Raw genomic sequence first — 144,179 nt, forward strand, 5'->3', positions numbered from 1 at the left:
GCATTTCCTCTTCGGCATAAGGCAACATGACCTCTTTAAGTATTTTGATGTACTCAAACTGATCCATGATCCGTGGTATACGATAAATAGGCCCAACACCATGGTATGAGAAACATCCCCATATCATGATGCTTGTGCCACCATGCTTCACAGTCTTCACAGTGTACTGTGGCTTGAATTCAGTGTTTGGGGGTCGTCTGACAAACTGTCTGCGGCCCCTAGACCCAAAAAGAACAATCTTGCTTTCATCAGTCCACAAAATATTGCGCCATTTCTCTTTAGGCCAAATTGTATCCTCTTTAGCACATGTCGTTTTTTCAACAATGGGACTTTGAGGGGGCTTCTTGCCGATAGCTTGGCTTCACATAGGCGTCTTCTAATTGTTGCAGTACTCACGGGTAACTTTAGATCTTCTTTGATCACCCTGGAGCTGATCATTGGCTGAGTCTTTGCCATTTTGGCTATTCTTCGATCCATTCGAACGGTAGTTTTCCGTTTTCTTCCACGTCTTTCTGGTTTTGGTTGCCATTTTAAAGCATTTGATATCATTTTAGCTGAGCAGCCTATCATTTTCTGCACTTCTTTATAAGTTTTCCCCTCTCCAATCAACTTTTTAATCAAAGTACGCTGTTCTTCTGAACAATGTTTGGAACGGCCCATTTTATTCAGATCTTCAGAGAGAAATGCACTATAACCACCATGTACAGTCCAGTACTGCCTTCGTCCTTAAATAAGGGCCACTTATTGACGCTAGTTTTTTCACAGAATGATTAACCTCACTAATTGAACTCCACACTGCTATTATTTTGAACACACCCCTTTCAATTAATGATTCAATTATACAGAATTAGCAGCATACATGTCATGACTGTTGGGTCTGTTGTTTTTCTATTACTCTACTACACCTACTAGTAAATTATTTGCCATGTAGAAATATAATTTCTACCAAAAACAGTGATTGATCTGGTTAGTGATGTTGGACTGCTACTATTTTGAACACAACTGTACAGGCTTCAGGGTCCCGCTCGATTGAAGCGTGACACATAGCGGGCTACAACGTCTTCCTTTGCTGGTGCTTCAAACTGAGAGCAGAGTGAGTCTGGCACAGGTATCTGCTTGAGCTGACTGACGAAAGGTTCTGGGTCAGGAAACACCACATCAAAAACCAGGTGCATCAGCTCATCCACATAGTCTGAAGGCAAGAACAGACATTCTTTGGATTAACCCTCTGGGGACCAAAAACGCGCCCACGCGTTTTGCTCGTTTTTTTTTTTAGCAATGAAAAATAAACACAAAATGCTCTGTTAATTTTGATCTTTCATTTTCGTGTAATACATCAATCGATCCTGTTCAGTTTCTATTTTTTTTCTGTATACTCACAATACAAATAAAGTGTTTTGCTTTTTGACAAATAAAGAAAAACTAACATGATGCTATTTCTGCCTTCTCTCTGTCAGTAAACTCCCATTTGAAACGCGTTCGAAAATTATCTATAACTCCGCGAAAATTCAGTCAAACAGGCAAACAGACCCACGGGCATAAAGCTTGAGATCGCAGCTTTTAAATGAAGTAATTTATATAAAAAACAAATATTATCAGCTTCTGTAATCTGTATAAAAAGAGAGCGACTCCAGTCGAGCTCATTAGGAGCCATTCAAAAGTAATGTGACCACTCCCCGGAGAGCGCGTGCTATTCAAACGCAAATTCTGAGAACCATTTCAGTCTGTGAAACGCCCCCACATCAGCTGTAAACAAAGAGGCATAATATAGCCTACCTTATGGAGAAAATTTTCCGTGCTGATATGAGGAGCAGATCCCGCTGAGGAGTGAGGTAGGCTAAGTTATCCTTTCTCAAGTGTTAATGTGGAATAACGTTATGGAATAACGTTGTAGGCTTATGTAAACAAAAAGATGAATCGCGTTTCTATAATATGAATCGCGCGTCTATTTGTAAAGAGTGTTTAGCCTAAATATGAATCGCGCGTCTGTGTGTGAAAGAATAAACTGCTTTTACAGTTACAGTTACTGCGTTACAGTCAGGCGAAGTATGAAAGACAACATTTTGTTGACTAGATTTGGGTACAGTTTTTACTGTAGAATATACTGTCACATCAAATAAGCTTTTCTGAATATATATAAAATACTATTTTGTCAAAAATAAAGTCATAGACTAAGATGTTCCAATGTTGGCTATATTCAAACTAATGAATACATATGATAAAATGTAGGCCTATAATCTTTTTTTTTTTTTTTTTACAAAGAAAGAGTACTTTTTTGCAGAAATATTGCTGAAATTGTAATTATTGTTGTAATTGTAACCTTTTTAATAAAATAGCAAAACATATTTACAAGATAGATGTAAGCAAAATCTTAAATGGTCAATATAAGTCTTCTTCAAAATATATATTTTGTCTTTGCATTGTGGCTCAGTCAGTGTCACACCTGAATGAATGGCTAATTATGCAGAGTCATTATGCAGAGTGGGTGGGACTAAGGTGTAAACTACTCCTCCCCCTCGCATATTGGCTTTCCAAGCAAAACCTGTTTTACACCATTTAAATCAATGTATTTTTTTTTTGTGAACGATAAAGCAAGACTATTTTCACATCATTTTGAAGCTAGAACTGAAAGGGACAACATCCATTAGTCAAAAGTCTTGTGGGCACATATTTTGTATGAGTTTTGTGGTCTTATTTCAGCAACTTTCATTTTTATTTTTTTAAATAACCACGCATAAACATTATTCTCTTAAAAATACAAACATCTACATACATGTTGCTCGCATATTATGGTAGGCCTGTTTGTGCTATATAGAGTGAATTTACACCTTTGCCATTAACATGTTTATAAATAACTGAAAAAAGCACAAATGTCAGAGCATGTCAGAACATCTCAAGGGCCCCAAAAACAGCTTGGTCCCCAGAGGGTTAATAAACAAAACAGCCCATTTTTAAATTGTCATCAACATTCACTTTTATTTTTTTTTATTTTATTTTTTTTTAATACAGCATCACATGTATATGTAAATGTTATGTTCACAGATTAAGGTCAGATAGGTTTCAAAAGTCTGTTTATATGGTGTTGTACAAGTCCAAATAATTGTAATTATACATCTGCATTTTATATTGTAATTTATCACATTATTTTTATATATATATATATATTGTCTATGTTTGATCAGTGTGCAATAATAAATAATTCATAAGTTAACTTACTGATTGTCGGCTCTTCTTTCAGTGGCTTTACTGTACATGTCCCTTTTCTTCCTTTTGGCCAGTAAAGTTTGAATGAAGGTTTCCCATCAGCCTGCCTTTGTGGACTGTCAGCGTTCTCATTATAGTGCATCGCAGACAGGTAGAGTCTTTGGAAAGAGAAATTCACAAATGTCGTCACTGTGTATTACGGATGTTGGGGCTCGATATTGAACATTTTCACAAACATTAAGACCCATTATTATTTACCTGCATAGCATTCCCAAGAATGGAAATGCCACACTTTTTGGAACAAATCGAATGACCACTGAGTGAAAAGCCTCCAGCGATGACGTTTGGTGATGGGGGCTTAGCTTTGACACGTCTTTCAGGACTCTCTTGCTTGTAAACAGCTTCTCCAACTTATAATGAACTGGTGTTCCTAATAGTTTGATGAAAAAAAAATATTGGACAACAACTTTATGCAACTTTTTGATTGTGACCTACTTGATGAATATAAAACAATGGTTATAGGTTAAGCTGTGTTCATACTTAGAAACCAATACAGTATAATACCTACGTACAGTTTTTACAATTCAAAATTCACTCGTTTTTATTTTACAACACCACATATGGAAAATTATGTGGTTTTTAATTTATTATTGTTGTTTGTAAAAACAGGACTCCACCAGAAGCTATTTTTAGCTTATAAGAATGGGGATCACATACAAAATACATATATATTTTAAATATAATTGCTGCTTATAATAGAATGAAATATGATGAATTTAATTATCTTTTAGAATTATAGATATTCTATTGCATTTTAATCAGGTATCTGTTTTATCGAATTCATAAATTACAATATTTTGTAGGCCATTTGGATTTGTGTGTTACCAGAATAAAATGACCTGCTTTCAACCATTTCTCCTTGTCCGTCGACACACGTGGAGCATGACGACAGGCTGGGTACAGGGGGTCATCGTGGTTATGGATGTCCTGTAGGTGGTTTATCACAGACAACCACTTGGCGATCCTCTCTGGCCCAGAGGTCGATGAAGCCGCAATCCAGTAGATCTGGTTCTTTATCATCGGCAACCATTTTTTCACCTTTTCACAGTCCTTTGTTTTAGAAATAGCCGTAAATTTTTTGCCCATACCTACAAAAACATTGAAAATATAAAATAATGGCCAGGGCAATTAAACATAGGTCAACATTTGCCATAATGAATGAAATAAGTAAATGTCAAACACCTTTCTCAAAGTGCCAGACATCATAGTACTGAGTTATTTTGGCATCAGTGAGGAATTTCTGGATCTGGGGGAGCCGATCCGATACGATGCAGTCCAACTTAATTCCAGACTCTGTGATGACTGCAAGGCTCCTCTTCAAACCTTCCTTTTCCATGTTCACGCTACCTCCAACCTCGTTGCTCTATTACGAAATATGTATATGAGTGGATTACATTTAATACATTAAGGCTAATACAGCAAAGGCATCTCATAATTTATGTGATTTAGTCAGTTACCTGGACTAGCTGGATGTCGATGACTGTGTTTTTGTTCAAGTCCATCATGGTGTAGCTTCCAAACTTTGCACTATGTCCTGAACACATAATTGTATAAATGTTATTGATGAAAATAATGCAAAAAAAGTGCATTAATCCACTATTTTCCTGTATTAAGATTTTCAAAAATAAAAACAATTGCCTGGTGAATCAGCCCTCATATCGCCACCAAGAATAGCACTCCCGTCTGTACTCAGCTGTTGCAAGACGGCTGCCTGATCATTCTTCCACTTGTGAAGCACAGCGGGCTCGATAAAGTTGCGGCAATGTCTTCGGAACTGTCTGTAGCTGTGCATCTGCAACTGCATGGCCTTGAAGACCTGTCATGAAAAAAACAAAACAAATCACATTTAATGGGTTTACATGTTGATAAACATATTTTATTAACATTGCATATGTAGAAGAAAATTGTGGTGAGTCTAAATCTTATACCAAGCAGTGTTGCTATTTGGGTTTTACATGAAAAGACAAAAATCCAGAAATGGTGGTGTATCACTTTAAACAAACTTCCTTTTGACAGGGCTGACTCAACTTTAGTCCACCAGGTAGACAATCCCACAGACTTTTGAAGTGTTGCTGCTATATAACAGTAAATACAAAATGATGAGGAGACTACTGGAGAGCTTCGGAAAGACCAATTGAAACCAAATAAGGCGTGTTGCTGCTGTTAATAACCAAATATATAAAGGATAGTGTGCGTTGAGGACTAAGGGGGTATTAATCACTGCACTATGCAACATCAAGTAGATGAGCCCCCAACCTCAGCCATTTAATGAAGAGCATTCCATTACCACAATTAATGGTTTTTGAAGCTATGATAACAATATTAGACAAACTCCTTGGACATACCTTCTGTATATTGAAGAAAGAAGCACCAGACACGTAGATGGCTGTAGAAAGCTGTAAATTTCCCGCTGGTGTGGAGTTTCCAATAACTGGCTGACTCTTCCACCGTCGTTGGTACTGGCAATGTGGACATCTCTGCCAAACTTCCATGAATGTACCTCTCAGTCTTGTCTTGACCTCACAAACTTTTGTACACACTGGGCACTTCTCAAAAAGCTCCATGAGGCATTCTTCAAAGACCAACAGCTTTCTCATTTTGGGAATGGCCGATGACTGTTCAGGAAGGGGAATGGTGTCTTCCCTACATTGACAGAGTGAAAACAGTCACATGCAAGTACAATGTATAAATGCAGGTTTAGATATATAGGTCCAAGTCAATTGAAAAGGGAATACCAAACATTACAAATTTTAGCAGTTCTTAGCATACAGACAAATGTCCCTGGTTTATAATCAAATACATCAGTACTCACATAAGGATTAACATGATATATAATTAAAAACAGTTAGTGAAATAGGACAAAAACATGTTGAATAGTAATCAGGCAATTTTTCTTAAATCAGAATAACTTACAATGTTTCCATTGACTGACTAAACACATTAACTGAATTTGCGGGGTTATACGTGGAGTCATCTGCTTCTGGTGCCACAAAAGAGGAGCTAGCCTCTGCAGTACTGGCCACATCTTCATCCTCCTCCATGAGACGAGGCCTCTTTATACGTGGCTTTATTGGTGTTGAGGACCATGGATGGACAGGATGTAATGTAGATGGTGATGTGCAGATGCCTACATCAGTAGTGGTCTTGACTGTTGTCTGGGTTCCTTTTATGCAGAGAAACAGATAGACATGACAACACAATCAAAAAAAATGTTCTTGCATGAATAATGTGACACTCTTTGTCATTTTTTAGTTTAAAAAAAATAATAAAGTCTACATACCTTCACTTCGGAAGTGTGGTTGCAAAGTTTTAAAAGACAGTTGCGTTCCAGTTGATGCCAGCACCACGGGTTCAGTCTGGCAGCCAACATCTCTAACGTTTGATGAAACGACAGTACTGGTACCAGACACTGCATGAGATGTGCTAGCCTAATAATGGCATAATGAAATAATAAAAAAAAACAATTACAATTAAAAAAAAAATAAAATAAAAAAATATGAGTGTAATTATTAGGGCTGGGCGATATGGACCAAAAGTCATATCTCGATATATTTAGGCTGAATATCGATATACGAAATATATCCCGATATTTTTTTCAGCAAACTGAGAGCAAATGTTCAGTCAAAGCCAAATATGACATGTTAAAAGTAGTTTTATTGAAACCAGCTATTTCAGTGAACAGTTGCAAAATCAAATGAATAAATAATAAACAGGTTTCTTCACCTTAGGGCTGCATGATTATGACAAAAATCATAATTGCCCATATTGTTATTTGCGATTGATTAATTATGATCATCAAAGTTTACATTGAATATATGTGACTGTCTGTGTTTGTGTGTGGATGGAATCACACGGAGAGCAGGTGGATGGTTACTCAAGATCTCTTTACTTAGCCTGCAACAGACAGACTGGGACAAACAGGACCAAAAGCTGGTTAAAGGCAGTGCATCACGCATCAATGTTGCTCATAGATCATCAGCGAGAGATGTGAAACTCTGCTGGATATACATTTTTACAAAGTGATCGTATAGTGGAATTAAACTCAAAATAAAACATACATTAAAGAAATAAAGTACAAATCACTGTCTCTGTTCTCATTTCTCATAAATTCACAAATACAGAGAAACTAAATTTAAGCAACCATCATTTTGTATATTTTTGGAATACAGAAAGAAAAGAACGGCCACCTAAAATGGCGCAGTTACACAGTTCAGCACGTGCGAGCACGTGAGAGCACATAGCACATGTGATAATGCTAACACTCAGTTCAACTAATATATTCTTACACAGACCATGACAAATCCGAATATAAAACATACCTGGGACAAACAGGACCAAAAGCTGGTTAAAGGCAGTGCATCACGCATCAATGTTGCTCATAGATCTTAAATGAAATCAGAGATTCGGAGTTCACAAGCAGGTTAACACACACACATCACGTTTCATCATCGCAAATAACACATTTGACTCGACTGACAGAACTAGGGACTGACAGGCACATGAAGTAAACTTGTGTGTAGTTAAAAAGACCAACCTTACACTTGAAAACAATCTAAACTCAGTTTTTATGACGCAGCACTTATTGATGCGACTTACCATCAGCGAGAGATGTGAAACTCTGCTGGTGGTGACGTAGCTCCGCCCTTAATATCACGCACACAAATGCAAGGGACGCAACAGCCAATGTCGAGTTTTCCCAATTAATGCATGAATTTAACAGCATTATTTAAACTCCGTTACATACACCCCCCTTAAATTCTGCTAAATTGGGCTAGAACCGGAATATGTAACAAACTAAATATACAGTAAAGATTGCAGAAAAAAAATTATGAAAAAAACAGGTGTGAGTAAAAGAGCTTTACAATACAGTATGTCAGAATTTATCTCTTCCCCAGGAAGTGTGAAAGAATGGAATGGTACCAGGTTCCACACTTAACACAGACTATAGGAGGTGCAGTCTACACTAGTGGCTACAAATGTATCTGCTCTTCAAATATCTTTTGATGCAAACAACAAACTTCTCAGATTCTTTCTCAGAGAAGAAACTCACTTCAAAGTCATTCTCTTAACATCATAGTCGACTCTTAGATATGAATCATCATTTAGACTCAGTCATTTTAAACAAAAATGTTCCTTAACAACTCCACTACAAAGTTAGTTCCTTGAAAAATAACTTGTGCATCACTGTGCGAATCACTTTCCACAATTTTCTGACTATCAATTTCACAAATAAGTCTGTTAGGGGGCTTAACTGATCTCCCTAATCGTGTAGTGATGTGGCCTGTATATGTACTTGTGGGCTGTTCGCAAATGACAGGGGCAAGCCTGTTATCAGTTTCTTGCAAACAACTGGGGTACTCATTCGGCTTGGTTGCAGGTAAACTCTTTATACTCTCAGCAGGTTCAGGAACATGCTCAGGTTCTGCACTGTACTGATCATTGCCAGAGCACTCAGGAGTCATCTCATCAGGAATGTCTGAAACTCCACCACAAGTGGCATCTTGCATTTCGTCACTGTCATGTGTTCCATCCATCTGCATTAACCATTCTGATGTTTTTGAAACAGGGTCAGGATCATCCATCAGAGCGGAATCGAGAGCACTGCCACGGGTAGCACCAGTGGAATCTGATCGAACTGATTCTTCCTCACCATCATCCCAGGATAAAAAATTCACTGGAAGCAACAGATTTCTGTGCACCACTTTTCCTTTGCCAGTCTGAACATCTGTAATCCTGTACACATTAATTTCTGGTCTCACTGATTGAACCTCATACAAAACAGAGTCCCACTTGTCCGCAACTTTCCTCTTGCCTTTCTCTCCACGGTTAGCCAGCAAAACTCTATCTCCCACTGCTAAGGGTGAACCTCTGACCTTCCGATTGTAAAGAATGGCATGGCGGTTCTGCTCTTTGAGACTGTGTTTCCGGGCAATTTCTGCAGCTGCGCTCAGATCTCTTCTCAGTGCAGTGACAAACTCATGGTGGCTGACCACCCTCTCATCGCAAAGGACATGCTGAAACATGATGTCGATCGGCAGCCTCGGGATACGCCCAAACATAAGATAAAAAGGAGCGAACCCGGTTGTTTCATGCACAGTACAATTGTAACTGAAGGTTAACGTTCTTAGAAGCTGTGGCCACCTCGCCTTGGATTTCACTGGGAGAGCTCTTATCATATTGCCCAAGGTCCTATTAAAACGTTCTGCCAGACCGTTACCCATAGGGTGGTATGGTGTGGTGTGTGATTTTTGAACACCAGCCATCTCAAGCAAGTTCTTAATGATTTTGCTTTCAAAATTTGCACCCTGGTCTGAATGTATTCTCTTTGGAAATCCATAAATGCAGAAGAGGTCATTCCAAAGGCGATGGGCAACTTGCTTAGCCGACTGGTTGTGACAGGGAAAGGCGTGTGCCATCTTAGAAAAGTGATCCGTCACTACTAGGACATCGACGACCTTCCCTGAAGTCTGTTCAGCACTCCAGAAGTCAATACATACTAGTTCCATAGGCTCAGAGGTGCGGATGTGCTCAAGGGGTGCACGAGCATTTGGCTCTGGTGTTTTTCCGACAACACACCTCTGGCAGTTTTTCACATAAAGCTTGATGTCTTTACTCATTCCTGGCCAAAAGAACCTTTCAGCTGCAAGGGAGAGAGTTCTTGCACCACCTTGATGTCCAGCTGAGTCATGAACACCACGGAGAACATCATGCTTTAGGGAATCTGGTACAACGTATTGGAAGAGTTTCTTATTCATCAGTTGATCTTTCTTCACTCTGTACAGCACATGATTACGAATCTTTAGCTTCTTCCAGTGCTTCAAAAGGTTTGTCACAGGGCTAGGCTCCTTTGCTTTCTCACTCTTTGAAGGACGTTTATGTCTCAGAACATAGTTGATGACTCTACCGACTATGTTGTCCTGCTCTTGGAGGTTTGCAAGTCTGGAAAATGGGATTGCAACAGATGGATCTTCATCAGGGAGCTGGAGTGACGTTGGACTTGTCACGGGCAATGGACTAACTCCACCATCGCAGTGAGCACCCAGAAAAGCAGAAACTTCAGCAGCATCAATAGATCCAGGACATGAGTCATTCACGTCATCCTGCAACTCGTTCTCAGTTTCGTCGTCACTGGTAGCCTGCACATTCTGACAGTTGGTAGTGACACGGAAGGCATCCTGCACGGTTCCAGTAACAACACCATTTACCTCATCCAAGAGAGAAATGTATGGTTCTTTCAACAGACGATGGCTGACACAAGACTTGACAAAGGGCTCTCTGCTCAAGGCATCTGCAACAACGTTCTTCGTGCCTGGCACATACTTCAGGTCAAAGTCGTAAGCAGCGAGCTTCGCCACCCATCGCTGTTCACACGCATCCAATCTGGGTTTGGTTAGAATATAGGTCAAGGGGTTATTATCAGACCATGCAGTGAAATGTCTCCCTTTTAGCCAGTGGCTAAACTTGTCAGAAACGGCCCACTTTAAAGCCAGAAATTCGAGTCTATGTGCTGGGTAGTTCATCTGAGACTTGGAGAGCGTTTTGCTGGCAAAAGCGACTGGACGTGCAATTTTCTCCCCAGGGGGCACCTGAGATAACACAGCTCCTATGCCATCAAATGAAGCATCGACAGAGAGAATAAAGGGATGACTGAAATCTGGGTGTGCTAGAGTAACACTGTGCAGAAAGTCTTGCTTTAAAGTTTCAAAAGCATGTTTTCTGTACATTCAAAAGAATGTACAGAAAAAGCAGTACATTCACTAGTCCAATCCTCAGGTGAAAGCTTCACGACACTGAGTGGCTTCCTCATCCGACCACACTTCCTCTGAGCTCTTTTCTGTGACTGACCTGATAGGAGACTAAAAAGAGGTTTCGCCTTGGCAGAACAGTCTATAATGAAATGCTGATAATATAAAATCATACCCAGGAAAGATCTGATCTTCTTTTGAGAAGGGGTTATACTATCTGCTTCCATGAGGTCAGCAGTCTGGATGTCACTGATCACCTTCACCTTTTCTGGGTCGGTCTGGACACCATTCCCAGTGACAATGTGTCCCAAGAACCTGACAGATCTCCTGAAGAACATACACTTCTTTGGTGCCAGCTTTAAGTTGTGCTTAGACAGGCGTGAGAAAACAAGTTCCAGTCGGTCAAGAGCTACTTGCTCACTTGGAGCGAAAACCATCAGATCGTCCAAGTAGCAGAGAAGGCTTGTGAAGTTTTCATCCCCGAAAATGGACATCATCATCCTCATAAAGGTTGCTGGACTGTTGGTCAAACCCTGAGGTAGACGATTGTACTCATGAAGGCCGAAAGGAGAGGAAAAGGCAGTGTACTTCTTATGCTCTTCAAACAAGGGGACATTATAAAAACCAGAAGTCAAGTCCATGGTTGAAAAGAAAACGTTACCGCCCAAAGCTGCGAGTGCATCCGCTTGATGTGGGAGTGGGTGAGCGTCCTTCACTGTCTTCGCATTCAACCATCTAAAATCTGTACAAATACGAAGGTCACCATTCTTTTTCCACACTAAAACTAGTGGCGATGCATATTCACTCTGAGACTTCCTTATAATGCCTTTAACTTCCATCTCACTCAAGGCAGTGCGCAGCTTATCATAGTGGCTGGGGGCTACACGTCGATAAGGGAGTCGAAATGGCTTCTCGTCCACCAAGTGGATTTTGTGGACAAAGTCGGTGGCTTCTCCACAATCCATTTTTCCACGTGAAAAGGTTGACTCATACTTCTCAATGAGGTTCAGAAGTCTATCCTTCCACTCCTCTGACACTTCACAATCATCCAGATTCAAATCCTGCAGTTCTAACTTATCCAGCACGTTTCTCCTTTCATCACTGGTCCGTACATGATTTACAGGACTTGCAGCACACTGAACGTTACTCTTCAGGGACTCAGGTGTAGACAACTCTTCCACAGCAATACAAGTAAAAACATCCACAATCTTTGTGTTTTTCTTAAGAATGATTACATTGTCTGTAGGGTTCATTATTTTGAACGGCACCCATCTACTGCCCCACATAGGTGTGATGACTCTCCCTATGATCACGTTCCTTGGACGGCATTTACAGAGGGTTGGCTCAACAATGACTGTGCTCCCCACAGAAACAGCTGTTGACTCAGGAAGCTGAGCCCAAGCGAGATGTTCATGGTTCGGTTCTAGAGTTATTTTCTCCTTCAACTTAGCAGTGCCCACTCTATCAGGTATGTCTTCACCCTTCCATCGTTCCACATTTGAAAGTAGAGACAGGAATTGGTGACATTCAACATCTTCAGAGTTAAACGGGCTGGACACGAGTCTCCAGTATCCGTCGGTCTCTTTCATTTTTTGAATCAGCCACTTGATAGCATTGCTGCCCAGGATCAAATCGTCGGTTTGCCCTGGAACCACTAAAACTGGAACAACCATCTTGCAGGCATAAACTGAGAGCTCAAGCTCATACATCACTTTTGGTGTAACACGCTGTCCACCACAACCAATTATGACAACATCACTGGCAGGGAAATTTCGTAAATCAGGCTTGTACTGTAACAAGAGACGTTCAGCAGATTCACTCATCGTGCATGCCATGGAGCCACTGTCAACCATAGCTTTCAGCTGAAGGTCGCCCCATACTGTTGCCGGTGTGTAAAACAGACTATCAATTCGCTGTACTCTGTGCGTGTTCTGAAAAATTAAAGTTTTCCCTGCAGGCTCAACAGAACTAGAAAGACTATAAACTGAGGTTGGGTCATTCATACAACACTGGTTTGGAGGAATAAACTCATGATCCACACTGTCCTCCCTTAAGTGCAGATCTTCTAGTTTCCCAGCCCTTGAGAAGACAGAGATTTCACTCTCTCAGGACAGACAAAGCGGGAATGGTCAGGAGAGTGACACTGGAAGCACAACTTTTTCTCAAGACAATGCGTGAGGCCAGAATGATCAGGGCTCGAACAGACAGTGCATGGCAGGTCATTGAGGCCTTTTACTCGAGGCAGGCTTCCTTTGGGCTTCACACGTGAACTTGGCTCTTTGCTGGCAGACTCTTTTAACAGGACTTTTTCCAACAAGCTCATGACTCGTTCTAAAGCAGACGCTTCCAAAGACCTGGACTGCTGAACATCAGAAGGAGCTGGAAGTACTGCAGATGACAGTTCCACTTCAGTTCTGTTCACAGGAATTTTAGTGGGTGCTGCATTTCTTACTGCTGGTACAAGACTGGAATCAGAGTGATATTCGTTCAAAATATCTTGAACTTCTCGCACAGACCATGCGGCAATTGTTTTAGATCGAAAGGTGATGGCAAGCTCTTTACACGGGCAGTGTCTGATGAACATGCGTGTTACCTCTGTTCCTGGACAATCCAGTACTTTACCCTGTTCTTTCAAGCGCTCAGCAGCGACGTCAACTGCACGGTTTAGCCTGATCCAGTACTCATAGGCATCCTCATCTGGTCTGGGTAAGGTGGTATAAAAGTCAGCCAGTGGGAGAGGAGAACAAGGAGCAGCTTCGAAGTGTTTCCTGAGAATACTAAAGATTGCATCAGGGTTATGCACAATGTCAATGTCACAGTTTCTTATGCCAAACTTGACCACATCCCTTGCTTTGCCTCTCAGATGGACCATAATCTCCTCCGCTTGATGCTCTTTCCTCAAATTATTGCGTTTTATATAGTCTCTCATGGTATCTATCCACTCATTTAAGTCAACAGCATCAGAAACTTCTCCCCTGAAGCTAGGAGGTTCTCTCACATTTCTGGAAAAGGACAACTGGCTTTGTATCAGGTCCAGCATTTGTGAAGCTGATCCATCTGCAGTCACATTTTTGGAAGAATTGTCAACTGAATGTGCGTCAACTTTACGTGTTGGGCTTAGTCTGGTGACAATGCTATCAGCAATTTGCTGACCAACTTGGCTGATTATGTCAGTCATTGCAGTGATTACATTTGGTGGCTGTGAGTTAGGGTATGGAGTAGACGAAAACACACCCTGTTGCCCTCTAGAAGCATCTGATTCATAACTTGTGGATGGGCCCTCACAAACTAATGGGTCTGAATTTGAAGTGTTACTGTCTATGACTACATGAGCTTCACTCTGTACACCAGGCCCGCTGAACTGTAATGTCTTTGGCACTTTCAATAAACCCCATCCTCTACCTTTACTACCACAGACTGGAGTGTGATAATTATCAAAACCACTCATAATGAATATCAGTACTTGTAAAAAAAATGAATACAATAAATCAAAAACATAAAATGTGCTGTTGTCTCTATAGCAAATTGTCCTTAGCAAACGTTGCAAACTGCTTGAGTGCAGTCACTGAATGAAAAAAATAGTCTCTTTTTTTTTTTTTTTTTTTTAAAAAAAAAAAAAACCTGTTCCTGAGCAAAATTATGTCCACCTGACTCCAGCGGAAGCTTTAAGATGAACCCTCGGCCGCTTCAGGAAACATCTTGATTGAAGAAACAACGGGTCACGGCACCAATGTGACTGTCTGTGTTTGTGTGTGGATGGAATCACACGGAGAGCAGGTGGATGGTTACTCAAGATCTCTTTACTTAGCCTGCAACAGACAGACTGGGACAAACAGGACCAAAAGCTGGTTAAAGGCAGTGCATCACGCATCAATGTTGCTCATAGATCATCAGCGAGAGATGTGAAACTCTGCTGGATATACATTTTTACAAAGTGATCGTATAGTGGAATTAAACTCAAAATAAAACATACATTAAAGAAATAAAGTACAAATCACTGTCTCTGTTCTCATTTCTCATAAATTCACAAATACAGAGAAACTAAATTTAAGCAACCATCATTTTGTATATTTTTGGAATACAGAAAGAAAAGAACGGCCACCTAAAATGGCGCAGTTACACAGTTCAGCACGTGTGAGCACGTGAGAGCACATAGCACATGTGATAATGCTAACACTCAGTTCAACTAATATATTCTTACACAGACCATGACAAATCCGAATATAAAACATACCTGGGACAAACAGGACCAAAAGCTGGTTAAAGGCAGTGCATCACGCATCAATGTTGCTCATAGATCTTAAATGAAATCAGAGATTCGGAGTTCACAAGCAGGTTAACACACACACATCACGTTTCATCATCGCAAATAACACATTTGACTCGACTGACAGAACTAGGGACTGACAGGCACATGAAGTAAACTTGTGTGTAGTTAAAAAGACCAACCTTACACTTGAAAACAATCTAAACTCAGTTTTTATGACGCAGCACTTATTGATGCGACTTACCATCAGCGAGAGATGTGAAACTCTGCTGGTGGTGACGTAGCTCCGCCCTTAATATCACGCACACAAATGCAAGGGACGCAACAGCCAATGTCGAGTTTTCCCAATTAATGCATGAATTTAACAGCATTATTTAAACTCCGTTACATATATATAAACACATTTTGTGTAAACATGTTATAACTTGCCTATATACACACACATATATACATATATACATACTTTTCCCCTTTACTTAACATGAATTGTAAGAATATGACTAATAGTAAAGACTAGTACTAATAAATAAACATTAGGCCTATGCTAAAGCTATTAAATAGCAGTCCCAAACTAGTTTTTGTTAATACAATGTTGGTATGAGCCACTACAGTCATTTAAAAATACAAAAAATAACACAAAGAAAAATAGTGGCATTTGGGGGTTAACATGGAAACAACAGTTACCATGGCATGGTGAATACACAATACTAACAAGTACTGTTAATGAAACATGGAAACTGCTCCTGTTGAATATAATGAAAATCGTACCTGCTTTACTTTTATTTCGTGTAATTTTCAACGTAACGGCGTTGCATGCTCGTAGTTTCTTTTGCCCTTGATCAGTGAGGCGATACACAGCGCGGGCGCCTCCGCATTTACGCGTGTATTGAGTGTGCGCTCCGAGCACAGGATAACGGCTGACAGGACAAGAAAGTCAGTTTTTCTGAAGTGACACTAATGTCACTGTCTGGTAGTTCCTATTGTGCTGGGGTTTCTGAAGTAGTCATAATTCATCTCTCATAACATAACATGCTCTAAACACGCACGCAGAGTGGAAAAGGAAGAGCGGAGGCGCGGGGAGCAGAGCGCAAATTTGAACTATATCGATGCGATATGGTCTAGCAAACAGTTTTAGCCACTGACCATGGACTCCTGTACCATCACTACTGTTGTGTAAAACAAAGTGGAAAGATGTGGATAGCATTCGTAGAGTCCATTCACCGTGTTTATCTCGAAGCTAACGTTACATACAATAGCCACATTAGCAGTTAGCTGATGTTTGTTAACGTACACACAGTAGAGCAATAAAAACACAGTCTTACCGTTTCAATTTCAGGCAGGTCTCTGATGGTGGGGATGGCACCTTTTCCCAAACGGAGCTTCGAGGCCAACTTCGCCTGATATTGTCCCAAATTACTAAATGAATCCTGTGTAAAATGTTTAGCGCAGACACCAAACGTTAGGCCAGTTGAAAGGGTTGTTGGGACAGCGTCATTAAAAATGAATTTCATCCACTGATCCCTGATAGTTTTGGGTAGAGAAAACACATTAGAATGCTGTTTATGGCAGTCAACCACAGAGCAACGCAGGTGTGCACTTGGTTTCTCCATCTTTCTTTGCCGAATGAATATGAGGGGGAGAGGGGTAGGGCGTGGCTTCCTGCTGCGCTGTCCATATATGGCATATCCTCCACCGTCCTGACGTCAAGCCAGGGTAGAAATCCAAAGGTGTGTTGGACATCGGCTGCGGCTGGATGTAACCGATCGGCGAGAGTAGCTGCGTGCAGGCGGGGAGGAGCTGCAAACGGAGACATGAAGTCGGACACTTTCTGGTTCCCGTAGTGACCGCTCACGTGGTGTTCGCATACTTTACCACAGCTGAAGTGAAATAAATGCAATTTTTGCCAAATAATGTTTCAGAGACATTTTCATTCAATACTTTATGTACAGCTTCATGCAACGTCTGTTTGAACAAGAATAAAGTTCAACATAAGTTACTATCAATGAAGTGGAGTCTACGTTTTTTAATCAGTTTTAATTTAATAAACATGACACAATATAACATCGCAACTACATGAAAAGAGTGTTTACTGTTATAAAAAATTGATTTGTGAGCATTAGAGGAACTAAAGGTGTTCGGATAAACACGAAACACACGTGATCGTTGTCATGCAGTGAATCCGGCCAATCGTGGAACAGCTGTGTCGTCATCAGCCCTCGTGCAGCCGCTCTTGAGAAGCTGCGCTGGCTGAGTTCTCTGGCTACTCTCGAATCACTCTCGCGGTACTTTGATGGCATACGTCACAGTCACGTGGCGTCGGCGCTGGATCAAGTCGGACAAAATTTCTAACCGGCATGCACTGCTTCAAGTCAGCCACCGATCGGTCTGCGCAGAGCTGCATGAAGTCGAACAAGCCTAAAATCTCGTATACATAGTTCCCACAGGCCAATTAATGTCACGTGACCTCCCCGGAGACGCCATCTTTGAGGGCAAAAGCTGCTGTGTTTACAATGTTTTACCATACTGTCTATGAGTTTTACAAGCAAATTTCGAATATTTCTTTCCATTTATAATGTTACGAAAATCATGAAGAGACAAAGTGACAGAGATTATAAAGAGATTCTATTAACACAAGACAGAGAGAGGTACAATGCGAACATTTCAGTCATAAATGGTGTGGATCCGTATGCGCTAACAAAGGAAGCACTGAGCACTGATTATGCAGCTTTGCCTCAGATACAGTATTATCATGTGTATCATTATCTGGTATTGGCTAGGAGTTTTAATACATGTGAGCAATTCCAAGCCTGGAAATATGTGCATGAATATGAATATACACGGTATGAAAATAAATAAAACTCGCGGGCAAATTAATTAATGTAATGCGGAACTACTTTATACGCGGGTTCTTTAGGGACATAATCTGAGATTGCCGTGCTGGAATGTGTGTGTGAGAGTGAGAGAGTCGCGGGCGCGATCGAACAGTGGAAACAATGTTGTTTTTGTATGTTTTTAATATCTCGTCATTTTGTTCATACAGGACATAATTCAAACTGCAAAGTGTTAACTTATATTTGTGTACACTCGCAATAAAAAACAACAAATTCTTGCGTGTTTTGAGGGAGTTTCTTTCCTGTTTATCCTCGCCAGCCATAACCTCCGTCGTTGTTCTGACAAAAGCTTAGTCTTCTCACATTCACGAAGTCTAATGACGGGTATACTGTAAAATCCAAATTTAACTGAACCTCCGACACGATTTAAACATCCATTGACCCAGCAGGAGATCACGTGGAAAAATGCAAAATGTGGGTCATGACACCTTTAAGAGTTGTATGATCATTGTCAGTTTCTGTACATATGAATATGTAACATGTAAATGATGGAATTACTTTATTGCAATTAATAGTTATTATAAAGTCAAACTATATTTAGATTCACATATTAGGCCTATGTGTTGTAGTTATTTGCCTGGGGCCGTATTCACAAAGCATTTTATCTTACCACTAGGAGTACTCCTAAATCGCACTAAAAGATTTTAGCTTGGAGTTTTCTCTTAAAAGTTATTCACAACGTCTTTCAGACCTACTCTTAGTAAAGAAAAATGACAACTCCTAAACTAAGAGCGAGTCTTCGTTGCTATGGATGACTTCATTACTCATGCACGAGCTTGACTGAAGTGACCACCTTGATTGGCTGATGATTGTAACGCGGTAATGATTCCAAACACCTCCCCTACGATGATGAGTGACAGGTGAGAGGTCTGAGAATGCGTGCGCTTCACAAGTAGTGCGAAGGACGGAAAATGATGAATAACTGAATAAATAGCCTAAATGAATAAAGAGTAAGGCAAAACAAATAGCCTAGTAGCCTAATGAAACATATGGATTGATGCAATATCTTTGCAACATTATTTAATTAATCTGTCACTATATGCCTCTGCCTACATTTGCAAAGAGAAGAACATTTTAATTTGATTCACAATGAAACGTTACAATTAGTTTACATGTAATGAGTAGCCTAGTTTTGGTTGTTGTTGGTGGCGTTATTGCATCCCTAGTTATGCCTACAATGCAAAATTGTTACCTCGCGATCGGAAGCTCCTGTAGCCGCCGCATATGCATTTCAAAACATCGCAACGTGAAATGCCACAAAAAGCGGTTTGTGAATAGGTCTTGTAAGACTGAAAATACTGGTTGAGGCCTGCATGAAGCAAAAGGCCCTGATGGCCAGTGGCGGGGCGTGCATTTCACACCTAGGCCTTCAGTGGAATTAATCCACCTCTTAATAGGCTACCATCATTATTACGCCACGACTATATAAACCATCAATATTATACATAAACGCAGTACAACAGGCTGTTGCATCACAGACGGTATCTCTCATGCAGCGAGAATTAATGCCATTACTAAAGCAAAAAACCCTATGGGCCGTTCACATATCGCGTCTAAAAACGCGTCACTTTCTTTAAAAAGCGCGTCTTGCTCTAACAGTACTGTCTATGGTCTTGCTTGCGCTCCCATGGCGTCTGTCGTTGCTATGCAACCAGCCACAGCAGCGCCACACTAGCAGAAGCATCTGCTCTCGGTTTTCCGTGCATTTTGTCGATGATTTTTTAGTAGCTACCGTTTGAGTTCTCCGACCACGGAATTGTTTTAAATTAAATTCAATTCAATTTTAAATGAAGGCAAAGTGTGTGTTTTTGTGCAAATTATACGAAAGAAAACGCAAAAGTTTACCAAATGTTTCTTTTGAACAATAAAAATATAGTACATTTCTTTTCAGGTGATATATAGCCTACAAAGTATTTTTCATAAAAAAAAAAAAAATTTAAACCCACATTTATTTATTTAAAAAAGTCGATTTTGATAATATGAAAAAGTTTTTAAATAATATAATTTATGAAAATAAAAAAATTATATTTTTCGATCATAAATTCACAATAAAACATAAATCATATTCAGCACAGAAAAAATGGGGCAAAAAACAGGGCCCGAGTTAGCCAAACTAGTTGTTTTACTCGCTGTATAAACAAATGTAGGCTAAATAAAATGCATTATAGCCTACTCACCAAAACTGATTCTCTGTACACAAAATCCATTCTCCTTTCTTTTCTCAAGAAGACTTCAATTACACTGTTGTACAAGTTATTTGTACGTTTCAGTTCCAACAATTCCATTTCTATCGCCATGGAGGTTAATGCTGAAAGTCGAGTCTGTCCAGTCTTATTTCTGTCATACGTTTTAATTCTCTTTAGGGCTGAGAATGTCCGCTCGACAGAAGCAGTGGACACAGGGACAGTCAGCGCCAAACATGCCAAAAAAAAGCTGTATTTAATCGCTATACATTCTTTTATATATTGTACTGTACAGATTCCGTTTGCGGTTTGCTCTGACTAGCTATAATAGCACGGGTTCTGACCATCCAATCGAAAGGACGTGAAAAGGCTGACGTTATTCTAAGCCTTCTAGATGGCCCCAGTGTCGCCATCTCGAAATCTGATTGGTTGATTAAATCTGATATCAGTATCTGATTGGTTAAAGAGCACCGTTACGTTGCCATTCTTTTTAAGCAACAGGCGCCTGCACGATTGATTCTTAAGGCCTTAAGGCAGATTTATTTGATCGTGGCAACACATTGAGACTGAAATATGATTGGATAAAAGCTCTAACATAAAAATACACTACTGGAAGCAGCGCGACCAAGAAAAAAGCTATGAAATTAAGAGAATAGACTATTGGGAATCATTTAATACACATTCACAGGAAAAAAAAATATTACATCAATGCAAGCCAGTGATTCTGATAGTGTTTAGGCCAGCAGAGAAGGCCTTGCTGGCCCTGACGCTCCACCACTGCTGATGGCTAATTAACATTCGACCTCCCCCACACAGCCTGACTTCCTCTCACACACTACTAAGAACAACTCATACAAGAACATGGTTTAATGTGAATGTTTATCATTGACTGTTATGTTTTTGGTGTCATTTGAAATGTCTCAAAGTGAGTGGTACAGATATCTCATATCCAGATAGATAAAATAAAAGGAAATAAGGTTTATAGAAGTTTAGAGAAAACTGGTCCAGATAATGCCATCCCCCTTTTGTTGAATAAGAAGCCATTTTGAGGGTGGCCTCCCCCATCCCCCATGTTACCTGGTCAAGGGGATAAAGGAAGGTGTGCTCCGGGTCTCTGGGCTCTTCTTTGCTGGACAGGAATGGAATAGGTGGTCTCTCTCTCTCTCTCTCTCTCTCTCTCTCTCTCTGGTACAAGCTGGGTAAGATTATTTGGTGTAACCAATGTATAACCATGTTCTAGATATTTGAATTGATTGTGGAATTAATCTCTGATATCTGAAATATTAAATTGTTACATTTGGTTATTCTAACTGATTTTGACATTGTTCATTTAATGGTTAAAGGAATAGTCAAACATTCGCTCACTTTTAGTGAGGCACAGATATTATTAAAACCTTTCATTTATGGAGTCAATACATATAATCAATGTATTACAAATCTAACCAACCAATACTTTGCATGAGTGAGGACAGAACACATGATACCTTCCCCGTGTATTGGCGAACCGGCAGATTGGACCAATATAGCGGGCCTTAGAGTCTTAGTGAGTTAGGAGTCCTCTCGACTTCTTTTAAGCTATCCCAGGCTTAGGTGCTACTTTTAGGGCTAAAATGCTTCGTGAATTACTCTTAGTCAAAAAAATTAGGAGTCCTAAAGTTACGAGTGACACGCCCATTATATTTAGGAGTTGCTCCTAAATTCGCCAGTTAGGAGCTACTTTTAGCCTTAAAATTCTTTGTGAATACGGCCCCTGAAGAGGTTCATAAAGAGAGGTTATTTAATTATTTTGTTTTATTATTGATGATTTATGTTATATTGTGAGATATCTTTCAATATAGCAGTTTTACAGGCTTTTATCATGTATCCTGACTCAATTAATGTGTTTCTAACAGCAAACACTCAGAATAAAGTGAGATGATCTGCTGATGATCCTGAATGGCTTGTTGAATGAGTGTTGATAGTCTGAGGCTCATCAATATTAACAGATCTGCTGAAAACACTCTTTATTTCATGACAATAGTTCCGGTTTTCACCTCATTTATTATGCTGATGTCTTCAGATCTCCTGTAAATTGACACTTAAAGCTCATTTCATTGGTATCAGCAGACTGAGGGGATTTGTTGCCTACTATATGTAGCTTTATGAAATTCTAGTATGGTAGTCTCAGCAAAAGCATATAACAGAGGGATTTCTTTGTTCTGAAAGAAGGTACTGTCTCCTATTCTCTATTATGAACACAGTATAAGGGTCCTCCAGGCTACTAATGTACATGTGGTAGGATAGCCAGAAACTGACCATATACAGTATATGACCTTGTTATTCAATGTATATTATTCATATATGATGTAAGTTGTACACTATCTTATTGGTTAACTCTCTGTAACTCCCCTCATATTCTTGCTATATCTTCTGAGCAGAGGTGGAGAGTAACAAAGTACATTTACTTAAGTACACTTTTTGAGTACCTGTACTTTACTTGAGTATTATTTTTTCTGGAAACTTTTTACTTTAACTTCTACTACATTTGAAAGACAAATATCTTACTTTTTACTCCACTACAATTCTGTCAGGTCCTTGAGTAGAAAGTAGTAATGTCAGACAGGGGATGATTTTGGTTACAGGGACCCGCAGGGGTTGCATTTTTGCAGGGGTTGCATTGTGACTGGAAATGAAAGTCGAATTGATGTCAGAAACCGACTGATGTTGGTTTCTGACGTCAACCCGATTTTCGTTTTCAACCACAATACAACGTCTGTCTAACGTTGGAGATTAATGTCAATCTGCCGTTGATTTTCATTTTCAACGTTGGGTTTGGTCTCCTAAATGCGAATGTTGTCATTGTTTTGGTGCACACTAGCTTATAGATAACAGTAAGGCTAACATATTCATACTAAAAGCCAAAACACTTTAAATAGGGCACTATTTGAGGGAACAGCCATTTGGGTGTCCGAAACCATTGTGGACGTTATTGAGTGACTTATTCAGTCTCACATTCAATCCCACTGGAACTGTGTTCTAGAAATACATGTGATATTGATTTGACGGTAGGCAGGCATATATTCAGAGGTAAGTGTAAGTGTGTAAGTATTACACACAACAATGCAACAATAATAAAACAATGCATTGAAAGTTCCTTTTAATAATTAAGTACTTTTAAAGTACTTTTAAAAACAAGTACTCCTGTACTTTTACTTAAGTAAAAATCGGTCTTTACAACTTTTACTTGTACCGGAGTAATATTTGACCAGTAGTATCTGTCCTTTCACTCAAGTAAGGAAGTTGTGTACGTTGTCCACCTCTGCTTCTGAGACAAAGATGCTAATAAACTTGAGAGAAACCTTTTCTCCCTCAGCGCTGGGTTTGGCATTGTTCGTTCAATCTAGCAGTAGCCTATGTTTATTTCTGTTTATGCTTTCAACTGTTTTTCTTACCATTATTTATATTTGGAAGAATTTACATTATTATATTCTGATGTCCATGAGCATAAAAACAAACTCAGTAACTTATATATTTTTGATTTTGGCAGATAAACTCTTCACACTACATTCACATCATCACTGAAGCTCCTCCCACTGTAATCACATCATCACTGAAGCTCCTCCCACTGTAATCACATCATCAGTGAAGCTCCTCCCACTGTAATCACATCATCACTGAAGCTCCTCCCACTACAATCACATCATCAGTGAAGCTCCTCCCACAGTAATTCTCCAATAAATGCTGTAAATTCCCATCAGCTACAAGTGAAGACGAGCATGAAAGCATCAGGAAGAGCTGAAATCTGCAAAGACTGAGTTTATTAAAGAGGACAGTGAGAACATGAGTGATCCAGAACCCTGCAGAATGAAACACACTGAAGATCCTGAAGAACAAAGAGGTTGGTGTTTATTCTCCATTCATTCATGATGCTGAAGAACATTCATGTTAGAAACATTCAAGCACTTCATCACATTTAGATAAACAGTTCAACTATGAAACGGTACAGAATGTTCTGGGTTTTCTTCAACAAATGGTCAGTAAAGGGAGGTTTGAGACATTTTTATATTGATTGTCAACATCAGATCAAGCTAAATACTGTTTTATTTTACATTTCTTTTATATCTGGTTCCCAAGTAGCAACAACGTTACCAGAATTTTAGTCATTTTCAACATAGTTTACAAAATTATTATTTTTTAGGAATAGTCAGTAAACACCAACTTACTGATAAAGTTGTATTTGTCAAATATCATACAAGTTATTCATAGTTATAGAGATTCTTCTTACAGTAACTTTGATAACAGGGTTGATGAATACAATCAATGCTACAGTTTGTGTAAAAACTGAGACAATGGAATGAGATTATTTTCTTGTCTTCCCATCATGCTGTAGAAAGTGCCCAGATGATGTCACTTCCTGTGTGTTTTAAGAAATACTGTGTTTTTAAAAGGAGGAAAATCATGTCAGGATTAACAGGGTTGGGTGAAACATGTAGGACACAGTTAAAGATAATACAAATAATTACTTTAAAAATAGTTAAAGCTGCGGCCACTCTACACTTTGAGCTTATGAAGTTTCTACAGACACTGCAACGGCCTTGAAATGATGGAAATAAATTTAACATAACAAATAATAAAAAAAATTCTTTCCTGTCAGACCCGAAGGAAGTGGAGGAGGAGAGTGAAGAACTGAGTGAAGTGGAGGAGGAGAGTGAAGAACTGAGTGAAGTGAAGGAGGAACATCATGTCAAACCTGGAGAAAAACCTTTGAGTCGCTCAAAGACCAAACATACATTTTTAAAGAAAAGAAGAGCCAATAAATCTTTCACCTGCACTCAGTGTGGAAACAGTTTCACAACCAAACAAAGTCTTGAGATTCACATGATGATCCACACCGGAGTGAAGCCGTTCTCATGTGATCAGTGCAGCAAAAAATTTCTTAGGTCATCACACCTGAAGTCACACCTGACAGTTCATACGAAGGAGAAGCCGCATTCATGTTCTGTGTGTGGAAAGAGTTTTTCACAGCTGTCTAATTTACATAAACATGAGAAAACTCACACTGGTGTAAGAGAGTACATGTGCTTTGAGTGTGAGAAGACTTTTGCTTTAAAAGGTGACCTGAAGCGACACATGAGAGTTCACACTGGAGAGAAGCCGTTCACATGTGATCAATGTGGAAAGAGATTCAGTCGATCTTCACACCTTAATGTTCACATGAGGATCCACACCGGAGAGAAGCCGTTCTCATGTGATAAGTGCGGGAAGAGTTTCAGTTATTTATCATCCCTTGATGTTCACATGATGATCCACACCGGAGAGAAGCCGTTCTCATGTGATCAATGTGGCAAAACATTTCTTAGGGCATCAGGCCTGAAGACACACCTGGCAGTTCATACGAAGGAGAAGCCACATTCATGTTCTGTGTGTGGAAAGAGTTTTTCACAGCTGTCTAATTTACATAAACATGAGAAAATACACACTGGTGTGAGAGAGTACATGTGCTTTGAGTGTGAGAAGACTTTTACTACAGCGTACAATTTAAAACAGCACCAGAGAATTCACACTGGAGAAAAACCTTACAAGTGTTCACACTGTGACAAGAGATTCAGTCAGTCATCAACTCTGAAAACACATGAGAGGACCCACAGCAGAGAGAAGCCGCACACGTGTGATCAGTGCGGGACGAGTTTCTCCTTTAAAACTCACCTTAATCTACACATGAAGATCCATGCAGTGGAGAAACCACTTAAGCACAGTCTGAGATCACGGTAAGTAGTTTATTTTCATGTGCTGAGAAACAAAGTCTCTTCTGTGTAAGTCATACAAAACCTTTCTTTTTAGCAAACTTTGTGTACACAAACAATGTTGTCAATGCTCTAGTTCATATGTAGAGCCCCTGGTGATACTTCAAGTAGTTTCATGTTGTTTTGAGCCTCCTTATTGTTTTAAAAATAGTGATTTTGATGCTCTCTTTGTTGTGCCCCATTCACTCCCATTCAAAAGGCATTTTGACCGAAAACGAAAATACGGTCAAACTTAAAAGTGGAGTTTCCATTCAGATTATGCTTTTGCACGAATGTTTGACTCGGGTAGATTAACAAAAAGAGCCTAGGTTCGATTCTGGCGAGAGTAACCCTTTAAGAGTCGCTGTCCATTTGTCAAGTGTGGAAATGTCACCTTGTAGAATGGCTGGTAATTGTAGCTCTTGCTTGTATTATGAAATTTTTAGCCTCATTGTTTTCATGTGATGTGCAATTTCTATGAGGCCAATAATCTATAAAAGCACAAACCTACAGCAAAATGGCTGAACCAAAAAAAAACTTTTTTTCAAAAAGAGGAGATTAATGTCATTTTAGAGGAGCTGGAGCTATACAAACATATTTTTTCAGCAGGTTTAAGGGCAGTCATACAAATAAACAAAAACAAAAAATCTGGGAGGATATTGCTACAAAACTGACTTCAACTAGGGGCATTAAAAGATCAGGGAAGGAGGTCAGGAAGAAGTGGCAGGACTGTGCCAGCCTTGCTAAAAGGAAAATAGCACTGCAGAGGACAACATTTAATAAAACAGGTACTGGGCCCAATGAGTCCCCCCTTCTCACAGAAGAGGAAGAATGGGCCAATACTTAGCACAAGTGCTTCAGATGGCATTTGTGGTGGTTTCATGAGTTCACATCTACATATAATTATTATGGTAAAGGTTATGCGGATTTGGCGTGCTGTCCGGGTGGAGGGCTTCGAGCTCGGATTTTCTGCCCGAACCCAGAGTACTCCCCCTGTTGGTAAGAGTAGACGGAACTAGAAGTGAGGAGATGGGGTGGAGGTGGGATGCTGATAAACTAAGCCAATTAACAGAGGTGGGTTAATTAACAGAGGTGGGATCACACTTGATCAGCTAATCAAGTCCTTTAGATTTATTTGAAAACTGCAGGTGTGTGTGTGTTGAAGCAGGGTTCGAACAAAACTCTGTAGGGCTGTGGCCCTCCAGGAACTGAGTTTTACACCTGTGCCTTAGTTTCGCTAGAGAAGATTCCAGAATGCATTAGAAGATACATAGTCATGGAGTAGCCATGACGGAGTAACCAGACAGACGAGTGACCATGTAGACGAGCAGACGAAAGAACCCAACTCAAGATCAGAAGGGGTTAAACCGCTTCATTCAACCCATCTAACTACTTTCGCCTCACTTTTCTTTCTCTTATTTAGTTTATTTTCTTTTCCGTTGAGAGTCTCGGTCCTAGGTACGTTTTGCTGGAAGGTCTCGGTCAACAATTTGACTGCAAAGCCCGCTTCCAACTCCAACGCCAGCAGCCATATCACCCTGTAGGCCAAGACTGGTTGCCCACTGAAGCTAAGCAGGGTTGAGCCTGGATAGTATCTGGATGGGAGACTCCTGAGAAAGCCAGGTTGCTGCTGGAAGATGTGTTAGTGAGGCCAGCAGGGGGTGCTCTCTCTCTCTCTCTCTCTCTCTCTACTATAGCTGGTGTGTGGTGAGTGTACTGGCGTCGTTGTACTGTGGCTGCCGTGAGGAGAGATCTCTGATATGATTGTGAAGCGCTTTGGGTGTACAGTAGTACATATGAAAGCGCTATATAAATGCCTCATTCATTCATTCAAAGACTTTCCATGTGATTGACTTCTCAAGACATCAATCCAGATGTCTTTGTCATCAAGACATCGATCCAGGTTAGACCGCCAGCCAATCAGTGAACCCGAACGCAGACAAAGGAAAACCCCTTTGAGTAAAGGAACGCAACAAACGCTAGTAGCCTCCAGACTCTGGTGAACTGGTAGCCTGGGAAAACCCAGACTACTTCTGGCGAATTTTAATTCTCTCTCCAGGATAGTCTGGAGAAGAGCCCATTCAAACTCATTTCTGTGCCGCCGAAATCGCGGCACCAATCAGAAACGTTTGGGGAGGGATTTACATGATGACGACAGCGCAGCGACGCTGAAGGAGATTTCATTAAAAAGATGGATGCCGCCGTGGAACATCACTCGTTCGAATCATAGACAGTATATAAACGAATCAGTTATCGCGTCTGTTTTGAGCGATTTAAACTTACCGTTTTCGTTAAAACCGGAGCAAAGAACAACACTCGAAGCATTCGTCATCTCCTTCATCGATCTGATTGGTTTTATGACTATCCAATTGCGCCCAGAGGAATTTGAGCTACGTCGGTTGGTGACGCCCCTTTGGAAATGATTTGTCTACATAGCTTCACCAGACCCTATACTCAGTTTCAACTGAGAAGGGTCTGGTTTTAACCAGGCTAGTGAACTGGTGCCTTGATATAAAACTTAATAACCCACCTAAGAAACTATAGATGGGTTAAATTAATGATTGTTGGTTCATTCAGGTCATGTCTTATAAGTGCATATATTTAGCCTGACGTCATCATAGACTCATATTCTGACTAGAATCTGAGTCTGAGACTGCTCCATTGGGCTGTGATTATGGGGCGTGTTTCAACCGAACCAGGAAAGAAAATGAAAATAAGTGACGCATGTTCTTCATTCATCTTTACAATCGAGAAATGCTTTGATCGCCGTTCTCTGTTCCTCTTGTAAAATGAATGTGCTAATGTGTGAATATCTTATGTAATGGACGCAATGGTGGAATCTACACCTGAATTCTCCAGTGGCAGCCATCTTTGTTATTAACGAATTTAACCCAAGCGCTCTTTGTGACGTGGATGAATACGTTACTGTTGATCATCTGTCCATCATCGTATAAAAAACGCCCTGACAATTTGATTGGTCCGAACAGCTCTGGTTCGAGCATAGTTGATCCACAACGGATCAAGCCCAGACCAAACTTCCCGACCTCAAATGTTGCGGGCGGGGCTAAGTTCGGCTAGCATATTTTGCTAGAAACTTGGCATTTCATCATCTCACTCTTAAAACTCATTCTTTCCACACTTTTCAGGGCTCCTGACTAACTTTTTTCACTATGAGCACAGTTGTCACATCCACCGTCTGTCTTCCTCATCTGTCTCTGCACTACACTCCCCAGAATCCTCCTTGGCGCACACCTGCACTCACTCTCCTCTAAGTAGTATCACCGTCACCTGGATCCCATCACCAGCTCACCTTTATATGCAGCACTCAGTCACTCACTCTTGGTCTGGTCTTGTCAATACATGTCTATTCATGACACACAGACTTTCTACTTCACCTACCTGCATACTTACCGTCGATCCCGATCTTCTTCAGCCTGTCTTCAGTCCATCTTCAGAGAATCTTCATCATCTGCATCTGCAAGAGAAAGAGAGACTTTGTTATCATTCAGTTAAGCTTCATCCAATTATCTACTTCCTGTTTACTCACCTTTCACGCTGTGTCCGATCCATTCTGCTATTAAAATATCAAACTTACCATCTTGCCTGCTTCGTTTGTACGAAACCTGACAACAGTGGCCCCCAACTTAAAATTTTAGGGGCACAACCAGAAAATCTAGGGACGCACACTGTAAATCAACATGCTAACCAAATCTACTAGTTTCCAATGTATTACTAATAAATACTTTGATAATAGCTGCAGAAATTACAATGTGCTGTTTCAAATTCAGTGTCACATTTTATTGTGCACTTTTGAAGATGCAACAACAAGGTAAACTGACATGACAGTACACATATTAAACAAATATATCATACATTCAGAATAAAAAAAGTGCTTAGTAACAATGTGCTTAGTAACCTTTTGGTCATTTCACAGTTACAAACAATACTTGAATGTATGTAAACATTAGGGGCACTGGCTAATAACATTCCACTAGAACAAGTAGGCCTAAACAACCATTTCTGAACAGAGTGAAAGGAAAAACTGACCAAACAATCTAGGTTAAGGATCAAAGTAAATGTTTGAAATGTTGCTCTGTGTTATACTTTTTATATCTTTATGATAATTTAAAAAGAGTCACTAACCTTGTTAAGACAGAGGAAATGTGGTCTAGCAGGAAGTCCAGCTCCTCTGTACCATAGTCTGTCAGCAATATACTGGTTGCACATGTAAATGTAAAATGTAATGTAACAATGTACATGGATGTAAAATTCAGTCACGCACTCTCAAATTTTAGTCGCAAAATGCGACCATTTGTCGCAGTCTGGAGCCCTGCTTCCTTTCTGTCTGCAACTCGTATGAATGTGTGTGTGTTTGTTAGATATTAGTTCTATGTAATAGAATATCAAGTCTTGTTTGTATTTTAAAGAGAAGTGTTCTTGTGTTATGTGCTTAGGAATTTAATGTCTTAAACTGCTGATCTAAGTTACCTTGCTCATAAATTGTGTTTTCACTAGTTTGGATATTTATATCCGCTGCAGAGCTGATAGTTACGGCCTTAAATTAATTAATAATTCCCTCTGAGCTCAATTGACCTGTTTGACCCTTACACCCTTTCAGGGAGTGCTTAATAAACTGGTAAAATTTATATCCGTAAAACAACTCTGATGTAATAAACGACTCTGACTCTGACTGTAATAAAGTGCGCATTACTGTCGTTACTAACGTTAGGCCTATCACTCCGGAGACTGTAAGCTGGATCACGGTCAGTTGGTACAGATCCATTTGAACGAAAGTAACGAAACACTGGCGGACTGTGTTTAGCTCACTCAGGGCGGGTCTACGCTAAAACTGCAGTGTCCGTCAAACACCATGTAAAAGTGAATTTTGCATAACAGGTGCCCTTTAAGTCACATGATCAATGTCACAATGTCTGAAATATTAATAATTCCTCTCACATCATGTCTGTTAGAAATGAAACTTGTTTGTTTTTAGCAGAACTACCAGAAAGCATCTGGAAGGAGAGGACAGAGAGAACGCCAGTGATCCAGAACCTGCAGAATGAAACACACTGAAGAACAAAGAGGTTGGTGTTTATTCTTGATTCCTCATTCATTCATCATGATGAAGAACATGCTGATGCTCACCAGATTTACATTGTTTCATGACCAAACTAGTGATTTATAACACAAATCATCTTCATGACATTAAAATAGATCGTAATCGTGCACAGCAGTTGTTGACCAGATTTGATGGGATTAAAATGTCTATTGAATTTATCAGTGATATTGACTTTGAGCTTCACTTTTCATTTCACATTTGTCTCTCATTTGAAATCTCACTTGATTTAATGTTTATATTAGACCCGATGGACGTGAACAAGAAAGGAATAACAGAAGCCAATAAATCTGTCTCCTGCCCTCAGTGTAAAAAACGCTTCACATGGAAAAGTCTGAAGGTTCACATGAGAGTTCTGCCTTCTCATTCTGAAGAAGAGCACCGGAAAAATACACCGGAAAGAAACTGTGAAATGTGATCAATGCGGGAAGAGTTTCATTTAAAGAAAAGACCATTTAATTGTGATCACAGTGCGGTAAACAATTTCATAGGGCATCAGTTCTGAAGATTCACACAAAGGAGAAGATTTATCCTTAATATTACAGCAGAAAAGACACAGCGGTGTGTGTTTCAGTGCAGAAGGCCTTTACTATAGAAGATGAACTGAAAGACCACCAGAAAATTCACATGGAGAAGGCCATAACACTTTTAAGAGAGATGTGAATCTGATATTAATTTTTAACTCGTTCTTCATTGTTTTTCATTATAACATCTAGTTTCTCTTCCACTTCTTGTATCTTTGAAACTGGACACTTTTCTTCTCTTCTTCTCTTGAGATGCTTCGGCTCAGTAAAGAGAGAGAGAGAGAGATCTGTCTCATTCACTTTTACTTAATGTTTGTATTTGCTATGTAATGATTGATTAAACTCTTTACTCATTTTATCAACATCTCATTGTAATTGTCCATTTTCTTATTTTCTGCTGATTTTGCTTGAATTAGTTATAATTTTAGTTCTGAAAGTCATCCTGATATGATTGCTTTTTGAGCTTTCCATGTTTTCATTTTCTCAATAGAGTTTTTAAATGCCTAATAAATGACATTTCACTGCACACATGACTGACATTGAAGAGATTGCTGTCTGTCTTCATTATTAACAGTTTCATATCCAGTATCATACAGTATATATATTTCAAAGAGTTTGTTCTAGTCAGTTTGAAGTTCATTCACACCATGAGGCTTCATGAAGTCAGAACAATCACTATGAACTTTAAACAACACCAGCCCCGGCTCCAGCTTTGAGATGTAGGGTGGGCCAAGTGAAACAACTAGTTTTAACTCTGCATTATTTTTTACCCGTAACAAAACTTTATTTTATAACAAAAGAGGAAGGTCTTGATATTTGCAGGGCTCAAATGAGCTTTTTCTACAGGTTCATTCTGGTTCAGATTTTTACTTGCCCTGCAATAATCTTCACTGGCCCATCACAAAAATATATATTTTGTAAGTCTTTTAATAAATATACAGACAAGTAAACAGTGCAAGTAAAAAGAACAAAGATCAGGGGCTCGTTCTTCGTACGTTGCTTATTACATCCGAGATCAAATGACACATCCAAGATGATATCATCGTGCTAATCATGATCTGGCTAACTCGGTTCTTCGAACACACTTGCCGGATATGATTAGTATAGCTGGATTGAGTTATCTGAGATAATTGCGCGTTCATGCGCTGGTTTAAAAGGGGACATGTATCGATAGTAGAAACATTGATCAGCAACGCTGCTATTGGCTGCTCAGCGTGGCCAAAGAGCGTGCTCAGTTTTTCTCCTCAGCAGAGCAAGAACTAATAGTCGAAGTTTCTTCGGAATTTTAATGTTTAATCAAAACGCCAGGGAACACCTCAAAGTCTGCAAAAGCCAGGAGAGAGGGCTGGCAAAAAGTAGCAAACAATTTAAATCCGTTAGAAGTGGCCATGTTAGATGTTTTTATCACTTATTAGCCTATATTTTTGTATTTTAATAGTTGCATAATTACTTTGTTCATTGTAATGTCAGAGTCACCACACTAGAACATGGGAACAAACAAAAGTGAAGTACAAAAATATTCTACATAATGGTAATTTTTAGTTAGCCTATAGTCTCTTTTATAAAAGGCACTGTTAAATAAATGGTTGTCTGTTTATAAAAGCAACCAAGAAAAAGGCTGAGAAAAAAAGAGAAAAGATCTTAGTAGCCTACACTGTAAAATAATTTTTGCTGCATTAAATTAAGGCCGTATAGTCATTTAAACTGTTAAATCTTGAGTAATGATGAATTGCTTTGACTTGTGAAAGTGAAAACTGATAAACTTGTTAATGTAAAAATATTTTGCCATGAGTTATTGATCACATTTTTCCCTGTTCATTGTAATGACATTGTGTTTTCCTCTTTTGTGCACTTTTACATAATACACCAACACTTGTATCTGTTCCCAAGAAAGTGGTGGCTGAAATATGTGCAGTAAGTGGACATTTTCTAACTTTCCAAAGGAAAGAAAGTATAAGACTTTGTAATGTCCATTTGTTTCCATTGCACTGGACAGTGAATAAACCCTCTCAGATAACTGTCATATGGAGGAACTAGCCTACCTGCAAGTGCATAAATAACTTTACTTCATTTATACTTGTATGCTTTATGGCAGCAATATAAGTGTCAGGATTCCACATCTACAGAAAGGCCTACAGAAGAGTCAGCACAGACAGAGGACACATAGGCCTACAGGTGGGCAGTGTATAGACAACTTTTCCTTTTTATTTGTTGCATGAGGCATGTGTCTAATATCACTTGACCACTGGCTTTTCTTTACAAAGAACAATTGAAATAAAACTCAAGGAACTAAGCATATTTGTCTTTTATTAAACATTTAATGAAAAGTTTTTTTTTTGTTTTTTTTTTGCAATGTTGTGTAATATGGCACATGCAACAGTGTCACAGGCCCTGTCAGGTGTGCAACCCTCAGACTTATCAGACACTGAAATCTTCCCTTTAGTTAGCCAAAGTTCATTTCATTGTGTGCCCTTGTCCTGGCTAGAGCTGCATTGTAACTGGTTTGGGTCAGGGAATGGGGTCATAAACACCTGTCTGCAGGCAGGAACATGTCATAATCACCTATGAAGAAATGCAGTTCTGTTAGGATCAGCATAAGTGTATGTAATACAGTGAGCTTGATATTTAATTGTGGAACTTTCCTTACCACTTTCAAATAATGTGCATAAATGTGAATTTCTGAAAATTATTAAGTCATGCACAGATCCTGGCCATTTTGCTTTCACATTTGTGATATGGAAGATTTTAGTCAACTGCCTTTTTAAAATTTGATATAATATTATTAATCTGGAATATTAAGAATCCCAATAGTAACTGGGCTGCACATTTACATTGTGAATCCCCTTTCTGTTCACATAATCCCCTTCATTGAGGCCTTGATGGCAGTCTATGGTCTAGCCTATAGTCTATGGTACCAGTCACGTTAGTGAAGCCTGAGTGACACATACTGTAATCGGCATGGTCATGATGGCATGATCTTCATAAAAAATTATGATAGCCTAAAAAAAAAAACTGCTTTAAAAAAATCTGCTTTACAACATTGGGTCTTAAGTGGCTTGGAAATGCCACAAAAAAACCTAAAACTGTTTTTTAAACCTAAAAGCACCAGGTAAACTCCGAATGACACGACAGACACTTTCCATCAAGTTCTCCGCATCTCCAATAGTGTAAAGGAAAGAGCCACTCGCAAATAATCTCAGGGCAATGCAAACAGTTTGTGCTGTAGTTAAAGCCCGACTCCAACAAGTCGAAAATAAATGTGCGTTTCCAACAATTTTATAATGTAAACGACAATCTCACGAGTCACGAGAAAAAAATATACATCTGAGAAAGTGCACTATCGCGCTGCGCTGGACTTCCCCATGGACTTCCCATATCAGCTCCGCTTATGAAGCCGCAGTCTAATCCTGTTTACATGAAATAAGCTGCTCCCGAGCAGGTTCAAGTTTGCGCACCTGTTGCTATGACAGCAAGTCCAGGATGAGCGTCGAAGAACCAAACAATCCAAGATCATGCCAAATCGTCAACAATCAAATCCAGCTAACTGAGTTAGCGACGTACGAAGAACGGGCCCCAGTTCACGGTATTTCTCATATTTACTCAACCATCACACACACTTTAAACAGTTTGATTAAGCGACAGACTCATTTCTGTATTGTTTTCATCGATCACAGTGATACTTGTGCGTCTTTTCTGGCGTCTTCCTTCTGAAATAAACATTTAGTGCAGCAGCAGCGAGCATGAGGAGAATATGTTGAGTTCATTCAGACCTGAGCGAGTTTGTGTTCGTTTGTGTGATTGTTTCCTCAAGTCAAAAGTCAAAGATTAAGATCTGTGAAGGGAATTAATGGATATCGATCTCAAGTGTCATACTGGAACAGAGACTGCTAAATGCTTTACATTATTTTACTTTACTTTTACATACTTTACAGCCTATAATGAGCCACTTGAGACATTAAACCAATAGCCTACTTATAAGAATAGCGTTTTACTCTTGGAACAATAGTGCTCTTTATTTTCAAAAGTTTTATAATAATTTTCAGTTTCTGCACATATAAAATGTTATTATAATGATCTAACTTATAGTGATTACTGAATAATAAGATCAAACTATATTTTAGATTAGATAAGATTAGATTTTAGATTATTTATCTGTAGTGGTTGATGAAGATGAGTGTCATTTAGGGATGTAAATGTTCATAAATTCCCATTGATCGATTGTCGTTTAAATTAACGATCAATTAAAGGGGTTGTGACATGAGAAACCAAATTTGCCTTGATCTTTTGGTATATAAGAGGTCTTTGTACCATTAAAACGTCCTGCAAGTTTCATAGCTTAAGACGTCCTCTCCATTATAAACGAACCATTTATTTAATCAAGCTCTAAATACAGCTCGTTCTGGATCCATGGTATGAAGTGACGTCACGGTACGAAGTGACGTAGCAGTCGTTTGCATATGACCGCCTCCACCTTCCAGCGTAAAGACAACAACGCCGATCGTGTCGTTGTCGCGCCGCGTGTCTCAAGTGTGTTCAGGCGACGTGCAGCGAGTGGGTCTGTGTACAGGAAAATTGCAATGCCACGCAGATGTGCTGTTCCTGGCTGTGGACAAACAACATCTTTGAATTCGCTGCCGAAAGATCCAGACGTCAGGGAAAAATGGATGGACTTTATTTTTTGCGGACGTCCCAGTCACTCGAGTGTTAATTTAAGCGTTTGTTCTATACATTTTAAGGATGACTGTTTTGAAAACAAATCCCAATATGATGCTGGCTTTGCCAGAAAACTGTTGCTCAAAGATAAGGCCGTGCCGACTATTCTGGGCTCAACTGCAACGACGACGCAAACTGTAAGTAATGTATTTAAAACTTTAAACTACTTTTTAAAAGGCAATTTCATTCATTACGAATAATCACAGTGTTTTTACTTAGTTTACTTGCATATTGTTTTCAGAGACCGCCATGTTCAGGCCCCATTACAAAAGATGTTGGCTGTCAAACACAGCTGTCGTTTCGAACCATGAGACCCAAGTATCGTAGCAAAGGTATTATTTATAAAATCTTAACTTGTGTCATCCTAATTCCATTTTTAAGAAGCTTTATTGTCAAAAAGGAAGTATTTATAGTCCATATTTTTATAAAAATGCAATTACAATTGATATAATAAAACTTCACATTGTATTTTCTAACGTTATAGAAACACAAACAGAGCCGTCCTCAAATCTTTCAAGTGGTGATGTCGCCATACCCTGGACTACTTCACAGCCTTTTACTTCGACTCCTTTAAAAGATGAAAGGCTTGCCAAAAGGCGTCGCTTTGAATTGGAGGTTGAAGAAAGTGTGTCTTTTGAAGAAGTCTGTGACACTCAGGACGTAACATATGACCCTGCTCAGTCTGTCACCAGTGTGACTGAACCATCAAAGCATTCGTAAGTTTTGGTCTTAATCATGTTAAGTTTAGCATACATTTATGTGAACTGTATGTTTTATTGACTCGTAAAATTGATTATGTTGAAAAAAAAAAAACACACACAAATTACATTAATTTTGTTATAATTTTTTTCTTGTGATAGCATGTACACATCCAAAGCCTCTCATGAAGACACAAAATATATTGTGTTTGAAAACTGTCTACTTGAACTGTTTGAGACCTGTCCAGTATGTTCAAGAGCCTGCAATATTCGGCCTCGTAGCAATGGGACTTTTTTGGCCATTGATCAACTTTGCCCACATTGTGAGTACTTCAGACAGTGGAAGAGCCAACCCTGTGTTGGCAGTACCCCTGTTGGTAACCTCCAGCTGTCTGCTGCCCTGTACTTCTCAGGAGCTTCATTCTTACAGATGAAAAAGGTTTGTGGGGTGTATTGTTTTTTTCCTGTTTATAATAGTTTAAACGTATAATGCATAATTATTTTTTTCCTTTTGAAGGTATTTCAGTCAATGCATTTGAAGATGTTCAAATACAGAACCTTCAGAAGGCATGCCAGCATGTACCTGGAACCACTAATAATATATAAGTGGAAGAAGGAACAGGTGGATTTAGTGAAGGATCTCTGTGAGGCGGACAAGGTGATAATTGGTGGCGATATGAGAGCTGATTCACCAGGTAAAGAGTCATGCTTGGTGATGCAAGTTCTTCTGCAGTCTTAATAATTTGTTCCTGTGTAAACTATTTTATATAATATTATTTGTGTTGTGACATTTTAGGCCATTCAGCCAAGTATGGGAGCTACACCACAATGGATCTTCAAAAGAACCTCATAATAGACATCCAGCTAGTGCAGGTGAGAAAATGCAAAGATCACATCATGTCAATGCACACAAAATTACCAGAAAAAAGTGGCAAAAGAGTATGCCATTCCAGTTTCAAATTAAACAATTTTAAATTAAAATTGTATTATAAATTACAATTGCTATTTATAATAAACCTTTTATACTTCAAAGATGTAGTCGGATATGATTATTGTTTTAAAGGAATTAAATAACTGACTTTCACTGTCCTGATAACTATTTTTTCACAGAGTAATGAGGTCGGTGGTAGCTACCACATGGAGAAAGAAGGGTTAAAACGAAGCCTGGAATGGCTGGAGGAATGTGGTGTAAGGCTAGACTGCATTGTGACAGACCGACATCCCCAGATTCAAAAGTTTCTGAAAGAACGAAACGTCACACAGTACTATGATGTCTGGCATTTGGAGAAAGGTACGTTTGAGTTTTGTTGTCTTGTGGTTATAACTGTACTTATTACAGATCCTGAAAATAAAAACATCTCATGCTAATAAATAGGTAGTTTTTTTTTAATTACATAAACTATATTTCTTTTTGGGTATTACAATTGATTAGGGTTGTCAAAGAAGTTAGAGCAAATTGCCAGAGACAAGGACTGTTCAATAGTGAAAAAGTGGCAGCACAGCATAAGGAACCATCTCTATTGGACTGCAGCATCCTCTACTTCAGGACCAGAGAAGGTAGCCAAGTGGAAGTCCCTCATCAATCACATTCAGGATGTTCACATCCATGATGATCCATTATTCCCACAATGTGAACATTCAGATCGAGTGTCAAAGGGCAGCAGTAAACACTTCAAACCTGGCGAGTGCATAATATTTCATATTATTACCGATCAAAGTGGCTGACTGTTGTTCATCTGTGTCCCACAGTGCTAATACTGTTTTCATTATCGTACACACAAATTAATACATACTACTATTCCAGGTTCAAAACCAGTTTACAGAGTCGAAAAGGTGCTGACTAACAACAGAGTCCTCAAAGATGTTGCAAAGCTCAGCCCTCACTTCCAGACATCATCCTTGGAGGCCTTTCACAGTGTTATTTTACGCTTTGCCCCCAAAAGTGTGGTATTTCCTTTTATTGGAATGCTGTGCAGGTATGCAATGTAAAGTTGTATAGAATCATCTTCTTGACATTTAATGAACCATAAAGTACTATTATTTCATAATTGTATGTAATACAGGAAGCCTAGCATAAGCTATAAAATAATTTTAAAAGCAGTTATAAAATTTCGAATGCTTTGTCATGTCTTATTATTTAATATTTTCTTGAATAAATAATAACACTGTGTCACTCCGACTTTTTTGTAACTAAATTTTTTTTTTCCTTCTGTTTTAGGTTGTATTTGGCTGGCATGCATTTCAATGAAAATTCAAACCGTCCAAAGGCTACTACATCATCTGGAAAGCCAATGTACAGACTTTTGTTCCCCAAGGCTAAAAAAGGATTGTACACCACAAAACCAGTGACATCAAACCCAACGTACTGTAAGTTTGAATAGATGTTTTAATTAGTAATTTACAAAAAAATAAAAATACAATACAGACAAAGTGTATAGACCTTAATTTACAGTATTGTCAAAAAAAAAATTCCAGGCTACGTCTACGAACTGATGACACTGCTTTTCGAAAAGGTTCTGCCAGATCCTTTTCCCTACATGGAGGAGCTGCATAAAATTACAGTGCCTGACAGTCTATGCACACAGTATGACAGACCTTCATTTGAGGAGGCCATTGCTAAACATGTGTCGAGGTTTAGTCAAGGGGCAGTTTGAATCCGACATAGCTGCCTTCTGCATCTGGGAATTTTTGCCTTATATACAGGACAACGCATGACGGTATTACAACTCTGATCTGTCTGCCTAGATAGCCCCAGCGCCAACTGACAAAGCTTCTGTAAGCCAAATGCCTGTAGCGCCTGATGGAAACAGACAAAAGACATTTCAAATTATACATTTGAAAGGTGTTTTGGAAAGTGTTTTGTGTCTGTATATATATATATAATATATATATATATGCCAAAACTATTGTTATTTGAATATACATTTTGTTAAAATAAAAATTTGTAATCCATATTAACATAAAACAATTGTGTATGTCAGTTTTCTTACTGGTGTAACCCTCTGAGTCTTAACGGACCGTAGTCTGCCCTGTAAATGTTATTTGCATTCTGTAAAGAATACAAATTTAGGCAAACAGGTTCAAGTCCCGGGTGATGAATCATACAGGTAGGTGGTACTGGTGCCTGGTTAATTCTTCTGACAACCTATTGACAAGGCTATTGAGTTTACAATTGTAGTACAACATGTATGACAAGTAATACTCAAACATGCAGATAAACATAACTATTATTATTTGTCTTTTATTATGTGCACATACTTCAGGAGTCTCCATGCAGCATTTATGTTCTTGCTCAGTGGGCATTGCACCACAATTGCCACAAGTGCACCTGTGAATGTTTAAAGCAAACATAAATGTATTTGATATGACACCTTTTTTTCAGCACAAGACTGAATAGTCATTTTAAGGGTATTTACGATATTACTTTTTATCTCTGGTTAATATAAACACATTTGTATAATAGAATCTTGAAAATATGTTGCCTTTCTAGTAGGCCTACATGTGATAGAAAATTAAAAATGTTGACTTATCAATGCTGCATCTTCAAATGTGACCCTGGATCACAAAACCAGTCTTATGTTGCACGGGTATATTTGTGGCAATAGCCAACAAAACATTGTAGCCTATGGGTCAAAATTATAGATTTTTCTTTTATGCCAAAAATCATTAGGATAGTAAGTAAAAATCATGTTCCATGAAGATATTTTGTAAATTTACCACCTTAAATATATAAAACATTTATTTTTGTGAATGGATACAGTACAATCTCCAATAGAAATGAACAACTTTAAAGGCGATTTTCTCAATATTTCGATTTTTCTCTACCCTCAGATTCCAGATTTTCAAATAGTTGTATCTCAGCCAAATATTATCCTATTCTAACAAACCAAACATCAATGGAAAGATTATGTATTCAGCTTTCAGATTATGTATAAATCTCAATAAAAAAAAAATACCCATAAGACTGGTTTTGTGGTCCACGATCACAAATGTGGCAAATATGAAATATATAATTTCATCGAAATTAGATATATGATGTTAAACTGTTAGCAAAGTAAGCTATATAGGATAATTATGCAACAATAATCCGTTTTCAAGTGTCTTGGGTCACAATTTTATTAATTCAAAACAGTTTCACTTTCCATGTGGACACGGGCTGATCCAGTCTTCGTTGTTGTGGTGATGGTTCATTTTCCTCTGATTCCTCGTCTGATTCCGGCTCAAACATATAAGGTTTTATCATTGCAAAAGCCATCGCTTCTCGAGCATCAGCCTCTACTAAACAGTTACGCTAAATCCGCAAATGTTCTGGCTGGGGGCGTTGATAATTGATACTTGGGCACTGACGTGTGCCAATCATAAGAGTGGGCGTTAACACTGAACTCTTAAAGGGGAAACACACCCAAAACAGACTGTTTGAATCAGAGGTTGAGAAACTGGTTGGGAAAAGGTCATAAATCAATACATTTTAAAAGTTTTTTGTTATAAAAACTATAGTAATACTATAAATGCACCTAGGGGACCATAATAATAAAATAAAAAATCACATGTCACGACCCCTTTAATAGATTAATCGTTAGCCTTAACACTGCAATATGAGTCTGCTGCAGTGGCATATGGCCAACAGCATGACAGGTTGTGCAAATACTAGGGCTGAACAATTTTGGAAAATAATCTAATTGCGATTTAGTTTTACCAATATAGCGATTGTGATTTAATCTGAGATTTTTTTTTAAGCTCTTTATCTTTTCTATTATTCAACCAAAACAAGCAATAAATCATTGTAAAATAGGGAAGGGAATCTTTAGGCACCTCATGAGCCGATTACATTTTGTTCTTTTATTGATCTTATTAATAAAACTTAAAATATTTAATTACATAATTATAAGTAGGCCTACTTATAATAATTACACATTAAAAAACTAAATTTATACAATTACATGTTAATAATTTTAACAAATATAGCTTCAAAACAAAAAACAAAGAGGGGAAAAAAATATTAGAAGCAATAAACAAAGAGTGCTTTCAGGATTTAAGAGTAGGCTATTTCAATGTTTTCATCTCTTTTGCAATTATAAGATGTGGTTTGTCCTGTCTGTTTAATAACTTAAGATATAACTGACTGTGTCTCATTAATTTTGCGTCATAAAAGCATTTTGAGATGCAAGTACATTTAACCACGTAGACGGAGTCAATCACAGCCGCATGCTCAAACGCTCTTCGCAAAGCGCGCGCGAGTATTTGAAATTGAAAGCAGCTTCTGTCGGTGATTTTCATATTTTTAATATATAAGTCAACTGCATTAGACATATGATGCCGCCTTAGAGCATTTGTAAGTAAAATACCGGCGGGCGAGACCGCACACTACAAGAGTAACATCACGTATCTGTGTTTAAAACTAAGCTCAGACATAAATCTGAAATGATCTTAATCGATACAGAATCGTTGGAGAGAATCTATAACACAATATCACATAAATTAAACATAAACTGTTATTTCCTGTAGCCAGGCCTATATGCGTAGCGTGCCAAGTTGATGCTTCATCTGTAATACAGACTGGTTTACTCTCGCGTGCCACGTGACCAGACTGTAATCGCAGCTTTGTGGTTAAAAACTCGCATTTCGTCATATCGTGATATTATCGCAAATGCAATTAATCGTTCAGCCTTAGCAAATACACAAAACGCTTCCTCACCAAATGAATGAGAGGGTTTTTAATCTAAATAAAGGGCTGGTAGGATTGTAAAATGTTTCGATGAGGTTGATCATTTAATTAAATTAATTATTTAATAATCAAATATAATGACTAATGAAAAGTGTCACCAACGCCTCAGATGCGTGCTTGTCAGAATATGTGACTGTTGTGGACGTCCTCTTCCTGGAACAACATGCTGAAAATGGCAACTAAACCCAAAGAATTCACAACGATTTAATAAATAGTGTTCTCATGTAATGTAATATGACGGTCCTAATCATAGTTATTATTAACCATGCATTGCTGTTTGAGCTACACGCTGAAAGGTAAACTGGAGCATTTTGCTAGCGCGTTATTTAACTCAAAGAAACGCATCCTATATGAGATTAATCAGATATACCAAATAAACATAATATTGCAAATTATATCTGCACAAAATTAAGCGAATGCACAAGTGAACTTAAAGGTAGGGTGGGTAATCCTGTTCAGAAACACTTTTTTTTATACTGGGTGAAATGGTCCTTCCATCCTGAGAGTAGTCAATACATTATGTGTTTAGAAAAAGGAATGAAAAAAATCAGACCTCTGTAGCAGCTGCAGGACAGTAAAAACTCTGACCAATCACTGCCATTCGGTGCGAATGTAAAGAACCAATCAGATGCCTTCATGTCTCGTGCCCGAGCCCCACTGCGCGCGCTGCCCTGCGTGCACTCATCACATGTCACCGTTCCCGGAAATATTCAGCTCAAAGCACCTGCATATGCAGTCAGCGAAGGCAAACAAGGCAAAAACTACTTCCTCGGACCCTGCCCGCACTCTTGAACGACCTCCTCTGCTTCGCCCTCAACCCCGGACCTGTCCTCGAACCGACGATGCGGTACTTGTCTCCGGACTCGGAGTGTACGTTAGTCTTCATTAGAGTCAACAATGTTTTCATCATGGAAACTCTTACATGCAAAACACCGTATATGTTATGAATCTTACACGAAATTCACCTTCATCACAGTGTAACTGATTGTAATGGAAAAACGTGTATCAATGCAACCTGTTTTTAGTTTTGCCTTATAAATATAGCTCGTTACCGAATGAAACTTTACCATTATCGATATGCTAGCTTGATAGTGAGTACTAAAAGAAATCTTATTTGTTTATATTCATAGTGATAAAGTTAGGTATTTTATTACATGTGATTCTGACATGATGTCACTGTATGTACTGCGCTCCTTCTTCTCCACTCGTCTCAGGTAATAAATGCGTCTTCCAGCTGAGCCTGAGTGTTTGGCGTCGCGCGTTCATGTGTTTTGGGGGCGTGGCTTTGGAAGGAGCTCAGAAGGGAGGGGGTGGGAGTGAATGGAAATAATGAGCTGTGTTTATTGCAGATTAAAAGGTCTACAGTCACTCGATTTTTATATTTTCTTTTTCAGAGTACTTACATTTTAATTATGTATTGGTATATAAAGACAGTTTAAACAAATTTGGAATGTTTTTTTTTTTTAAAAATCCTACCTACCCTACCTTTAAGTGAATAATATGACAGTCCAATAGTCATTATTAGTCGTGCATTGCCGTTTGAGCTGCGCAAATAAGAAGCAAATATAGCAGACAATATAATCAGGACACGGAGGCGCCGGTGTAAATGAACAGAAACTCAGCGTATAGGCCAGTGGTTCTCAACTCAAGTCCTCGGGACCCGCTGCTCTGCACATTTTGTATGTCTCCCTTATTTAACACACCTGAATCAGATCATCAGCTCGTTAAGAGAGACTCCATGAACTGAACTGAGTGTGTCAGATAAGAGAGACATACAAAATGTGCAGAGCAACGGGTCCCGAGGACTGGAGTTGAGAACCACTGGTATAGGCTATACTTGCCTCACAGACCTGAGAAATGTATATAGAAAGCTTTTAAACAGCTTTTTAAACTTTTAAACAAAACAGTTCAAAACGAAAAGAACTGGGCTACTCTCTGCTTATGTAGGCTAATTCGTATGAAGTGTGCATTTCTCTATAGAGAAGTGCCTCACTTCTCTCTGGGAGTTTTCCAAACTCCCTGAAAACTGCAGTTGTCAAGCCCCTCCTGAAAAAGAGCAATCTGGATAAGACCATATTAAGCAACTATAGACCGATCTCAAATCTTCCTTTCATAGGCAAGATCATTGAAAAAGTTGTCTTCAATCAGCTGAACAAATTCTTAAGCTCGAATGGATACTTTGACAATTTTCAATCTGGTTTCCGACCGCACCACAGCACAGAGACAGCACTCATAAAGATAATAAACGATATTCGCTTAAATACTGATTCAGGAAAATTATCAGTGCTGGTACTACTCGACCTCAGTGCTGCATTTGACACTGTCGATCACAACATACTTCTTGACAGGCTGGAAAACTGGGTGGGGCTTTCTGGGATAGTCCTAAAATGGTTCAGGTCATACTTAGATGGGAGAGGTTATTATGTGAGTATAGGAGACCATAAGTCTGAGTGGACATCCATGACATGCGGAGTCCCTCAAGGCTCAATTCTTGCGCCACTCCTGTTCAACCTGTATATGCTCCCAATGAGCCAAATAATGAGAAATAACCAAATTGCTTACCACAGCTATGCAGACGACACACAGCTGTACTTAGCCCTATCGCCTAACGATTACAGCCCCATTGACTCCCTGTGCCGATGCATTGACGAAGTCAACAGTTGGATGTGTCAAAACTTTCTTCAATTAAACAAAGACAAAACTGAAGTTATTGCGTTTGGAAACAAAGATGAAGTTCTCAAGGTGAACGCATACCTTCACTCTAGGGGTAAAACAACTAAACATCAAGTCAGGAATCTTGGTGTGACACTAGAGTCAGACCTTAGTTTCAGTAGTCATGTCAAAGCAATAACTAAATCAGCATACTATCATCTGAAAAATATTGCAAGAATCAGATGCTTTGTTTCCAGACAAGACTTAGAGAAACTTGTGCATGCTTTCATCACCAGCAGGGTGGATTATTGTAATGGACTCCTCACTGGCCTTCCCAAAAAGACCATAAGACAGTTGCAGCTCATACAGAACGCTGCCACCAGGATTCTGAGCAGAACCAGAAAATATGAACATATCACACCAGTCCTCAGGTCTTTACACTGGCTCCCAGTTAGATTTAGGATTGATTTTAAAGTATTATTACTGGTATATAAATCATTCAATGGCCTAGGACCTCAATACATTGCAGATATGCTCACTGAATATAAACCCAACAGATCACTCAGATCATTAGGATCATATCAGCTAGAAATACCAAGGGTTCATTCTAAACATGGTGAGTCTGCTTTTAGCTATTATGCCAGCCGCAGCTGGAACCAGCTTCCAGAAGAGATCAGATGTGCTCCTACTGTAGTCACATTCAAATCCAGACTCAAAACACTTCTGTTTAGCTGTGCATTTACTGAATGAGCACTGTGCCGCTGTTCGTCCGACTGTTTGTACTGTACTGTATTTTACTCTATTTTTCTAAACTGTTTTAATTATTCTTATTTCTTTTAATTATTTTAATTTCTCCTATGTCAGCAGGGCATTTAGCCCGAAACTGTAAATGCCCACTCAGAAGGTGATAATGTGAAAGTGATTAATGTGGGTTTGAAAGTAGAACAGTATTTAAATGACGATATTAAAGTTTTCGTCTGAGAAAAAATGTGAACGCAGTGCTAAAGTGCTAAAGAAAGTGAAAAGAACGTGTGAGTAAATGAGGGAGAAAAGAAAGTTAAAGGAAAGTTGATAGATGGAAGTCGTAAGAAGATTGAAGGTTAAAAGAAGGTTGAAAGATTTAAGTCTTAAGGGAATCCTTTGAAAGAAAGATCTATAATAAATATTCTTTTTTATTTTTTAAAAGTACTGTATTTTATTTTATTTTTTCTAAACTGTTTTAATTATTCTTATTTCTTTTCATTATTTTAATTTCTTCTATGTAAAGCACTTTGAATTGCCATTGTGTATGAAATGTGCTATATAAATAAACTTGCCTTGCCTTGCCTTGCCTATAGGTGCGTGCACTAAGTACTGCGAGGATGGCGAGTCAGCATCACCAACTTTGTTTGCAGCCGACACTGACAGAAATCACTAGTTTATTAATAAAAATTTAAATGTCTCATGCATAATCATTACTTTTGCCGGTTATTTGTGGCAAGCGTTATGCCTGCGCTTGAGATGTGGAATCAGACTGGCACCCTCTGCATTACAATCTTCTGTTACATACGAGAAACATCAGACAAAACGAAAGTGAAACGAAACTGCACTAATCTTTTTTTTTTTTCGCTATTCGTTTGAGTTGAGCTCAAAACAGGTTTATTCGTGGGCCGCTCTCAATCACACGACACTGTTATTACACAGCGCTGGGAGATCCAGTGAGAAAGCGTTTGAATTCACCGCAGAATTAATAACATCGCAGCGAGATCTAATTGGAAGCATTCAAATTCGGCCACACGTCAGATCAAACAGTGCTGAGGTGGAAACCAGGACAACCTTAAAAGCTTCCACCCAACTCTGAAAAAGAAAAAGAAACTCTATCGCTATATTTATTACCAAATCACTTCCATTTGTTTAATTAATAAAATATATTGGAAGTAAATTCATTATGGATCATTATACTTTGCTTTAAAAGTACCAAGTAGTCACACAGTGGAAAAAAAAGATGCATCGATAACCGTTTTATCATCGCATTGTAGCCCTCTGAATCGTAATCGAATTGTGAGGTGCCTAGAGATTCCCACCCCAATGCTCGAATCATCTCCACATTGTAGTTTGGTTCTGTTTGTTTTTCAACAGTATTTTGTTACAAAGAAAATGTCTCAGAATACGACTGTAACCCTAGTTCCCTAAGAAGGGAACGAGATGCTGCGTTGATGCTTTGGGAACGCCCCTGCGTAATTACGACTGAAGCACGTATGTCAACTAGTTCATTGGAAAGAACGAACTTCACGGGCGGGTGACATCATGAACAGGAAAGGATAAAAGCACATCCTGTGCAACCGGCGCTAGTTTCGAGAGCCGAAGCAAAGTCGATCACAGGGATGCAGGAAGTAGGGCAGGGCGACGCAGCGTCTCGTTCCCTTCTCAGGGAAATAGGGTTACAGTTGTAACCTGAGATGTTCCCTTTCGAGGGAACTCGCGCTGCGTCAATGACGCTTTGGGAACAAGAATACCCAATACGCCATATTTACAATTGCCTGTATGTAAAACTGTTGGCAATCTATGTAAGAAGCACCAGAGACCCTGGGGCAGCGTCCAGGTCAAGGCTATAAAATCTCACAAATGTGAGCGGCGAGAACCAACCCACCGCATCACAAACCTCTTGAAGGGAAACCCCTGATAACAAGGCTTTAGAAGCCGCCATACTCCTAGTAGAATGAGCTCTGACCACCAAAGGGCACGGCTGCCCAGAGGACTCATAGGCAAGAGAGATAGCCTCAACTATCCACTTGCTGATTGTCTGCTTGGAGGCTGGAAGACCCTTCTTAGGTGATCCAAAGCAGACAAACAACTGATCTGATTTTCTCCATGGGCCAGCCCTGTGGACATAAGTATCCAGTGCTCACACTGGACACAAGAGATTCAGTTTTTCCTGGTCCGAAGAAGCAAACTGAGGAGGACAGAAAGCCTGCAGCACAATAGGCCTCGGAATATTGGTCAGCACCTTAGGGACGTATCCCTGCTTAGGGTATAAGAATGCCTTGACAATCCTGGGTGCAAACTCAAGGCAGGAGGGAGAAACCGAAAGGGCCTGAAGGTCTGAAGGTCTCCGACTCTTTTGAGGGACGAAATAGCAAGAAGAAAGATGGTCTTGAAAGTCAGAAATTTTTCTGAGAGTGAATCTAGGGGCTTGAATGGAGTCCCCTGACAGGCCTTCCAAAACTATTGCCAGGTCCCAAGCCAGCACCCTAGTGCGAGTTGCTGGCCTCAACCTCAAGGTGCCACGAAGGAAACGTATGACCAGGGGGTCTTGACCCAAAAATGTACCACCCTCCGGGGCGTGGAAAGCCGCAATGGCCTCCACGTAGACCTTTAAGGTGGAAGGACATAAACCTGATGCAAAGCGATCTTGCAGAAACTCAAGTACTGTGTTTACAGAACAGTAAACTGGATCCCGCTGATGCTGGTGGCACCAGGAAGTAAAAACTCTCCACTTTAGTGCATATAATTTCCTCGTAGCTGGAGCTCTGGAGCTTAGGATGGTCTCAACAACCTCAGTTGAGAGACCAATCGCTATGAGTTATGCCCCCTCAGGTGAGTAAGGGAAAACCATAGTTGACAGAGCGTTGTGTATTGAGACGGAAACAAATCCACTTCTGCATGGTCGTAAAATTCCCGTATTTGCTCCACCACCTTGGGGTGGAGTCTCCAGTCCCCTGGCCTCAGCCCCTGCCTCGACAGGGTGTCTGCTCCTATATTTTGCCCCCGATACACTGCCCTTAGAGAGAGTATTTTCCCTAAGGACCTCAGGAGGATCTGGTGCACCAGTTTGCAGAGTGGACGCAAATGCAGACCGCCACCCCTGACGATTTATGTAAGAGACCACCAATGTGTTGTCTGTACGGACAAGCACATGATGGCCTCTCAGGTCTGGGAGGAAATGTCTCAAAGCATTGAAGACTGCCATCATGTGCCACGTGATCTTGATCGTAGGAAGTGGGTTTCCCCTCAGGGAGAACCCTCTGGTCCTGAGCCACCACTGCAAGGGTCTCATGTACAGTAGGCCCAACAGTCTCTTAAACTGTTTCACAGTGCGTGACTGGCCTAGCTTCAACTCTTTTGTGGCTGTGAGGATAGTAGCAACACGAACAGGCAATAGTGTGGCTCGCATCATGACTGAATCCCATACCACACCAAGGAAAATGGTTCTCTGTAGTGGAGAAAGCACACTCTTCTGAACGAAAGCACCCGGTATTGGTATTCTTTCCCCCCGAAAGAAAACCTCAGGAACTTCCTGTGTCGAAGGAGGATGGAGACATGGACGTAAGCATCTTTTAGATCTATCTTGACAAACCAGTCCTCAGATCTGATTTGAGTGTGAGCCTCTTGAACTTGAGTTTCTCGACTGCGCGATTCAACAGACGAAGATCTAAAATGGGCTTAGAAGACTTCGGCTAAGAGTGTCGGCTCGGCCGCCATGACTCTCTTTTTGTTGTGCACGATATGAGGATCTCGGCTAGGGATGCTTACGCCCAGCATCCCCAGGGGGCTGGACCCGGCGAGGGAGAAATTTCTTGAAAGCCTCTGATTGTTTTTTTTGGTGTCTTCAAATCTTCAACAACCGTGTTGACTGAGTTGTCAGAGAGACCAGAAGGAGAAATAGGAGCATCTTCCTTTAGGAGGAGAACTAGGAGATTTAACCAGAGGTGTCTCAGTAGCTACAAGAGCTGTCATAGACCACCCATGAGCGATCTCCTTCGTAGCCCTGAGAGACAGATCTGTGGCCCGACGAAGTTCTCGAATTTCGTCGGACCCACTCCCTCACTATTATCCAGATCCCCCAACAGGTCTGCCTGATAAGCCTGAAGCACTGCCATAGTGTGAAGACAGGCTCTGGCTTGACCTGCTGCAGTATAAGCTTTGCCCAGTAAATTAGATGTAGTTTTTAAAGGTTTAGTGGGCAGCACGGGAGCCTTCAGGGACGATGCTTAACCAGGAGACAGATAGCTCACAAGCTTCTGCTCAGCCCGGGGCATCAACCCATAACCATGTTCTCTCAGTCCCCTTATGTCTGAATATGTATGCACCTGGTCTCCAACCCCGCCGAGAGATCCATTTGCGAACCCCAGGTATGCAATCTCCGTGCTGCCTCAGCAGCAGCGGGTCCTGCACCCTGAGGTTTGCGAGCCTGGCCACTTTCATCAAATAATGACAGGCGGGAGCGGAGCATGCGGGGCGGGAGCGGAGCATGCTCACAATACTGACAGTCAGCTCCCTCAAAGGCTGACATAGCATGCTCCACTCCCAAACAGATTACACAAAAATCGTGTGTATCCCCACCCGTAAGGAAACGAGGGCAAGGAGAAGCACATGACTTGAATAACTGTTTTGCCATACTTTAGATAATGATGTGACAGACAAACAATAAATATAATAGACAGTTTTGACACAGAGTGCTTTGCTGAGGCACAAAAGATAGCGCCGGTTGCACCGGATGTGCTTTTTATCCTTTCCTGGTCATGACGTCACCCGTCCGTGACGTTCATTATTTCCATTGGACTAGTTGACATATGTGCTTCAGACGTAATCACGTGGGGTTTTCCCAAAGCGTCATCGATGCAGCGCGAGTTCCCTCGGAAAAAGGGAACAGAAATGTTAGCCTTTAGCTTTGGCTATTTATGTATTTTAATTCGGTATATTGTTAATAATTTGCATAGGTAATATTGTTATTTGGTGTTTCGTTTATACAGGTTTTTCAAATGTTATTTAATAAGAATATCTTTTTTTTCCACAAAATATCTTTTTTTTTCCACTCCTGCACATCATCAGTGAAGCTCCTCCCACTGCAATCACATCATCAGTGAAGCTCCTCCCACAGTAATTCAGCAATAAATGCTGTAAATTCCTATCAGCTACAAGTGAAGACGAGCATGAAAGCATCAGGAAGAGCTGAAATCTGCAAAGACTGAGTTTATTAAAGAGGACAGTGAGAACATGAGTGATCCAGAACCCTGCAGAATGAAACACACTGAAGATCCTGAAGAACAAAGAGGTTGGTGTTTATTCTTCATTCATTCATGATGCTGAAGAACATTCATGTTAGAAACATTCAAGCACTTCATCACATTTATGGCTCGTTTCCACTGAGCAGTACAGTACGGTACGGTACAGTACGGTACGGTTCGGGTCTGTTAACCATGATCTGGCTAGCGTTTCCACTGCCAACAGTACCCTTACTTGATAGGCGTGGTGTTTCGATCGACGTCATTTTCGCGCGAAGAAGAACATAGTAAACTACAATGGATGACATATAGCAGATCTTGTTCTTGCTCCTCGACATGTTTGTCACAAGAAGACAAGCGCCGACATTAGGCTTTTCTCAATATTAAGTACGCAAAGTTTGTACTTGCGACTCACTCCTACATGCACATGGTACAGCGCGTTCTTGAAAGCGTCACTCAGCTCGCTCTGCTACTCATCTCTGTTACTCTGTATGTACATTTTAAGCAACAATAAAACGAAATATGTTATAAAACACTACTCTGCCTCTTTTCGTTTTCCTTTAAATAAATTAAACATTATAGGGACACAAATGTGGTTCATGCGCAACGCATATTGATTATTCACTGCACGTTATACGTTTTTCTATTTATAACAAAACGAAATTTAAAACACAACCCTAACGTTACCTCTTCGTTTAAATAATAAAAAAAAATTACACATATTACAGGCAATATATGCATTTGTACAAATGTTGCAATAAACATCAGTGATAATCTTGTAATAAGAAAATGACAAGAAACCATATTTCTTTTTGTAAAATTTCAGTTTTATCAATAATAGCCAATATAAAAGTTTAAGTAAAAGGTACAAGGAGCTATACAATAAGAAATAAAGCAAACAATTCAGTCAAATGTCCAAATGCTGCGCTCTAGTCTAACATTACAACAGTAAAGTTGAGTAAGGGGAGGCTGCAGACCTGGAGCCGGTAGATATACGCCCCAAGCAGTTTTACGCCCCTGGCAGTTTTACGCCCCTGCTGTTCCTGATGCGTCCAGTAGGGGGAGGCTGTACATTGACATGAATTGATTGAGGTATAATAAATAATCCGCTAAAGTTATTGTTGTTTAGCAATGATGCAACATTTATTATTTATAAACGAATAGCTTGATAGAGCTAGGTAGATATCAATTCATTTATTTATATCAATGGATAGGTCTATCATTTATTTCGAGAGACAAAAAGTTCTGGACGGTCAGGTTGATGTTCTGTCTGGCTTAAATTTATAAGTTATAGCTTACCACGTGTAAGTTTAGCTGCCCCTAGTCTTCTCTACTCACTTTCAAAATTAATTTTCTTTTGAATGTTCTTTTGTTGCCCGTCTTTATCTTGCCTCTTCTGGTAAGACTCCTTTACTCCTTTCTGGTTTGAGTTGTTTCTTATAAAATGAGATCTAACTATCTCATATCTAAATATACATTTTTCTTAAAATAGCGTACTGATCTGGATTAAAATGTAGGCTGTGTGCACTTAAAGTGGGATTTTTCTTTGCCAAGTAACTTGCATGATGCATCCCAGTGTGTTTGCTTTAGCTATGGAAATCTCTCTCTCTCTCTCTCTCTCTCTCTCTCTCTCTCTCTCTCTCTCGAAACTTTTATAAACTATAAACACCCATCTCTTTTTTAACTGCATTCCAAACCAATAGCTTCTCTAGTAAATAAATGACTTACAGAGACATACAAGGACATGTTTTTAATGTCATTTTTTAAATTTTCTCTGCACAGTCCATCATCAGTGGCCAAAAGAAATCAAAGTGTCTTGACACTTTTTCCAAAAGTGTTCCACCAACAAGTACCTGTGCCATTGTACTTTGAAGATCAGGAGCAAATTGATGCAATCCACACTCATCTGACATAAATTCTGGGCAACACACACACACACACACACTGTGACTAGATCAAATTCACCATGGATGTCCTTTTTATATTTTTTTAAAGTTTTGCTTTTTTTAATGAAATACACACATGAAATGCAAATTAAAAAGGCAGTTTGTGTTCTCGTAACACTTTCTTTTATGTGGTCTGTGACTCATGGGGTCAGTGATTCTGCAGGGTCTCCAATAAGTATTATAGTTTATCTCAGTTGCTTTGGTGCATTTCTCAGATCACAACTGAAATCACATCATCTTTCACTTGTGCACATCATAAAAGCAATTTCTCATTTTATACAAATTGCAAATGCTTTGGTACATTCATGCAATTCATAATGTACAACTGTCTGCTGTTTCCTACATTATCAACTCTTTATGTCTTGTTGATCAAAATATAGGCCTATTATACTATTTCTCTGTTGAATTGTCATACTCCTCAAAACATCTAGGCATTAGTTCCTTGCATAAGTCAATAAATGCAAAATGGCTGACTAGTTGTCATAAACTGTTAAGCATGTTTTCAATACATTTCTATTACACTTTATTTTGTAAATGTGTCCTGAATTGATGAATTGCGGAGGTGTATTTAGAATTTCACTAATGAAGGAAAAAATGAATTGATATAATGAATAATGATGAAATGTACAAAAGCAACTGTGATAAAAAATTAAGGATTCAGGAATTTTATACAAAATTTAACAGTGAGTCCTGCTGCTTTTGAATTTGACAAAATAAAATTCACCATGGATGTCCTTTTTACATTTGTTTGTTTAATTTTATTTTAATTTTTTATCAGTGAGCAGAAGCACTTTGACAGGAGGATAGAAAAACAGTTAAAGCAGAGTGGCAAGCCATAGGGGAGTCATCATAATTCATAAATGGTGTTGATAAATAATGTTTTTGTGAACAAAAATATTGTCTCTTTCTTATAAATGGCCCTTGGAATTTTAGAAAAGGGATAAATTGTGTTTGTCTTCATAAAATGCTATGAAGGACACTGTTTTGTAGCTGTATGATGACTAAGTGAATAGTACAGCAGATATTTAATCCAGGATCCATATGATTACACGGTGATGTATGTCTAATGGGCTAAATATGTTTAATATCTAATTGTAACTTTATATAAATTCACAACAACATATTTCACTCAGTCTCCTGTATAAAAACATACAGTGAATATTCTATTATTATTAATTAGTATTATTATTATTACTATTTATTCAATATTAATGTATTCAATATTCAATTAACTATTCTATAGTAGGTCATATATCATTACTTGTCATCTGATCCAACTATGTGTGTTATTTTTTAATTCATGAAAACAAATAGTCTTCTGTATAGGCTGAGTGAAGCCCAACCTAATATCTAGAGATATTTTAATCCATAGTGCAGTGCAGATTTATACTAAAACGTTTAATATTTAAATTAACAAAAACCACAAATCCGGCCAAAATCTATGAACTGGACGGTTATTATTGTGTACGTTTTGAGCATCGATTTAATGGTGTTATTTCGCAGCATATCCCCCTACTGGACGCATCAGGAACAGCAGGGGCGTAAAACTGCCAGGGGCGTAAAACTGCTAGGGGCGTAGATCTACCGGCTCCAGGTCTGCAGCCTCCCCATATAGGTAAAGTTAAATACAAAAAGCCTATAATATGAAACTAAACTTAGCCCTCAGCCAAAACGATTGACAGGGAACGTATTATATATTCACGAGACCAAAGATCGCCCGTTAGGTCTACACAAGACGAATTATATCTCATGTTTAACCACTACCGTCGGAGTCATCGGCGAACGTCAGAAGACCTAGCCGAGGAAAGGCTCATCCAGCCGGGAAACATGAGCGCCAGCGCCCGCTGATCGCATGGATCTCACAACCGGGGAAAAACAAATCATCTTTATAAATAAACCACAGATTTGAGCTTTAAACAACTACATTCTCGCCTGAAAAACTCTTAAAATTACATTTCGTGACACAGTAACAGTAGTATTATATTAAACTGTATATTAAAAAATGGCGCTTCTTATGTTGTCATTCCCCTCGTAGCACGCGCAAGTGACGATTCTCTGTCAACCAATCAACGTCCTGCAGTGAGTCTAGCTCCACCTTTTAGTACCGTACCACTGTGCTAGGTACCCCAACGGAAGGGTACCCAAAAAGTGGTACGGTACGGTTCGGCTTTTTGGTACCATTCTCAACTTTTGGCAGTGGAAACGCAAATAAAAGGGTACCGACCCGTACCGTACCGTACCGTACCGCTCGGTTGAAACGCGCCATTAGATAAACAGTTAAACTATGAAATGGTACAGAATGTTCTGGGTTTTCTTCAACAAATGGACAGTAAAGGGAGATTTGAGACATTTTTATATTGATTGTCAACATCAGATCAGGCTAAATACTATTTTAATTGTTTTATTTTATATTTATTTTATATCTGGTTTCCAATTTGCAACAACGTTACCAGAATTGTAGTCATTTCAACAGTTTACAAAATTAATTTTTTTTTAAGAATAGTCAGTAAACACCAAGTTACTGATAAAGTTGTATTTGTCAAATATCATACAAGTTATTCATAGTTATAGAGTCTTCTTACAGTAACTTTGATAACAGGGTTGATGAATACATTCAGTGCTACAGTTTGTGTAAAAACTGAGACAATGGATTGAGATTATTTTCTTGTCTTCCCATCATGCAGTAGAAAGAGCCCAGATGATGTCACTTCCTGGGTGTCACAGTTTTAAGAAATGCTCTGTTTTTAAAAGGAGGAAAATCATGTCAGGAGTAACAGGGTTGAGTGAAACATGTAGAACACAGATAAAGATAATAAAAAAATGTTAATTTAAAAATAGTTAAAGCCGCGGCCACTCTACACTTTGAGCATGTGATATTTCTACAGACACTGCAACGGCCGTGAAATGACGTCACATTCTGCGGCAGCTTTTTTACAAACATATATATATATAACGTATAACAAATAATAATCATTCAAAATTTAAACAATAAACAATCCACTCCACTTGAATGCTAAACGCTTCTGTTATTTCTCACAGGGTAATTCACTTGAGCTTGTGTTTCTGCTGTCCCACTTTCACATGCGCATGAATGGAAGTCTATTAAGGAAAAGTCTAGTGTGAACGGCCATTAATAATTAAAAGGTTTTTAGTAAAATAAATATCAATCTCAAAGTTGGTGTCAAAACATGGCAGTTTTGTATATTTTAATGTTAATATCATGTTAGATAATTGTCATTGATCAAATACATTTAATAGTTCTTGCTAAAGAAACATGGGATTCGTGCCTATAATGTTTTAAAAATTATAATTGGAAGATAAATTGACCTCATTCATGGAAAGTTTCAAGGACATATAATCAATTTAATGATAATTTTATCATAATAATTACATTTATAAAAAGGCATCAAATTATCACAATCATTTATAACAGTTGTCTACTTTCTACTATTACATCAGGGCTCACTTTCATGTCCATTCACTTTATATTTCTCTCTTTGAATTATTTTGATGTACTGAAAATTAAATGTAATATTTGTTTCTTTCATGTCAGACCTGATGGAAGTGAAGGAGGAGAGTGAAGAACTGATAGAAGTGAAGGAGGAGAGTGAAGAACTGAGTGAAGTGAAGGAGGAGAGTGAAGAACTGAGTGAAGTGGAGGAGGAGAGTGAAGAACTGAGTGAAGTGGAGGAGGAACATCATGTCCAACCTCAAAGTCCCTCAAAGACTAAAAAGACATTTTTAAAGAAAAGAAGAGCCAAGAAATCTTTCACCTGCACTCAGTGTGGAAACAGTTTCTCAAGCAAACAAAGTCTTGAGATTCACATGAGGATCCACACTGGAGAGAAGCCATTCTCATGTGATCAATGTGGAAAGCATTTCACACACATAACAAATCGTAATCGACACATGAGGATCCACACTGGAGAGAAGCCGTTCTCATGTGATCAGTGCGGGAAGAGTTTCAGTCAATCATCATCCCTTATTGTTCACATGAGAATCCACACCGGAGATAAGACGTTCACATGTGATCAATGTAGCAAAACATTTCTCTGTGCATCAGCCCTGAAGACACACCTGGCAGTTCATACGAAGGAGAAGCCGCATTCATGTTCTGTGTGTGGAAAGAGTTTTTCACTGCTGAAATATTTACATGGACATGAGAAAACTCACACTGGTGTGAGAGAGTACATGTGCTTTGAGTGTGAGAAGACTTTTACTACAGCGTACAATTTAAAACAGCACCAGAGAATTCACACTGGAGAAAAACCTTACAAGTGTTCACACTGTGACAAGAGATTCAGTCACTCAACAAATCTGAAAACACATGAGATGATCCACACTGGAGAGAAGCCGCACACATGTGATCAGTGTGGAAAGAGTTTTGCTTTTAAAAGTGACCTGAAGCTACACATGAGAGTTCACACTGGAGAGAAGCCGCATGTATGCCATCAATGTGGAAACAATTTCGCATACAAACATTCTCTTGATGTTCACATGAAGATCCACACTGGAGAGAAGCCGTTCTCATGTGATAAGTGCGGGAAGAGTTTCAGTCAATCATCACACCTTAAAGAACACATGATGATCCACACCGGAGAGAAGCCGTTCACATGTAATCAATGTGGCATTGAACGGCTTCACGAGAACACGAGAGCTGAACGAGATACATGTGTGCGAATTGCCACACTGATCACATGTGTGCGAATTGCCACATTTTCGCGTTATTTACACTTAATTGCCCGACCGAAACAGCTGTACTCACTCAAGCGGTGAAAGCATTATCCTATATCTTTGTAATTTGCGCGCTGTCGCGGAAGCGTCAGCGGAAGCGTTCAGCTCTCGTGTTCAGCCTCCTCGTGTGAAGACCGACTCGGGAAAAGACCAGCGACTCTACCTGCGCGACTCCACCGAGCAAGGACACCAGAAAGGCACTTACGTATCTCCTCTTCCCTTTCTCTTCCCTCTACTTACCTTATTGTTCACCTTAATCAACATGTGCTTTCAATACATTCCTGTTATCTCTCGGCACCGTCCTTTCATCACGCGCAATAGGCAGCGCAATACTGCCAATCTGCGTCCCATCCCCACATCCTCACATACTCCTCTCTCTCTTTCCGTGGGTCTATGGAATTGTCAGTCAGCAGTCAATAAAGCTGACTTCATTCCAGCCTTTGCATCTCATTCTACTCTTAGTATCTTGGGGCTGACTGAGACCTGGATTCGTCCAGAAGACTCAGCAACCCCTGCTGCTCTCTCTAGCAATTTCTCCTTCTCCCACTCCCCTCGCCAGTCTGGGAGAGGTGGGGGTACAGGGCTTCTCGTTTCTAACAATTGCAAATACTCCACGCTCTCTTCTCTATGCAACAACAACTCATTTGAATATCATGCTATTACAATTACAACCCCCATTAAAATCCATATTGTAGTCATTTATCGCCCCCCAGGTCAGCTGGGTAACTTTGTAGATGAGCTGGATGTGCTGCTGTCCACTTTCCCTGAGGACGGCACCCCACTTCTAGTCTTCGGTGACTTCAACATTCATCTCGAAAAGCCACATGCAACAGACTTCACCTCTCTCCTAGCCTCTTTCGATCTCAAACGACTCATCACCACAGCTACTCACAAATCAGGCAACCAACTGGACCTGGTTTACACACGCAACTGCACCACAGAAAACATCCTGGTGACACCTCTCCACGTTTCAGATCATCTCCTCATTACTTTCAGTCTACAACTCTCTACCCCTGCACCCCCACCCCCACCACCTGTCACTTTCAGACGAAACCTGCGCTCACTTTCCCCCTCCCATCTCTCCTCTGCCGTGTCATCCTCTCTTCCCCCACCCTCACAATTCTCATCTCTGGATGTGAATACCGCAACGGACACCTTATGCTCCACTCTAATCTCTTCTCTAGACATTATCTGCCCTCTCTCCTCCAGGCCAGCACGCACTACTCCCTCTAACCCCTGGTTATCTGAGGTTCTTCGGGAACACCGGACCAAACTCAGGGCAGCGGAGAGGAAATGGCACAAATCAAAAGACGCATCTGACCTGAGTATGTATCAATCTCTCCTCTCCTCCTTTTCTGTTGATGTTCATGCTGCAAAATCTTCATACTTCCACAACAAGATCAACAGCTCCTCCAACACACGATTACTCTTCAAGACATTCAACTCTCTCCTCTGTCCACCTCCACCACCTCCCGCCTCCTCCTTAACTGCTGACGATTTTGCGACCTTCTTCACCAACAAAACAACAGCTATCAGCAGTCAGTTCTCAGCTCCACACACACAGGAACCCAGACCGACCCCTTCCACAGCCAATACCCCTCTGTTCTCCTTTTCTTCGCTAACCGAGGAAGAAGTATCTACACTTCTCCTCTCCAGTCACCCTACCACCTGCACGCTTGACCCCATCCCCTCACACCTTCTACAAGCCATCTCTCCCACACTTCTACCATCACTCACACACATCATCAACTCATCCCTCCACACTGGCACCTTCCCTACAGCATTCAAGCAGGCTCGGGTTACTCCACTGCTCAAAAAACCAACGCTAAACACATCATTGGTAGAGAATTACAGACCTATCTCTCTCCTACCATTCATTGCGAAGACACTTGAAAGAGCTGTCTTCAACCAACTAACATCCTTCTTGTCTCTAAACAACCAGCTGGATGTCAACCAATCTGGCTTCAAGAAAGGACATTCAACTGAGACTGCATTACTGTCAGTCACAGAAGCCCTACGGATCGCAAAAGCTGCTTCCAAATCTTCAGTCCTCATTCTCCTGGATCTGTCTGCTGCCTTCGACACGGTGAATCATCAGATCCTTCTGTCCACCCTCTCATCACTGGGCATCACAGGAACTTCACTCCACTGGTTTGAGTCCTATCTCACAGGTAGGTCCTTCAAGGTCGCATGGAGAGGCGAGGTATCCAGAGCACATCAGCTGACCACAGGGGTTCCCCAGGGTTCAGTTCTTGGTCCCCTCCTCTTCTCCATCTACACCACATCACTGGGACACATCATACAGGCACACGGTTTTTCCTACCACTGCTATGCTGATGACACACAGCTCTTCCTCTCCTTTCAACCAGATGATCCCACAGTAGCTGCACGGGTCTCAAGCTGTCTGGCGGACATCTCCACATGGATGAAGGAACACCACCTGCAGCTCAACCTGGCAAAGACTGAGCTTCTCGTCCTCCCTGCCAATCCGTCTCTACAGCACGACTTCACCATCCAGCTAGAGTCATCAGTAATCACCCCATCAAGATCGGTCAGAAATCTTGGAGTAACGTTTGATGACCAGCTGACCTTCACAGATCACATTTCAAAGACAGCTCGATCATGCAGGTTTGCACTGCACAACATCAGGAAGATCAGGCCTTTCCTAACTGAGCATGCAACACAACTTATCGTCCAGGCCCTGGTCATCTCTAGGCTTGACTACTGCAATGCCCTTCTGGCTGGACTCCCAGCATGTGCGACCAAACCCCTACAGATGATCCAGAATGCTGCAGCTCGTCTTGTCTTCAACGAGCCCAAGAGGGCCCACGTCACTCCTCTGTTCATCTCTCTGCACTGGCTACCTCTAGCTGCTCGCATCAAGTTCAAGGCACTGACGCTTGCTTACAGAACTATCACAGGCTCAGCTCCCTCCAACTTTCACTCACTCCTACGAGTCTACATCCCTACCAGACACCTACGATCGGTCAACGAGCGACGTCTCGTGGTTCCATCACAGAAAGCCACAAAATCACTTTCCAGAACATTCTCATTTACAGTTCCATGCTGGTGGAACGCTCTCCCCACCCTCATCCGGAATGCAGAATCCCTGACAACATTCAAAAAACAGCTGAAAACCAATCTCTTCCGTGAGCACTTAACCTTATAAAAAAAAAAAAAAAAAATAAAAAAAAAATCCTTTCCCTTTGAAACATCACTTATCAGGCTTATGCTACTCTGAATAATACCAGAACTTCGTATTTTGAGCACTTCCTGCGTTGTTGTTGCTTTTGCCTCTTTATGATGACTCGCTGAACTTAGTCCTAATTTGTAAGTCGCTTTGGATAAGGGCGTCTGCTAAATGACTAAATGTAAATGTAAATGTAAATGTGGCAAAACATTTCTTTGTGCATCAAATCTGAAGTCACACCTGGCAGTTCATACGAAGGAGAAGCCACATTCATGTTCTGTGTGTGGAAAGAGTTTTTCACTGCTGCACAATTTACATAGACATGAGAAAACTCACACTGGTGTAAGAGAGTACATGTGCTTTGAGTGCGAGAAGACTTTTACTACAGCGGACTGTTTAAAACGGCACCAGAGAATTCACACTGGAGAAAAACCTTACAAGTGTTCACACTGTGACAAGAGATTCAGTCTGTCAGCACATCTGAAAAGACATGAGAGGATCCACACTGGAGAAAAACCTTACAAGTCATCCTTTACCAACTCTGTGTGAAAACAGCTTATTTGAACCGCATTCAGTCACCATTAAAATCCATTTTGAAGTTGTTTATAGTTGTTGATTTTCTGCAGGGGTTCAGCCGCAAGACTGCCGAATGACTAAAGAAACGTTGTCAGCAAGATGGTCGAAAACTGTAAATTTCTTGTCTATGACACCCACTACAACTTATACCAATGACGGAAATAAGCGCGGTTAAAATATCTTAAAGCAAGGGTTCCCAAACTTTCCAAATGACAAGGCCCCCCAAATACCACTAGGTTCTGGCCAAGGCCCCCCTTTTGCAGGATGTGTTATTGAACCCATCGACAATACTATACGGCAAATGTAGAAATAACTAAAACATCTAGGTGAACATCTGGGGCCTGTTTCAGAAAGGAGGTTAAGTGAAAACTCTGAGTATGTTGACCCTGAAATGAGGGAAACTCTGAGTTTTCTGTTTCAGAATGGGAGGTATGTCAAACCTGAGAAAGCAGAGTAAGTCCAGCCCGTTTCTGAAAGAGAGGTAACACATACTCAGAGTCAGTTACCATGGTAACTTACTCTGTGAACCTAACCTGGTCAGGAGCAGGTTTTATTCGGTAAACCCAGAGTTTCTTTCGGTCTCCTCCCCTTTTTTAAAGAGGAAGCGGTGTTAGAACACCTCATTCATTCTTTCAGTACATTTTTATTAATAAAATTCATCTTTTATTAATAAATGAAATATTGCTATTTTTACTGCTGTTTTTTTTTATAAGATGAAGTCTATATAACTCCTTAACTGGCAACTGAAAATACAGTAGTAGATTAGAGTTGCATAATGTAGTTCTAACATTAGGAGGGGGAGGGGGTTATACTTAGATTTAAACTTAGATAGGCTACTCCACATACAAATGTGAAGAAATCTGAATGTGTAGATTGTTTGATGTGTAGACACATAATATTAACATTACTTCTGTAGAGGCCTACAGATAGGCCTCTCTGTGGCAGCAGAAACTCTTTATCCTCATTGTCATGTGAAGATGAGCATTTGGTTGAGTGCACTTTATAACACTATTTGTCATAATGGTGTATTGAGTAGGCGACTTACAACTGCCTGGGGTTCTGTTGGGACAGGAGGCTCCAAAAGACAGATATTACCATCAGAATCTGTTGGGACCAACAAAAAACCCAACCCAAAGTAAAATAAATTAAAATATCAAAAATAGCCTATATAAAAAAAGAACACCTATGTAAACCTCTTACATTTTATGAGGCCCTTGGATCTTCGGGAGTGACTGGCTCTGAAGTCCCTCCAGGAATTCCCTCAGCCGGAAATGCTGCTGCACTAGATGCTATTTAGTTAGTTATGTCAAATGTAAAGTCAGGTAACCTACACCCATGATATGCTCAAGCCTTACTTGATTGAATTATGTTTTTATATTTAATTTTCAGCTGCTGCCATGTTCTTTTAATGCCAGCAGGATTGCCCCTACATGAAAATTAAAATTAGGTTGAATAACAATGTTCTTCCAGTTTCACCTCTGATATTATAACAGTTGGGTAACTTAATTGTATTACTAACTACAAATGACATCTTCAACAGTGTAATTAGATTAATGTAATAATGGCTATCTTTAGAAAGCATTGGTCTACTTATTACTATTTAGCCTACTAAATCCCATGTCAACCTCGACCACTTGAACAATACAAGGAGAGACAAGAAACTGCACTTTTAATGCTTTCAAATAAACAATATACAATTGCATGAATTATTCTTGAATTGACGTGAAGTGTGTAGAGGGAGAAGGTTACATTAAAAATATACCTTCTAAAAATGTATGTTAAATATAGGCTACAGAATTGTTCTATAGTCTAATGCAATTACATCAGATTTTACTTTAAATTACAGAAGAATTCAGACTAATCCCTTTAATTAAATTACAGTATTAATGTTCTAATACTGTAAAATTACAGTAATAATGTTCGTACTGGTGAGAAACATGCAGACCTCTTTTTGTCTGGCGCTGTTGCCATGGTGACTCATAATATCTGCGCTCCATTGATAATGGCTTTTTATAGTTGTGGTGCACGCGCTTAACTCATTTCAGCTGTTCTGTAACCGAAAACTCAGAGTTTCCCATCTCAGGGTAAGTCAACTCAGAGTTCAGGTTTTAACTCAGAGTTGGTTGAACCTCCTTTCTGAAACAGGCCCCAGATTATGTAATAATGTTTGATACCAGCCAATCAGAAAGATTATAGAGATGCACTGATTACAATTTTCTAGGCCGATTCCAAGTTTTCATTGAGTTTGACCTGCCTATACAGATTTTAGCCGATTCCGATTTCATCTTTTTAACCACTTTACAGCACACACAAATATTTATTTTCTATATACAGTGGGGGCAACAAGTATTTGACACACTGCCAATTTTGCAGGTTACAAAGCATGTAGAAGTCTGTAATTTTTATCATAGGTATACTCTTCAACTGTGAGTGACGGAATCTAAAACAAAAATCCAGAAAAACACATTGTATGATTTTTAAGTAATTAATTTGCATTTTATTGCATGACATAAGTATTTGATACATCAGAAAAGCAGAACTTAATATTTGGGACAGAAACCTTTGTTTGCAATTACAGAGATCATACGTTTCCTGTAGTTCTTGACCAGATTTGCACACACTGCAGAAGGGATTTTGGCCCACTCCTCCATACAGACTGAAGAAACTGTAGGGTAATGGGAATGGCTCAGGTGGAGTGAGGGTTTGGTGAGCAAACAGAGTCTCGGTCAGAAGACGTCAGATGATATGGAGTGATGAATGACGAAAGGAGAAGGCAAGGTTTGTTGCAACAACAATGGTTTTATTTTATGTTATCATGAAGGTTGACCTTGGTTCAATGCATTGTCTGTGTGCTATAGAAAGGAATAACAAAAAAATAATGACAATGGTCAACTAACACAAGTTGAACAATTCTACAAATCAACAAAGGAAATATAAATTTACTAATCACTTATACTAATAATACACTTATAATCACTTAAACTGAACAGGCTTTAAAACAGTTCAGACAAACAATCTTCCCACATGGCTCATGGCACATGTCTGGCAAACAAAGAAATCAGTTAACAGAGTGACAGTAGTGATGTTACATATGACACTGAAGCTTCGATGCGCGTATCACACAAGCGAAACAATTTCTAGTGAAGCCCCGTATCGGGGTGTGTATTGGTTTACTAGAGTCACGTGATCGATGACAAACAAAGCCTCACTGTCTCTCCAGTCACGTGCGCGTTTCGCTTTGGGGTGTCAGAAGGCTCGAACTCCAGATCGTATTTAACCCTCTGGGGTCTGAGGTGTTTTCTGGGCCCTGGAGGTGTTCTGACATGCTCTGACATTTGTGCTTATTTCTGTTACTTGTGACATTTTCATGGCTTAAGTCTGATTACACTGTATTCAGCACAAACTCTGCTACAATAATATATCAGCAGCATGTGTGTAAAAGTTTGTAGTTTTGAGATAATGACGTTTATGCGTGGTTTGTGAAAATACAAAAAAAAATTGTCACTGAAATAAGGTCATGAAACCCATACTGATTATTTCTTCACAATACTTTTGAAAATTGTATCACGTAGCCTAGAATATTTGCTCTAAAACTATGTGAAAATCATCCTGACTGCTCATTCAGATAAGACAATATATTGATTTAAAAATTTTACGACGTGTTTTGTGTCAAAAAGCTTTATGCGGAGAGGAGTGATCACCTCATTACTATGTATGTTTTCGCACCTTAGAAAGACAAAGACCCTCCCTAATGGCCCTATTAGGAGCTTATCAGGGCCCATCATTCTGAGCAACCTTGCACAAGAATGAGGAGATTTAAAAAAGAATGGCTGTTTGATTGTTAGGGCCTCCAGGACCAAAGAAAGATCCCAAATAGAAACCAAATAAGATCCCAAAAAGGGGGCCGCGGGGTATTCATCCTCCTGGCTCCTCTAAGGAAGCGGATGATGAGCTCGTTCCTTCCTATCGCACGGCTGCGCGTCGGCTCAGCGAACGCTGTAATAGCCGCAAAATAAACTTTGAGTGTGGAAGGGGACCTGCCCTTGTCCAACAGCTCTTGAAGGAAGGAAAGCACCCACGAAACCCCACATGTGCGTGGATCCAGGCTCTTTGTAGCGCACCATTTGGAGAACACTGACCATTTAGACGCGTAGAGTCTTCTTGTAGAAGGAGCTCTAGACTGCGTGATCGTGTTCACGACCCCTTTTGGCAAAGCAACGGGTATCCGTTGATTATCCACACATGCAGAGACCAGCGCTCTGGATGGTGATGCCAAATTGATCCACCGGCTTGAGAGAGAAGATCTCTCCTCACCGGGATCGGCCATGGGGCTACGTGCAACAGCCTCACCAGCTCTGGGAACCAGGTTTGGTTCTCCCATCACGGGGCTATGAGGAGCACTGAGTGGCGCGTTTCCCTGATCCTCTTGTGGACCATTTTCCCGGGGGAATGTTGTCCCTGGACAGTCTGTCTGGGCCGACTTTCCTGTGGCCCGGTATATGCGAGGCTCTCAGCGAGCGCAACCAGTGATGGGCCCACACGAGAAGGCGTTCTGTCAGTTTGCAGAGGTTCCTGGATCTGACACCGCCCCGGTGATTAACGTAGGACACCACGGACATGTTGTCCGTGCGAACCAGTACGTGGTGGCCCCGCAGGTGTGGGAGGAAGTGCTTCAGGGCATTCTCGACCGCTATCATCTCTAGACAGTTTATGTGAAGGCTTTTCTCCCGGTCTGACCAGAGGCCATAAGCCGGTCTGCCCTCGAAAAGAGCGCCCCAACCGAGGTTAAAGGCGTCCGTCGAGATCAGCTTTTGGTACGAGACAACTCCCATTGTCACTCCCAACTGGTACCATTCAGCTGCTATCCAGGGCTGCAGAGCTGAAACGCAGTTCTGAAACACTCTGATTCGCGAGCCGCCGGCAGCCCAGGCTCGGTGAGGCACTCGTTCATAGACAGTACGCAGTAGACCCAGCCCGAGCACTGCTGCAGCTGTCGCCATATAGCCCAGCATTCTCTGAAATCTTTTCAGAGGAACAACGCTGGAAAGACGCCGCCAGGTGCCGAACACAACGCGTGCGCTGTGTCGACAAGCGGGCCGTCATAACCACAGAGTCCAGCTCTATTCCCAGAAAAGAGGTTGACTCTTTTGTGAGCTCTTGGAGCTCCAGTGAGCTCTTGGTCCAGTTGACCGTGAGACCCAGGCTTTCCAGATGGCTGAGAAGCACTGTTCTGTAAGATTTGAGTTCTCTCTCTGACTGTGCCAAAATCAGCCAATCGTCCAAATAGTCCAAGATTTGGTACCCTGACTTCTCAGGGGAGGGAGGGCCGCGTCCATGCACTTTGTGAATGTACGGGGTGCTAAAGACAGGCCGAATGGCAGGACGGTGTATTGAAATACCTGACCGTCGAAGGCGAATCTCGAGAATGGCCTGTGACGGAGTATAATCTGAATCTAAACCAGTCCCTCGGGTGAATTTGCGCGAGGATTTGTCTGGTTGTGAGCATTTTGAATGGCCGTCTCATGAGAGCTTTGTTCAAATATCTCAGATCTAAGATAGGTCTGAGAGCTCCGTCCTTCTTGGGTACGAGGAAGTAACGACTGTAAAAGCCTGACTCGCTCAGAGAAGGATGTACCGGTTCTATCGCCCCCTTGCACAGCAGCTTTGCTATTTCTGCTCGAAGTAGGTGTGCAACTTCCAGATTCACTCTCGTCTCGGTCCGTGCTCGAAAGCGCGGGGGCCGGCGAGCGAACTGTAGTGAATAGCCCTGCTTAACAGTATTCAGCACCCATTCTGACACGCCCGGAATCGCTTCCCATGCTTTTGCATGCATAGTCAAGTCAAGTCAAGTCAAGTCAAGTTTATTTATATAGCGCTTTTCACAACATAGGTTGTATCAAAGCAGCTTCACAGTAATAAATTAAAACAATACATCAATGTTTGTTTCTAGTGGAACGTCCACGTTTGGTAATGCTGATCAATAGTATCGTTGATTGATTAATTAAATTAAATATCCCCAAATATCCCCAACTGAGCAAGCCAAAGGCAACAGTGGCAAGGAACCGAAAAACTCCATCAGGTGACCTAATGGAGAAAAAAAAAAAACCTTGGGAGAACCCAGGCTCAGTCGGGGGCCAGTTCTCCTCTGGCGTTTATGAACTAGAGGTCAGATTTACCTGTCAGATTAAAATAATTATATGAATGCCTGGCTGAAGAGATGCGTCTTTAATCTAGTTTTAAACTGGGAGAGCGAGTCTGAGCAACGAACAGTATCAGGAAGGCTATTCCAGAGTTTTGGAGCTAAATGTGAAAATGCTCTCCCTCCTTTGGTGGATCTGGATATCCTAGGTATGACCAAAAGCCTCGAATTTAGTGATCTTAATGAGCGCGATGGATTATAGGGTGATAGAAGATCGGTTAAATAGACTGGAGCTAAGCCGTTTAGGGCTTTATAAGTCAGTAGCAATACCTTGTAATTAATACGGAACTTTATAGGTAACCAATGTAGTGATGATAAAATTGGTGTTATATGATCATATTTTCTTGATCTAGTAAGAACTCTAGCAGCTGCATTTTGGACTAACTGTAGCTTGTTTAATGAGGACGCAGGACAACCGGCCAACAAAGCATTACAGTAATCTAGTCTCGAGGTCATGAATGCATGAACTAACTTTTCTGCATCAGAAACAGATAGCATATTACGTAGCTTAGCAATGTTTCTAAGGTGGAAAAAGGCTGTTCTTGTAACATATGAAATATGATTTTCAAAAGACAGGTTGCAGTCTAATATAACACCCAGGTCTTTTACTGTAGAGGATGAAGTAACAGGACATCCTACTATGTTAAAGTTATATTGTGAGAGGTTTTGTGGGCGGTTTTTTGAACCGATGATTAGTACCTCTGTCTTGTCTGAATTTAATAAAAGAAAATTGCACGTCATCCAATCTTTTATATCTTTAACACACTCTGTCAATTTGGATAATTTAGCGTTTTCATCTGGCCGTGATGAAATATAGATTTGAGTGTCATCAGCATAACAATGGAAACTAATTCCATGTTTCCTTATAATATTTCCAAGTGGCAGCATATATATTGAGAATAATAGAGGGCCTAACACAGATCCCTGCGGCACTCCATAGTTTACTGGAGTTATGATCGATTTTTCTCCATTTAAATAAACAAAATGGTAGCGGTCAGATAAATACGATCTAAACCAGCTTAATGCTTGTCCTTGAACACCAGTATAATTTTGTAGTCGATCTAAGAGTATTGTATGATCTATAGTATCAAACGCAGCACTAAGATCAAGTAAAACTAATATTGAGATACAGCCTTGGTCAGAAGCTAAAAGTAAATCATTTGTGATTTTAACGAGCGCAGTTTCAGTGCTATGATGCGGTCTGAATCCTGACTGAAACTTTTCATAGATGTCATTTTCTTGCAAGAAAGAGCCTAGTTGAGCGGACACAACTTTTTCTAGTATTTTAGACATAAAAGGTAGATTTGAAATGGGTCTATAATTTGCTAGATTATGTGGATCTAATTGTGGTTTCTTAATGAGAGGTTTTATAACTGCCAGTTTAAATGTTCTTGGAACATGACCTAAAGATAAAGATGAGTTAATAATATTGAGGAGAGGCTCTTCCACTATAGGTAACACTTCTTTCAATAGTTTAGTTGGTATAGAATCTAGTAAACATGTTGTTGTTTTAGATGAAGTGATAAGTTTATTTAACTCTTTTTGTTCTATAGTTGTAAAGCTCTGTAATTGTTCTTGCGGGGTGATAATTGAGGCTAAATTATAAGGCGCGATTGAAGATTGAACATTTACAATTGTGGTTCTGATGTTTTCTATTTTCTCAGTGAAGAACTTCATAAAATCATTACTACTAAACTGTAACGGGATATTTTGTTCGGGTGACATCTGTTTATTTGTTAGTCTAGCCACGGTGTTAAATAAAAACCTTGGATTATTTTGGTTATTTTCTATTAGTTTGCGGAGATGCTCAGCCCTGGCCGCTTTTAGGGCCTTTTTATAACGTGACATACTGTCTTTCCACGTGATTCTAAAGACCTCTAAATTAGTTTGTTTCCATTTACGCTCTAAAATTCGGGTTTCTCTCTTTAGAACATGCGTAGTATTGTTGTACCACGGTGCTTTAATTTTCTCTCTGACCTTTTTGAATCTAATAGGTGCAACAACATCCAATGTTCTAGAGAGAATGGTGCTCATAGTGCTAGTTAGTTCTTCTAGTTCATCTGTTTGTTTGGGTTCAGGCAGCAGCTGAGACAAATCAGATAAGCAATTCGAGAAATTATCTATGGTGGATGGAAGGATTGTTCTGCCTGGTTGATAACGCGGCGCCGCATGACATATTACAGCAGTACGCAATATGCAAGTTACCATGTAATGGTCAGTGACTTCATCACTTTGCGGTATAATATCTATATCGGTTGGATTGGTTCCATGTGATATAATTAAATCGAGTGTATGATTAAGACGATGAGTTGGTCCGGTGACGTTTTGCTTGACCCCAAATTAATTTAATAAATCTGTAAACGCAGCCCCTAACGCATCATTTGGATTATCTACGTGTATGTTAAAATCTCCAACAATTAATGCTTTATCGACATTGACTAATAGGTCTGAGAGAAAATCTGCAAACTCTTGTAGGAAATCAGCGTAAGGCCCAGGCGGTCTATATACGGTAGCCAAGGCTAGAGATAATAGGGATGTTTTTCTAACATCTAAGAGCGTAACATTTAGTACAGACGGGGCTCATGCTTGTAGGAGTATCCTGGTGGAGTAGACTCATTTAGACCGAAATAATCATTTGGTTTAAGCCAGGTTTCAGTAAGGCAAAGTACATCGAAGCTATTATCTGTGACTATTTCATTTACAATAACTGCCTTAGGTGTGAGTGATCTAATGTTTAGAAGACCTAGCTTTAGAAATTGTTTTTGTTTACTAATAGCAACATTTTCTGTTTTAATAACAATTAGATTTTTCCTAGATCCTGCAGTGGATTTATTATTTGATCTCACTAAACGAGGAATAGACACGGTTTCTATGCAATATTCTACACTAGTATTTATATCAGTTAAATTGGTGCAGCAGAGACTATGATTTGGACTTTTGGTTAGTAGTCAAAAGGTATTTAACATTTTGGAGATGTTATCCGACAGAAGATCTGCTCCGAATCTGCTTGGGTGTAAGCCATCAGCACGGAAAAGCCTAGGACGCTCCCAAAACAGATTCCAATTATTTACAAAGAGCAGTTTCTGCTCATTGCACCTCACAATCAGAGAGGAACTGCAACCAGTTCAGAAGCCGGAAGTGTACTGAGAGTGAAACTTCTCGCCTTATTAGACATTCTCTGATGTTACTCATGTATCGCAAAACATTATTGGATAATTCTTATAATTGACATTTCTCTGGGCCAATCGGAATCTTAGCACTTTTTCTCTTGGCCAATCGGAATCTTAGCACTTGCGTCAGAATCTTGAAGCACACAGCGTCAACTGAGCTCACCATTGGATGAGACGCCTGGCTACCGTGTGAGTCTAATGTAAACTCACGCATCGCGCATGACATGTCCAATTCGCGAACTAATGACTCCTTTGAACCGATTCATTTTAATGAATGGTTAAAACAACTCATCTTTCCAACTCAGGAGATGTCTGAATCGGTGTTTAACTAATCAGTAACACTTTACAATAAGGTTCTATTTATTACATAAAAAGTACAGTTTGCTTACTCAAGCTTAAGCTTTAAAATAAATAAAACCACTTGTTTGTTTTTTTGAAAAGCATATGACTACATTTTTCCACACAGTGCTATCAAGAATCTTAGCTGTGCAGAATTTGCCAATTTCAAACAAGCCTAGAGTTGGCAACCCTGTGATTAATTACTGTGGCTCCGCCCTAAAGATGTCCAGATTGCCTGTGAGAGCTAAATCAAGCTGTTATGAATCATAAATAACGCTGGCAACAGTGCAGCTGATTTAGGGTTAAGTTGTAGCGCAGTGTGGATCTTAATAGAAGTGCTGCAGGGTTTTTTTTGAAAGAGACTCTTGATTTCTGTCTAGCCTTGGATGATTGCTCTTCATGGCTGTGAGGGAGATATGTGTTTGGAAAGGGCTCATTTTAGCCCTTTTCCTCTTTGCTGTTGATGGACAGAAAAGGCCGTAAGTACTATGGGCTTTGAAGTGAAAAGTGGCCTAATGTCTAATCTATGCTGAATGATGCAGTTGTAAAGATGGCAAAATGAAGCACCAAAGCATTAAATGTTTAAGTTCATTAATCATGTTGTACTCGTTCCCATCTAGTGTTCAAATGATGAATGGGACCAACCAAACTATTCATTAACACTTGTTTTTTTATATAAGTCCCTGTTGAATGGAGTTTGTGTGCTGTTGGAGTTATTGTTCCTCAAATATATTGCTGTACAAAAATGGCTGTATTGTGCTCTTATTTTGGGACCATGGCACATTGTTGTTAAATCAGAGGGTTTCCCGTGTGTGTGTGGGTTTTTTTATTTATTTATTTTTTACGTTTGGTACTTCAACCCACTCTCTGATGGAGATAACCACTTTGGCTTATTTTTGATGCACAGACCTGGCAACCCTGTGGCAGCCACTTTCTGTGGATGTTCAACCAACATGTAAATGTTTTGACCTGATTCCCTTTGGTCTCTGAACCTAAACTTCATGATGTTTACACAGGTTATTCATGGTGACTTTCCCTGCAGTGATTGAAACTGGATCTGATGCCAAATTGTGTGCAAGTCTTCTGAAACCCCAAGAGAGTCTCACAATGACAGTTTCTCTGCTTGATGACAAAAGGATAACTCGACTTGTGCAGCAAGTTTCTTCAAAGCCATTTCATCAGTGCTTTAGTTTCCAGGTCTGTTGTCATGAGACTTTTTCTTTTCTTTTTTTTTGTCTGAGTTAACTGAGTTGTCCACAGGCTCCTCAAGTAGATGGAGAATCTGTGCAGATGCTGAAGGTAGATGTTCAAGGGAAGGTCTTCAAAGCGACTGAAGAGAGAAAAGTCATGTTCAGACGTTACCTGCCTTTGACCTTCATCCAGACAGACAAACCCATCTACAATCCAGGACAAACAGGTGAGCTGTGATTGTCCCTTGGTTTAATATTAGAGGTGTATATAGTCCAGTACGCTACAAGTTCTGATTGTCTACAAGTGCATTATGCAAATAATATGAGTTTATCTGTCTTTGCAGTGAATTTCAGAGTTGTCACCATGGATGCCAAATTTGTGCCACTTGATCAGATGGTAAGGTCTGGCCATGAACAAATTGCAAATTTATTGCAGGTTATTTTTACGTGCACAGTTTTGCAGTTCTCTTCAATGATTGCTGCAATAGTGTCTATTTTAAATGCTTAATATTCCTGTCTTTGTCTTTCAGTACAATCTGGTGGTTGTGGAGGTGAGAATTTGTTCTGGTCCGAGTCTTTGAATGGAGCCACTGCCACTTTCTGTACATTTTGTTTGCCGTTTTATAAGCTGTTCATTGTTTTAATAGGACAATAATAATAACCGCATTGGTCAGTGGACAAACGTTTCCTCAACGGAGTGGATATTGCAGCTTTCTCACAAGTTAAACCCAGAGGCTCAGATGGGGATGTACACACTAAAGGCTTTTATTGGCGACCAAATGATCTCCCATGTTTTTGAAGTGAAAAAATATGGTAAGTTATTGTGAATGATGTGCAACAGTTCAGAGACAGATCTGAGGTCTTACAGCGTTTTTATTTCTGGTTTAGTTTTGCCCAAGTTTGACGTGACTGTAAACGCACCACAGACGTACAGCGTTGCAGATGTGGGACTGAAAGTCGAGGCTTGTGCCAAGTGAGTGAAACGTACAGATATTATCTTGTCTTGGGGTTGGTCAGTTCTTAATTTTGTCCCTTGTGATGTTTCCCAGATACACGTATGGCAAACCTGTACCCGGTCTAGCCTTGGTGGAAGTGTGCCGTGATCCTTTTCCATTCGTTGTGGTTCCTGATGTGACCCGTCGTTGCCTGACTAAAACTGCAAAGGTTTGACTCCTGCCTTACAGTGGAGGGTTTTTCTTGTGCTTGACTTTAATGTGACTCTTTGTTCTGTTACCAGATGAATGCCACAGGCTGTGCCTCCCTTAGCGTCGCTACATCAGTGTTTTTCAACACTGAATTTGAAAATAATATGCAAGATACTTTTCTTGTAAATGTGAATGTCACTGAGGTGGGAACAGGTGAGCTTTTGGCTGATCTGAACCAATGGTACTTGCTTTAAAGTTTGTTTGCAGTTCTCTTTTTTTATTTTTTTATATTGTATCTCTCCACCCCCCCAGATGTAGTCATGTCAAAATCTGCAACAGTGTCCATTACATTTGAAGTCGGCAGAGTTATATTTTTGGACATCCCAGAATATTTTGAACCTGGATCAATGATTAATGGGAAGGCAAGTATAATTAATTCCTTGTTGCAGAAGCCTTCACATTGGTTCCCTTTCCTAACCTTGATCATTCCCAAAAGATCTCAGTGTCTCGTTTTGATGGAACTCCAATCGCAAACAAAGCGGTTTATCTCCTGGATAACAGCTGGCCCAACAAACTGCTGCTGAATCTGACCACAAACCAGAAAGGACTGGCCTCATTCTCCCTCAGCGCTGCTAGTCTTCCTAAAGCCGCTCTGAATCTGGTGGTACGATTTGCTCTGTGTTTTGTGAAGTGTTGACTCCGATCTCTGTAGATCTCAATTTCTCTCGCAAGAAACCAATTCCATTCGTTGTTCCCCAGGCAAGTGCTACTCCAGCGGTTGTCAATGGTTACAAATCGCCATACTTCACTACAGATACAAGGGTTGTTCGGCTTCTCCAACCTGATTCTCCTAACAACCCATCTAGTGAACTGACTATAGTGAAGCTTGAGCAGCCACTCAAATGTGGTGCTGCGTTTCCAGTGACCGTGAAGTATTCTTTTGGAGAGACTGGTGACTACAGCGTTGACATCATCTATATGGTGAGTGGATATCAGGTTTTTTTATTTTTTTTTATAATCATTGCTCTCGACTGTTTATGCACCCACTTGTTTTGTGTTTTTCAGGTCTTGTCCAGAGGATTGATCGTCCTCCATGGATTTCAGACGGTCAAAGCGAGGGCTTCTAATACAGTCACGAGCGGCTCGGTGTCTTTCCAGCTGTCTGTCAGTGTCGATATGGCTCCAGTAGTGCAGATTCTGGTCTACTGTGTTCTGCCCAGTGAGAATGTTGTTGTTGGTAGTGCGTCGTTTGAAACCGAAATGTGTCTCCGAAACAAAGTATGATGTGCATTAGCACTTTTTTGGCTTTAAGTGGGGTATGATGACGTGTCCTAAAGCGTGTTGGTCCTTGTTCCAGGTGTCTCTACAGTTCTCTCCTGCTACGGCCGTTCCTGCTGAGGGAAATGTTCTGACTGTCTCTGCTCAAGCAGGATCTCTGTGTGGCATCAGTGCTGTAGATCAGAGCATCTGGATCTTGGAGCCAGGAAGACGTCTGAGTGCGAAAATGGTATCCTTGTGCAGTTGATTTAAAATTCTTGTTGGCTTTGACTGACATTCAGGCTCAGCTTTAGAATTTGAGTAATGCTGAGAGAAATTGAACAAACCTATTCTGTTATGATTATAGCAGTTTTAGTGTACATCTTAACATACATTTATGTACTCTGTGACATAACATTCCAAACAGTAATGAATTTTGTTCAACATTTTTTCAAAAGTGACCTTTTTTTCATGGTTTCAGGTGTTTGACTTGCTCCCGGTGCGATCACTATCAGGTTACCCAAACAGCGTTCAGGATGAACCAGAGTGTCTAGGTTTTCGACCACGTCTAGCTTTTGACATAGATCCTGCCTACACTTCTCCTACAAATCAAGTGTACACAACCTTCAAGGTAGAAAACTGTATTTTGTGACTACATGGTCACAAACTGAGTCATTGACTTTAAATCTGTCTTGTGTTTTGACTTGTCTCTCTGACAGAGCCTGGGAATGAAGATCGCAACAAATCTCGCTGTACAAGCCCCTCCGTGCCCGCTGTATCGCAGATTCCCAGATGGTAGGTCTATGCAGAGAGGCTGTTCTTTCAGTGAAAAATTCTGCATGACTTGGTGAACTTGCATTCAGTTATGTGAGGATTACCTTATGAAAAAGTATACTTGAGTGATGTCCAAGTGTATTTAAGTATACGTTATGTAGTACATATACTGTCAATATGTACTAGTAGTAAACTTGTAAGTGTACTATTTTAATACCGCTTGGGACTAAATTGGCCCACTTTTAGAATATAAAAGTGTTTAAGTGTAAGAGTAGTAAACTAAGTGCACAACTAGTTCACAATTGCGTTTCTCATTTGTACTGCAAGTGAATTTATGGGTATACTAGTAGTTTACGAATTTAATACATGTAACCATTTTTTAGTTTATGAAAGTACACTTTGAAGTATACTCGGTAAACTAGTTTAGTAGTTTTATACTAGTTATTTAAGTGAATTTAACATCATACTTGTAGTTTACTAATTTTATATTTTTGCTCTTTCGGTGCTAAGCTACTAGTTTAGTAGTTGTATACTGCAAGTTTTTTGGAGCACCTAGCTTGCAGAGAGAGAAGGGGGGAGGACTCGATAATGATCTCTCTGAAGCTTTCCCTAAGTGACTCGTGGGGACAGGTCTGTTGTTCTGGAGACCCTCAGCGGGCCCATAAAAGGTGTCGGGGCAATTTGGCACAGACTTTCTGGCGTTAGGCCCTGATTTGCATCTGAGTCAGGAGGTTGAAGCTTTAGGAGTCTTTAGAAATGTGTTCATTGTTTGCAGAAAGAATCATGATTCTAGTCCATGCGCTACAGTAAGTTTCATAAAGGGAACATTTTAAACGGTTGAATCTTATTTTTGCCAAAGACTGTGCCTTGATCAGGTTCAGAACGATGATCAAAACACAGTTGGAGTCCAACACCCCAAAAGCTTCAGTTGCTTTCTTTTCATGGGTTATGCTTCATTTCATTTGGAAATATTAAGCAGTTTTGATTTACACGCCGTTTAATGTTTGATCACATTATCTTACATTTGCGTGAGCAATCTTCTATCACTTGTTTCAGCTTCTATGTTTTGATCCGGAGATTCTGTACTAGATGTGTCATAGCGCCCCCTACCATATAACAGTGAAAACATGGACAGCTGGAATTCAGTCAATGGTGGGGAAAGAGTAAAGTAGAAGTTAATTCCTATACACTACCAGTGGACTAGCCTACACAAAAAATCAGATACGCAGCATTAGAAATGTTTTATATCAATATTTTCTAACAATGTAAGTTTCATAAGACTGTATATGAAAAACGATGTAAAATTATATTTAATGGGCTACTTGATCAAGAGTTCAAACAACTAGGATACTTAATTATACTTTTGTATATCTCGATCAAAAGATTGAGTACAAGTACAGGCCAAATATACGTTTCTCTCAGTACAAGTCAAGTACACATGTAACTAAGTATATTTGAGAAGTGTATATAAAATGTAGACTGAAAGTATGCTTTCTTATTTTTAGTTGAAAATAAGTATACTAATAGCACACTTAGGCGGCGTTCACATATCGCGCCTAAAAACGCATAGAAAACGCTAGGCGCGCCGCGTTCTCCTTTTTCCAAAGCGCTCGGGTGGTTGCGCTCCGGAGGCGTCTGTCGTTGCTAAGCTTGGTTCTTGTCACGTGACCTGCGGTGCGCTCGCGGCATTCTTAAAAGTTGAGATGTTTTTATCTCGATGCGGCGCGGACGCGCTTGGAAAAAACGAGCGCGTCGCACCGCGTCACTTCCATTATGAGCGCGCATACCGCGCGCCTACATTTGAAATAACGAACTTGCGCGCGCAAAAGACGCGATATGTGAACAGGCCCTTAAACATTTTTTTTGTAAGGGTTATCACTGTTCAAGATCAGGTTCAGTTTCTTATTTTATTTACTATTCCACCCGAAAGCTTGATGCTATCTGAACATGTTAGTTTATAAGACAGAGTGTAATGTTTTTTAAAAAAGTATTTATTAAGCTACTCAAACAAAATAGTAAACAAGTACAAGCCAAGAATACTTAATTATACTTTAAGTAGCCTATATCTCGATCAACAAGTATAGGCCAATTTGAAGTGTATTTCTGAGAAGTACATACAAAGTATACTTTTTAGTTTAAAAGTATACTAATAGCGCACTAATAAACCTTTTTTTGTGAGGGTACTACTTGTGGATCAACAAATTGTTGGGTGTTTTAATCATTTCCATAAATGCAATAAGAGGGGCAGTTATGAACCCTGTTTATTCTGCAGATACTAAGACAGTTTGGTGTAAAATTGCTTGTCTTTCAGTGGTGGTTTTGAATGGACCCGACACTTCCTCTTTTGAAGTGACTGTCAGGACTTACTTTCCAGAAACATGGCTCTGGCAGCTTGCTCGTGTGGGGTTCGTGAAGCATCTTGTTCCTTCTAAAGCTACTTGCGCAGTTTTTCTCCCTGTTCCCCTTATTTTTCTCCTGTCTTTCAGAAACACTGGATCAACACGAGTTCCCCTCACTGTTCCTGACACCATCACCACATGGGAGACTGAGGCGTTCTGCCTGTCTTCAAAAGGTTTTGGTCTGGCTCCTCCTGCTCTGCTGACAGTCTTCCAGCCCTTCTTCCTGGAGCTCTCCCTGCCATACTCCATTGTCCGTGGGGAGTCTTTTGAGCTGAAGGCCACAGTCTTCAGCTATCTGTCCAAGTGCATCATGGTCTGCCATGGTTTCTTTTATAATTCATCTGTATAGAGAAGGTCATGTGTCTTTGCTCCATGTGTTCTGTTTCATTGGCAGGTTAAAGTAACTCCAGCTTCATCCACTGCCTTCACTCTTAAACCATATACTGATCCGTATTCATCCTGTCTTTGTGCCAATGGGAGAAAGACCTTCAAATGGATTCTCTCAGCTTCTGTTCTTGGTCAGTTTTGGATCCTCTCTAAATTAAGTGTATATTAAGGGTGTTGCTCACTTCCTGTCTGTCACTGCAGGAACTGTCAATGTGACTGTCAGTGCTTCAGCTGAAGCATCCCAGACCCGATGTGGCACTGAAGTCGTGACTGTGCCTACGAGAGGACGCATCGACGTAGTCATTCGAAGTCTACTTGTCCTGGTAAGTGTTAACTAGCCTTCTGTAGTCTGGTCATGGAGCTCATGCTGCTTTACTGATGTGGTGTTATTGCTTCTATAGCCTGAAGGAGTTGAAAGGACAAACACCCAGAGTTGGTTACTGTGTCCAAAGGGTTTGTTTGCACTCCATGATTCCCAAATACGTTCTCCCTGTATAGCCAAACATTAGCCTAGCTCTAAAATGCTGAGCCCTTCTCTTGTCTGCAGGAAAAGATCTTTCTGAAGACATGACTCTGAGATTTCCAACAAACATGGTTCAAGGATCTGCCAGATGCTCAGTTTCAGTCCTTGGTACTACATTTCATTCAGTAGAAACTGACGTGAAGTTTGGTAGAATAACTGTTTCTGATGTGGGTTTTATGCTTGACCTCTTGTAGGGGACATAATGGGTCGTGCGCTGAAGAATCTAAATGGGTTATTACAGATGCCATCTGGCTGTGGAGAACAGAATATGATCATTCTTGCTCCAAATATTTACATCCTACTGTACCTGAAGGTCACAGGGCAACTCACCGCAGCCATCCGAGAGACTGCCACAGGCTTCCTTCAGAGCGGTATGGATGACCAAATCCACTTTATATATGTAGGAGACTCAATTTCAAGGTAGCTTTGTCCTGCTCTTCCCATTGGACTATCACTTACATGTGCTGTATGATCTAATCAGGATACCAAGGACAACTGAACTTCAGACACAGCGATGGATCATACAGCACATTTGGTTATGATGAATCAAATACATGGTGAGTTTCACACTGTCCTACTGTTGTGTATAATCTGTCGTGGCACAAACAGTTTGTTTACTTTGTCAACCTTTTTCACGACCAGGTTGACTGCCTTTGTCATGAGGTCCTTTGGTCTAGCGAGGCAATTTGTCTTCATTGATCCACATGTCCTGCAGACTGCAAAGGATTGGCTGATCAGCAAGCAGGGTTCAGACGGCTGTTTCATGCAGCAGGGAACTCTGTACCATAGTGACATGAAGGTGCATTACATGTTTCTAAATGCACTGGACAATGGACTGGTCTTCTAAATCAGTCTCCTTTTCTTTCTTTTAAGGGTGGAGTTGGTGACAGTGTGACCATGACTGCCTACATTGTTGCATCGCTGCTTGAACTAGGTGTCCCCACCACGGTAACCAATCCAGTAGTTGTATAAGCTCCTTGCAGATGACCCTCCTGTTCTGGCTGACTGATATGCGCTTTTTTTTTTTTTTAAGGATCCTGTCATTACCAACGGTCTGTCATGCTTGAGGCCTGTCGTTGGGAACCTTGGAAACACTTATGTCACGGCTCTGCTGGCCTACACCTTCAGTCTGGCCGGAGAGACCACCACTCGATCACAGCTTTTAACTGCCTTGAACAACCTTGCAATTTCTGAAGGTAAGATTTACCAGCCTCTTGATGTTGATTCATCAGGGTCTTTGGCATCAACTTTCTCACCTCCATCTTATCCTAAGGCACTAAGGTCCATTGGTCTCAGACGACATCTGGTGATACTCTGGCGGTGGAGATCAGCTCTTACGTGTTGCTAGCGGTTCTTGCTGTTCAGCCTCTCACGGCAGCTAATCTGGGTTATGCTAACCGCATTGTCAACTGGCTCGTGGCCCAGCAGAATCCCTATGGAGGGTTTTCCTCCACCCAGGTGCCTCTGACTACCAAACATGAGTGCAATCATTTTAAGGATTTATTTTAATCTTGTACTTGTTTTTAGGACACTGTGGTGGCTCTTCAGGCTCTGTCTGTGTACGCTGCTCAAGTGTTCAGCTTGGACGGCTCCAGCACTGTTACCGTACAGTCCTCAGTAGTAGGAGGAGACTCTTATAGCTTCAAAGTGAATCGGGACAACAGGCTGCTGTATCAGGAGAAGCCACTGAAGAACGTTCCAGGCAAATATAGTGTTAAAGCATCAGGATCCTCTTGTGTGTCTGTGCAGGTCTGTATCTTCATCCCATCTATCTATATTTGTTGTGCACAGCCAAATCTAAATGTGTTTTGTTTGATTTTTCTACTCGTACTATAGGTTGCGTGTTTCTACAACATCCCAACACCCGTTAAAGTCTCCATGACGCTGAGTGTCGAAGCGAAGGTGACTGGAGACTGCCAACCACTTGGAGCCAATCTCATGTTGAAGTTCACTGTGAAGTAAGCCGCATTGTGTCCTGTAACCAACTGATGTTTATGACTCATTAACCGTTTGTCACAGACTCAAGTGTCTTATATCATTGGAATCCTTGGGTCAAGCCGAACAAAAATGGCCTCAAGGATTTCATTTCCGGTATGCAAATTTTTCCGCCATATTGGATTTTGTCCAAAACCTACTTTTGCGAACTAGTCCCTGGTTTTTTGCCCGATCGGAACCAAACCAGTGCAGAAATGTTCACAGGGGTCTGATTATCAATAATTATCGAAAAAAAGTTGAAATTTCGATCCACGGTTGCTAAGGGATGTCAAAACGTTCGAAGGAGGCGGAGCCTATTTTACTAAAATGGCTATAACTCGTGAACGAAATGAGATATTTTCACCAAACTCGGTACACATGTGTATGGGTTCAGTTTGGGGTGACAGTAAAAAAATCGCGACGATTGAGCACTAGGTGGCGCTATAACATGAAAAAAACATGAAAAGGGCTATAACCACCTGACCATTAGTCAGATTGACTTGAAAATTGGTATGCAGTGTCTTGGTCCAAGGCCCCATGTATATCTATGAGGACATTGGTGTATCTGAAAAAACATGGCCGCCATTGGCCAATGAAGTTTGAGCACCTATTAGACAAGGTTAACGGAGGCCGATCGGAACGAAACTCGATGGGCATGTTCGAGTCATGGCCCTAGAGGTCTGTAAGAATTTTGAAAGAAATCGGCCACTAGTTGGCGCTAACGAGTTTTATGGCTCTGTAATCACGTGGCACAATATGCATATCATTTGATAGATCTGCTCATGCTGAACAACTTTGCCTCAAGAACCATTGCTGTCAATCAAACCGTTCATTAATTATTTGCAAATATGTTAAAAGCCTACTTTTGCGAACTAGTCCTAGGTTTTTTACCCGATCGGAACCAGACCAGTCTAGGACAATTTTATGGACTCTCTAGATCAATAATTATCGAAAAAAAGTTGAACTTTTGCATTTGGATGGCTGTAATAGGGTCATTTATAAAATGGGCGTGGCAAAATACATTAAAAAGCCTATAAATCCTAAATGAAAACTCAGAACTTCACAAAAATTGGTGAGCATATGTGACATAACATCATTAACAAGCTTGCCCAATTTTATGGAGATCGGACCAAAGGTGGCGCTATAACTGTTAAAAAGCTTTAAAACCATATATTACCAATGGTAAATTGCCTGCATTGGCTGTAAATGGTCTTTTTAATCTATGATCATATAATTTTCATATAATAATGTTCAAAACTAGTGCAGTACAATTCTCTGGACTCTCTAGATCAGTAATTATCAAAAAAAGTTGAACTACTTCATTTGGATGGCTATAATAGGGTCACATCAAAATGTGGCCTTGACCAAGTGTCCCCGAAAGCTTATATCTTTTAAGATGCTCAGATCTTCTTAAAAACAAGTCAGAACATGTGAAATATCACTCTGAACAAGCATGAAAAATTTCAGACAGATCGGACAAAATTTGACTCTATAACAGTTTAAAAAGGTGAAAATAATATGAATACAATGGCATATTAAGCCAATAAGTGGTATTTTACTGCCCCCTGCTGTTTAAAATAGTTATTTTGTCATATTGTTTCTATAATTCATATTTAGACTTTATAAAATCATTATTTTAACATTTACAATTACATTTAGTCAATCCATCTGTTAAAGTATTAGTGTGTGTGTGTAAGCATGCATTATGGAGTTAACATGGAAAGACTGGTTTGCTTTAGTGCAGAAAACTAGTGAAAATCATGAAGATTAAACTGAAACTGAGCCAATAATGGTCTTCTAGTGCCCTCTGCTGGCCATTCTACTTATTAATGAAGTCTTTTGACATGTGCTTTTGAATTCATAATTAGACATTGTAAGTCATAGTAAATAATACTAGAATGTGGTGTATCAAGGTAAATCATGCTAGAACATGGTAAATCATGGTAAACTATGCCAGAACAGGGTAAATCATGGTAAACCATGGTAAATCATGATAAACTATGGTAAATCATGCTAGAATGTGGAAAATCATGCTAAATCATGCTAGAACATGGTAAATCAAGGTAAACTAAGATGAATTTATGGTAAACTATGCTAGAACAGGGTAAATCATGGTAAACCATGGTAAATCATGATAAACTATGGTAAATCATGCTAGAATGTGGTATATCATGGTAAATCATGCTAGAACATGGTAAATCAAGGTAAACTAAGATGAATTCATGGTAAACTATGCTAGAACAGGGTAAATCATGGTAAACCATGGTAAATCACAATAAACTATGGTAAATCATGCTAAAATGTGGTATATCATGGTAAATCATGCTAAAACATGGTAAATCAAAGTAAATGAAGTAAATCATGCTAAATGTGGTATATCATGGTAAATCATGCTAAAACATGGTAAATCAAAGTAAATTAAGATAAAATCATGGTAAACTATGCTAGAACATGGTAAATAATGGTAAACCATGGTAAATCATGATAAACTATGGTAAATCATGCTAGAATGTGATATATCATGGTAAATCATGATAAAGGGAAGCTGTGTTCTTGGTCTGGACTAAACCTCTTTTTCACCCTCATTCAGATACAATGGTGTAAAATCAAGCACTAACATGGTTCTAGTTGACATTAAGCTCCTGTCAGGCTTCACGGCAGATGCGTCACTGGTTTGTATTTAAGATGATTTAGAAAGTCCCAAGATGCTTGAAGCTCCTTCAATTGTAATTGTGCAAATGATGATGTTCCCCTCAGCTTGGTTCTTCACCCCAAACGTTTGCCCCACTAGTGGAGCGGGTTGATGTTGAAGATGATCATGTCCTAGTGTATCTGAAAGAGGTGAGACTGGGTATATTACTAGCTGCCATCTTGAGTGTTGTGTATTTGCTGTTCATCCTTTCTGTCTTGTAGGTTCCCAAAGGCGTCCCCATGAGTTACACTCTGCTGCTGAAACAGGTTCTTGCAGTGGAAAATCTCAAGCCAGCAGTCATCAATGTTTATGACTACTATCAGCCAAGTACGCTTTCATCCTAACCATGCTTTGCTCTGGCTGAATTCACTGTTAAATGAGTTCATTTTCTGTTCCTATTTCAGGTGATTCATTTGAGACCACCTACACATCTTCCTGTCCATGATTTGATTCAGTACTGGCTGTAGGACATGTGACTTGAATAAAACCACTATACAACCAGTTCTGTTGCCTCTTGTTGCTGACTGCACTTTTGCACTGCACTTTCCTTGATCTTTTGACAGTTAAGAGTTCATTACACTATAAAATACCCTGTAAGTTTCAAAACTTCCTTATTTCAAAAACTGCCTTTATTGAAACCAGGGCCAGAAAACCAAGGCATCTCAAGTGGAGACTTGTCACCTCACAGGGCAGTTGTAGACTGCCTTTGCAGAATAATATCAATGCCTGTAAGCTTGTTTGAGATGCGCCTTGCTTCGCCTGAGATGTGAGTAGGCGGCTGCCGTGAAAAGTGAAAAGTGCAGGCAAACCGGACAGTTCTCTCTTCTCGCAGTGGATCAGACAGCTGCGAGATCAAAAATGGATATCGCGGGATTCACGCTTGTGCACAGTGTTGCTAAAACTGGATGTGTTTTAAGTTCTGTTGCTTTTATATAAAAATAAATATAATGAACAAGACGCCCAGAGTATGTATTTAATTCCATTCCAAAAACATGTTTATCAATCTTTTTTTCTTTAAAGGTGGTATCAGCGATTTCAGGCCCAAACATAAATGTTCACATTCATCTAATCTTACCTAACGATCCGCTAGCTGCCCACCCCATAAGCATGCCGTCAAAAAAAACGCGTCTCTGTAGGCAGCCTAGGCTCTGAGATCTGCACACAAAAACAGTTGTCTTCACCCAGTTTAGCCAAACACTCAAAACCCAAACAAATAGTGTTCCAACCAATCACTGACAGGGGTGGGTGTTGTGAGGTTTTGCGCTCGTGCACGGCTGCCTATGACGAGCCTAGGCTGCCTACAGAGACGCGTTTTTTTTTGATGGCATGCTTATGGGGCGGGCAGCTAGCGGATCGTTAGGTAAGATTAGATGAATGTGAACATTTATGTTTGGGCCTGAAATCGCTGATACCACCTTTAATACGACACGTTTTCTTTAAATAAAAATTGCAATGCATAACCCATTGAGATCGCACTGTCAGATAGTTTGAGAATATTCACACATAACGTATACACATAAAACATAGTTTTAAAATAATTTTTAAAAAAAGAACAATTCATCACGGTTGTTTTAGCTAATGATCATTAAGCTGTGTCGTCAGCAAGTCGTTTCCCATCATGCTTTTGATCAGCGCAGTCGGTGGAGAGCAACTGCGCTCGACTGCAGAATTTGACACATCCCGCCTTGCGCTCTCGAGAGTTTTTTGACATATGTTAGCATGACATCAGAGCAAGGCGGACCCAAGGGGGCAATCATTCGGAATAAACTGAATTTTCCCCGGGCGCTGTCATTGATTAGCAGACCATCACCTGCTGTTAACATTCCATTGACTCCCATTCATTTTGGCGTCACTTTGACTGTGAATAACTTTACATCTGAGGCTTTAAAGACTCCATTTGTCCATTATTTATTTCTAAAGAAACATGAAAAAGTATAAAAGGCTCCATTACCTTGTATCTTACGCTATGGCCCTGTAGAAGCAGTTTTTGTAAAAGTAGGCTAACGATTGATTCATAACCACGCGACTCTCTGTCGCACAGTAGAGAGATTACCGTATGGACAGGAGGAGAAGCTCGCGGGCAATTGGGGGGACGTGTCAAGAAGAGACCGTCATTCTTGCCTTCAAAAAGTTCACTTTTGAAAACTTGATTACAGTCAGCAATGTGGTATGAGGACAGCAATGCTAGAGCCTTTATGTAAACGGGTCACGTGCTGTGTTTGTCCAGTCAATATTATTGACACCGCAAATAAGGACTTTAGCCCGGGATTTAGGAATGTGCAGTGTGAAACGGCAGCTTATGAATAACCAGGATAACCAGAATTCCTCAGATGTTCCTCGGTTATGCGCAACAGAATGATAGTCACCCCTGCAATTGCTGAAAAATAAGCAATTTAACAAAAGTTAAGGGTCAAGAGCCCAACTAAAGCAAACGCTGATCACCATGATGGGGACCTCAAAGAAAACATTTTCAACCATCATCTAAACATCTGTTGACTCTCAATAAGAACTTCTGTAGACGTCTGATAGAAATAGTCAATCTGTTTAGTACAGAGATGGGAAGTAACGAAGTACAAATACTTCGTTACAGTACTCAAGTAGATTTTTCTGATATTTTTACTTTACTTTACTATTTATTTTTATTATTACTTTTTACTTTTACTCCTTACATTTTAACTTGAATATCGGTACTTTCTACTCCTTACATTTAAAGGAGTCATAACTTAGTATTACATTGGATACCTACTGCTGTATTATAGTCTTTCAGGCCCTTCTAAAAAAGAAAAGTGGAAAAAAAATAAACACAGACCTACTTTTACCCTTATTTCTGAAGGCATTATTGTCTCGCGAGATCAATGCGATGTTTTGGCTGTCATGGACGCTCATTTTAATAATGCAAATGATGGGCGCGTTGATTGGTTGAAGGAAGGAGGGGGGTTGACACGCAGGTAACTTCAGCATCATTACAAACTGACATCATGGCGCAAGTGGTGAATGAACCCGACTCGGCCGCGACCTACGGGATTCAACCCTACATGTTTGAGCCGGACTCTGAACCAGAGCTGGAAAGGGAAGATGTAGAGTTGTTGGAAGGACGTCTACATCAAGATGTCTCTGAATGGTAAAGACAATCATTTTGACTGAGACATACATTAACATCGGTAACGAGCTAAAACGTTTGTTGCTATTTTCTCCCACATAGGTTTACCTTTTATTTAATGTCGATTACATTAACGGAGATGTAGTCTACTTATTTTATCAGCTTACAGTGGTTATTGAGATGAGACGTTTACTATCATGTGCTGTTTTTGCCTTGTTTCACGTTATTTAGACATTCAATATTTTTCTTCTTTAGACAGGTAACGTGTTGTTTTTCTTCATGTTTATTATTACTTGACTGTTTGTTTTATTTATCTATGTATCGTTATCTATTCTATAAAAAATCAATACAATGATATGTTGTCATAGTTATATAATATACAATTCTATGAAAATATAGCTGTATCATTTTCTTGTCTGTTTATCACTGAGGGCAAACTTCATAATAACAATGTATCATATTTTAAACTATATTTATGTACTTTTCAGTGAGTCACAGTGTATTAGATGATTCACTAATGTCCAGTGAAGTGGCTCATTTGCTAAAATACCATCCTGACTCCTGACACTGTGGTGGACATTATGCATCAAAGTGTCAATGTCACAATCTCACTCTTGTCTACTCCTAGCAGTGTTTTTGTAATTTGACAGATATATCAAAATCATCTAGTCATTCGTTTGCATACAAGCATTGTAACCAACTTTTTTGTACACTTGTTACACTTTTCTTTTTGATGAATAGGTGCACTTGTGGAAATTGCAGCACCATGCCCACTGAAAGAGAAAACGTCTGCTGCAGGGAGACCCCAAAGGTGGACATCATACATCACCTACCAGCAGTCACATCTTTCCTAGTTCATATATGTAAATATTATTATTATTTTTTTGTTTGTTTATTTATATCACAGGTTTTAAGAAGGATGAATCAGATACAGACTCCTCCCATGTGTATGATTCAGCATCCTGGATTACACCCAGTGTGTTTGAACATCTATTCTCTTCAAAATGCAAGAAACATTTATATGCAGGACTATGGACATCTGCCTATTGGAGGCAGTGAAAGGCAAGTTTTATTCAGCAACTGTAAACACTAATTGAATAAAGATTATTGGCATTGCCAACCTTATTCAACACAACAATAGGAAAACTAAGATGCTTGTTCAGTCTGATCATTGCATGTACACTAATAATTGCAACTTTACTGGTAATCTACAATTGGATATAGAACACAATAATATTTACAAAAGTTCTTGCAATAAGTACAATTTGAAGAAACAAACACCTGCAATTTAAACGTTGCTTTATTTTTTTTAAAACATGCAAACTTAAATATTTTTTTTTTTAAACATTGTACATCCTATTTACAGTGAATACAGGCACTTATCATATCAGTGCTTTGTGAGTTGGTGCTGGGGACATCTTGGACACAAGATCAGGGTGGTCATTCCTGCATGTGTGGTGCTGCGTATCCGCCGTGAGTTCCCCGATTCAGATGGAGGATATACAGTTGTGTTCAAAATAATAGCAGTGTGTTTAAAAAAGTGAGTAAAGCTCAAAATCCTAATAATAACTTTTATTTCAATACACAAAAATGCATTGGGAACACTGCACATTCTATTCAAGATCAAAACATGAAGAAAAATTTATCAAATTTGTTATTACTTTATAGAAAGTGAAGAAAAGGGAATATTAGGCTGTTCAAAAAAATAGCAGTGTCTGCATTTTTCTTTACAAAGTCAAACATTTACTGTATAAAATGAAAAATGCTTGAAGATTTAGCTTTCTTGTGAATCACTGAACTAATATTTAGTTGTATAACCACGGTTTCTGAGAACTGCTTCACATCTGTGTTGCATGGAGTCGACCAACTTCTGGCACCTGTGAACAGGTATTCCAGCCCAGGACGATCGCACTACAGACCACAGTTCCTCTGCATTTCTTGGTTTTGCCTCAAAAACAGCATTTTTGATGTCACCCCACAGGTTTTCTATTGGATTAAGGTCCGGGGATTGGGCTGGCCACTCCATAACGTTAATCTTGTTGGTCTGGAACCAAGATGTTGCTCGCTTACTGGTGTGTTTTGGGTCGTTGTCTTGTTGAAACACCCATTTCAAGGGCATTTCCTCTTCGGCATAAGGCAACATGACCTCTTTAAGTATTTTGATGTACTCAAACTGATCCATGATCCGTGGTATACGATAAATAGGCCCAACACCATGGTATGAGAAACATCCCCATATCATGATGCTTGTGCCACCATGCTTCACAGTCTTCACAGTGTACTGTGGCTTGAATTCAGTGTTTGGGGGTCGTCTGACAAACTGTCTGCGGCCCCTAGACCCAAAAAGAACAATCTTGCTTTCATCAGTCCACAAAATATTGCGCCATTTCTCTTTAGGCCAAATTGTATCCTCTTTAGCACATGTCGTTTTTTCAACAATGGGACTTTGCGGGGGCTTCTTGCCGATAGCTTGGCTTCACATAGGCGTCTTCTAATTGTTGCAGTACTCACGGGTAACTTTAGATCTTCTTTGATCACCCTGGAGCTGATCATTGGCTGAGTCTTTGCCATTTTGGCTATTCTTCGATCCATTCGAACGGTAGTTTTCCGTTTTCTTCCACGTCTTTCTGGTTTTGGTTGCCATTTTAAAGCATTTGATATCATTTTAGCTGAGCAGCCTATCATTTTCTGCACTTCTCTATAAGTTTTCCCCTCTCCAATCAGAGAGAAATGCACTATAACCACCATGTACAGTCCAGTACTGCCTTCGTCCTTAAATAAGGGCCACTTATTGACGCTAGTTTTTTCACAGAATGATTAACCTCACTAATTGAACTCCACACTGCTATTATTTTGAACACACCCCTTTCAATTAATGATTCAATTATACAGAATTAGCAGCATACATGTCATGACTGTTGGGTCTGTTGTTTTTCTATTACTCTACTACACCTACTAGTAAATTATTTGCCATGTAGAAATATAATTTCTACCAAAAACAGTGATTGATCTGGTTAGTGATGTTGGACTGCTACTATTTTGAACACAACTGTACAGGCTTCAGGGTCCCGCTCGATTGAAGCCTGACACATAGCGGGCTACAACGTCTTCCTTTGCTGGTGCTTCAAACTGAGAGCAGAGTGAGTCTGGCACAGGTATCTGCTTGAGCTGACTGACGAAAGGTTCTGGGTCAGGAAACACCACATCAAAAACCAGGTGCATCAGCTCATCCACATAGTCTGAAGGCAAGAACAGACATTCTTTGGATTAATAAACAAAACAGCCCATTTTTAAATTGTCATCAACATTCACTTTTAATTTATTTTTTTTAATACAGCATCACATGTATATGTAAATGTTATGTTCACAGATTAAGGTCAGATAGGTTTCAAAAGTCTGTTTATATGGTGTTGTACAAGTCCAAATAATTGTAATTATACATCTGCATTTTATATTGTAATTTATCACATTCTTTTTATATATATATATATATTGTCTATGTTTGATCAGTGTGCAATAATAAATAATTCATAAGTTAACTTACTGAATGTCGGCTCTTCTTTCAGTGGCTTTACTGTACATGTCCCTTTTCTTCCTTTTGGCCAGTAAAGTTTGAATGAAGGTTTCCCATCAGCCTGCCTTTGTGGACGGTCAGCGTTCTCATTATAGTGCATCGCAGACAGGTAGAGTCTTTGGAAAGAGAAATTCACAAATGTCGTCACTGTGTATTACGGATGTTGGGGCTCGATATTGAACATTTTCACAAACATTAAGACCCATTATTATTTACCTGCATAGCATTCCCAAGAATGGAAATGGCTCACTTTTTGGAACAAATCGAATGACCACTGAGTGAAAAGCCTCCAGCGATGACGTTTGGTGATGGGGGCTTAGCTTTGACACGTCTTTCAGGACTCTCTTGCTTGTAAACAGCTTCTCCAACTTATAATGAACTGGTGTTCCTAATAGTTTGATGAAAAAAAAATATTGGACAACAACTTTATGCAACTTTTTGATTGTGACCTACTTGATGAATATAAAACAATGGTTATAGGTTAAGCTGTGTTCATACTTAGAAACCAATACAGTATAATACCTACGTATAGTTTTTACAATTCAAAATTCACTCGTTTTTATTTTACAACACCACATATGGAAAATTATGTGGTTTTTAATTTATTATTGTTGTTTGTAAAAACAGGACTCCACCAGAAGCTATTTTTAGCTTATAAGAATGGGGATCACATACAAAATACATATATATTTTAAATATAATTGCTGCTTATAATAGAATGAAATATGATGAATTTAATTATCTTTTAGAATTATAGATATTCTATTGCATTTTAATCAGGTATCTGTTTTATCGAATTCATAAAATTACAATATTTTGTAGGCCATTTGGATTTGTGTGTTACCAGAATAAAATTACCTGCTTTCAACCATTTCTCCTTGTCCGTCGACACACGTGAAGCATGACGACAGGCTGGGTACAGGGGGTCATCGTGGTTATGGATGTCCTGTAGGTGGTTTATCACAGACAACCACTTGGCGATCCTCTCTGGCCCAGAGGTCGATGAAGCCGCAATCCAGTAGATCTGGTTCTTTATCATCGGCAACCATTTTTTCACCTTTTCACAGTCCTTTGTTTTAGAAATAGCCGTCAATTTTTTGCCCATACCTACAAAAACATTGAAAATATAAAATTATTGCCAGGGCAATTAAACATAGGTCAACATTTGCCATAATGAATGAAATAAGTAAATGTCAAACACCTTTCTCAAAGTGCCAGACATCATAGTACTGAGTTATTTTGGCATCAGTGAGGAATTTCTGGATCTGGGGGAGCCGATCCGATCCGATGCAGTCCAACTTAATTCCAGACTCTGTGATGACTGCAAGGCTCCTCTTCAAACCTTCCTTTTCCATGTTAACGCTACCTCCAACCTCGTTGCTCTATTACGAAATATGTATATGAGTGGATTACATTTAATACATTAAGGCTAATACAGCAAAGGCATCTCATAATTTATGTGATTTAGTCAGTTACCTGGACTAGCTGGATGTCGATGACTGTGTTTTTGTTCAAGTCCATCATGGTGTAGCTTCCAAACTTTGCACTATGTCCTGAACACATAATTGTATAAATGTTATTGATGAAAATAATGCAAAAAAAGTGCATTAATCCACTATTTTCCTGTATTAAGATTTTCAAAAATAAAAACAATTGCCTGGTGAATCAGCCCTCATATCGCCACCAAGAATAGCACTCCCGTCTGTACTCAGCTGTTGCAAGACGGCTGCCTGATCATTCTTCCACTTGTGAAGCACAGCGGGCTCGATAAAGTTGCGGCAATGTCTTCGGAACTGTCTGTAGCTGTGCATCTGCAACTGCATGGCCTTGAAGACCTGTCATGAAGAAAAAAAAATCACATTTAATGGGTATACATGTTGATAAACATATTTTATTAACATTGCATATGTAGAAGAAAATTGTGGTGAGTCTAAATCTTATACCAAGCAGTGTTGCTATTTGGGTTTTACATGAAAAGACAAAAATCCAGAAATGGTGGTGTATCACTTTAAACAAACTTCCTTTTGACAGGGCTGACTCAACTTTAGTCCACCAGGTAGACAATCCCACAGACTTTTGAAGTGTTGCTGCTATATAACAGTAAATACAAAATGATTTGGTCATGAGGAGACTACTGGAGAGCTTCGGAAAGACCAATTGAAACCAAATAAGGCGTGTTGCTGCTGTTGATAACCAAATATATAAAGGATAGTGTGCGTTGAGGACTAAGGGGGTATTAATCACTGCACTATGCAACATCAAGTAGATGAGCCCCCAACCTCAGCCATTTAATGAAGAGCATTCCATTACCACAATTAATGGTTTTTGAAGCTATGATAACAATATTAGACAAACTCCTTGGACATACCTTCTGTATATTGAAGAAAGAAGCACCAGACACGTAGATGGCTGTAGAAAGCTGTAAATTTCCCGCTGGTGTGGAGTTTCCAATAACTGGCTGACTCTTCCACCGTCGTTGGTACTGGCAATGTGGACATCTCTGCCAAACTTCCATGAATGTACCTCTCAGTCTTGTCTTGACCTCACAAACTTTTGTACACACTGGGCACTTCTCAAAAAGCTCCATGAGGCATTCTTCAAAGACCAACAGCTTTCTCATTTTGGGAATGGCCGATGACTGTTCAGGAAGGGGAATGGTGTCTTCCCTACATTGACAAAAGTGAAAACAGTCACATGCAAGTACAATGTATAAATGCAGGTTTAGATATATAGGTCCAAGTCAATTGAAAAGGGAATACCAAACATTACAAATTTTAGCAGTTCTTAGCATACAGACAAATGTCCCTGGTTTATAATCAAATACATCAGTACTCACATAAGGATTAACATGATATATAATTAAAAACAGTTAGTGAAATAGGACAAAAACATGTTGAATAGTAATCAGGCAATTTTTCTTAAATCAGAATAACTTACAATGTTTCCATTGACTGACTAAACACATTAACTGAATTTGCGGGGTTATACGTGGAGTCATCTGCTTCTGGTGCCACAAAAGAGGAGCTAGCCTCTGCAGTACTGGCCACATCTTCATCCTCCTCCATGAGACGAGGCCTCTTTATACGTGGCTTTATTGGTGTTGAGGACCATGGATGGACAGGATGTAATGTAGATGGTGATGTGCAGATGCCTACATCAGTAGTGGTCTTGACTTTTGTCTGGGTTCCTTTTATGCAGAGAAACAGATAGACATGACAACACAATCAAAAAAAAAATGTTCTTGCATGAATAATGTGACACTCTTTGTCATTTTTTAGTTAAAAAAAAAATTAAAGTCTACATACCTTCACTTCGGAAGTGTGGTTGCAAAGTTTTAAAAGACAGTTGCGTTCCAGTTGATGCCAGCACCACGGGTTCAGTCTGGCAGCCAACATCTCTAACGTTTGATGAAACGACAGTACTGGTACCAGACACTGCATGAGATGTGCTAGCCTAATAATGGCATAATGAAATAATAAAAAAAAACAATTACAATTCAAAAAAAAAATAAAAAAAATATGAGTGTAATTATTAGGGCTGGGCGATATGGACCAAAAGTCATATCTCGATATATTTAGGCTGAATATCGATATACGAAATATATCCCGATATTTTTTTCAGCAAACTGAGAGCAAATGTTCAGTCAAAGCCAAATATGACATGTTAAAAGTAGTTTTATTGAAACCAGCTATTTCAGTGAACAGTTGCAAAATCAAATGAATAAATAATAAACAGGTTTCTTCACCTTAGGGCTGCATGATTATGACAAAAATCATAATTGCCCATATTGTTATTTGCGATTGATTAATTATGATCATCAAAGTTTAAATTGAATATATATAAACACATTTTGTGTAAACATGTTATAACTTGCCTATATACACACACATATATACATATATACATACTTTTCCCCTTTACTTAACATGAATTGTAAGAATATGACTAATAGTAAAGACTAGTACTAATAAATAAACATTAGGCCTATGCTAAAGCTATTAAATAGCAGTCCCAAACTAGTTTTTGTTAATACAATGTTGGTATGAGCCACTACAGTCATTTAAAAATACAAAAAATAACACAAAGAAAAATAGTGGCATTTGGGGGTTAACATGGAAACAACAGTTACCATGGTGAATACACAATACTAACAAGTAGCCTACTGTTAATGAAACATGGAAACTGCTCCTGTTGAATATAATGAAAATCATACCTGCTTTACTTTTATACGCTGATTTCACGCAGCCGCCATTTTGAAATCGAAAGTGAGGCTCCGGTGGGAAGAACCCCGGAAGTAAAGATAAACAACAATGCCTTGGATTACCAACCTGAAGCTGCTGCCGCGATTTACACTATTGGATGTTACTACCGGTATTCAATATAGGATATGTATATAGTTCATTCCTGCTTCTTTTTTTACATTCTGAATTAGATATAAAAAAAATATTTTATTTATAAATGAATTTCACTGTATATAGTCTAAAGTAGGAAATAAATGTATGTACATTTTTAGAATTGACACACCATCATTAAACACAACAATACGCCATCGCATTCACGACTCTCCTGTGATTAAAGGCGACACTTCCGGTTTTCTTCCCACCGGAGCCTCGCTTTCGATTTCAAAATAACGGCTGCGTGAAATCAGCGTATTTCGTGTAATTTTCAACGTAACGGCGTTGCATGCTCGTAGTTTCTTTTGCCCTTGATCAGTGAGGCGATACACAGCGCGGGCGCCTCCGCATTTACGCGTGTATTGAGTGTGCGCTCCGAGCACAGGATAACGGCTGACAGGACAAGAAAGTCAGTTTTTCTGAAGTGAAAGACTTTATTTCAGCGTACACTAATGTCACTGTCTGGTAGTTCCTATTGTGCTGGGGTTTCTGAAGTAGTCATAATTCATCTCTCATAACATAACATGCTCTAAACACGCACGCAGAGTGGAAAAGGAAGAGCGGAGGCGCGGGGAGCAGAGCGCAAATTTGAACTATATCCATATATGCGATATGGTCTAGCAAACAGTTTTAGCCACTGACCATGGACTCCTGTACCATCACTACTGTTGTGTAAAACAAAGTGGAAAGATGTGGATAGCATTCGTAGAGTCCATTCACCGTGTTTATCTCGAAGCTAACGTTACATACAATAGCCGCATTAGCAGTTAGCTGATGTTTGTTAACGTACACACAGTAGAGCAATAAAAACACAGTCTTACCGTTTCAATTTCAGGCAGGTCTCTGATGGTGGGGATGGCACCTTTTCCCAAACGGAGCTTCGAGGCCAACTTCGCCTGATATTGTCCCAAATTACTAAATGAATCCTGTGTAAAATGTTTAGCGCAGACACCAAACGTTAGGCCAGTTGAAAGGGTTGTTGGGACAGCGTCATTAAAAATGAATTTCATCCACTGATCCCTGATAGTTTCGTCCGTTTTGGGTAGAGAAAACACATTAGAATGCTGTTTATGGCAGTCAACCACAGAGCAACGCAGGTGTGCACTTGGTTTCTCCATCTTTCTTTGCCGAATGAATATGAGGGGGAGAGGGGTAGGGCGTGGCTTCCTGCTGCGCTGTCCATATATGGCATATCCTCCACCGTCCTGACGTCAAGCCAGGGTAGAAATCCAAAGGTGTGTTCGACATCGGCTGCGGCTGGATGTAACCGATCGGCGAGAGTAGCTGCGTGCAGGCGGGGAGGAGCTGCAAACGGAGACATGAAGTCGGACACTTTCTGGTTCCCGTAGTGACCGCTCACGTGGTGTTTGCATACTTTACCACAGCTGAAGTGAAATAAATGCAATTTTTGCCAAATAATGTTTCAGAGACATTTTCATTCAATACTTTATGTACAGCTTCATGCAACGTCTGTTTGAACAAGAATAAAGTTCAACATAAGTTACTATCAATGAAGTGGAGTCTACGTTTTTTAATCAGTTTTAATTTAATAAACATGACACAATATAACATCGCAACTACATGAAAAGAGTGTTTACTGTTATAAAAAATTGATTTGTGAGCGTTAGAGGAACTAAAGGTGTTCGGATAAACACGAAACACACGTGATCGTTGTCATGCAGTGAATCCTGCCAATCGTGGAACAGCTGTGTCGTCATCAGCCCTCGTGCAGCCGCTCTTGAGAAGCTGCGCTGGCTGAGTTCTCTGGCTACTCTCGAATCACTCTCGCGGTACTTTGATGGCATACGTCACAGTCACGTGGCGTCGGCGCTGGATCAAGTCGGACAAAATGTCTAACCGGCATGCACTGCTTCAAGTCAGCCACCGATCGGTCTGCGCAGAGCTGCATGAAGTCGAACAAGCCTAAAATCTCGTATACATAGTTCCCACAGGCCAATTAATGTCACGTGACCTCCCCGGAGACGCCATCTTTGAGGGCAAAAGCTGCTGTGTTTACAATGTTTTACCATACTGTCTATGAGTTTTACAAGCAAATTTCGAATATTTCTTTCCATTTATAATATTACGAAAATCATGAAGAGACAAAGTGACAGAGATTATAAAGAGATTCTATTAACACAAGACAGAGAGAGGTACAATGCGAACATTTCAGTCATAAATGGTGTGGATCCGTATGCGCTAACAAAGGAAGCACTGAGCACTGATTATGTAGCCTGGTAATACCAAACTCTGCTACTTCGCTTTGCTTCGTAGACAGAGTCTGGAATGGCATAATAGAGAAGTGTTTTCTCTCTCGCGGGGGGGCGCTTGTCTGAAGTTTAAAATCATTGGTTACCCGTAAGCCAATCACATAATGTTTGGTTACGGCGTGTGTTATGCGCATGCTCAGCCGCATCTAACTTCCACTGTAAACACACATATGATGCGAAAACAAAAACCATCGAGCGAAACACCGGAGTGAACATGGCTGTGAACGACTTCTGCAGATTATGTGAAGTAAATCTATGCATCCACGGTACAATCAGCGTCTACGTCACGGCTCTCAGCCCGCCCTCTGTTCGTTGATTGGCCCGGCTGTTTTCAGGCCGGAGGAAAACGGAAAGCTATGACGCTGTCTCAGACTGAGTACAGAAGCGAAATGAAATTGAGCGGAAGTACGAAGTCTGACGTAGTCAGGCTACTGATTATGCAGCTTTGCCTCAGATACAGTATTATCATGTGTATCATTATCTGGTATTGGCTAGGAGTTTTAATACATGTGAGCAATTCCGAGCCTGGAAATATGTGCATGAATATGAATATACACGGTATGAAAATAAATAAAACTCGCGTGCAAATTAATTAATGTAATGCGGAACTACTTTATACGCGGGTTCTTTAGGGACATAATCTGAGATTGCCGTGCTGGAATGTGTGTGTGAGAGTGAGAGAGTCGCGGGCGCGATCGAACAGTGGAAACAATGTTGTTTTTGTATGTTTTTAATATCTCGTCATTTTGTTCATACAGGACATAATTCAAACTGCAAAGTGTTAACTTATATTTGTGTACACTCGCAATAAAAAACAACAAATTCTTGCGTGTTTTGAGGGAGTTTCTTTCCTGTTTATCCTCGCCAGCCATAACCTCCGTCGTTGTTCTGACAAAAGCTTAGTCTTCTCACATTCACGAAGTCTAATGACGGGTATACTGTAAAATCCAAATTTAACTGAACCTCCGACACGATTTAAACATCCATTGACCCAGCAGGAGATCACCATTTTCACTTTTTATCACGAAATTAACTCGCTTCAGCTTCTTCTACTATTGTTCTGCCCACAGAAATGGCGCCGGGTCGGCAAACGCTAAAAAACTAAATTTAACTGAACCTCCGGCACGATTGGAACATCCATTGACCCAGCAGGAGATGACCATTTTCACTTTTTAATCACAAAATTTCCGTTTCAGCTTCTTCTTCTCATGTTCTGCATTGTAAGAATGTTGTGTTCTGCCCTCAGAAATGGCGCCGGGTCGGCAAATGCCCGTATGTTGTGACGTCATGTGGGAACTATGTATTTGAGTGCGCGTGCACGTGGGATATTTTACAAACCCTGAGGTAAACAAACGCTTCACTTTTAAATATCGGCTTCCCGGCCAGTGTATAATCGTTAGGCAATCATAACATACATTGATTCTCGTGGAAAAATGCAAAATGTGGGTCATGACACCTTTAAGAGTTGTATGATCATTGTCAGTTTCTGTACATATGAATATGTAACATGTAAATGATGGAATTACTTTATTGCAATTAATAGTTATTATAAAGTCAAACTATATTTAGATTCACATATTAGGCCTATGTGTTGTAGTTATTTGCCTGGGGCCGTATTCACAAAGCATTTTATCTTACCACTAGGAGTACTCCTAAATCGCACTAAAAGATTTTAGCTAGGAGTTTTCTCTTAAAAGTTATTCACAACGTCTTTCAGACCTACTCTTAGTAAAGAAAAATGACAACTCCTAAACTAAGAGCGAGTCTTCGTTGCTATGGATGACTTCATACTCATGCACGAGCTTGACTGAAGTGACCAGCTTGATTGGCTGATGATTGTAACGCGGGAATGATTCCAAACCCCTCCCCTACGATGATGAGTGACAGGTGAGAGGTCTGAGAATGCGTGCGCTTCACAAGTAGTGCGAAGGACGGAAGATGATGAATAACTGAATAAATAGCCTAAACGAATAAAGAGTAAGGCAAAACAAATAGCCTAGTAGCCTAATGAAACATATGGATTGATGCAATATCTTTGCAACATTATTTAATTAATCTGTCACTATATGCCTCTGCCTACATTTGCAAAGAGAAGAACATTTTAATTTGATTCACAATGAAACGTTACAATTAGTTTACATGTAATGAGTAGCCTAGTTTTGGTTGTTGTTGGTGGCGTTATTGCATCCCTAGTTATGCCTACAATGCAAAATTGTTACCTCGCGATCGGAAGCTCCTGTAGCCGCCGCATATGCATTTCAAAACATCGCAACGTGAAATGCCACAAAAAGCGGTTTGTGAATAGGTCTTGTAAGACTGAAAATACTGGTTGAGGCCTGCATGAAGCAAAAGGCCCTGATGGCCAGTGGCGGGGCGTGCATTTCACACCTAGGCCTTCAGTGGAATTAATCCACCTCTTAATAGGCTACCATCATTATTACGCCACGACTATATAAACCATCAATATTATACATAAACGCAGTACAACAGGCTGTTGCATCACAGACGGTATCTCTCATGCAGCGAGAATTAATGCCATTACTAAAGCAAAAAACCCTAGGGGCCGTTCACATATCGCGTCTAAAAACGCGTCACTTTCTTTAAAAAGCGCGTCTTGCTCTAACATTACTGTCTATGGTCTTGCTTGCGCTCCCATGGCGTCTGTCGTTGCTATGCAACCAGCCACAGCAGCGCCACACTAGCAGAAGCATCTGCTCTCGGTTTTCCGTGCATTTTGTCGATGATTTTTTAGTAGCTACCGTTTGAGTTCTCCGACCACGGAATTGTTTTAAATTAAATTCAATTCAATTTTAAATGAAGGCAAAGTGTGTGTTTTTGTGCAAATTATACGAAAGAAAACGCAAAAGTTTACCAAATGTTTCTTTTGAACAATAAAAATATAGTACATTTCTTTTCAGGTGATATATAGCCTACAAAGTATTTTTCATAAAAAAAAAAAAAATTTAAACCCACATTTATTTATTTAAAAAAGTCGATTTTGATAATATGAAAAAGTTTTTAAATAATATAATTTATGAAAATAAAAAAATTATATTTTTCGATCATAAATTCACAATAAAACATAAATCATATTCAGCACAGAAAAAATGGGGCAAAAAACAGGGCCCGAGTTAGCCAAACTAGTTGTTTTACTCGCTGTATAAACAAATGTAGGCTAAATAAAATGCATTATAGCCTACTCACCAAAACTGATTCTCTGTACACAAAATCCATTCTCCTTTCTTTTCTCAAGAAGACTTCAATTACACTGTTGTACAAGTTATTTGTACGTTTCAGTTCCAACAATTCCATTTCTATCGCCATGGAGGTTAATGCTGAAAGTCGAGTCTGTCCAGTCTTATTTCTGTCATACGTTTTAATTCTCTTTAGGGCTGAGAATGTCCGCTCGACAGAAGCAGTGGACACAGGGACAGTCAGCGCCAAACATGCCAAAAAAAAGCTGTATTTAATCGCTATACATTCTTTTATATATTGTACTGTACAGATTCCGTTTGCGGTTTGCTCTGACTAGCTATAATAGCACGGGTTCTGACCATCCAATCGAAAGGACGTGAAAAGGCTGACGTTATTCTAAGCCTTCTAGATGGCCCCAGTGTCGCCATCTCGAAATCTGATTGGTTGATTAAATCTGATATCAGTATCTGATTGGTTAAAGAGCACCGTTACGTTGCCATTCTTTTTAAGCAACAGGCGCCTGCACGATTGATTCTGAAGGCCTTAAGGCAGATTTATTTGATCGTGGCAACACATTGAGACTGAAATATGATTGGATAAAAGCTCTAACATAAAAATACACTACTGGAAGCAGCGCGACCAAGAAAAAAGCTATGAAATTAAGAGAATAGACTATTGGGAATCATTTAATACACATTCACAGGAAAAAAAAATATTACATCAATGCAAGCCAGTGATTCTGATAGTGTTTAGGCCAGCAGAGAAGGCCTTGCTGGCCCTGACGCTCCACCACTGCTGATGGCTAATTAACATTCGACCTCCCCCACACAGCCTGACTTCCTCTCACACACTACTAAGAACAACTCATACAAGAACATGGTTTAATGTGAATGTTTATCATTGACTGTTATGTTTTTGGTGTCATTTGAAATGTCTCAAAGTGAGTGGTACAGATATCTCATATCCAGATAGATAAAATAAAAGGAAATAAGGTTTATAGAAGTTTAGAGAAAACTGGTCCAGATAATGCCATCCCCCTTTTGTTGAATAAGAAGCCATTTTGAGGGTGGCCTCCCCCATCCCCCATGTTACCTGGTCAAGGGGATAAAGGAAGGTGTGCTCCGGGTCTCTGGGCTCTTCTTTGCTGGACAGGAATGGAATAGGTGGTCTCTCTCTCTCTCTCTCTCTCTCTCTCTCTCTCTCTGGTACAAGCTGGGTAAGATTATTTGGTGTAACCAATGTATAACCATGTTCTAGATATTTGAATTGATTGTGGAATTAATCTCTGATATCTGAAATATTAAATTGTTACATTTGGTTATTCTAACTGATTTTGACATTGTTCATTTAATGGTTAAAGGAATAGTCAAACATTCGCTCACTTTTAGTGAGGCACAGATATTATTAAAACCTTTCATTTATGGAGTCAATACATATAATCAATGTATTACAAATCTAACCAACCAATACTTTGCATGAGTGAGGACAGAACACATGATACCTTCCCCGTGTATTGGCGAACCGGCAGATTGGACCAATATAGCGGGCCTTAGAGTCTTAGTGAGTTAGGAGTCCTCTCGACTTCTTTTAAGCTATCCCAGGCTTAGGTGCTACTTTTAGGGCTAAAATGCTTCGTGAATTACTCTTAGTCAAAAAAATTAGGAGTCCTAAAGTTACGAGTGACACGCCCATTATTTTTAGGAGTTGCTCCTAAATTCGCCAGTTAGGAGCTACTTTTAGCCTTAAAATTCGTTGTGAATACGGCCCCTGAAGAGGTTCATAAAGAGAGGTTATTTAATTATTTTGTTTTATTATTGATGATTTATGTTATATTGTAAGATATCTTTCAATATAGCAGTTTTACAGGCTTTTATCATGTATCCTGACTCAATTAATGTGTTTCTAACAGCAAACACTCAGAATAAAGTGAGATGATCTGCTGATGATCCTGAATGGCTTGTTGAATGAGTGTTGATAGTCTGAGGCTCATCAATATTAACAGATCTGCTGAAAACACTCTTTATTTCATGACAATAGTTCCGGTTTTCACCTCATTTATTATGCTGATGTCTTCAGATCTCCTGTAAATTGACACTTAAAGCTCATTTCATTGGTGTCAGCAGACTGAGGGGATTTGTTGCCTACTATATGTAGCTTTATGAAATTCTAGTATGGTAGTCTCAGCAAAAGCATATAACAGAGGGATTTCTTTGTTCTGAAAGAAGGTACTGTCTCCTATTCTCTATTATGAACACAGTATAAGGGTCCTCCAGGCTACTAATGTACATGTGGTAGGATAGCCAGAAACTGACCATATACAGTATATGACCTTGTTATTCAATGTATATTATTCATATATGATGTAAGTTGTACACTATCTTATTGGTTAACTCTCTGTAACTCCCCTCATATTCTTGCTATATCTTCTGAGCAGAGGTGGAGAGTAACAAAGTACATTTACTTAAGTACACTTTTTGAGTATCTGTACTTTACTTGAGTATTATTTTTTCTGGAAACTTTTTACTTTAACTTCTACTACATTTGAAAGACAAATATCTTACTTTTTACTCCACTACAATTCTGTCAGGTCCTTGAGTAGAAAGTAGTAATGTCAGACAGGGGATGATTTTGGTTACAGGGACCCGCAGGGGTTGCATTTTTGCAGGGGTTGCAAAATGAAAGTCGAATTGATGTCAGAAACCGACTGATGTTGGTTTCTGACGTCAACCCGATTTTCGTTTTCAACCACAATACAACGTCTGTCTAACGTTGGAGATTAATGTCAATCTGCCGTTGATTTTCATTTTCAACGTTGGGTTTGGTCTCCTAAATGCGAATGTTGTCATTGTTTTGGTGCACACTAGCTTATAGATAACAGTAAGGCTAACATATTCATACTAAAAGCCAAAACACTTTAAATAGGGCACTATTTGAGGGAACAGCCATTTGGGTGTCCGAAACCATTGTGGACGTTATTGAGTGACTTATTCAGTCTCACATTCAATCCCACTGGAACTGTGTTCTAGAAATACATGTGATATTGATTTGACGGTAGGCAGGCATATATTCAGAGGTAAGTGTAAGTGTGTAAGTATTACACACAACAATGCAACAATAATAAAACAATGCATTGAAAGTTCCTTTTAATAATTAAGTACTTTTAAAGTACTTTTAAAAACAAGTACTCCTGTACTTTTACTTAAGTAAAAATCGGTCTTTACAACTTTTACTTGTACCGGAGTAATATTTGACCAGTAGTATCTGTCCTTTCACTCAAGTAAGGAAGTTGTGTACGTTGTCCACCTCTGCTTCTGAGACAAAGATGCTAATAAACTTGAGAGAAACCTTTTCTCCCTCAGCGCTGGGTTTGGCATTGTTCGTTCAATCTAGCAGTAGCCTATGTTTATTTCTGTTTATGCTTTCAACTGTTTTTCTTACCATTATTTATATTTGGAAGAATTTACATTATTATATTCTGATGTCCATGAGCATAAAAACAAACTCAGTAACTTATATATTTTTGATTTTGGCAGATAAACTCTTCACACTACATTCACATCATCACTGAAGCTCCTCCCACTGTAATCACATCATCAGTGAAGCTCCTCCCACTGTAATCACATCATCAGTGAAGCTCCTCCCACTGTAATCACATCATCACTGAAGCTCCTCCCACTACAATCACATCATCAGTGAAGCTCCTCCCACAGTAATTCTCCAATAAATGCTGTAAATTCCCATCAGCTACAAGTGAAGACGAGCATGAAAGCATCAGGAAGAGCTGAAATCTGCAAAGACTGAGTTTATTAAAGAGGACAGTGAGAACATGAGTGATCCAGAACCCTGCAAAATGAAACACACTGAAGATCCTGAAGAACAAAGAGGTTGGTGTTTATTCTCCATTCATTCATGATGCTGAAGAACATTCATGTTAGAAACATTCAAGCACTTCATCACATTTAGATAAACAGTTCAACTATGAAACGGTACAGAATGTTCTGGGTTTTCTTCAACAAATGGTCAGTAAAGGGAGGTTTGAGACATTTTTATATTGATTGTCAACATCAGATCAAGCTAAATACTGTTTTAACTGTTTTATTTTACATTTCTTTTATATCTGGTTCCCAAGTAGCAACAACGTTACCAGAATTTTAGTCATTTTCAACATAGTTTACAAAATTATTATTTTTTAGGAATAGTCAGTAAACACCAACTTACTGATAAAGTTGTATTTGTCAAATATCATACAAGTTATTCATAGTTATAGAGATTCTTCTTACAGTAACTTTGATAACAGGGTTGATGAATACAATCAATGCTACAGTTTGTGTAAAAACTGAGACAATGGAATGAGATTATTTTCTTGTCTTCCCATCATGCTGTAGAAAGTGCCCAGATGATGTCACTTCCTGTGTGTTTTAAGAAATACTGTGTTTTTAAAAGGAGGAAAATCATGTCAGGAGTAACAGGGTTGGGTGAAACATGTAGGACACAGTTAAAGATAATACAAATAATTACTTTAAAAATAGTTAAAGCTGCGGCCACTCTACACTTTGAGCTTATGAAGTTTCTACAGACACTGCAACGGCCTTGAAATGATGGAAATAAATTTAACATAACAAATAATAAAAAAATTTCTTTCCTGTCAGACCCGAAGGAAGTGGAGGAGGAGAGTGAAGAACTGAGTGAAGTGGAGGAGGAGAGTGAAGAACTGAGTGAAGTGAAGGAGGAGAGTGAAGAACTGAGTGAAGTGAAGGAGGAACATCATGTCAAACCTGGAGAAAAACCTTTGAGTCGCTCAAAGACCAAACATACATTTTTAAAGAAAAGAAGAGCCAATAAATCTTTCACCTGCACTCAGTGTGGAAACAGTTTCACAACCAAACAAAGTCTTGAGATTCACATGATGATCCACACCGGAGTGAAGCCGTTCTCATGTGATCAGTGCAGCAAAAAATTTCTTAGGTCATCACACCTGAAGTCACACCTGACAGTTCATACGAAGGAGAAGCCGCATTCATGTTCTGTGTGTGGAAAGAGTTTTTCACAGCTGTCTAATTTACATAAACATGAGAAAACTCACACTGGTGTAAGAGAGTACATGTGCTTTGAGTGTGAGAAGACTTTTGCTTTAAAAGGTGACCTGAAGCGACACATGAGAGTTCACACTGGAGAGAAGCCGTTCACATGTGATCAATGTGGAAAGAGATTCAGTCGATCTTCACACCTTAATGTTCACATGAGGATCCACACCGGAGAGAAGCCGTTCTCATGTGATCAATGTGGCAAAACATTTCTTAGGGCATCAGGCCTGAAGACACACCTGGCAGTTCATACGAAGGAGAAGCCACATTCATGTTCTGTGTGTGGAAAGAGTTTTTCACAGCTGTCTAATTTACATAAACATGAGAAAATACACACTGGTGTGAGAGAGTACATGTGCTTTGAGTGTGAGAAGACTTTTATTACAGCAAGCGATTTAAAACAGCACCAGAGGATCCACACTGGAGAAAAACCTTACAAGTGTTCACACTGTGACAAGAGATTCAGTCAGTCATCAACTCTGAAAACACATGAGAGGACCCACAGCAGAGAGAAGCCGCACACGTGTGATCAGTGCGGGACGAGTTTCTCCTTTAAAACTCACCTTAATCTACACATGAAGATCCATGCAGTGGAGAAACCACTTAAGCACAGTCTGAGATCACGGTAAGTAGTTTATTTTCATGTGCTGAGAAACAAAGTCTCTTCTGTGTAAGTCATACAAAACCTTTCTTTTTAGCAAACTTTGTGCACACAAACAATGTTGTCAATGCTCTAGTTCATATGTAGAGCCCCTGGTGATACTTCAAGTAGTTTCATGTTGTTTTGAGCCTCCTTATTGTTTTAAAAATAGTGATTTTGATGCTCTCTTTGTTGTGCCCCATTCACTCCCATTCAAAAGGCATTTTGACCGAAAACGAAAATACGGTCAAACTTAAAAGTGGAGTTTCCATTCAGATTATGCTTTTGCACGAATGTTTGACTCGGGTAGATTAACAAAAAGAGCCTAGGTTCGATTCTGGCGAGAGTAACCCTTTAAGAGTCGCTGTCCATTTGTCAAGTGTGGAAATGTCACCTTGTAGAATGGCTGGTAATTGTAGCACTTGCTTGTATTATGAAATTTTTAGCCTCATTGTTTTCATGTGATGTGCAATTTCTATGAGGCCAATAATCTATAAAAGCACAAACCTACAGCAAAATGGCTGAACCAAAAAAAAACTTTTTTTCAAAAAGAGGAGATTAATGTCATTTTAGAGGAGGTGGAGCTATACAAACATATTTTTTCAGCAGGTTTAAGGGCAGTCATACAAATAAACAAAAACAAAAAATCTGGGAGGATATTGCTACAAAACTGACTTCAACTAGGGGCATTAAAAGATCAGGGAAGGAGGTCAGGAAGAAGTGGCAGGACTGTGCCAGCCTTGCTAAAAGGAAAATAGCACTGCAGAGGACAACATTTAATAAAACAGGTACTGGGCCCAATGAGTCCCCCCTTCTCACAGAAGAGGAAGAATGGGCCAATACTTAGCACAAGTGCTTCACATGGCATTTGTGGTGGTTTCATGAGTTCACATCTACATATAATTATTATGGTAAAGGTTATGCGGATTTGGCGTGCTGTCCGGGTGGAGGGCTTCGAGCTCGGATTTTCTGCCCGAACCCAGAGTACTCCCCCTGTTGGTAAGAGTAGACGGAACTAGAAGTGAGGAGATGGGGTGGAGGTGGGATGCTGATAAACTAAGCCAATTAACAGAGGTGGGTTAATTAACAGAGGTGGGATCACACTTGATCAGCTAATCAAGTCCTTTAGATTTATTTGAAAACTGCAGGTGTGTGTGTTGAAGCAGGGTTCGAACAAAACTCTGTAGGGCTGTGGCCCTCCAGGAACTGAGTTTTACACCTGTGCCTTAGTTTCGCTAGAGAAGATTCCAGAATGCATTAGAAGATACATAGTCATGGAGTAGCCATGACGGAGTAACCAGACAGACGAGTGACCATGTAGACGAGCAGACGAAAGAACCCAACTCAAGATCAGAAGGGGTTAAACCGCTTCATTCAACCCATCTAACTACTTTCGCCTCACTTTTCTTTCTCTTATTTAGTTTATTTTCTTTTCCGTTGAGAGTCTCGGTCCTAGGTACGTTTTGCTGGAAGGTCTCGGTCAACAATTTGACTGCAAAGCCCGCTTCCAACTCCAACGCCAGCAGCCATATCACCCTGTAGGCCAAGACTGGTTGCCCACTGAAGCTAAGCAGGGTTGAGCCTGGATAGTATCTGGATGGGAGACTCCTGAGAAAGCCAGGTTGCTGCTGGAAGATGTGTTAGTGAGGCCAGCAGGGGGTGCTCTCTCTCTCTCTCTCTCTCTCTCTCTCTCTCTACTATAGCTGGTGTGTGGTGAGTGCACTGGCGTCGTTGTACTGTGGCTGCCGTGAGGAGAGATCTCTGATATGATTGTGAAGCGCTTTGGGTGTACAGTAGTACATATGAAAGCGCTATATAAATGCCTCATTCATTCATTCATTCAAAGACTTTCCATGTGATTGACTTCTCAAGACATCAATCCAGATGTCTTTGTCATCAAGACATCGATCCAGGTTAGACCGCCAGCCAATCAGTGAACCCGAACGCAGACAAAGGAAAACCCCTTTGAGTAAAGGAACGCAACAAACGCTAGTAGCCTCCAGACTCCGGTGAACTGGTAGCCTGGGAAAACCCAGACTACTTCTGGCGAATTTTAATTCTCTCTCCAGGATAGTCTGGAGAAGAGCCCATTCAAACTCATTTCTGTGCCGCCGAAATCGCGGCACCAATCAGAAACGTTTGGGGAGGGATTTACATGATGACGACAGCGCAGCGACGCTGAAGGAGATTTCATTAAAAAGATGGATGCCGCCGTGGAACATCACTCGTTCGAATCATAGACAGTATATAAACGAATCAGTTATCGCGTCTGTTTTGAGCGATTTAAACTTACCGTTTTCGTTAAAACCGGAGCAAAGAACAACACTCGAAGCATTCGTCATCTCCTTCATCGATCTGATTGGTTTTATGACTATCCAATTGCGCCCAGAGGAATTTGAGCTACGTCGGTTGGTGACGCCCCTTTGGAAATGATTTGTCTACATAGCTTCACCAGACCCTATACTCAGTTTCAACTGAGAAGGGTCTGGTTTTAACCAGGCTAGTGAACTGGTGCCTTGATATAAAACTTAATAACCCACCTAAGAAACTATAGATGGGTTAAATTAATGATTGTTGGTTCATTCAGGTCATGTCTTATAAGTGCATATATTTAGCCTGACGTCATCATAGACTCATATTCTGACTAGAATCTGAGTCTGAGACTGCTCCATTGGGCTGTGATTATGGGGCGTGTTTCAACCGAACCAGGAAAGAAAATGAAAATAAGTGACGCATGTTCTTCATTCATCTTTACAATCGAGAAATGCTTTGATCGCCGTTCTCTGTTCCTCTTGTAAAATGAATGTGCTAATGTGTGAATATCTTATGTAATGGACGCAATGGTGGAATCTACACCTGAATTCTCCAGTGGCAGCCATCTTTGTTATTAACGAATTTAACCCAAGCGCTCTTTGTGACGTGGATGAATACGTTACTGTTGATCATCTGTCCATCATCGTATAAAAAACGCCCTGACAATTTGATTGGTCCGAACAGCTCTGGTTCGAGCATAGTTGATCCACAACGGATCAAGCCCAGACCAAACTTCCCGACCTCAAATGTTGCGGGCGGGGCTAAGTTCGGCTAGCATATTTTGCTAGAAACTTGGCATTTCATCATCTCACTCTTAAAACTCATTCTTTCCACACTTTTCAGGGCTCCTGACTAACTTTTTTCACTATGAGCACAGTTGTCACATCCACCGTCTGTCTTCCTCATCTGTCTCTGCACTACACTCCCCAGAATCCTCCTTGGCGCACACCTGCACTCACTCTCCTCTAAGTAGTATCACCGTCACCTGGATCCCATCACCAGCTCACCTTTATATGCAGCACTCAGTCACTCACTCTTGGTCTGGTCTTGTCAATACTCGTCTATTCATGACACACAGACTCTCTACTTCACCTACCTGCATACTTACCGTCGATCCCGATCTTCTTCAGCCTGTCTTCAGTCCATCTTCAGAGAATCTTCATCATCTGCATCTGCAAGAGAAAGAGAGACTTTGTTATCATTCAGTTAAGCTTCATCCAATTATCTACTTCCTGTTTACTCACCTTTCACGCTGTGTCCGATCCATTCTGCTATTAAAATATCAAACTTACCATCTTGCCTGCTTCGTTTGTACGAAACCTGACAACAGTGGCCCCCAACTTAAAATTTTAGGGGCACAACCAGAAAATCTAGGGACGCACACTGTAAATCAACATGCTAACCAAATCTACTAGTTTCCAATGTATTACTAATAAATACTTTGATAATAGCTGCAGAAATTACAATGTGCTGTTTCAAATTCAGTGTCACATTTTATTGTGCACTTTTGAAGATGCAACAACAAGGTAAACTGACATGACAGTACACATATTAAACAAATATATCATACATTCAGAATAAAAAAAGTGCTTAGTAACAATGTGCTTAGTAACCTTTTGGTCATTTCACAGTTACAAACAATACTTGAATGTATGTAAACATTAGGGGCACTGGCTAATAACATTCCACTAGAACAAGTAGGCCTAAACAACCATTTCTGAACAGAGTGAAAGGAAAAACTGACCAAACAATCCAGGTTAAGGATCAAAGTAAATGTTTGAAATGTTGCTCTGTGTTATACTTTTTATATCTTTATGATAATTTAAAAAGAGTCACTAACCTTGTTAAGACAGAGGAAATGTGGTCTAGCAGGAAGTCCAGCTCCTCTGTACCATAGTCTGTCAGCAATATACTGGTTGCACATGTAAATGTAAAATGTAATGTAACAATGTACATGGATGTAAAATTCAGTCACGCACTCTCAAATTTTAGTCGCAAAATGCGACCATTTGTCGCAGTCTGGAGCCCTGCTTCCTTTCTGTCTGCAACTCGTATTAATGTGTGTGTGTTTGTTAGATATTAGTTCTATGTAATAGAATACCAAGTCTTGTTTGTATTTTAAAGAGAAGTGTTCTTGTGTTATGTGCTTAGGAATTTAATGTCTTAAACTGCTGATCTAAGTTACCTTGCTCATAAATTGTGTTTTCACTAGTTTGGATATTTATATCCGCTGCAGAGCTGATAGTTACGGCCTTAAATTAATTAATAATTCCCTCTGAGCTCAATTGACCTGTTTGACCCTTACACCCTTTCAGTGGGTGCTTAATAAACTGGTAAAATTTATATCCGTAAAACAACTCTGATGTAATAAACGACTCTGACTCTGACTGTAATAAAGTGCGCATTACTGTCGTTACTAACGTTAGGCCTATCACTCCGGAGACTGTAAGCTGGATCACGGTCAGTTGGTACAGATCCATTTGAACGAAAGTAACGAAACACTGGCGGACTGTGTTTAGCTCACTCAGGGCGGGTCTACGCTAAAACTGCAGTGTCCGTCAAACACTATGTAAAAGTGAATTTTGCATAACAGGTGCCCTTTAAGTCACATGATCAATGTCACAATGTCTGAAATATTAATAATTCCTCTCACATCATGTCTGTTAGAAATGAAACTTGTTTGTTTTTAGCAGAACTCCCAGAAAGCATCTGGAAGGAAAGGACAGAGAGAACGCCAGTGATCCAGAATCTGCAGAATGAAACACACTGAAGAACAAAGAGGTTGGTGTTTATTCTTGATTCCTCATTCATTCACCATGATGAAGAACATGCTGATGCTCACCAGATTTACATTGTTTCATGACCAAACTAGTGATTTATAACACAAATCATCTTCATGACATTAAAATAGAGCGTAATCGTGCACAGCAGTTGTCCACCAGATTTGATGGGATTAAAATGTCTATTGAACTCATCAGTGATATTGACTTTGAGCTTCACTTTTCATTTCACATTTGTCTCTCATTTGAAATCTCACTTGATTTAATGTTTATATTAGACCCGATGGACGTGAACAAGAAAGGAATAACAGAAGCCAAAAAATCTGTCTCCTGCCCTCAGTGTAAAAAACTCTTCACATGGAAAAGTCTGAAGGTTCACATGAGAGTTCTGCCTTCTCATTCTGAAGAAGAGCACCGGAAAAATACACCGGAAAGAAACTGTGAAATGTGATCAATGCGGGAAGAGTTTCATTTAAAGAAAAGACCATTTAATTGTGATCACAGTGTGGTAAACAATTTCATAGGGCATCAGTTCTGAAGATTCACACAAAGGAGAAGATTTATCCTTAATATTACAGCAGAAAAGACACAGTGGTGTGTGTTTCAGTGCAGAAGGCCTTTACTATAGAAGATGAACTGAAAGACCACCAGAAAATTCACATGGAGAAGGCCATAACACTTTTAAGAGAGATGTGAATCTGATATTAATTTTTAACTCGTTCTTCATTGTTTTTCATTATAACATCTAGTTTCTCTTCCACTTCTTGTATCTTTGAAACTGGACACTTTTCTTCTCTTCTTCTCTTGAGATGCTTCGGCTCTTATAAGTCAGTAAAGAGAGAGAGAGAGATCTGTCTCATTCACTTTTACTTAATGTTTGTATTTGCTATGTAATGATTGATTAAACTCTTTACTCATTTTATCAACATCTCATTGTAATTGTCCATTTTCTTATTTTCTGCTGATTTTGCTTGAATTAGTTATAATTTTAGTTCTGAAAGTCATCCTGATATGATTGCTTTTTGAGCTTTCCATGTTTTCATTTTCTCAATAGAGTTTTTAAATGCCTAATAAATGATATTTCACTGCACACATGACTGACATTGAAGAGATTGCTGTCTGTCTTCATTATTAACAGTTTCATATCCAGTATCATACAGTATATATATTTCAAAGAGTTTGTTCTAGTCAGATTGAAGTTCATTCACACCATGAGGCTTCATGAAGTCAGAACAATCACTATGAACTTTAAACAACACCAGCCCCGGCTCCAGCTTTGAGATGTAGGGTGGGCCAAGTGAAACAACTAGTTTTAACTCTGCATTATTTTTTACCCGTACCAAAACTTTATTTTATAACAAAAGAGGAAGGTCTTGATATTTGCAGGGCTCAAATGAGCTTTTTCTACAGGTTCATTCTGGTTCAGATTTTTACTTGCCCTGCAATAATCTTCACTGGCCCATCACAAAAAAATATATTTTGTAAGTCTTTTAATAAATATACAGACAAGTAAACAGTGCAAGTAAAAAGAACAAAGATCAGGGGCTCGTTCTTCGTACGTTGCTTATTACATCCGAGATCAAATGACACATCCAAGATGATATCATCGTGCTAATCATGATCTGGCTAACTCGGTTCTTCGAACACACTTGCCGGATATGATTAGTATAGCTGGATTGAGTTAGTGAGATAATTGCGCGTTCGTGCGCTGGTTTAAAAGGGGATATGTATCGATAGTAGAAACATTGATCAGCAACGCTGCTATTGGCTGTTCAGCGTGGCCAAAGAGCGCGCTCAGTTTTTCTCCTCAGCAGAGCAAGAACAGTCGAAGTTTCTTCGGAATTTTAATGTTTAATCAAAACGTCAGGGAACACCTCAAAGTCTGCAAAAGCCAGGAGAGAGGGCTGGCAAAAAGTAGCAGACAATTTAAATCCGTTAGAAGTGGCCATGTTAGATGTTTTTATCACTTATTAGCCTATATTTTTGTATTTTAATAGTTGCATAATTACTTTGTTCATTGTAATGTCAGAGTCACCACACTAGAACATGGGAACAAATAAAAGTGAAGTACAAAAATATTCTACATAATGGTAATTTTTAGTTATATTATAGTCTCTTTTATAAAAGGCACTGTTAAATAAATGGTTGTCTGTTTATAAAAGCAACCAAGAAAAAGGCTGAGCAAAAAAGAGAAAAGATCTTAGTAGCCTACACTGTAAAATAATTTTTGCTGCATTAAATTAAGGCCGTATAGTCATTTCAACTGTTAAATCTTGAGTAATGATGAATTGCTTTGACTTGTGAAAGTGAAAACTGATAAACTTGTTAATGTAAAAATATTTTGCCATGAGTTATTGATCACATTTTTCCCTGTTCATTGTAATGACATTGTGTTTTCCTCTTTTGTGCACTTTTACATAATACACCAACACTTGTATCTGTTCCCAAGAAAGTGGTGGCTGAAATATGTGCAGTAAGTGGACATTTTCTAACTTTCCAAAGGAAAGAAAGTACAAGACTTTGTAATGTCCATTTGTTTCCATTGCACTGGACAGTGAATAAACCCTCTCAGATAACTGTCATATGGAGGAACTAGCCTACCTGCAAGTGCATAAATAACTTTACTTAATTTATACTTGTATGCTTTATGGCTGCAATATAAGTTGCAGGATTCCACATCTACAGAAAGGCCTACAGAAGAGTCAGCACAGACAGAGGAGACATAGGCCTACAGGTGGGCAGTGGATAGACAACTTTTCCTTTTTATTTGTTGCATGAGGCATGTGTCTAATATCTCTTGTTGCAGGCACTTGACCACTGGCTTTTCTTTACAAAGAACAATTGAAATAAAACTCAAGGAACTAAGCATATTTGTCTTTTATTAAACATTTAATGAAAAGTTTTTTTTGTTTTTTTTTTGGCAATGTTGTGTAATATGGCACATGCAACAATGTCACAGGCCCTGTCAGGTGTGCAACCCTCAGACTTATCAGACACTGAAATCTTCCCTTTAGTTAGCCAAAGTTCATTTCATTGTGTGCCCTTGTCCTGGCTAGAGCTGCATTGTAACTGGTTTGGGTCAGGGAATGGGGTCATAAACACCTGTCTGCAGGCAGGAACATGTCATAATCACCTATGAAGAAATGCAGTTCTGTTAGGATCAGCATAAGTGTATGTAATACAGTGAGCTTGATATTTAATTGTGGAACTTTCCTTACCACTTTCAAATAATGTGCATAAATGTGAATTTCTGAAAATTATTAAGTCATGCACAGATCCTGGCCATTTTGCTTTCACATTTGTGATATGGAAGATTTTAGTCAACTGCCTTTTTTAAATTTGATATAATATTATTAATCTGGAATATTAAGAATCCCAATAGTAACTGGGCTGCACATTTACATTGTGAACCCCCTTTCTGTTCACATAATCCCCTTCATTGAGGCCTTGATGGCAGTCTATGGTAGCCTATAGTCTATGGTACCAATCACGTTAGTGAAGCCTGAGTGACACATACTGTAATCGGCATGGTCATGATTGTATGATCTTCATAAAAAATTATGATAGCCTAAAAAAAAAAACTGCTTTAAAAAAATCTGCTTTACAACATTGGGTCTTAAGTGGCTTGGAAATGCCACAAAAAAACCTAAAACTGTTTTTTAAACCTAAAAGCGCCAGGTAAACTCCGAATGACACGACAGACTCTTTCCATCAAGTTCTCCGCATCTCCAATAGTGTAAAGGAAAGAGCCACTCGCAAATAATCTCAGGGCAATGCAAACAGTTTGTGCTGTAGTTAAAGCCCGACTCCAACAAGTCGAAAATAAATGTGCGTTTCCAACAATTTTATAATGTAAACGACAATCTCACGAGTCACGAGAAAAAAATATACATCTGAGAAAGTGCACTATCGCGCTGCGCTGGACTTCCCCATGGACTTCCCATATCAGCTCCGCTTATGAAGCCGCAGTCTAATCCTGTTAACATGAAATAAGCCTGCTCGCGAGCAGGTTCAAGTTTGCGCACCTGTTGCTATGACAGCAAGTCCAGGATGAGCGTCGAAGAACCAAACAATCCAAGATCATGCCAAATCCCCAACAATCAAATCCAGCTAACTGAGTTAGCGACGTACGAAGAACGGGCCCCAGTTCACGGTATTTCTCATATTTACTCAACCATCACACACACTTTAAACAGTTTGATTAAGCGACAGACTCATTTCTGTAGTGTTTTCATCGATCACAGCGATACTTGTGCGTCTTTTCTGGCGTCTTCCTTCTGAAATAAACATTTAGTGCAGCAGCAGCGAGCATGAGGAGAATATGTTGAGTTCATTCAGACCTGAGCGAGTTTGTGTTCGTTTGTGTGATTGTTTCCTCAAGTCAAAAGTCAAAGATTAAGATCTGTGAAGGGAATTAATGGATATCGATCTCAAGTGTCATACTGGAACAGAGACTGCTAAATGCTTTACATTATTTTACTTTACTTTTACATACTTTACAGCCTATAATGAGCCACTTGAGACATTAAACCAATAGCCTACTTATAAGAATAGCGTTTTACTCTTGGAACAATAGTGCTCTTTATTTTCAAAAGTTTTATAATAATTTTCAGTTTCTGCACATATAAAATGTTATTATAATGATCTAACTTATAGTGATTACTGAATAATAAGATCAAACTATATTTTAGATTAGATAAGATTAGATTTTAGATTATTTATCTGTAGTGGTTGATGAAGATGAGTGTCATTTAGGGATGTAAATGTTCATAAATTCCCATTGATCGATTGTCGTTTAAATTAACGATCAATTAAAGGGGTTGTGACATGAGAAACCAAATTTGCCTTGATCTTTTGGTATATAAGAGGTCTTTGTACCATTAAAACGTCCTGCAAGTTTCATAGCTTAAGACGTCCTCTCCATTATAAACGAACCATTTATTTAATCAAGCTCTAAATACAGCTCGTTCTGGATCCATGGTATGAAGTGACGTCACGGTACGAAGTGACGTAGCAGTCGTTTGCATATGACCGCCTCCAGCGTAGACAACTACGCTTCCAGCGTAAAGACAACAACGCCGATCGTGTTGTTGTCACGCCGCGTGTCTCAAGTGTGTTCAGGCGACGTGCAGCGAGTGGGTCTGTGTACAGGAAAATTACAATGCCACGCAGATGTGCTGTTCCTGGCTGTGGACAAACAACATCTTTGAATTCGCTGCCGAAAGATCCAGACGTCAGGGAAAAATGGATGGACTTTATTTTTTGCGGACGTCCCAGTCACTCGAGTGTTAATTTAAGCGTTTGTTCTATACATTTTAAGGATGACTGTTTTGAAAACAAATCCCAATATGATGCTGGCTTTGCCAGAAAACTGTTGCTCAAAGATAAGGCCGTGCCGACTATTCTGGGCTCAACTGCAACGACGACGCAAACTGTAAGTAATGTATTTAAAACTTTAAACTACTTTTTAAAAGGCAATTTCATTCATTACGAAAAATCACAGTGTTTTTACTTAGTTTACTTGCATATTGTTTTCAGAGACCGCCATGTTCAGGCCCCATTACAAAAGATGTTGGCTGTCAAACACAGCTGTCGTTTCGAACCATGAGACCCAAGTATCGTAGCAAAGGTATTATTTATAAAATCTTAACTTGTGTCATCCTAATTCCATTTTTAAGAAGCTTTATTGTCAAAAAGGAAGTATTTATAGTCCATATTTTTATAAAAATGCAATTACAATTGATATAATAAAACTTCACATTGTATTTTCTAACGTTATAGAAACACAAACAGAGCCGTCCTCAAATCTTTCAAGTGGTGATGTCGCCATACCCTGGACTACTTCACAGCCTTTTACTTCAACTCCTTTAAAAGATGAAAGGCCTGCCAAAAGGCGTCGCTTTGAATTGGAGGTTGAAGAAAGTGTGTCTTTTGAAGAAGTCTGTGACACTCAGGACGTAACATATGACCCTGCTCAGTCTGTCACCAGTGTGACTGAACCATCAAAGCATTCGTAAGTTTTGGTCTTAATCATGTTAAGTTTAGCATACATTTATGTGAACTGTATGTTTTATTGACTCGTAAAATTGATTATGTTGAAAAAAAAAAAACACACACAAATTACATTAATTTTGTTATAATTTTTTTCTTGTGATAGCATGTACACATCCAAAGCCTCTCATGAAGACACGAAATATATTGTGTTTGAAAACTGTCTACTTGAACTGTTTGAGACCTGTCCAGTATGTTCAAGAGCCTGCAATATTCGGCCTCGTAGCAATGGGACTTTTTTGGCCATTGATCAACTTTGCCCACATTGTGAGTACTTCAGACAGTGGAAGAGCCAACCCTGTGTTGGCAGTACCCCTGTTGGTAACCTCCAGCTGTCTGCTGCCCTGTACTTCTCAGGAGCTTCATTCTTACAGATGAAAAAGGTTTGTGGGGTGTATTGTTTTTTTCCTGTTTATAATAGTTTAAACGTATAATGCATAATTATTTTTTTCCTTTTGAAGGTATTTCAGTCAATGCATTTGAAGATGTTCAAATACAGAACCTTCAGAAGGCATGCCAGCATGTACCTGGAACCACTAATAATATATAAGTGGAAGAAGGAACAGGTGGATTTAGTGAAGGATCTCTGTGAGGCGGACAAGGTGATAATTGGTGGCGATATGAGAGCTGATTCACCAGGTAAAGAGTCATGCTTGGTGATGCAAGTTCTTCTGCAGTCTTAATAATTTGTTCCTGTGTAAACTATTTTATATAATATTATTTGTGTTGTGACATTTTAGGCCATTCAGCCAAGTATGGGAGCTACACCACAATGGATCTTCAAAAGAACCTCATAATAGACATCCAGCTAGTGCAGGTGAGAAAATGCAAAGATCACATCATGTCAATGCACACAAAATTACCAGAAAAAAGTGGCAAAAGAGTATGCCATTCCAGTTTCAAATTAAACAATTTTAAATTAAAATTGTATTATAAATTACAATTGCTATTTATAATAAACCTTTTATACTTCAAAGATGTAGTCGGATATGATTATTGTTTTAAAGGAATTAAATAACTGACTTTCACTGTCCTGATAACTATTTTTTCACAGAGTAATGAGGTCGGTGGTAGCTACCACATGGAGAAAGAAGGGTTAAAACGAAGCCTGGAATGGCTGGAGGAATGTGGTGTAAGGCTAGACTGCATTGTGACAGACCGACATCCCCAGATTCAAAAGTTTCTGAAAGAACGAAACGTCACACAGTACTATGATGTCTGGCATTTGGAGAAAGGTACGTTTGAGTTTTGTTGTCTTGTGGTTATAACTGTACTTATTACAGATCCTGAAAATAAAAACATCTCATGCTAATAAATAGGTAGTTTTTTTTTAATTACATAAACTATATTTCTTTTTGGGTATTACAATTGATTAGGGTTGTCAAAGAAGTTAGAGCAAATTGCCAGAGACAAGGACTGTTCAATAGTGAAAAAGTGGCAGCACAGCATAAGGAACCATCTCTATTGGACTGCAGCATCCTCTACTTCAGGACCAGAGAAGGTAGCCAAGTGGAAGTCCCTCATCAATCACATTCAGGATGTTCACATCCATGATGATCCATTATTCCCACAATGTGAACATTCAGATCGAGTGTCAAAGGGCAGCATTAAACACTTCAAACCTGGCGAGTGCATAATATTTCATATTATTACCGATCAAAGTGGCTGACTGTTGTTCATCTGTGTCCCACAGTGCTAATACTGTTTTCATTATCGTACACACAAATTAATACATACTACTATTCCAGGTTCAAAACCAGTTTACAGAGTCGAAAAGGTGCTGACTAACAACAGAGTCCTCAAAGATGTTGCAAAGCTCAGCCCTCACTTCCAGACATCATCCTTGGAGGCCTTTCACAGTGTTATTTTACGCTTTGCCCCCAAAAGTGTGGTATTTCCTTTTATTGGAATGCTGTGCAGGTATGCAATGTAAAGTTGTATAGAATCATCTTCTTGACATTTAATGAACCATAAAGTACTATTATTTCATAATTGTATGTAATACAGGAAGCTTAGCATAAGCTATAAAATAATTTTAAAAGCAGTTATAAAATTTCGAATGCTTTGTCATGTCTTATTATTTAATATTTTCTTGAATAAATAATAACACTGTGTCACTCCAACTTTTTTGTAACTACATTTTTTTTTTCCTTCTGTTTTAGGTTGTATTTGGCTGGCATGCATTTCAATGAAAATTCAAACCGTCCAAAGGCTACTACATCATCTGGAAAGCCAATGTACAGACTTTTGTTCCCCAAGGCTAAAAAAGGATTGTACACCACAAAACCAGTGACATCAAACCCAACGTACTGTAAGTTTGAATAGATGTTTTAATTAGTAATTTACAAAAAAATAAAAATACAATACAGACAAAGTGTATAGACCTTAATTTACAGTATTGTCAAAAAAAAAATTCCAGGCTACGTCTACGAACTGATGACACTGCTTTTCGAAAAGGTTCTGCCAGATCCTTTTCCCTACATGGAGGAGCTGCATAAAATTACAGTGCCTGACAGTCTATGCACACAGTATGACAGACCTTCATTTGAGGAGGCCTTGAATCCGACATAGCTGCCTTCTGCATCTGGGAATGTTTGCCTTATATACAGGACAACGCATGACGGTATTACAACTCTGATCTGTCTGCCTAGATAGCCCCAGCGCCAACTGACAAAGCTTCTGTAAGCCAAATGCCTGTAGCGCCTGATGGAAACAGACAAAAGACATTTCAAATGATACATTTGAAAGGTGTTTTGGAAAGTGTTTTGTGTCTGTATATATATATATAATATATATATATATGCCAAAACTATTGTTATTTGAATATACATTTTGTTAAAATAAAAATTTGGTATCCATATTAACATAAAACAATTGTGTATGTCAGTTTTCTTACTGGTGTAACCCTCTGAGTCTTAACGGACCGTAGTCTGCCCTGTAAATGTTATTTGCATTCTGTAAAGAATACAAATTTAGGCAAACAGGTTCAAGTCCCGGGTGATGAATCATACAGGTAGGTGGTACTGGTGCCTGGTTAATTCTTCTGACAACCTATTGACAAGGCTATTGAGTTTACAATTGTAGTACAACAGGTATGACAAGTAATACTCAAACATGCAGATAAACATAACTATTATTATTTGTCTTTTATTATGTGCACATACTTCAGGAGTCTCCATGCAGCATTTATGTTCTTGCTCAGTGGGCATTGCACCACAATTGCCACAAGTGCACCTGTGAATGTTTAAAGCAAACATAAATGTATTTGATATGACACCTTTTTTTCAGCACAAGACTGAATAGTCATTTTAAGGGTATTTACGATATTACTTTTTATCTCTGGTTAATATAAACACATTTGTATAATAGAATCTTGAAAATATGTTGCCTTTCTAGTAGGCCTACATGTGATAGAAAATTAAAAATGTTGACTTATCAATGCTGCATCTTCAAATGTGACCCTGGATCACAAAACCAGTCTTATGTTGCACGGGTATATTTGTGGCAATAGCCAACAAAACATTGTAGCCTATGGGTCAAAATTATAGATTTTTCTTTTATGCCAAAAATCATTAGGATAGTAAGTAAAAATCATGTTCCATGAAGATATTTTGTAAATTTACCACCTTAAATATATAAAACATTTATTTTTGTGAATGGATACAGTACAATCGCCAATAGAAATGAACAACTTTAAAGGCGATTTTCTCAATATTTCGATTTTTCTCTACCCTCAGATTCCAGATTTTCAAATAGTTGTATCTCAGCCAAATATTATCCTATTCTAACAAACCAAACATCAATGGAAAGATTATGTATTCAGCTTTCAGATTATGTATAAATCTCAATTAAAAAAAAATACCCATAAGACTGGTTTTGTGGTCCACGATCACAAATGTGGCAAATATGAAATATATAATTTCATCGAAATTAGATATATAATGTTAAACTGTTAGCAAAGTAAGCTATATAGGATAATTATGCAACAATAATCCGTTTTCAAGTGTCTTGGGTCACAATTTTATTAATTCAAAACAGTTTCACTTTCCATGTGGACACGGGCTGATCCAGTCTTCGTTGTTGTGGTGATGGTTCATTTTCCTCTGATTCCTCGTCTGATTCCGGCTCAAACATATAAGGTTTTATCATTGCAAAAGCCATCGCTTCTCGAGCATCAGCCTCTACTAAACAGTTACGCTAAATCCGCAAATGTTCTGGCTGGGGGCGTTGATAATTGATACTTGGGCACTGACGTGTGCCAATCATAAGAGTGGGCGTTAACACTGAACTCTTAAAGGGGAAACACACCCAAAACAGACTGTTTGAATCAGAGGTTGAGAAACTGGTTGGGAAAAGGTCATAAATCAATACATTTTAAAAGTTTTTTGTTATAAAAACTATAGTAATACTATAAATGCACCTAGGGGACCATAATAATAAAATAAAAAATCACATGTCACGACCCCTTTAATAGATTAATCGTTAGCCTTAAAGGGATACTTCACCGTTTTTTCATATTAAACTATGTTATTCCCTTAACTAAGACGAGTTGATACATACCTCTATCGTCTCAGTGCGTGCACTAAATCCCTCTGTCTTGCGGCGAAACTTTGTTAGCCCAGTTCATTTAATATGGGCCAAGCAGAGAAGCTACCAAACACCTCCACGTTTTCCCTATTTAAATACAGTTACTCGCGAAGTGTAACTCGACCTAGGACGGTGACACAAAACAAAACGTTGCGCTTTTCTAAGCGTGTAAAATGGATAACTATTTTGTATGGCGGAATACCATAGCAAGTGCTTGTAAGCACTTCGACTTGGCGTAGGAATATCTTCACTCGTGAAAAATCCTCTCACCGGCCCCCGCTCCCTCTAGTGAAGATATTACTGCGCCAAGTTGAAGTGCTTACAAGCACTTGCTATGGTATTCCGCCATACAAAATAGTTATCCATTTTACACGCTTAGAAAAGCGCAACGTTTTGTTTTGTGTCACCGTCCTAGGTCGAGTTACACTTCGCGAGTAACTGTATTTAAATAGGGAAAACGTGGAGGTGTTTGGTAGCTTCTCTGCTTGGCCCATATTAAATGAACTGGGCTAACAAAGTTTCGCCGCAAGACAGAGGGATTTAGTGCACGCACTGAGACGATAGAGGTATGTATCAACTCGTCTTAGTTAAGGGAATAACATAGTTTAATATGAAAAAACGGTGAAGTATCCCTTTAACACTGCAATATGAGTCTGCTGCAGTGGCATATGGCCAACAGCATGACAGGTTGTGCAAATACTAGGGCTGAACAATTTTGGAAAATAATCTAATTGCGATTTAGTTTTACCAATATAGCGATTGTGATTTAATCTGAGATTTTTTTTTAAGCTCTTTATCTTTTCTATTATTCAACCAAAACAAGCAATAAATCATTGTAAAATAGGGAAGGGAATCTTTAGGCACCTCATGAGCCGATTACATTTTGTTCTTTTATTGATCTTATTAATAAAACTTAAAATATTTAATTACATAATTATAAGTAGGCCTACTTATAATAAATACACATTAAAAAACTAAATTTATACAATTACATGTTAATAATTTTAACAAATATAGCTTCAAAACAAAAAACAAAGAGGGGAAAAAAATATTAGAAGCAATAAACAAAGAGTGCTTTCAGGATTTAAGAGTAGGCTATTTCAATGTTTTCATCTCTTTTGCAATTATAAGATGTGGTTTGTCCTGTCTGTTTAATAACTTAAGATATAACTGACTGTGTCTCATTAATTTTGCGTCATAAAAGCATTTTGAGATGCAAGTACATTTAACCACGTAGACGGAGTCAATCACAGCCGCATGCTCAAACGCTCTTCGCAAAGCGCGCGCGAGTATTTGAAATTGAAAGCAGCTTCTGTCGGTGATTTTCATATTTTTAATATATAAGTCAACTGCATTAGACATATGATGCCGCCTTAGAGCATTTGTAAGTAAAATACCGGCGGGCGAGACCGCGCACTACAAGAGTAACATCACGTATCTGTGTTTAAAACTAAGCTCAGACATAAATCTGAAATGATCTTAATCGATACAGAATCGTTGGAGAGAATCTATAACACAATATCACATAAATTAAACATAAACTGTTATTTCCTGTAGCCAGGCCTATATGCGTAGCGTGCCAAGTTGATGCTTCATCTGTAATACAGACTGGTTTACTCTCGCGTGCCACGTGACCAGACTGTAATCGCAGCTTTGTGGTTAAAAACTCGCATTTCGTCATATCGTGATATTATCGCAAATGCAATTAATCGTTCAGCCTTAGCAAATACACAAAACGCTTCCTCACCAAATGAATGAGAGGGTTTTTAATCTAAATAAAGGGCTAGTAGGATTGTAAAATGTTTCGATGAGGTTGATCATTTAATTAAATTAATTATTTAATAATCAAATATAATGACTAATGAAAAGTGTCACCAACGCCTCAGATGCGTGCTTGTCAGAATATGTGACTGTTGTGGACGTCCTCTTCCTGGAACAACATGCTGAAAATGGCAACTAAACCCAAAGAATTCACAACGATTTAATAAATAGTGTTCTCATGTAATGTAATATGACGGTCCTAATCATAGTTATTATTAACCATGCATTGCTGTTTGAGCTACACGCTGAAAGGTAAACTGGAGCATTTTGCTAGCGCGTTATTTAACTCAAAGAAACGCATCCTATATGAGATTAATCAGATATACCAAATAAACATAATATTGCAAATTATATCTGCACAAAATTAAGCGAATGCACAAGTGAACTTAAAGGTAGGGTGGGTAATCCTGTTCAGAAACACTTTTTTTTATACTGGGTGAAATGGTCCTTCCATCCTGAGAGTAGTCAATACATTATGTGTTCAGAAAAAGGAATGAAAAAAATCAGACCTCTGTAGCAGCTGCAGGACAGTAAAAACTCTGACCAATCACTGCCATTCGGTGCGAATGTAAAGAACCAATCAGATGCCTTCATGTCTCGTGCCCGAGCCCCACTGCGCGCGCTGCCCTGCGTGCACTCATCACATGTCACCGTTCCCGGAAATATTCAGCTCAAAGCACCTGCATATGCAGTCAGCGAAGGCAAACAAGGCAAAAACTACTTCCTCGGACCCTGCCCGCACTCTTGAACGACCTCCTCTGCTTCGCCCTCAACCCCGGACCTGTCCTCGAGCCGACGATGCGGTACTTGTCTCCGGACTCGGAGTGTACGTTAGTCTTCATTAGAGTCAACAATGTTTTCATCATGGAAACTCTTACATGCAAAACACCGTATATGTTATGAATCTTACACAAAATTCACCTTCATCACAGTGTAACTGATTGTAATGGAAAAACGTGTATCAATGCAACCTGTTTTTAGTTTTGCCTTATAAATATAGCTCGTTACCAAATGAAACTTTACCATTATCGATATGCTAGCTTGATAGTGAGTACTAAAAGAAATCTTATTTGTTTATATTCATAGTGATAAAGTTAGGTATTTTATTACATGTGATTCTGACATGATGTCACTGTATGTACTGCGCTCCTTCTTCTCCACTCGTCTCAGGTAATAAATGCGTCTTCCAGCTGAGCCTGAGCGTTTGGCGTCGCGCGTTCATGTGTTTTGGGGGCGTGGCTTTGGAAGGAGCTCAGAAGGGAGGGGGTGGGAGTGAATGGAAATAATGAGCTGTGTTTATTGCAGATTAAAAGGTCTACAGTCACTCGATTTTTATATTTTCTTTTTCAGAGTACTTACATTTTAATTATGTATTGGTATATAAAGACAGTTTAAACAAATTTGGAATGTTTTTTTTTTTTTTAAATCCTACCTACCCTACCTTTAAGTGAATAATATGACAGTCCAATAGTCATTATTAGTCGTGCATTGCCGTTTGAGCTGCGCAAATAAGAAGCAAATATAGCAGACAATATAATCAGGACACGGAGGCGCCGGTGTAAATGAACAGAAACTCAGCGTATAGGCCAGTGGTTCTCAACTCAAGTCCTCGGGACCCGCTGCTCTGCACATTTTGTATGTCTCCCTTATTTAACACACCTGAATCAGATCATCAGCTCGTTAAGAGAGACTCCATGAACTGAACTGAGTGTGTCAGATAAGAGAGACATACAAAATGTGCAGAGCAACGGGTCCCGAGGACTGGAGTTGAGAACCACTGGTATAGGCTATACTTGCCTCACAGACCTGAGAAATGTATATAGAAAGCTTTTAAACAGCTTTTTAAACTTTTAAACAAAACAGTTCAAAACGAAAAGAACTGGGCTACTCTCTGCTTATGTAGGCTAATTCGTATGAAGTGTGCATTTCTCTATAGGTGCGTGCACTAAGTACTGCGAGGATGGCGAGTCAGCATCACCAACTTTGTTTGCAGCCGACACTGACAGAAATCACTAGTTTATTAATAAAAATTTAAATGTCTCATGCATAATCATTACTTTTGCCGGTTATTTGTGGCAAGCGTTATGCCTGCGCTTGAGATGTGGAATCAGACTGGCACCCTCTGCATTACAATCTTCTGTTGCATACGAGAAACATCAGACAAAACGAAAGTGAAACGAAACTGCACTAATCTTTTTTTTTTTTCGCTATTCGTTTGAGTTGAGCTCAAAACAGGTTTATTCGTGGGCCGCTCTCAATCACACGACACTGTTATTACACAGCGCTGGGAGATCCAGTGAGAAAGCGTTTGAATTCACCGCAGAATTAATAACATCGCAGCGAGATCTAATTGGAAGCATTCAAATTCGGCCACACGTCAGATCAAACAGTGCTGAGGTGGAAACCAGGACAACCTTAAAAGCTTCCACCCAACTCTGAAAAAGAAAAAGAAACTCTATCGCTATATTTATTACCAAATCACTTCCATTTGTTTAATTAATAAAATATATTGGAAGTAAATTCATTATGGATCATTATACTTTGCTTTAAAAGTACCAAGTAGTCACACAGTGGAAAAAAAAGATGCATCGATAACCGTTTTATCATCGCATTGTAGCCCTCTGAATCGTAATCGAATTGTGAGGTGCCTAGAGATTCCCACCCCAATGCTCGAATCATCTCCACATTGTAGTTTGGTTCTGTTTGTTTTTCAACAGTATTTTGTTACAAAGAAAATGTCTCAGAATACGACTGTAACCCTAGTTCCCTAAGAAGGGAACGAGATGCTGCGTTGATGCTTTGGGAACGCCCCTGCGTAATTACGACTGAAGCACGTATGTCAACTAGTTCATTGGAAAGAACGAACTTCACGGGCGGGTGACATCATGAACAGGAAAGGATAAAAGCACATCCTGTGCAACCGGCGCTAGTTTCGAGAGCCGAAGCAAAGTCGATCACAGGGATGCAGGAAGTAGGGCAGGGCGACGCAGCGTCTCGTTCCCTTCTCAGGGAAATAGGGTTACAGTTGTAACCTGAGATGTTCCCTTTCGAGGGAACTCGCGCTGCGTCAATGACGCTTTGGGAACAAGAATACCCAATACGCCATATTTACAATTGCCTGTATGTAAAACTGTTGGCAATCTATGTAAGAAGCACCAGAGACCCTGGGGCAGCGTCCAGGTCAAGGCTATAAAATCTCACAAATGTGAGCGGCGAGAACCAACCCACCACATCACAAACCTCTTGAAGGGAAACCCCTGATAACAAGGCTTTAGAAGCCGCCATACTCCTAGTAGAATGAGCTCTGACCACCAAAGGGCACGGCTGCCCAGAGGACTCATAGGCAAGAGAGATAGCCTCAACTATCCACTTGCTGATTGTCTGCTTGGAGGCTGGAAGACCCTTCTTAGGTGATCCAAAGCAGACAAACAACTGATCTGATTTTCTCCATGGGCCAGCCCTGTGGACATAAGTATCCAGTGCTCACACTGGACACAAGAGATTCAGTTTTTCCTGGTCCGAAGAAGCAAACTGAGGAGGACAGAAAGCCTGCAGCACAATAGGCCTCGGAATATTGGTCAGCACCTTAGGGACGTATCCCTGCTTAGGGTATAAGAATGCCTTGACAATCCTGGGTGCAAACTCAAGGCAGGAGGGAGAAACCGAAAGGGCCTGAAGGTCTGAAGGTCTCCGACTCTTTTGAGGGACGAAATAGCAAGAAGAAAGATGGTCTTGAAAGTCAGAAATTTTTCTGAGAGTGAATCTAGGGGCTTGAATGGAGTCCCCTGACAGGCCTTCCAAAACTATTGCCAGGTCCCAAGCCAGCACCCTAGTGCGAGTTGCTGGCCTCAACCTCAAGGTGCCACGAAGGAAACGTATGACCAGGGGGTCTTGACCCAAAAATGTACCACCCTCCGGGGCGTGGAAAGCCGCAATGGCCTCCACGTAGACCTTTAAGGTGGAAGGACATAAACCTGATGCAAAGCGATCTTGCAGAAACTCAAGTACTGTGTTTACAGAACAGTAAACTGGATCCCGCTGATGCTGGTGGCACCAGGAAGTAAAAACTCTCCACTTTAGTGCATATAATTTCCTCGTAGCTGGAGCTCTGGAGCTTAGGATGGTCTCAACAACCTCAGTTGAGAGACCAATCGCTATGAGTTATGCCCCCTCAGGTGAGTAAGGGAAAACCATAGTTGACAGAGCGTTGTGTATTGAGACGGAAACAAATCCACTTCTGCATGGTCGTAAAATTCCCGTATTTGCTCCACCACCTTGGGGTGGAGTCTCCAGTCCCCTGGCCTCAGCCCCTGCCTCGACAGGGTGTCTGCTCCTATATTTTGCCCCCGATACACTGCCCTTAGAGAGAGTATTTTCCCTAAGGACCTCAGGAGGATCTGGTGCACCAGTTTGCAGAGTGGACGCAAATGCAGACCGCCACCCCTGACGATTTATGTAAGAGACCACCAATGTGTTGTCTGTACGGACAAGCACATGATGGCCTCTCAGGTCTGGGAGGAAATGTCTCAAAGCATTGAAGACTGCCATCATGTGCCACGTGATCTTGATCGTAGGAAGTGGGTTTCCCCTCAGGGAGAACCCTCTGGTCCTGAGCCACCACTGCAAGGGTCTCATGTACAGTAGGCCCAACAGTCTCTCAAACTGTTTCACAGTGCGTGACTGGCCTAGCTTCAACTCTTTTGTGGCTGTGAGGATAGTAGCAACACGAACAGGCAATAGTGTGGCTCGCATCATGACTGAATCCCATACCACACCAAGGAAAATGGTTCTCTGTAGTGGAGAAAGCACACTCTTCTGAACGAAAGCACCCGGTATTGGTATTCTTTCCCCCCGAAAGAAAACCTCAGGAACTTCCTGTGTCGAAGGAGGATGGAGACATGGACGTAAGCATCTTTTAGATCTATCTTGACAAACCAGTCCTCAGATCTGATTTGAGTGTGAGCCTCTTGAACTTGAGTTTCTCGACTGCGCGATTCAACAGACGAAGATCTAAAATGGGATGCAACCCCCCCCCCCCCCCCCCCCATCCTTTTTCGTAACATTGAAGTAGCTGCTGTAAAACCCTGATTCTCTATTGGGCGAGTACATCTGCTCTATTGCTCCATTTGTTAATAGAGACTCTACTTCTTGCTCCATTACCAGAGCCTGCTCGGGATGTACTAACGTGGGTTGCACCCTGTTGTACCAAGGAGGAGGAGAACCAAACTGGATTCTGTAACCATTCCCTATTATCAGCAGGAACCAAGGAGATCTATTCAGCAGATACTTCCATTCTGTCAGAAAATCTACTAAGGGTACCAGTCTCTCGAGACTGGCCTTTGGTGTTACTGTAACAGGCATTTCGGTGAATATGAGTATGCACAGCTGAAGCATACTGGCAGGAAACAACCGAACTGACTGTTTTTGAACCCCCCTCAGAGGGAGCGAGTCTGACGCAGCGTCGAGTTGACCCTGAGCCATAAGCTGGAGACTGCTGCTCCCCGAGGCATCAGGACCGCTTCTGAGCCGAAGCCTTCTTAGCCATAAGAACGGTCCTCAAATCCGGCTTTGGCTTAGAAGACTTCGGCTAAGAGTGTCGGCTCGGCCGCCATGACTCTCTTTTTGTTGTGCACGATATGAGGATCTCGGCTAGGGATGCTTACGCCCAGCATCCCCAGGGGGCTGGACCCGGCGAGGGAGAAATTTCTTGAAAGCCTCTGATTGTTTTTTTTGGTGTCTTCAAATCTTCAACAACCGTGTTGACTGAGTTGTCAGAGAGACCAGAAGGAGAAATAGGAGCATCTTCCTTTAGGAGGAGAACTAGGAGATTTAACCAGAGGTGTCTCAGTAGCTACAAGAGCTGTCATAGACCACCCATGAGCGATCTCCTTCGTAGCCCTGAGAGACAGATCTGTGGCCCGACGAAGTTCTCGAATTTCGTCGGACCCACTCCCTCACTATTATCCAGATCCCCCAACAGGTCTGCCTGATAAGCCTGAAGCACTGCCATAGTGTGAAGACAGGCTCTGGCTTGACCTGCTGCAGTATAAGCTTTGCCCAGTAAATTAGATGTAGTTTTTAAAGGTTTAGTGGGCAGCACGGGAGCCTTCAGGGACGATGCTTAACCAGGAGACAGATAGCTCACAAGCTTCTGCTCAGCCCGGGGCATCAACCCATAACCATGTTCTCTCAGTCCCCTTATGTCTGAATATGTATGCACCTGGTCTCCAACCCCGCCGAGAGATCCATTTGCGAACCCCAGGTATGCAATCTCCGTGCTGCCTCAGCAGCAGCGGGTCCTGCACCCTGAGGTTTGCGAGCCTGGCCACTTTCATCAAATAATGACAGGCGGGAGCGGAGCATGCGGGGCGGGAGCGGAGCATGCTCACAATACTGACAGTCAGCTCCCTCAAAGGCTGACATAGCATGCTCCACTCCCAAACAGATTACACAAAAATCGTGTGTATCCCCACCCGTAAGGAAACGAGGGCAAGGAGAAGCACATGACTTGAATAACTGTTTTGCCATACTTTAGATAATGATGTGACAGACAAACAATAAATATAATAGACAGTTTTGACACAGAGTGCTTTGCTGAGGCACAAAAGATAGCGCCGGTTGCACCGGATGTGCTTTTTATCCTTTCCTGGTCATGACGTCACCCGTCCGTGACGTTCATTATTTCCATTGGACTAGTTGACATATGTGCTTCAGACGTAATCACGTGGGGTTTTCCCAAAGCGTCATCGATGCAGCGCGAGTTCCCTCGGAAAAAGGGAACAGAAATGTTAGCCTTTAGCTTTGGCTATTTATGTATTTTAATTCGGTATATTGTTAATAATTTGCATAGGTAATATTGTTATTTGGTGTTTCGTTTATACAGGTTTTTCAAATGTTATTTAATAAGAATATCTTTTTTTTCCACAAAATATCTTTTTTTTTCCACTCCTGCACATCATCAGTGAAGCTCCTCCCACTGCAATCACATCATCAGTGAAGCTCCTCCCACAGTAATTCAGCAATAAATGCTGTAAATTCCTATCAGCTACAAGTGAAGACGAGCATGAAAGCATCAGGAAGAGCTGAAATCTGCAAAGACTGAGTTTATTAAAGAGGACAGTGAGAACATGAGTGATCCAGAACCCTGCAGAATGAAACACACTGAAGATCCTGAAGAACAAAGAGGTTGGTGTTTATTCTTCATTCATTCATGATGCTGAAGAACATTCATGTTAGAAACATTCAAGCACTTCATCACATTTATGGCTCGTTTCCACTGAGCAGTACAGTACGGTACGGTACAGTACGGTACGGTTCGGGTCTGTTAACCATGATCTGGCTAGCGTTTCCACTGCCAACAGTACCCTTACTTGATAGGCGTGGTGTTTCGATCGACGTCATTTTCGCGCGAAGAAGAACATAGTAAACTACAATGGATGACATATAGCAGATCTTGTTCTTGCTCCTCGACATGTTTGTCACAAGAAGACAAGCGCCGACATTAGGCTTTTCTCAATATTAAGTACGCAAAGTTTGTACTTGCGACTCACTCCTACATGCACATAGTACAGCGCGTTCTTGAAAGCGTCACTCAGCTCGCTCTGCTACTCATCTCTGTTACTCTGTATGTACATTTTAAGCAACAATAAAACGAAATATGTTATAAAACACTACTCTGCCTCTTTTCGTTTTCCTTTAAATAAATTAAACATTATAGGGACACAAATGTGGTTCATGCGCAACGCATATTGATTATTCACTGCACGTTATACGTTTTTCTATTTATAACAAAACGAAATTTAAAACACAACCCTAACGTTACCTCTTCGTTTAAATAATAAAAAAAAATTACACATATTACAGGCAATATATGCATTTGTACAAATGTTGCAATAAACATCAGTGATAATTTTGTAATAAGAAAATGACAAGAAACCATATTTCTTTTTGTAAAATTTCAGTTTTATCAATAATAGCCAATATAAAAGTTTAAGTAAAAGGTACAAGGAGCTATACAATAAGAAATAAAGCAAACAATTCAGTCAAATGTCCAAATGCTGCGCTCTAGTCTAACATTACAACAGTAAAGTTGAGTAAGGGGAGGCTGCAGACCTGGAGCCGGTAGATATACGCCCCAAGCAGTTTTACGCCCCTGGCAGTTTTACGCCCCTGCTGTTCCTGATGCGTCCAGTAGGGGGAGGCTGTACATTGACATGAATTGATTGAGGTATAATAAATAATCCGCTAAAGTTATTGTTGTTTAGCAATGATGCAACATTTATTATTTATAAACGAATAGCTTGATAGAGCTAGGTAGATATCAATTCATTTATTTATATCAATGGATAGGTCTATCATTTATTTCGAGAGACAAAAAGTTCTGGACGGTCAGGTTGATGTTCTGTCTGGCTTAAATTTATAAGTTATAGCTTACCACGTGTAAGTTTAGCTGCCCCTAGTCTTCTCTACTCACTTTCAAAATTAATTTTCTTTTGAATGTTCTTTTGTTGCCCGTCTTTATCTTGCCTCTTCTGGTAAGACTCCTTTACTCCTTTCTGGTTTGAGTTGTTTCTTATAAAATGAGATCTAACTATCTCATTTATATCTAAATATACATTTTTCTTAAAATAGCGTACTGATCTGGATTAAAATGTAGGCTGTGTGCACTTAAAGTGGGATTTTTCTTTGCCAAGTAACTTGCATGATGCATCCCAGTGTGTTTGCTTTAGCTATGGAAATCTCTCTCTCTCTCTCTCTCTCTCTCTCTCTCTCGAAACTTTTATAAACTATAAACACCCATCTCTTTTTTAACTGCATTCCAAACCAATAGCTTCTCTAGTAAATAAATGACTTACAGACAGTGGCGGTTCTAGAGGGGGGGCCGGGGGGGCCAGTGCCCCCGTGTCACCAAGCTTGGCCCCCCCTCTGGCCCCCCAAAATTTGGAATCGTAAAATCACACCAAACAACTGCGCATTTTATCAGTTGCGGCGCCTTCATCTATAGGCTACACTGCAGCACGACGTATATTCACATCAAATGTTAACGCAGAGGAACGGGACACTGCAGTTCCCAAAAGTTCATTATTTGCATGTGCTTTAAAGCCTTGCCGGTTAAACATGTCATTCGCTGCTGATGCGCTGTTCAAATATGCGCTTTACTGAGCGCGTACACTCGACGCACACATGCACTAACAGCCTGTTACTGGACTAAGTTATCTTTTGAGTCTTATATTGCGCTAATACTGTCAAAAACAGACAATGTTTACACAAACAAAGTTGGTTATGTCTAAAGTGAAAGCAAACAGAGAAAATTTATTAAAATCTGCTTGTCATATGCGTGTATATTAGACGCGTCGCGTGCAGTTCTTAAAGAGACAGTAGCCCTAATAATAAACATGCTGCCGCTTGTCCTTAAAGAGATAGTTCACCCAAAACCAAACAGTTGCTGGTCCCCATTGACTTCCATACATAGTAGGAAAAAAATATACTATGGAAGTCACAGGGGTACATCAACTGTTTGGTTACTCACATTCTTTCAAATAACGTTTATTTTCAACAGAAGAAAGAAACTTATTCAGGTTTAAAACAACTTAAGAGAGTAAATTATGACTTTTTGGGGGGAGAACTATCCCTTTAATGTTAATAAAACAACAAAACACACAGAGGAAATCATTCACTGCTCTTGACTGAGAACTTTAAGTCTGTTGTGTTTTATTTTCATATTTGTTCATTTAATTACTTTCTTCAATTCTACTGTTAAATACACCTATAGATGAAAAAATAAAGCACTGTTTATTTCATTTGTATATTAAGTTGTGTATGTGTAATATGTATCTCTGTTCTTAATTTTTATAACAAAGAAAATAGTGACAAAGATTTTTATTTTCGCCACTTTGGCCTAAATGTCTGCCATTCTTTTTTATTTTATATTTTGTTACCTATATTTTGTTACCTATAAGGCTTTGCTTTTAAAATAGGGACATTAGTTTGGCTGTAATGCTCAGTCACATGCAAAATAGTAAAACCAACATGAAATAAGAATCGTGATAAAATCGTGATTTTCCTGAAAAAAAATAAAAAAATTGTGATATGATATTATTGCCATATCGCCCACCCCAGGTGTAAAAAAGTGCCCAGATGTGCTTAGATGCTAAAAATGTGTTATTATTGATCATTATATCACACTACAATTAAACATAATGAAACATTCATTTGAATTGAAATTGTTTTATTAGCTTAGCTAATATAATTTATTAGCTTTTTCTAGAGATTGCAGTCATGCATGACATGGTGAAAAATGACTTGAAATAATACTGAAAATAGGTTTAGATGAATGTTAAAGGTGTGCCCCCTAAAAGCACAAGTGGCCCCTGCCTGGCCCCCCCAGTTACTGTGGTCTAGAACCGCCACTGCTTACAGAGACATACAAGGACATGTTTTTAATGTCATTTTTTAAATTTTCTCTGCACAGTCCATCATCAGTGGCCAAAAGAAATCAAAGTGTCTTGACACTTTTTCCAAAAGTGTTCCACCAACAAGTACCTGTGCCATTGTACTTTGAAGATCAGGAGCAAATTGATGCAATCCACACTCATCTGACATAAATTCTGGGCAACACACACACACACACACACACACACACACACACACACACACACACACACACACACACACACACACACACACACACACACACACACACACACACACACACACACACACACACACACACACACACACACACACTGTGACTAGATCAAATTCACCATGGATGTCCTTTTTATATTTTTTTAAAGTTTAGCTTTTTTTAATGAAATACACACATGAAATGCAAATTAAAAAGGCAGTTTGTGTTCTCGTAACACTTTCTTTTATGTGGTCTGTGACTCATGGGGTCAGTGATTCTGCAGGGTCTCCAATAAGTATTATAGTTTATCTCAGTTGCTTTGGTGCATTTCTCAGATCACAACTGAAATCACATCATCTTTCACTTGTGCACATCATAAAAGCAATTTCTCATTTTATACAAATTGCAAATGCTTTGGTACATTCATGCAATTCATAATGTACAACTGTCTGCTGTTTCCTACATTATCAACTCTTTATGTCTTGTTGATCAAAATATAGGCCTATTATACTATTTCTCTGTTGAATTGTCATACTCCTCAAAACATCTAGGCATTAGTTCCTTGCATAAGTCATTAAATGCAAAATGGCTGACTAGTTGTCATAAACTGTTAAGCATGTTTTCAATACATTTCTATTACACTTTATTTTGTAAATGTGTCCTGAATTGATGAATTGCGGAGGTGTATTTAGAATTTCACTAATGAAGGAAAAAATGAATTGATATAATGAATAATGATGAAATGTACAAAAGCAACTGTGATAAAAAATTAAGGATTCAGGAATTTTATACAAAATTTAACAGTGAGTCCTGCTGCTTTTGAATTTGACAAAATAAAATTCACCATGGATGTCCTTTTTACATTTGTTTGTTTAATTTTATTTTAATTTTTTATCAGTGAGCAGAAGCACTTTGACAGGAGGATAGAAAAACAGTTAAAGCAGAGTGGCAAGCCATAGGGGAGTCATCATAATTCATAAATGGTGTTGATAAATAATGTTTTTGTGAACATAAATATTGTCTCTTTCTTATAAATGGCCCTTGGAATTTTAGAAAAGGGATAAATTGTGTTTGTCTTCATAAAATGCTATGAAGGACACTGTTTTGTAGCTGTATGATGACTAAGTGAATAGTACAGCAGATATTTAATCCAGGATCCATATGATTACACGGTGCTGTATGTCTAATGGGCTAAATATGTTTAATATCTAATTGTAACTTTATATAAATTCACAACAACATATTTCACTCAGTCTCCTGTATAAAAACATACAGTGAATATTCTATTATTATTAATTAGTATTATTATTATTACTATTTATTCAATATTAATGTATTCAATATTCAATTAACTATTCTATAGTAGGTCATATATCATTACTTGTCATCTGATCCAACTATGTGTGTTATTTTTTAATTCATGAAAACAAATAGTCTTCTGTATAGGCTGAGTGAAGCCCAACCTAATATCTAGAGATATTTTAATCCATAGTGCAGTGCAGATTTATACTAAAACGTTTAATATTTAAATTAACAAAAACCACAAATTCGGGCAAAATCTATGAACTGGACGGTTATTATTGTGTACGTTTTGAGCATCGATTTAATGGTGTTATTTCGCAGCATATCCCCCTACTGGACGCATCAGGAACAGCAGGGGCGTAAAACTGCCAGGGGCGTAAAACTGCTAGGGGCGTAGATCTACCGGCTCCAGGTCTGCAGCCTCCCCATATAGGTAAAGTTAAATACAAAAAGCCTATAATATGAAACTAAACTTAGCCCTCAGCCAAAACGATTGACAGGGAACGTATTATATATTCACGAGACCAAAGATCGCCCGTTAGGTCTACACAAGACGAATTATATCTCATGTTTAACCACTACCGTCGGAGTCATCGGCGAACGTCAGAAGACCTAGCCGAGGAAAGGCTCATCCAGCCGGGAAACATGAGCGCCAGCGCCCGCTGATCGCATGGATCTCACAACCGGGGAAAAACAAATCATCTTTATAAATAAACCACAGATTTGAGCTTTAAACAACTACATTCTCGCCTGAAAAACTCTTAAAATTACATTTCGTGACACAGTAACAGTAGTATTATATTAAACTGTATATTAAAAAATGGCGCTTCTTATGTTGTCATTCCCCTCGTAGCACGCGCAAGTGACGATTCTCTGTCAACCAATCAACGTCCTGCAGTGAGTCTAGCTCCACCTTTTAGTACCGTACCACTGTGCTAGGTACCCCAACGGAAGGGTACCCAAAAAGTGGTACGGTACGGTTCGGCTTTTTGGTACCATTCTCAACTTTTGGCAGTGGAAACGCAAATAAAAGGGTACCGACCCGTACCGTACCGTACCGTACCGCTCGGTGGAAACGCGCCATTAGATAAACAGTTAAACTATGAAATGGTACAGAATGTTCTGGGTTTTCTTCAACAAATGGACAGTAAAGGGAGATTTGAGACATTTTTATATTGATTGTCAACATCAGATCAGGCTAAATACTATTTTAATTGTTTTATTTTATATTTATTTTATATCTGGTTTCCAATTTGCAACAACGTTACCAGAATTGTAGTCATTTCAACAGTTTACAAAATTAATTTTTTTTTAAGAATAGTCAGTAAACACCAAGTTACTGATAAAGTTGTATTTGTCAAATATCATACAAGTTATTCATAGTTATAGAGTCTTCTTACAGTAACTTTGATAACAGGGTTGATGAATACATTCAGTGCTACAGTTTGTGTAAAAACTGAGACAATGGATTGAGATTATTTTCTTGTCTTCCCATCATGCAGTAGAAAGAGCCCAGATGATGTCACTTCCTGGGTGTCACAGTTTTAAGAAATGCTCTGTTTTTAAAAGGAGGAAAATCATGTCAGGAGTAACAGGGTTGAGTGAAACATGTAGAACACAGATAAAGATAATAAAAAAATGTTAATTTAAAAATAGTTAAAGCCGCGGCCACTCTACACTTTGAGCATGTGATATTTCTACAGACACTGCAACGGCCGTGAAATGACGTCACATTCTGCGGCAGCTTTTTTACAAACATATATATATATAACGTATAACAAATAATAATCATTCAAAATTTAAACAATAAACAATCCACTCCACTTGAATGCTAAACGCTTCTGTTATTTCTCACAGGGTAATTCACTTGAGCTTGTGTTTCTGGTGTCCCACTTTCACATGCGCATGAATGGAAGTCTATTAAGGAAAAGTCTAGTGTAAACGGCCATTAATAATTAAAAGGTTTTTAGTAAAATAAATATCAATCTCAAAGTTGGTGTCAAAACATGGCAGTTTTGTATATTTTAATGTTAATATCATGTTAGATAATTGTCATTGATCAAATACATTTAATAGTTCTTGCTAAAGAAACATGGGATTCGTGCCTATAATGTTTTAAAAATTATAATTGGAAGATAAATTGACCTCATTCATGGAAAGTTTCAAGGACATATAATCAATTTAATGATAATTTTATCATAATAATTACATTTATAAAAAGGCATCAAATTATCACAATCATTTATAACAGTTGTCTACTTTCTACTATTACATCAGGGCTCACTTTCATGTCCATTCACTTTATATTTCTCTCTTTGAATTATTTTGATGTACTGAAAATTAAATGTAATATTTGTTTCTTTCATGTCAGACCTGATGGAAGTGAAGGAGGAGAGTGAAGAACTGATAGAAGTGAAGGAGGAGAGTGAAGAACTGAGTGAAGTGAAGGAGGAGAGTGAAGAACTGAGTGAAGTGGAGGAGGAGAGTGAAGAACTGAGTGAAGTGGAGGAGGAACATCATGTCCAACCTCAAAGTCCCTCAAAGACTAAAAAGACATTTTTAAAGAAAAGAAGAGCCAAGAAATCTCTCACCTGCACTCAGTGTGGAAACAGTTTCTCAAGCAAACAAAGTCTTGAGATTCACATGAGGATCCACACTGGAGAGAAGCCATTCTCATGTGATCAATGTGGAAAGCATTTCACACACATAACAAATCGTAATCGACACATGAGGATCCACACTGGAGAGAAGCCGTTCTCATGTGATCAGTGCGGGAAGAGTTTCAGTCAATCATCATCCCTTATTGTTCACATGAGAATCCACACCGGCGATAAGACGTTCACATGTGATCAATGTAGCAAAACATTTCTCTGTGCATCAGCCCTGAAGACACACCTGGCAGTTCATACGAAGGAGAAGCCGCATTCATGTTCTGTGTGTGGAAAGAGTTTTTCACTGCTGAAATATTTACATGGACATGAGAAAACTCACACTGGTGTGAGAGAGTACATGTGCTTTGAGTGTGAGAAGACTTTTACTACAGCGTACAATTTAAAACAGCACCAGAGAATTCACACTGGAGAAAAACCTTACAAGTGTTCACACTGTGACAAGAGATTCAGTCACTCAACAAATCTGAAAACACATGAGATGATCCACACTGGAGAGAAGCCGCACACATGTGATCAGTGTGGAAAGAGTTTTGCTTTTAAAAGTGACCTGAAGCTACACATGAGAGTTCACACTGGAGAGAAGCCGCATGTATGCCATCAATGTGGAAACAATTTCGCATACAAACATTCTCTTGATGTTCACATGAAGATCCACACTGGAGAGAAGCCGTTCTCATGTGATAAGTGCGGGAAGAGTTTCAGTCAATCATCACACCTTAAAGAACACATGATGATCCACACCGGAGAGAAGCCGTTCACATGTAATCAATGTGGCATTGAACGGCTTCACGAGAACACGAGAGCTGAACGAGATACATGTGTGCGAATTGCCACACTGATCACATGTGTGCGAATTGCCACATTTTCGCGTTATTTACACTTAATTGCCCGACCGAAACAGCTGTACTCACTCAAGCGGTGAAAGCATTATCCTATATCTTTGTAATTTGCGCGCTGTCGCGGAAGCGTCAGCGGAAGCGTTCAGCTCTCGTGTTCAGCCTCCTCGTGTGAAGACCGACTCGGGAAAAGACCAGCGACTCTACCTGCGCGACTCCACCGAGCAAGGACACCAGAAAGGCACTTACGTATCTCCTCTTCCCTTTCTCTTCCCTCTACTTACCTTATTGTTCACCTTAATCAACATGTGCTTTCAATACATTCCTGTTATCTCTCGGCACCGTCCTTTCATCACGCGCAATAGGCAGCGCAATACTGCCAATCTGCGTCCCATCCCCACATCCTCACATACTCCTCTCTCTCTTTCCGTGGGTCTATGGAATTGTCAGTCAGCAGTCAATAAAGCTGACTTCATTCCAGCCTTTGCATCTCATTCTACTCTTAGTATCTTGGGGCTGACTGAGACCTGGATTCGTCCAGAAGACTCAGCAACCCCTGCTGCTCTCTCTAGCAATTTCTCCTTCTCCCACTCCCCTCGCCAGTCTGGGAGAGGTGGGGGTACAGGGCTTCTCGTTTCTAACAATTGCAAATACTCCACGCTCTCTTCTCTATGCAACAACAACTCATTTGAATATCATGCTATTACACTTACAACCCCCATTAAAATCCATATTGTAGTCATTTATCGCCCCCCAGGTCAGCTGGGTAACTTTGTAGATGAGCTGGATGTGCTGCTGTCCACTTTCCCTGAGGACGGCACCCCACTTCTAGTCTTCGGTGACTTCAACATTCATCTCGAAAAGCCACATGCAACAGACTTCACCTCTCTCCTAGCCTCTTTCGATCTCAAACGACTCATCACCACAGCTACTCACAAATCAGGCAACCAACTGGACCTGGTTTACACACGCAACTGCACCACAGAAAACATCCTGGTGACACCTCTCCACGTTTCAGATCATCTCCTCATTACTTTCAGTCTACAACTCTCTACCCCTGCACCCCCACCCCCACCACCTGTCACTTTCAGACGAAACCTGCGCTCACTTTCCCCCTCCCATCTCTCCTCTGCCGTGTCATCCTCTCTTCCCCCACCCTCACAATTCTCATCTCTGGATGTGAATACCGCAACGGACACCTTATGCTCCACTCTAATCTCTTCTCTAGACATTATCTGCCCTCTCTCCTCCAGGCCAGCACGCACTACTCCCTCTAACCCCTGGTTATCTGAGGTTCTTCGGGAACACCGGACCAAACTCTGGGCAGCGGAGAGGAAATGGCACAAATCAAAAGACGCATCTGACCTGAGTATGTATCAATCTCTCCTCTCCTCCTTTTCTGTTGATGTTCATGCTGCAAAATCTTCATACTTCCACAACAAGATCAACAGCTCCTCCAACACACGATTACTCTTCAAGACATTCAACTCTCTCCTCTGTCCACCTCCACCACCTCCCGCCTCCTCCTTAACTGCTGACGATTTTGCGACCTTCTTCACCAACAAAACAACAGCTATCAGCAGTCAGTTCTCAGCTCCACACACACAGGAACCCAGACCGACCCCTTCCACAGCCAATACCCCTCTGTCCTCCTTTTCTTCGCTAACCCGAGGAAGAAGTATCTACACTTCTCCTCTCCAGTCACCCTACCACCTGCACGCTTGACCCCATCCCCTCACACCTTCTACAAGCCATCTCTCCCACACTTCTACCATCACTCACACACATCATCAACTCATCCCTCCACACTGGCACCTTCCCTACAGCATTCAAGCAGGCTCGGGTTACTCCACTGCTCAAAAAACCAACGCTAAACACATCATTGGTAGAGAATTACAGACCTATCTCTCTCCTACCATTCATTGCGAAGACACTTGAAAGAGCTGTCTTCAACCAACTAACATCCTTCTTGTCTCTAAACAACCAGCTGGATGTCAACCAATCTGGCTTCAAGAAAGGACATTCAACTGAGACTGCATTACTGTCAGTCACAGAAGCCCTACGGATCGCAAAAGCTGCTTCCAAATCTTCAGTCCTCATTCTCCTGGATCTGTCTGCTGCCTTCGACACGGTGAATCATCAGATCCTTCTGTCCACCCTCTCATCACTGGGCATCACAGGAACTTCACTCCACTGGTTTGAGTCCTATCTCACAGGTAGGTCCTTCAAGGTCGCATGGAGAGGCGAGGTATCCAGAGCACATCAGCTGACCACAGGGGTTCCCCAGGGTTCAGTTCTTGGTCCCCTCCTCTTCTCCATCTACACCACATCACTGGGACACATCATACAGGCACACGGTTTTTCCTACCACTGCTATGCTGATGACACACAGCTCTTCCTCTCCTTTCAACCAGATGATCCCACAGTAGCTGCACGGGTCTCAAGCTGTCTGGCGGACATCTCCACATGGATGAAGGAACACCACCTGCAGCTCAACCTGGCAAAGACTGAGCTTCTCGTCCTCCCTGCCAATCCGTCTCTACAGCACGACTTCACCATCCAGCTAGAGTCATCAGTAATCACCCCATCAAGATCGGTCAGAAATCTTGGAGTAACTTTGATGACCAGCTGACCTTCACAGATCACATTTCAAAGACAGCTCGATCATGCAGGTTTGCACTGCACAACATCAGGAAGATCAGGCCTTTCCTAACTGAGCATGCAACACAACTTATCGTCCAGGCCCTGGTCATCTCTAGGCTTGACTACTGCAATGCCCTTCTGGCTGGACTCCCAGCATGTGCGACCAAACCCCTACAGATGATCCAGAATGCTGCAGCTCGTCTTGTCTTCAACGAGCCCAAGAGGGCCCACGTCACTCCTCTGTTCATCTCTCTGCACTGGCTACCTCTAGCTGCTCGCATCAAGTTCAAGGCACTGACGCTTGCTTACAGAACTATCACAGGCTCAGCTCCCTCCTACTTTCACTCACTCCTACGAGTCTACATCCCTACCAGACACCTACGATCGGTCAACGAGCGACGTCTCGTGGTTCCATCACAGAAAGCCACAAAATCACTTTCCAGAACATTCTCATTTACAGTTCCATGCTGGTGGAACGCTCTCCCCACCCTCATCCGGAATGCAGAATCCCTGACAACATTCAAAAAACAGCTGAAAACCAATCTCTTCCGTGAGCACTTAACCTTATAAAAAAAAAAAAAAAAATAAAAAAAAAAATCCTTTCCCTTTGAAACATCACTTATCAGGCTTATGCTACTCTGAATAATACCAGAACTTCGTATTTTGAGCACTTCCTGCGTTGTTGTTGCTTTTGCCTCTTTATGATGACTCGCTGAACTTAGTCCTAATTTGTAAGTCGCTTTGGATAAGGGCGTCTGCTAAATGACTAAATGTAAATGTAAATGTAAATGTGGCAAAACATTTCTTTGTGCATCAAATCTGAAGTCACACCTGGCAGTTCATACGAAGGAGAAGCCACATTCATGTTCTGTGTGTGGAAAGAGTTTTTCACTGCTGCACAATTTACATAGACATGAGAAAACTCACACTGGTGTAAGAGAGTACATGTGCTTTGAGTGCGAGAAGACTTTTACTACAGCGGACTGTTTAAAACGGCACCAGAGAATTCACACTGGAGAAAAACCTTACAAGTGTTCACACTGTGACAAGAGATTCAGTCTGTCAGCACATCTGAAAAGACATGAGAGGATCCACACTGGAGAAAAACCTTACGCATTCAGTCACCATTAAAATCCATTTTGAAGTTGTTTATAGTTGTTGATTTTCTGCAGGGGTTCAGCCGCAAGACTGCCGAATGACTAAAGAAACGTTGTCAGCAAGATGGTCGAAAACTGTAAATTTCTTGTCTATGACACCCACTACAACTTATACCAATGACGGAAATAAGCGCGGTTAAAATATCTTAAAGCAAGGGTTCCCAAACTTTCCAAATGACAAGGCCCCCCCCAAATACCACTAGGTTCTGGCCAAGGCCCCCCTTTTGCAGGATGTGTTATTGAACCCATCGACAATACTATACGGCAAATGTAGAAATAACTAAAACATCTAGGTGAACATCTGGGGCCTGTTTCAGAAAGGAGGTTAAGTGAAAACTCTGAGTATGTTGACCCTGAAATGAGGGAAACTCTGAGTTTTCTGTTTCAGAATGGGAGGTATGTCAAACCTGAGAAAGCAGAGTAAGTCAAGCCCGTTTCTGAAAGAGAGGTAACACATACTCAGAGTCAGTTACCATGGTAACTTACTCTGTGAACCTAACCTGGTCAGGAGCAGGTTTTATTCGGTAAACCCAGAGTTTCTTTCGGTCTCCTCCCCTTTTTTAAAGAGGAAGCGGTGTTAGAACACCTCATTCATTCTTTCAGTACATTTTTATTAATAAAATTCATCTTTTATTAATAAATGAAATATTGCTATTTTTACTGCTGTTTTTTTTTATAAGATGAAGTCTATATAACTCCTTAACTGGCAACTGAAAATACAGTAGTAGATTAGAGTTGCATAATGTAGTTCTAACATTAGGAGGGGGAGGGGGTTATACTTAGATTTAAACTTAGATAGGCTACTCCACATACAAATGTGAAGAAATCTGAATGTGTAGATTGTTTGATGTGTAGACACATAATATTAACATTACTTCTGTAGAGGCCTACAGATAGGCCTCTCTGTGGCAGCAGAAACTCTTTATCCTCATTGTCATGTGAAGATGAGCATTTGGTTGAGTGCACTTTATAACACTATTTGTCATAATGGTGTATTGAGTAGGCGACTTACAACTGCCTGGGGTTCTGTTGGGACAGGAGGCTCCAAAAGACAGATATTACCATCAGAATCTGTTGGGACCAACAAAAAACCCAACCCAAAGTAAAATAAATT

General features: G+C 39.8%; 7 protein-coding genes and 1 long non-coding RNA gene across 8 annotated transcripts; 6 read left to right on the top strand and 2 right to left on the bottom strand.

Moving 5' to 3' along the window:
• Positions 1–1,013: 1,013 nt before the first annotated feature.
• On the bottom strand, positions 1,014–16,962 carry LOC309504815 (uncharacterized protein; the record flags this gene model as incomplete). Its single annotated transcript, XM_082178110.1, has 11 exons — positions 16,599–16,962; positions 6,545–6,692; positions 6,178–6,271; positions 5,610–5,907; positions 4,903–5,080; positions 4,722–4,798; positions 4,447–4,627; positions 4,104–4,352; positions 3,463–3,634; positions 3,217–3,362; positions 1,014–1,192 (listed from the first exon to the last, which is right to left on the bottom strand). The coding sequence occupies exons 1-11, from the start codon at positions 16,884–16,886 to the stop codon at positions 1,014–1,016; spliced, it is 2,010 nt and encodes a 669-aa protein (XP_082034236.1). The 5' UTR covers positions 16,887–16,962.
• Positions 16,963–36,757: 19,795 nt separating this feature from the next.
• Positions 36,758–40,835, top strand: LOC309481924 (uncharacterized protein). Its single transcript, XM_082147030.1, has 10 exons — positions 36,758–36,797; positions 36,950–37,181; positions 37,326–37,602; positions 37,681–37,858; positions 37,960–38,036; positions 38,274–38,454; positions 38,596–38,844; positions 38,968–39,139; positions 39,382–39,530; positions 39,639–40,835. Exons 1-10 carry the CDS (start codon positions 36,773–36,775, stop codon positions 39,815–39,817), a joined length of 1,719 nt encoding a protein of 572 aa, XP_082003156.1. The 5' UTR covers positions 36,758–36,772; the 3' UTR covers positions 39,818–40,835.
• Positions 40,836–50,567: 9,732 nt separating this feature from the next.
• On the top strand, positions 50,568–58,246 carry LOC309505659 (uncharacterized protein; the record flags this gene model as incomplete). Its single annotated transcript, XM_082179124.1, has 3 exons — positions 50,568–51,574; positions 57,024–58,171; positions 58,226–58,246. Exons 1-3 carry the CDS (start codon positions 51,517–51,519, stop codon positions 58,244–58,246), a joined length of 1,227 nt encoding a protein of 408 aa, XP_082035250.1. The 5' UTR covers positions 50,568–51,516.
• Positions 58,247–58,885: 639 nt separating this feature from the next.
• LOC309480748 (uncharacterized protein) lies at positions 58,886–61,564 on the top strand. The gene is made up of 2 exons (XM_082145338.1): positions 58,886–60,375; positions 60,574–61,564. Exons 1-2 carry the CDS (start codon positions 59,532–59,534, stop codon positions 61,371–61,373), a joined length of 1,644 nt encoding a protein of 547 aa, XP_082001464.1. The 5' UTR covers positions 58,886–59,531; the 3' UTR covers positions 61,374–61,564.
• Positions 61,565–72,035: 10,471 nt separating this feature from the next.
• LOC309506382 (alpha-2-macroglobulin-like protein 1) lies at positions 72,036–84,521 on the top strand. The gene is made up of 34 exons (XM_082180279.1): positions 72,036–72,157; positions 72,695–72,875; positions 72,939–73,095; positions 73,213–73,265; positions 73,399–73,419; positions 73,516–73,681; positions 73,757–73,841; positions 73,918–74,032; positions 74,106–74,226; positions 74,326–74,435; positions 74,510–74,677; positions 74,773–74,994; positions 75,079–75,291; positions 75,371–75,520; positions 75,752–75,901; positions 75,990–76,065; positions 78,356–78,449; positions 78,531–78,756; positions 78,838–78,961; positions 79,032–79,153; positions 79,232–79,283; positions 79,378–79,461; positions 79,548–79,724; positions 79,835–79,910; positions 79,996–80,152; positions 80,227–80,301; positions 80,387–80,549; positions 80,627–80,811; positions 80,881–81,102; positions 81,190–81,311; positions 83,918–83,999; positions 84,085–84,168; positions 84,241–84,346; positions 84,424–84,521. Exons 1-34 carry the CDS (start codon positions 72,078–72,080, stop codon positions 84,462–84,464), a joined length of 4,260 nt encoding a protein of 1,419 aa, XP_082036405.1. The 5' UTR covers positions 72,036–72,077; the 3' UTR covers positions 84,465–84,521.
• A 5,339-nt stretch (positions 84,522–89,860) lies between these two features.
• Positions 89,861–96,494, bottom strand: LOC309507204 (uncharacterized protein). The gene is made up of 11 exons (XM_082181310.1): positions 95,909–96,494; positions 93,999–94,146; positions 93,631–93,724; positions 93,062–93,359; positions 92,351–92,528; positions 92,170–92,246; positions 91,895–92,075; positions 91,552–91,800; positions 90,910–91,081; positions 90,664–90,809; positions 89,861–90,358 (listed from the first exon to the last, which is right to left on the bottom strand). The coding sequence occupies exons 1-11, from the start codon at positions 96,203–96,205 to the stop codon at positions 90,180–90,182; spliced, it is 2,019 nt and encodes a 672-aa protein (XP_082037436.1). The 5' UTR covers positions 96,206–96,494; the 3' UTR covers positions 89,861–90,179.
• Positions 96,495–116,958: 20,464 nt separating this feature from the next.
• On the top strand, positions 116,959–119,089 carry LOC309507971 (uncharacterized protein; the record flags this gene model as incomplete). Its single annotated transcript, XM_082182437.1, has 7 exons — positions 116,959–116,998; positions 117,151–117,382; positions 117,527–117,803; positions 117,882–118,059; positions 118,161–118,237; positions 118,475–118,655; positions 118,797–119,089. The coding sequence occupies exons 1-7, from the start codon at positions 116,974–116,976 to the stop codon at positions 119,087–119,089; spliced, it is 1,263 nt and encodes a 420-aa protein (XP_082038563.1). The 5' UTR covers positions 116,959–116,973.
• Positions 119,090–119,123: 34 nt separating this feature from the next.
• On the top strand, positions 119,124–119,976 carry LOC309480494. Its single transcript, XR_014199660.1, has 3 exons — positions 119,124–119,340; positions 119,583–119,731; positions 119,840–119,976. It is a non-coding gene; the product is annotated as an uncharacterized lncRNA (long non-coding RNA).
• The last annotated feature ends 24,203 nt before the right edge of the window (positions 119,977–144,179 follow it).

This window comes from Leuciscus leuciscus (assembly GCF_965113295.1).
Source record: "Leuciscus leuciscus genome assembly, chromosome: 1".
NCBI classification, from domain to species: domain Eukaryota; kingdom Metazoa; phylum Chordata; class Actinopteri; order Cypriniformes; family Leuciscidae; genus Leuciscus; species Leuciscus leuciscus.

Excerpts from the sequence above, each read along its gene's own strand:
- LOC309481924 (XM_082147030.1), top strand. The coding sequence starts at position 36,773 with ATGAGACCCAAGTATCGTAGCAAAG. Across the intron at positions 36,798-36,949 it reads ACCCAAGTATCGTAGCAAAG|AAACACAAACAGAGCCGTCC; the intron begins GTATTATTTATA and ends CTAACGTTATAG. Across the intron at positions 37,859-37,959 it reads TATGAGAGCTGATTCACCAG|GCCATTCAGCCAAGTATGGG; the intron begins GTAAAGAGTCAT and ends GTGACATTTTAG.
- LOC309480748 (XM_082145338.1), top strand. The coding sequence starts at position 59,532 with ATGTATCAATCTCTCCTCTCCTCCTTTTCTGTTGATGTTCATGCTGCA. Across the intron at positions 60,376-60,573 it reads GTTTGAGTCCTATCTCACAG|ATGATCCCACAGTAGCTGCA; the intron begins GTAGGTCCTTCA and ends CCTTTCAACCAG.
- LOC309506382 (XM_082180279.1), top strand. The coding sequence starts at position 72,078 with ATGGCTGTGAGGGAGATATGTGTTTGGAAAGGGCTCATTTTAGCCCTT. Across the intron at positions 75,902-75,989 it reads AAGTGTACACAACCTTCAAG|AGCCTGGGAATGAAGATCGC; the intron begins GTAGAAAACTGT and ends TCTCTCTGACAG. Across the intron at positions 79,725-79,834 it reads CACAGGCTTCCTTCAGAGCG|GATACCAAGGACAACTGAAC; the intron begins GTATGGATGACC and ends TGATCTAATCAG.
- LOC309507204 (XM_082181310.1), bottom strand. The coding sequence starts at position 96,205 with ATGGAGAAACCAAGTGCACACCTGCGTTGCTCTGTGGTTGACTGCCAT. Across the intron at positions 93,725-93,998 it reads ACCACACTTCCGAAGTGAAG|AGGCTAGCTCCTCTTTTGTG; the intron begins GTATGTAGACTT and ends CCAGTACTGCAG. Across the intron at positions 91,082-91,551 it reads GGAGAAATGGTTGAAAGCAG|GAACACCAGTTCATTATAAG; the intron begins GTAATTTTATTC and ends TCAAACTATTAG.